Source organism: Pipistrellus kuhlii, unplaced genomic scaffold (assembly GCF_014108245.1).
Source record: "Pipistrellus kuhlii isolate mPipKuh1 unplaced genomic scaffold, mPipKuh1.p scaffold_m20_p_2, whole genome shotgun sequence".
NCBI lineage: Eukaryota > Metazoa > Chordata > Mammalia > Chiroptera > Vespertilionidae > Pipistrellus > Pipistrellus kuhlii.
This window is the reverse complement of record NW_023425515.1, coordinates 36,012,303-36,113,739: the sequence shown is the minus strand read 5'-3', so window position 1 is coordinate 36,113,739 and position 101,437 is coordinate 36,012,303. Positions and strand designations below refer to the sequence as shown.

General features: G+C 42.7%; 2 protein-coding genes and 1 long non-coding RNA gene across 4 annotated transcripts; all 3 read left to right on the top strand.

Moving 5' to 3' along the window:
• Positions 1 to 241: 241 nt before the first annotated feature.
• On the top strand, positions 242 to 17,876 carry LAMP3 (lysosomal associated membrane protein 3). 2 transcript variants are annotated; one of them, XM_036445323.2, is made up of 6 exons: positions 242 to 386; positions 2,909 to 3,660; positions 5,476 to 5,604; positions 9,810 to 9,867; positions 12,104 to 12,274; positions 17,183 to 17,876. In XM_036445323.2, exons 1-6 carry the CDS (start codon positions 338 to 340, stop codon positions 17,314 to 17,316), a joined length of 1,293 nt encoding a protein of 430 aa, XP_036301216.1. In that variant the 5' UTR covers positions 242 to 337; the 3' UTR covers positions 17,317 to 17,876. The 2 variants fall into 2 exon arrangements, with proteins under 2 accessions (XP_036301216.1, XP_045439683.1); XM_045583727.1 differs by lacking the exon at positions 17,183 to 17,876 and adding an exon at positions 13,814 to 14,614.
• Positions 17,877 to 24,456: 6,580 nt separating this feature from the next.
• On the top strand, positions 24,457 to 75,228 carry MCCC1 (methylcrotonyl-CoA carboxylase subunit 1). The gene is made up of 19 exons (XM_036446142.2): positions 24,457 to 24,659; positions 27,495 to 27,541; positions 29,894 to 30,030; positions 31,138 to 31,233; positions 37,384 to 37,505; positions 38,030 to 38,177; positions 38,265 to 38,386; positions 46,171 to 46,282; positions 48,735 to 48,816; positions 50,344 to 50,471; positions 53,417 to 53,600; positions 55,715 to 55,824; positions 58,209 to 58,425; positions 60,286 to 60,372; positions 66,335 to 66,384; positions 70,756 to 70,893; positions 72,027 to 72,134; positions 74,101 to 74,172; positions 74,860 to 75,228. Exons 1-19 carry the CDS (start codon positions 24,571 to 24,573, stop codon positions 74,956 to 74,958), a joined length of 2,148 nt encoding a protein of 715 aa, XP_036302035.1. The 5' UTR covers positions 24,457 to 24,570; the 3' UTR covers positions 74,959 to 75,228.
• LOC123652612 lies at positions 61,068 to 66,093 on the top strand. The gene is made up of 2 exons (XR_006742053.1): positions 61,068 to 63,737; positions 63,919 to 66,093. It is a non-coding gene; the product is annotated as an uncharacterized LOC123652612 (long non-coding RNA).
• Positions 75,229 to 101,437: the final 26,209 nt, after the last annotated feature.

Sequence of the window (101,437 nt, the reverse complement as noted above, 5' to 3'; positions counted from 1 at the left end):
CAGGTCTTAAGGAAAATGAAGACCCACTGAAAGGGAGAATGGGCAGGTGCCCAGGTTCCCACCTCTGGTGGAGATACGATCTCAGGTGCCCACACCCCATCCCCCACCCTCACAAACCCTAGAGCTTGAGATGGAAGTGCCTGCTTTCTCCCCAGGGCCACTTGTGGTTCCCTCCCCACTGGGGAGGGCCTTTCAGCTACTTCTCACTATGTAAACCACTTGAAGGAGGAAGCTGGCCTGGAATCAGCCTCGGGCCACTCAGAAAGCCCAGCTGTGCTGAGCCAGGTGGCAGAGCAGCAGCCCCAGCCCGCGGAGTCCCCGGCCTGGGCTCCCAGCCATGCCCTGGCAGCTCCCTGCAGCGATGGCGCTCCTCCTGTCCCTGGCCGGTGAGTGACATGCATGTTTTTGCACAGGGACCCTGCCATGCCTGGTCCTAACTGCATTTTGGTGCCACTGACCCAGGCAGGACAGGACAGACTGGGAGCAATGGTAGCGTCCGTGACGGTGGGTTTGTGGCTCCCAGCGTCTTGTCTCCTTGCTAGCTTACACAGGCGGGCACGCCTCGTGGTTTCCAAGGGCTTCCATGTGTGCACTTGTTTTCTGTGCCTGGGGCAGAGCAGGTGGCAATCCCGGAATACAGTGACACTGGCCCTGGTTCCCAGATGGGTTTGGAGCACTTTCTCAGGGAGAGTCTGTAGAGATCACTTAATTTAAGAGAGGGAGACCAGCCGAAACCGGTTTGGCTCAGTGGATAGAGCGTTGGTCTGCAGACTGAGGGGTCCCAGGTTCGATTCTGGTCAAGGGCATGTACATTGGTTGTGGGTACATCCCCAGTGGGGGGTGTGCAGGAGGCAGCTGGTCAATGTCTCTCTCTCATCAATGTTTCTAGCCTTCTATCCCTCTCCTTCCTCACTGTAAAAAATCAATAAAATATATTAGAGAGAGAGAGAGAGAGAGAGAGAGAGAGAGAGAGAGAGAGAGAGAGAGAGAGAGAGAGACCAGAGCTGGGACTCAGCAGTGGGGCTCTTGCTACATTGTCTGGGGAAAGCACCCCAAGTCTTGCTTTTCCTCTAAGTCAGTGTTTCTCAACCTTTCTAATGCCACGACCCTTTAATACAGTTCCTCATGTTGTGGCGACCCCTAACCATAAAATTATTTTCATTGCTGCTTCATAACTGCAATGTTGCTACTGTTAATGAATCATAATGTAAATAGCAGTGTTTTCCGATGGTCTCAGGCGACCCTGCTAGCAGTTCTCACCCTGTGGGTCGCGACCCGCAGGTTGAAAACCGCTGCTGGAGAGCCTGAGACCATCGGAGAACAGTGAATTGTGAAGATGAATGAGGTGTGATCCACAGAATGCTCCCATGCACAGACACTGTGGTGAAAAAACACGCACAGTTCCCACCTCGAGATTGCTTTTAATCCAGTGGGAGAGATGTGCAATCAACAAATAAGTCAATAAGTAAACATTTAACCACAGCTGATATTCTGCTGGAACACACACTCTGTCTGGCCAGGCTTATCGTTAAATATTTGTATTCTATCCCCTTATAGAATTACAAGTTGTGATCAATACAGAGAAGCAACAAATATAACTCTGTGGTGGAATCACGGAATGGGAGGCTAGTTTACAGAAAGGGGTCAGGGAGGACTCTGAGGAGCTTACATACAGAGCAGGCAAGATAGATTGATAGTTTTAATTATGCAAAACACAGTTTATTCTTGCATTATTATTTATTTACTAGTGGCCTGGTGCACAAAATTCGTGCACAAGGGGGTGTCTCTCAGCCTGGCTTGCATCCTCTCTAATCTAGAACCCCCTGGGGGTTGTCCAATTGCCGGTTCAGGCCTGATCCCACAGGTATCAGGTCTGAACCAGCAGTTGGACATCCCTCTCACAATCTGGTAATCCGGGACCACTGGCTACTAACCACTCACCTGCGTGCCTGCCTGATCACCCCTAAGCACTCTGCCTGCCAGCCTGCTGGTCCCCAACTGCCCTCCCTTCCTGGTCTGATTACCCCTAACCACCTCTGCATCAGCCCTGCCACCATGGCTTTGTCTGGAAGGACATCTGGAAGGTTCCCCAGAAGGTCTCCTGGTCTAATTAGTATATTACCCTTTTATTAGTATAGATTAGTTATCATATTATTTATTTGTATTATTGTTATTATTTTGTACTTTTACTTATGACTTACCTTTAGGTAATGATTATACGCCAAAACAGGAAGGATAGCCCACCAGGTGTATCAAAGCCATGATGGCTTAATTTTCTTTCTAACTAACTTGAGAAAGGCTAGGCCACTCAGAGGTTAAGTAAGGAAATCACAGGAAATGACCTATATTTAGAAAAACTGGTGGCAAGATAAAAGATGAAAGGGTACTGTGTCTCCCATCATTGGAGGTAATAAGCACAGAGCAGATGAACACATGGCCACTCATCAGTTCAATTTAATTAGGGTTTGAACTAGAAGATCTTTAAAACCCCTTTTGAATCTGGGATTATATGGTTTTATGCAAACTATACAACTCTGTGTCTCTTTATTACCATTCTTCACACTGCCCCAGTGGAATCAGGTCAACATAGCTGCACTCTAACCAGGAACACTCTTCCCAGGTGAAGATGGGAAATGAAGAATGGACACTTAGCTGTGTTGCTGAGTGTGATCACTTGGTGTGCTAGTACCACATCCCATCTAGACAAGGGAGGTTGGATAGAGAAGACACCTGGGTACCACCAAAACATCACAGTTGGGCCTTGTGGTAGAATCTCAGGTGATCTTCCCTGGCCTGTTACATGCTTTTAACTTTCCCCCAAATCTGGAAATATGCATGTTGATTTTTAATGAAGATTGGGGGAAGAGCTGTTAGCTGAGAGTTCTCCCTTTTGTTCCCCAATTTGCAGTGATGTTGCATCATGGCAGTCAAGTGAGAGCAACGGGGTTTCCAGAAATCACAGGCTCTTCTCAGCCTACCAGAGGAGCAGCGGCACAGGCCACGGCAAAACCTCCTTTCCTGCAACTGACCAGCCACGTGCCCCACAGCACTGCAGCAGCAAGCTCAACGGGTGGTCACGTCCCCTCTCAAACCACTGCCACAACCTCTAAATCCGAGACCCCAACCACACACACAACAATAAAAACTCTAACAACAACCTCCCTGATAACTACCAGCAGCACCCCATCCACCAGCCCAGAAATCCACACTCTGGGCACAACCCTGGCCACACCCAACAACTCACACACGGCTGCTCCGGTCACCGAGGCTACCATCGGCCCCAGTACAGCTCCTGGTTCACTGCCCCCCACTGTCACCCCACCAGCCCACACAACTAGACCCAGCCCATTGACTGTCAGCCACACAACTGGGAAGACCACCGAATCCAGTAGCCAGACCACCCTTCCAGCCACTTTGTCCACCTCACCACACATCAACACAACTACTCAGAAGCCCACTCAACCCACCCGTGCCCTGGTCACAACCCCAGCTGCACACAATGCCACCCACACAGCCTCACCTGCCACCATGGCTCCAGGGCCCACCCTGGCACCTCAGCCATCACCAGCCAAGACTGGGGTTTATCAAGTTCTAAATGGGAGCAGGCTCTGTATCAAAGCAGAGATGGGGATACAGCTGATGATCCAAGACATTGAGTCGGTAAGTTGGGGCCTGGGGACTAACACTGTCTTCAAAAAGTTTGAGTGGAGTTTCCTTGCCAAGAATGAGCATTCCACTGCATCCTGCATCTTTTAATGAAGTAAATAGTGTGAGCACCTTTTTCTCCAAGGTGCTCCATTAAAACAATGGTCGCCAACCTTTCGGACCTCATGGACCCACCAGTGGTTGGCGATTACTGCTCCAAAGGTTTAGGCCCTTGGTCTGCAAACTGCAGCTCATGAGCCACATGTGGCTCTTTGGCCACTTGAGTGTGGCTCTTCCACAAAATACCACGGCCTGAGCAAGTCTATTTTGAAGCAGTGGCATTAGAAGAAGTTTAAGTTTAAAAAATTTGGCTCTTAAAAGAAATTCCAATCCTTTTACTGTTGATAATTGACTCTGTTGACTAATGAGTTTGCCGACCACTGGTTTAGGTGAATCTGTTTTATAATACTTGTAAAAATAGAAACCTACAGTGACAGCTAGGAGAGAGGAAGGCACGCACCAAAAATTTAAATATGCACACCTGCAGGCGTTCAGGATCTGAAGGAGGGGCCGACGCACAAGTGAAAACACTAGACAAGAAATGTGAATTTAGAAGGCATGGGGGCCAGGTGGAGACCTCTCTCTCAGAGAGGCACCCTGAAACCTGGCGTAATCCGCTTTTTATTCAGTTTTAGATACACATCTTGCTTTCAGTAAAGCACCGCAAACAGGTAGCAGACAGACCATCTCTAAGGTCAATAAAGATCAGTAAGGTCAGTAAGGTCCAGTAAACCTTTACTTTGGGGCTATTAGGTCAGGAAATTGCTTTAAGCCACCACTATCTCAACACAGCCCTGTTAATGCCCAAGGTCCATCGGCCTTCGGAGTTCCTTGGTGCACTCTTATGACAGTATTGGGAAAACGGTGGCTTCCCGCACACACCCCTCACTTTTAGCCACCATAGGCAGAGCATTGGGGGTGCTCAGTGTTGATCCCAGTCTGGCCCTACCCCGCCCGCACGATGGCCTCCCAGCCTCAGCAACTGTTCCTGTGAAGTGAGAGGTTTGGATTAGGTGTTTTCCGTGGTTCTAGCCAGCAGGGACATGAATACAGAAAATCCAAATTAACAAGAAGATTGGAGAGGATGGAAGTGAAACTGAGATGATTTGATTTACTAAAGGAATCACCACAAAACTGCACTTTCTTTTTTTGTACAGTTTTTTTTTTAATTATTATTGTTGTTGTTCATACTCACCCAAGGATATTTTTCTATTGATTTTTAGAGGGAGGGGAAGTGAGGGGGAGAGACACACAGAGAGAAACATCAATGTGACAAAGACACATCGATTGGTTGCTTTCCACACCTGCAACTGAGGTACGTGCCCTTGACTGGAATTGAACCCAGGACCCTTCAGTCCACAGGTCAATGCTCTATTCACTGAGCCAAACCACCCAGGGCCTTTTTTGCATAGTTTTTATGATTTCAAACAGAACTTCCACATTTGAAACTGAAGTACATTACATAGCAAATTTTTCCTGCAGTACTTTTCAACACGTAATTTAACAAAAATTAACTTCCACACAGTTTACCAGGAATACAGCTGCCATGAGTTATCTACCAAGGAGCTTCTCTCTGAAGGAGAACTCCTTTAAAGAATCCTTTGAACCTAACAGTTTGGAAATGTGGGGTGTCATGCAGGGACTTTGAAATTCTCCAGTGAACCCCCACTAGCCTTGAGTTTCAGGCTCACTTATTAGTCTGTGCTTTTGCTTCCCCAGCTAGACTTGTCTTCTGTATCAACATGAGCTGATCTATTTTATCTGGTTTAGATGTTTTCACCTCAGAGATACTTCAACATCGACCCCAATGCAACTCAAGCCTCTGGGAACTGTGGCTTCCAAAATTCCAACCTTCTCTTGAATTTCCAGGGAGGATTTGTGAACTTGACATTCACCAAGGTGAGGATGAGCTCGTCACACTAACTGGCTTCAACAGCTCTCTCCCTCTCCATCTCCCTCCTCCTGGGGCCCAGTGGTGCAATCCCACACTTCACTTTGAGTCCCAGGGAAATAGGTCTCAGAGCCTTTTGAGATGTTCTCTGATAAGAATGAGGGGCATGGAGATGGAGAGGAGGAAAGTGTTGACATCTTATATTTGCCTTCCCCCCCTCCCGCCTCCTCTGTGCAGCTCAGAGGGCCTTTTGACGCCTCTTGGGGGAGACTTGGCCTCGGGGATCCCAGCAGCAGGTGCCCTTTGCAAACCACCCAAGGAGGAAGTGGTAGAGATGAATTGACCCAGTGGAGTTCCCAGTGAGCACCAGAGAAACCAAATGCCACCATGGGTCTTTCCAGCCACGGCAGGCAAAATTCAGGGACTAACCAGGCCCTGGGTTTTCTAGACCGTATCTGGGTGGGCGTAAACAGCAGAGTAGAATGGAAAAAGCATGGGCGTGAGGCCAGAGTGTCACTGGTTCTCCTTGTGACATTGGGCAGGCAACTCGACTGGTCTGAGCTTTATTTTATCAGTTGAAAAATGGGGGAAGGGAATTCTAGTTCACTTCTGTAAAGAGCATTGTCCAATATAAAGAAAGTAGGTGTTCAATAACCAGGAACTATGATTGAACTATGAGAGAGAGAGAGAGAGAGAGAGAGAGAGAGAGAGAGATTTGCCTTTATTGGTTGCAACTTGTATGTGTTCTGACCGGGGATCGAGCCAGCAACTTTGGCATATCAAGACGACACTCCAACCGAGCTACTTGGCCAGGGCTGGTAATTTATTTATTTTTCTTTCTTTTAAAAAATAAACTGTTTTAAATTAATTCAATTAACCAAGATTTTTTAAGTAGAATAGAACTTAATGTTGACAAGGATGCATATAACCAAGTGCTCTCAACATTTCTGGAAGGAGTTTGCGTTTGTACCCTATAATCTTTTGTCTTCATGTCTTTTTCCACATCTTGTAGTGAAAATATTTTCCACTTTTTATGTGAAGGGAGATTTCCATTAAATCTGCATAAGAAAAAGATTAGAGTAAGTATAAGTTGATAAGTGGCAACTAATAAGGCCCCTGTCGAGAGGAGATAAAAGGAAGGCTAGGAAATGCCCTACCTCCGGGGAGGGGGAGGGGGAAGGGGCGTGGAAAGGGCAGCCATACTACAGCTGAAGCTGGAGGGCTGGCATCTAGCCCAGGGCACTTGTCACCGTCTTTTTTGGTAGGCACTGCCCTACTGTACCAGTTTTTAAATATTATACACATTACCTCTATCAGGTGATAATGAGACCAATGTTGCCCAAGCTTCTGATTGTTCAAAGGAAGGCAAACATTCAGATCCTTTTATAAAAGCACATGATTTTTTAAGTGTTGCCAACACATTTTTTTTTTTTTTAATTTGAACACTCTCCCAGCCAAACAAAACATAGCTGTGGGCCAGATTTGATCTGTGGACGCAGAGTGGTGCCTTCTGCCCTAATGGGTGAAGTGTGTGAAATGAATGAAGGCAGGAAAGCCATCTAGATTCTTCCACAAGAGAAATGGCTCAAGAGCTCAGTCAGCTACTTTTCAGATATTGCTGTGTTCTGCACCAGTGTTTTTCAACAGGCACAGCAGCAACATTTGGACTTAGATGAGTCTCTGTGGTGGGGGCTGTCCTCTACCTTGTGGGGACACCATCCATGGTCTCTACCTACTAGATGCCAATCCCAGCTGTGGCAACCCAAAATGTCTCCAGATAGTGCTTAATGTCCTCCTGGAGGCATAGTCACCCCTGGTTGAGAACCAGTGCTCTAGAGAAGACGAGAGCCTTGGAAAACAGGAGTATATTTTAGTTATAAGATAACCCAAGCTAATAAAAGAGAAACATGCAAATTGAACATACATCTGCTACGCCCACAAGCCAAGCAGGAGCGAGTATGCAAATTAACCCAACAAATAGGGCAACCTCCATGGAGCTGAAGAGAGCAGGAGGCTTGGGTTTCCCCTGGCAATGGAGGAAGCCAAGTTTCCCACTTGCCCTGGCCTGCCGTGGCCTCTGCTCAAGGCTACAAAGTTTCAATTATAGAAGATAAATAAATCCCAGATACCAGGGCCTCTCCTTGGGTCACCAGGAGGCGTGGCCAGCCTTCAAACCACCACAGGCCCCTTGCCCAGGCCACCCCACACCCCAAGGGAACCCCCATGCTGATCCGCCACACCCTTCATGGCTAACTAGCTAGCCCTCTCCCGTGCACCAGGCCTCTATCCTATTTAATAAAAGAGTAATATGCAAATTGATCATCACGCCAACACACAAGATGGCTGACCCTTGTGGACACAAGATGGCCAGCAGGGGAGGGCAATTGGGAGGGACCAGGCCTGCAAGTGAGGGCAGTTAAGGGTGGCCAGGCCAGGAGAGGAGGGAAGTTGGGGGCAACTGGGCCTATAGGGAAGGGCAGTTGGGGGAGACCCAGGCCTGCAGGGGAGAGCAGTTGGGGGTGACCAGGCCTGCAGGGGAGGGCAGTTAGGGGCAATCAGGTTGGCAGGGGAGCAGTTAAGCATCAATCAGGCTGGCAGGCAGAAGTGGTTAGGGGCAATCAGGAAGGCAGCAGGTGAGCAGTTGGTAGCCAGCAGTCCTGGATTGTGAGAGGCAGTCGGACATCTCTCAAGGGGTCCCAGATTGGAAAGAGTAGAAGCTGGGCTGAGGGACACTCATCCCCCCCCTCCCGCACGAATTTCGTGCACTGGGCCTCTAGTCTATAATAATAAAAGCATATTATGCTAATTAAACTGGACATCCTCCCGATGTCCTTCTGGACAACCTTCCAGATGAAGCCGCAGCGGTGGGGCCAAGGCAGCTGCCAAGGTGGTGGGGGCCAAGCCCCTTGCTCGATTTTTGTGCATCGGGCCTCTAGTCAATGTTACAAGTGAGAACCAGATTGTGGAATGATAAATAGAAGCTGATTAGCAAGCCTGATTTTCAACCAATTTTTTAATAAGAATTTACTAAGCGCCTATTTCATCCTCAACACTGAGCTACACATTATAGAGGGGGGGGAAAAGAAATATAAGCAACAGCTGTAGGTTCTAAGTCATGGACAATAATCTGTAATTTTAAAAATTTAAATATAGTGACAGAAACAGAGAAAATATGCCCCCCCATACTGTCATTTGATGCCATTGTGCAAACAAGACTCTAGTCACCCATGTCATTTCCACGTGCCCATGGACAAGCAGCTCACTTTCTCTGAGTCTGTTTCCTCTCCTGTGTAGCTCACCTAGCCCAGGTGCAAGTGCTAAGTGTGGTCTCTGAGAGGTAGGTTTCCTTTCTTATTTTCTTTAGTTTCATTTTTTTTCTTAAAGAACCGAAAACCTTCCCGTGACAATTCTCATTTGATTGAAGTGACTTGCCGAAAGCTGTTCAGACCCTTCAGGTGCAAGATAAATATACCTTCCTTCCCCTGCCAACTTCCTTCCTGCCAGGTCGTTTGCTTTAAAAACACCTTTCAGTAACTTTGGATAGAGTTCACTTTTCTGTGCTCAACACAACCATTCTATCCTATTCAATAAAAGAGTAATATGTAAACTGACCATCATGCCAACTGCTGGTTGGCAGGATAGCACCAGTGGGGAGGGGCACCAGGGCTACACAGGACATTGGCCAGCCCAGGTCTGGAAATCTGCTAACCCGCCTCATGTTTCCAGGGACCTGCAGTGTCCTCTTAGCTTACAGACTCCTGAGAACTCTTACTCGCGCTGAGGGCACTGTTTAGAACTTCCCAAGTATATGGTACCATTTTATGCTCTGTTTTCCTTTTCCCTTTCCCTCTGCCTGGAATGCCCCTTCCACCCCTCACCCCCTTTTGCATTTGTCCTTTAAGATGGCCCAATTACCTTCACCTTAAGAAGTCTCCCCACTCCACCTCCATCCCAGGTAAAACTGGGAGACGCTTCTCTTGGTTGCCTGAGCCTCCATCTGTTGTTCCACGACCTCCATTCTGCCATCATGAAGGCAAGTCTATGACATTCACATTTCTCTCTCTAGTGCCCCAGCCCTGACTTGGTACATAGTACATAGCAAGTGCTTGATGACAAAATAAAAGGAGTGAATCTGAATTTCACAAAGAACTGGGCCACGGGTGCCCTAACATAGATCAGCAGCTCCAATGATTAACTCAGTGATGTTTTACAGGATGAAAACTCATATTATATCAATGAAGTGGGAGCCTATTTGACCATCTCAAACCCAGGTAAGAAGCTAGAGAAGGCTGGTCTGTCAGCAAGGACACTGGTTCTGGTTAGCTCATTTTTCATCCCCTTGAATTCTTGAGTCTTTGATGCCACTTTTGAGAAACAGTCTGAGAGAGTAGGCCTCAGTATTTATAATTTGGGGGAACTTTATACACCTTTGCGTACTTTAGCTTGCTCATCTGCAGTGACTTTGGACAGATTTGTGGTTGATGGTGCAATTGATTCTGTATTTTTGTAATCATGCATTTATCCCATAAAAATGTAGTTAGTACCTGCTAGTGCCAAGCCCTGGAATACAGTGGGAATCCATTATTATCTCTGCTCTCAAGGAACTTTGATTCCAGAAGGGAAGAGAGGACCATAAACATTAAATTATAATACACAGTTATGTAGTGATAAGTTCTATGAGCAAAACACAAGCAGGGTGGGGTGGGAGGACTGGGAAGTTACTGAGGTAGGGCCTTAGGGGAGCCCTCTGGGAAGGAAGGCCTCTCTGAAGGTGAGGTTTGAGCAGAGAGATATGGGGACTTCTGGGCCTGGGGCAGCTCTTTCCATTGCCAGGAACACTGGGTGCATGGGCCCTAAGGAGTGAACATGCTGATGTGTTCTGGGACCAGTAGAGTAAGGTGACCAGATCGTCCAGGTGTTGGCGGGACAGTCCTGATTTCTAACAATTTTTCCCACGTCCTGTGGCGTTTTAAAAAAATCCTGATTTTTGGAAAGAATCTTTCCAATCTTTCCAATCTTTCCAACACCTGGTTGATCTGGTGTTGGAAAGTAGAGACCAGTGAGCAAAGCGGCAGAGGAGGTCTGAATGGCAGCCAGGCCAGAGCATGCAGAGCCCATTTTGCAAAGCAAGGCGAGGACTGTGTAGTTTATTCTAAAGTGTGAAGGGATGCCAGTGGAGGGGTTAGTGTAGACAAATGACATATCAGATTTACATGTCTAAAGGTCCATTTGGTTGTTGTATGGAGAGTTGCCCAGTGGGGCAAGCTGAGAGAACGTCTACAATGTTCGCTCCCAGAAAAGCAATGCTCCCAGTCAAGTGGGGAATTTCTCAGAGGCCTCAGAAGAGTATGTGGAAAGCCAGGTTTACATAAAAGGATCATTAGTAAGTTTTCATGTCTGTTTTCTCCTTTTGAAAATTATGTTATCTTAGTAAGGAAGTTATACTAAAGAAATATGCCAAGAAATGAAAATATGGAGAAATGTCTATTTTATTATTTATTTATTTATTTATTTATTTATTTATTTATTAAACCTCACCCAAGGATATCTTTTCCCTTGATTTTTTTAGAGAGCTTGGAAGGGGTGAGAAGAGAAGAGGAGAGAGAAATCAATGTGAGAGAGACACATTAATTGGTTGTCTCCCACTCACCCCTGGACCAGGGTGGGGATGGAACCTGCAATGAAGTATGTGCCCTTGTCTGGGAATCAAACCCCATGACCTTTTTTGATTAGTAGGCTGGCACTTTAACCACTGAGCCAAACCTGCCATGGCAAGAAATGTCTATTTTAAATATTAGCTATATCATATTGATATTGTTCAGGGGGGTGTTGTCAATAATTATGGGTAAAATGTAAGTAGGATGTCACAGTCAATAACTCACTTTCACATACATTACCTGGCTGAGATGAGTATACTCATATAGGCTAGGAATAAATAGAGTGACTGCTAAGATAAGTTAGCTAATGTGACCACGAGGCATGGACCAAATTTTAGCCAATAATAGGGTAGTAACGTGTCAAGAGGCAGGGGAAAGGAAAGTAATTTAGAGGCTGAGGGAGGAGATAAAACAACTCCAGATCCCAATAAGCAAGGCTCAGCCGTAGCACTGAAGCTGTACCCGTATGATATCACAGTAATGACAATGCTCGTATAGGTGGTGGTGCGGCCATTAGAAAGAGTAATTAGTTGTCATGACCATCGTAATGTTAGCTGGGGGCGGTTAGCAGTAGCCTTCGTTGGGATGTAACACATGATACAGTACTGTACACAGATACTTCAGTACATCATGTAAGATATTTGCATGTACAAATGCAAGGGTCTTCAGTAACTCCAAACAGAGCACCAGAAAAGTCCCCGAAATGCCGGAGAGTGGTGGTTTTTCATGAGGAGAAAGCCATGTCTAATGGAAGGCCATTTAACTGCACATGGGCCACCCAGCAATAAATGGGACCCAACAGATAACATGCTGAGATTCCCATATGCCTTTGTTTCACCTTTGTTCTCAGAGAAAATTTACCAAGGAATGAAGAGCTCTGTGATGATGTTTGAGACAGTGATCGGGCATTCCTTCAAGTGTGTGACTGAGCAGAGCATCCAGCTGTCAGCCCACCTTCAGCTGAAGACAATGAATGTCCAGCTGCAAGCCTTTGATTTCGAAGATGACCACTTTGGAAATGGTAAGTAAAGGGTTCACCATGTCACAAACATAAACCTCAGAGACCCATGGGTAATTTCAAGGTCTGGTTTTTTGTTTGTTTGTTTTGTTTTTGTTTTTGTCTGAAGTTGTCAAAGGGACAAGAATCACGTGAGCTTTCTAGAACAGTATGATTCCACAAAGCTCTTAGGGCCAACCCTCCCACCCACCATCTCTCTATGAGTCAATACCAACCACAGAGCCAGACACCTAACCCACTCATGTCTACTGCTCTTCCATAGCAGAATATATTGTCCTTGTCTGAGTCATTTAAACACACACACACACACAATCAATGAGACGGAAAAACACCATCTTCAACCTCCCTTTATAGGCTGTTGAGCACTAGTAATCTCAGGTGTGTTGGGAGAACACTTCAAAGATCCTGAGTGGTAGTCATGTCTCAAATTCAAGATTTCAGAATAGATCCTTCCCCACTTACAGAGGGAAAAGAGGAAAATGCCACGATCCAAGGTAGAAATGTTCTCCGTTGGACCCCCTCTTCCCAATGACAGTATTTCCTCATCATGTCAGTTTCCACTTCTGCTTCAAGTTTTAACCACTGCAGAGGGAAGCGGGTCCTAGAAGGAAGGCCAGGAGCAGACCAGGGTAACTTTCCCCAAAAGCCCCTTTGTCTCTGAAAGAGCGGGGCTACAAGGATTTCTACGTATGTCCAGGCATTGAACTTCAGTTCCTGAAACATCCCTCTCATAATAACTCAAGTGTAAATGCTCAGCCTGGTCACAGAGCATGGTCATCCCAAACAGTAGGCTCCTAACTCCCACAATCTCACCCACTCCTCCCGCAAATCCTGGAGCCCCGGGCAGCCCCTCTAGGAATCACAGAGTTTGAATGGGAAACGTGGGCCATGTGATTTGGTGCCTGTCCCTGTCTCCAGATTTGGGAACCATGGGGCCAGGGCTTACTGTAATTTGGGAGTCAAGACACAGTTCTGCTCCTGACCCTCTAGACCAGTGGTCGGCAAACTCATTAGCCAACAGAGCCAAATATCAACAGCACAACAATGGACATTTCTTTTGAGAGCCACATTTTTTAAACTTAAACTTCTTCTAACGCCACTTCTTCAAAATAGACTTGCCCAGGCTGTGGTATTTTGTGGGAGAGCCACACTCAAGAGGCCAAAGAGCCACATGTGTGGCTTGCGAGCCACGGCTCTAGACCAAACCAATGCTTCTTCAAGTTGGATCTTGCCTCCCAGCTGCATCAAAATGGCGTGGCCCCACCTCCAACCCACTGAATCCTAATTACTTGGGTGCGGGGCCTAGGTATCTACAATGCCATGCACGTACACTCCTTAAGTGGTCCCAAGCATGCAGTCAGGTTACTGTGCTGACCCATCCCCTCCTGGTTTGCACCCATCAGTATGTCGGAGGCAGCAGGTGGGAGGCCCAGCAGCTCCCTCTCTCCCTTGGTTTCCTTCTCTGCAAAGCCAGGGCAGGCAGGGGCAGGATGGACCCCTAGCATAGTGGCTGGCCTGTAACACCTGTTACTCTGACTTCAGTTACAGCGGATGAATGCTTCAATGACAGAAACAAGAGAGAAATCCCTGTGGCCCTGGGCCTGAGTATCGCAGGACTGCTTGGCGTTTTGCTAACAGCATGCCTGGTGGCCAGAGAGAGGCCCAGTAGAGGATATGAACGCATGTAAAACCCCAGCTCCTTCAGAATGTGCGGGGTGAAGGCCTTGGGAAGTCTGGCTTCATAGTCAGCCGAAAGCGAAGGGATTGACTTTTCCAGGTGCTTCTCCCACCCTCCCAGTCTGATTGGGAACCCCAGCTTTCCACCAAAAGGCCACCCACAGGCTGGCTTAACTGCACCCCCTCCTGCTTTCTCCTGTCAGCGTGGGGAGATGTGGCCTCATGGGCTCAAATTCCACCCTCCACCCCTGGTAACGTGGGCCTGTCGGGGAACAAGCGGTAGGGACACGTGAGGACAAAGCAGATTCCCAAAGGGAGAACGGTGGGAGGGACACTTTCATATTGCATTGCTTTTTCTTATACATTTTTAAGGGTCTCACTATCCAGTATTTTTTTATGCATATTAATTTCAAAAAAAAAAAACAATCCATTTCATGTAAATACATTCTAAACTGATTTTAAACTCCTGGTTTTGCCCAAATTTTGATTTAATTAAATAACAGATAGTCTTACTACACTATCAGTTTTAAAAAGACATTTTTTGCACTTCTGTAATGTACTGTTAGTTAAAAACTAGAAAACTTTCTAACCTTTCATTTTTATTAAAATGTAAAACGTGTACTAAAGATCTTGGCAAACTAAAGCAGCTCAATAAATGTTAGTTCTCCAATTCCTTCACCTTCATTTGTTGTTTGTCTTCTTAACACTTTATTTTTTTTCCTGCTTTGTCTCTATTTTCCTTATTCTAGTCTATCCTCATAAATTGGTTGATTTGGGCCACTGTGGGGTGGGGGTGGCGGGTAGGGCCAAGCTGCCTGAAAACAATCAGAACTGGCCAGGAGAAGAGGTAGATCTACGCAGATTGTATCCCACTTCCCTTTTTTTGAGCAAACAGTTACCATGAAAAAAAGTTATAAACTGGGAAATTCCTGATTGGGAGTGATTGCTACTGAAATAAGGCTCGGAATGTTGTTCCTGGTTTTACGTGGTCTGTTTAAACAGGAGAAGTGGGGTTTTATGTTAGAGAAGGAGAGTCATGGCTGTCTGGGTGTTCGCTGCTTTTACTAACAGGAAATTTCTTGTTTTGCTACACTATTCTTCACAGCAGGTGTATGAAAGTTGGCCACAACTCCGCAGCCACTGTTTGTTTGTTTTTTAAATATATTTTATTAATTTTTTACAGAGAGGAAGGGAGAAAGATAGAGAGTTAGAAACATCAATGAGAGAGAAACATCAATCAGCTGCCTCCTGCAGATCCCCTACTAGGGATGTGCCTGCAACCCAGGTACATGCCCTTGACCGGAATCGAACCTGGGACCCTTGAGTCACAGACTGATGCTCTATTCACTGAGCCAAACCAGTTAGGGTCACAGCCACTGTTTACCTATCAATAGGACATGTACTGGCTTTCCCTTGAGGTATTTCAGCTCTCTCCACTTCCCAGAAGTAAGGCGGTGGGGAGGGCCCACAGCAGCTTCAAGAAGGTTCAAGAGCCAGGGACAACGTCAGGAGTGCCAGGAAGTTCTTTAGAACAGGAAGGAGATGTTGACGAAAAATCTGAGATGTGAGGACTTGGTGTTCTCCAAAGTGACTCAGGTTCAACAGCGAGGGCTTGGCTTTGGAGAGATGCCATCTCTCGCCGTGTGCCCCTTGTTGGGTCCTGTTTCTGGTCCTGCCTCCGGTGGCCTTGAAGGGTCCAGACTGCAGAGCACGAGTGGTTCACTTAGCTTGCCACTAGAGTGACTACCAGAAGCTACATCTCCTAGTGTGTCAAAACTTCTCCACCGCCGATGGAGTTCAAATCAAGAGGAGAGGGATAAGAAAGCTCTTTCACTTAGGTTTAATTTTTCCTTTCTATCCTTTTTAATGAGTTATTTGCAGTGATGGCTGCTCCTTAGACTCCTGTTATCTACCTGACCCCACTCCCGCAAACTAATTACTTATAAAATAATTTTGAGTTAACATTCTAGTAATCAAAAAGAACAAAGGGCTGAAACTGGTTTGGCTCAGTGGATAGAGCGTCAGCCTGCGGACTGAAGGGTCCCGGGTTCGATTCTGGTCAAGGGCATGAACCTTGATTGCAGGCACATCCCCAGTAGGGGATTGATGATTCTCTCTCACCGATGTTTCTTACTCTCTATCCCTCTCTCTTCCTCTCTGTAAAAAATCAATAAAGTATATTAAAAAAAAAAAAAAAAAAAGAAGAAGAACAAAGGTTTCACTTGAATAATAAATATCGGGTAAACCCTTTTCCACTTGGGTGTTGGGGGTGGGGTCCTTACAGTAGCTCAAGAAAAATAATTTTCTGAGACCTGCACCAGAGATGAGTGATTTTTATTTGCATGAAATTACATCCCTGGGTTCCCCAAGTCCCATTTTCCTTAGCCTAGGCCTGGAAGAAATATAACTGGGGCTTCAGCAGAACTAGGAGTAAAGCCAGTGTCCAGATTTTTCGTTCCATGTTGGAATTGGGTCCTGTTTAACATTAGGCTAGTGGCAGTCCACTTATCCATTGTGTGGGGCCCACGTGGCTGTGGGTCATGGGGTGAGTGCAGGGGAGCAAAGAGAGGGTGCCCCCTGCAACCAGAGTCCCAGGGGAACCAAGAGAACCAGGAGCTTAGACAGTGAATGCCTTTGTTTAGTGGATTAAATATTCCAAATCTCCCCGTGTTTGCAGTGGCCACGCCTACTCTGGCCAATGACCTGTTCCCAGGGGTGACTGGCAAACACCTTTCCTGGGTCACCCAGACTTTACTGGGCAAGTGTCTATTCTTTCCTTGTCCAGTTCCTTCCCCAGTGATTTGCCAGGAACAGACCAGTGGCTTCTCGGGGTGTGTTAATGGCATGCCTATACTATTGGGCCTTCTCTTCCCTTCTTTACTGATATTTTTTAATAACTAGGTTCATTACCACAATATCATTTTGACACAATTTCTTTTACGGAATCACATCACACTTTGCAGAGAGCACAGCTGGAAGAAAATGGAATTGCTGAGAAGATAAGGTTATCTTATTTAATCCTCCAACACTCTTATATTATTATTGCTTACTTTCTGAAAAGGGGAAATTCCAAGGTTACATCACTTACCCAAGTTCACACAGTTAGTTAGTGGTGGAATTGTAAAGAGTCAAGCTCAGGTTTGACTCCAGAGCTCAAACTTCCTACTCTAGCCTGCTTTCCGGTCTGCCCTCATCAAACCTTACCCGCTATATTGTATTTGTTTTTTCTCTTAGTGGACGAGTGTTCCTCTGACTACACAATTGTCCTTCCCGTGATTGGGGCCATCGTGCTGGGTCTCTGCGCTGTGGGTTTGATTGTCTATGCCATCCGCCTAAGGCGAGAATCATCTGGATACCAGAGAATCTAATTGGTGCCCCGGGGAGAGAAAATAACGGAGCTTAGAGAATTCTTCATCGTTTCCAGGGTATTGGGGGCTTCCCTTAGAGTGTGGGTCCTTCCAACAATGTCAGTCACCTTTCACAAAACCCGAGTCGTTTCTGATTTAACTTCAAACGGCACATCAATGTCTACGTTTTTGTTTTGTTTTTCATTTTATGAAAGGTCTAGTGAGCTGTTTAGGAGTATTTCCTCGTTTCCTTCCAAATATTTTAACCATTCCAGGTCAACATTTGAGATATATTAAGTTAACATGATTTATGTTAAGTGGTATATGCCTCCAATTTACCAAAACATCAAGCACAATTAATGCTACCTGTGTTCACACTGGGGATTTTATTCTATCCTTGATTTCTTTTCCATTTAAAAAAATGCCTTGTTTTGTCTATAAAAATAGATTCACAATATTTTACTACTTATGTTTTATATGACAAACATATGCTTGGCAATCTACTAACTCCTTTCCACTTTAAGTGGCCTACCAAAAAGAACAACATTTTACAGGTAGCCTAGGTGTTTTTTGTTTGTTCGTTTGTTTGTTTTGTTTTTTAATTTCTTTATTGATTAAGGTATCACATATTTGTCCGCCTCCCCCCAGTTCCATCCCAAACCCCTCTCCACGCATGCCCTCACGCCCCTGTTGTCTGTGACCACTGGTTAGGTAGTCTAGGTTTTTTTATCTGACACCAACAACAAATCAGCTTTACTGTTCATATGGACAACTTCTGTTCCACAATCGCTAAAGACTAAGAAGTAGATAGCTCTGAACAACAGAGTAAAATAATAAGCAAGAAACAGTAATAATGACCCTTAATTACTGAACATGTATGTGTCAGACACTAGGTATACATAATTTAATTTATGTAATTTACATCACTTCATTCTCATGGTTCATCGAACAGTAAACTCAGATTTAACAAAATTAATCACTTAAATGCCACCCAGCTAACAAGTGGCCGAGCCAGGATTAGACTTCCCATTGGTCTAGGCCAGTGATGGGCAAACTCATTAGTCAACAGAGCCAAATATCAACAGTACAACGATTGAAATTTCTTTTGAGAGCCTAATTTTTTAAACTTAAACTTCTTCTAATGCCACTTATTCAAAATAAACTCACCCAGGCTGTGGTATTTTGTGGAAGAGCCACACTCCAGGGTCCCAAAAAAGCCTAATGTGGCTCTCGAGCCGCAGTTTGCCGACCACGGGTCTAGTAGTACCAAGGTCTCAGTATTTTCACTACACCAAGTTGCCTACAGGAATAAATGATACTAAGTGCTGCCCAAAGCCTCACACTGGCAGATGTTCCCTTTTACATAGGAAATAAATTTATCCAGAATCGTGACAGGTGAGGGTAGATTAAAGGAGGACTAGCCAGGTAATAGAGGAGCCTATCTTTAAGTACTACTCCCTTAAAGCAGAGGGAGGGGCTCTGTAACATCAGCTAGCTTCCCATTTTAATGGGATTGTTTAGCTGTGGCTCTAAAGATAAAGAAATGGAGTAAAGTCAAGGTATTTTTTTTTTCTTTGAAAACATCAATTTTCTATCCGCTAACCAACTTTTCTTTCTTGAATGTAGATCCCCCTCTAGTGGTAACTTGCTACCTCTGCACTTTCATAGCCACATTTTCTATTTTAGTCCACTTTATTCTGTAAAGCAGCCTGCCTCCCCCCTCCCGCCCCCCCCCCCACACACACACAAAAATAATTTTTGTGCTTGTTTTTATTGCTAAAGAAAGGAACTAAGTCAGGACATTAATATAAAGACCACATGCCTCTAAGATTCTTTAGTTAAAGAATATCTCGTCACCCAAGACTTGTTCTCTTATAAGTCGAGAGTATTGGCAAGGTCCTGATTTTAGTCTTAATAGAATGTTGAATTGTATTATACGTTTTTGTAATAAAAACATATTTTGGAGATTCACTTATTTCTTATAATTCAGTTTTTCATGTATAAATATTTTTGTTTACAATCTTAGTGGTTGGCCTTGAATATGAAGGTTGTAACTTGAATCAAAAGATTAAGACATCTTGCTTCAAGTAATTTATTTTGTTCTATTCTTCATTGCCACATTATTTGAGATGAACTTAATTTCTGAGAAAATAAACCACGTTAAAGTTACAAATTAAATCTCTCAATTCAGTCCAGACTATCTGATTGGATTACTGATTTACTTAAATGCTCTCATAATTCATTCTTTCATTCATTGATCAGCCAACATTGATTAAGGACTTACTAAATGCCAGACACTCTGGTAGGTGGTTAGATAAATAAGGTGTCCTGTATTAGTTATCTATAGCTGTGTGACAAATTACTCCAAAAGTTAGAGGTTTTAAACAACAAACTTTTTATTATCTCACAGAGTTTCTGAGGGTCAGAAATCTGGAAGCAGCTTAACTGGGAGGTTCTGGCTTACGATCTCTCACTGGGTGGCAGTTGAATTGTTGGCCAGAGCTGCAGTCATCTGAAGGTTCAACTGGTGCCGAAGGATTTGCTTCCAAGTTTACACCATGTGGCATATCCATAGGGAGGCTCACACTATGACAGCTGGCTTTTTCCCAGAGCAAATGATCTAAAAAGGAGACCGACAACCTAATCACAGGAGTGACACACCAACTTCTGTTCTACTCTGTTGGTCACAAGGACCACCCCTGGTACAGTGTGGGAGGGGACTACACAGGGTGTGAATGCCAGGAGAGGCGGAAATTGAGGAGGGTCGTCTTGGATACTGACTATCCCGAGACAATTGTCAAGGTTTGTACAGTGGAATGACTGGCTTACATTTCTGGGAAACTCAGGTAAATAAATTCTAGAATGCATGCTAGGAAAAATTGCTTAATAAGAATCTATACAAAGGGTAATAAGAGCAGGTTGCTCTCTAGCCTGCTTCCAACTCTGCCCCACGTGTAGCACCTGCCTAGGACAGCAACCCCTTAATCCCTGGTCCTGACAGTCCCTTGACCAGCCACTGTTCAGGCTGACGTGGCTTTCCATGAGGCTGGTCATTGTCCCATCGCTCTACAACACACACTGATAGCTTTTCCTCAGGGATTTATTAACGCTCCTGTCTTCTGTCATGATATAATCCAAAGAGATCTGGCTCCATATACACATCCCCTGGGACATCACACCGAACCACGACATGGACCACATCATGCTCATTAGATAAGATAAGCACAAGCGGTCAGTATGCTGGAGGCCTCGGTAAGACACATGTTCCAGGAGGTTAGACACAAATCCTATAAGGATTCAGGCATTGACTACTTCAGTGAAGTTTTCAGTGAGCCAGGGGTTCAGGGGCAGGCCAGAACATCTACTTCAAAATAAAAGACACATGTTATGCACCTTGCATCCTTTCCACAGAGAAGGCAGCACAAAGCCAGGTCAGCCCCTCCAGGTTCTGGAGACAGCATTCCACAGCTGGGAGAGTCCTTCTGGCCCATTTATGAGGTGACATAGAAAGCTATCTGCTCTGAGTGGGGCCAGAGCAGGAAAGCGTGGCAAAGCAACTCCAGGCCTGCCCTCAGAAACTGCAATCAGCCCTGCTGCGTAAGCCATCAGCCAGGCAGACCTTCTGGTGCTAGAGGTGGCAGTGGCAGGGAAAGGTACAGTATGGAATTTTTGACACAAACCAGTGGGAGAACCATAACACAGACCCTGAGCATTCTGGAGCAAGACCTAGCCCATGCCATTTGCGGCAGAGAAACAGCTGTTGGCATGCCACTGGGTCCTGGAACACTTGACCTTGTGACTATATATCTAGAATTTCCCAACTTGGGTTGGATTATGTCAAATCTATTCAGTAATAAAATCGGTCAGGTCTCAGCTGTAGTCAATTAAAAACTGGAAATGGTACGTCCAGGTTCTAGCTCAAGCAGGTCTACAGGGCATGAATAGGCTTTGTGGGGAGGAAGCCCAGGACCCGGGGCCACCCACCAGAGCAGCACCAGCACCCCTCTAGGTGGAGGGGATGCATGTCACCTTCGGAAAAAGGAAGAAAGCCCAAATTGGTTTACAGATCAGTTGGCTTGGTATGTGGGTGCAAAGCAAAACTGGACAGTGGCTGCACTACAGCCACATTCAGAAGTGAACCCCAAAGACAGGAGGGAGAGGAATCTTCCCAGTGGGCTCAGCAGCAAGCAGGGCACTGGTCATCCCAATCTGTGTGGAAGGGAAGGAGGCCCAGGCTGAGAAAAGACCCGGTGTCCTGGGCAGTGCCATGGGCTGGTCATCTGGTTAGGGGCTTGGAAAGAACGGGACCGGACGACCAGAGACAAGGAGCTTGGGGATAGAGGCATGTGGGTGGACACATCAGAGTAGGCGTAAAGTGTGAACAGTTTTGCATCACATGTTAATGTCTACCAGAAAGCACCCACCATGAAAGGGTCACTGAACAAGAAGTGGACAAGATGACTCTGCCAGAGAAGTTAGGTAGCCTTTGTCACAGACCACCCCAGGATTTGCAAAATGGGCATGTGAATGGGGTGGGCATGGTGGCAGGGGCAGAAGCTCTATATGGACTCAACAGCAGGGAACCCCACTTCCCAAGGCCAGTCTAGCCATTGCAAATTAAAACTACAATGGGATAACACTTCACAACCTCCAAAATGGCTAAAATTAAAAAGATTGGCAACACCAGGTGTTGATAAGGAATTACCATTCATTGCTGGTAGAAGAATAAAATGAAGCAACCATTTTAGGAAAACTTTTGGGCAGCTTCTTATAAACGTAAACATGTAACAATCCAGGGGTTGGCAAACTGTCTGTAAGAGCAAGGTAATAAGTCATTGCAGGTTTTGTGGGCCAATTTCTAGGCAGCCACACACCTCTGCCAGTGACGTGAAAGCAACCATAGACAATACATAAACAAATGGGCATGGCTGTACTCCTCTGGCCATCGTTTACAGAAAACAGTGGCAGGACCACTAGACATAGTTTGCCGAGCTATTAATTTGACAGGTAGGTGTATATGCATGAAAAATGAGTACATACGTTCACAGAAGGAGGGGAGGAAAAACACCTAGAGCAGCTTCATTTGTAATCATCCCAAACTGGAAACAATCCAAAGTCCATCCTTAGGTCATTGAACAAACAAATAATGCTGTTTTCATGTAAAAAAAAAAATACATACAACATGAATGAAATGTAAAGACTATGTTGAGTAATGGAGGTTGCGCATTATGTGTATCAGTTCTTATCTTTTGCTGTATAACAAATTGCTCCAAAACGTAATTATTTTTCTAAGACACACACACACACACACACACACACCAGGTTGGGCAAAAGTAGGTTTACAGTTGTGGTGCCATTCTTTTGAGTTAAGGAAACTATTGTAACAATCATAACCTGCTGAAAAGCGGATACGCCCTGATTCTGGGCTTGTTGCCCTTGTTGGCTGCAGCCAAGGACGCCCTCCCTGCCACCGGGTGAGACTCGCAGCTCTTAACTGGACCCGCCTCTCAACCTCAGCAGCCGCTCATGCCCAAGGTCGCCAGCAGGAGCCGTGCCTGCGGGCGGGCGGGCGGGCTGCAGCGCAGAGCCCCGTGACCGCGGAAGGAAGCGGGGACGGTGGGGGCTCAACCATCAGCGCCCGCAAGGAGCCCCCTCACTGTCACGCCCTCGCCTCTTGTTTTTTCTTTATCCTGTTCAGGCCCTCCCTCAACCAGCCAGCTTTACGCCGTTACTGAGTTATAAACATACAATTGTATGTATTTGAAGTGTGGTGTGTATGCATGGTTTGGTATGTGGAATGATGACCGCAATCGGGTTAGCACACCATCACACCGCCTAAGTGCGCGCGGTGAGAACACTTAGGGTCCACTCTCAGCAAATTCAAGTGCAAACACGGTGTTGAAACGGTGGTCACCGTGCTGTACGTTAGGTCTTCCCATGGATAATTGTAAGTCAGATTGAACTATAGGGATGTGTGTGTGTGTGTGTGTGTGAGTATGTGTGAGCACCCTATTTTTGCTAGCTGTTGATGCCAATGTTATGCTTACTTCATAAAAAGAATGAGGAAGACTCTGTTTTTCCTCCGTTTCCCCTGCGCTCTGGAACAGGCTATCAGCAACTGGAGACAACCACTCTTTACCACCTGGGTAGGATTTCCTGGTGAGACCAGGTGGGCCACCTGCTTTAGGAAAGCTGGTTCAATCATCATCATCATCATCATCATCTCTAGTTCTGTGGGGATGTCTTGATTAGTTTTTCTTATCTCTTCTAGGATCTGTTCAGGTAAATTGTATTTTCTTGAAACGTCATCCATTTCATCCAGGTCTTCAAGTTTATTTGCTTAAATTGAGTCTCTTACAAACCTATGTTTGTTTTCTAGATCTGAGGTCCCCTCCCCTTTATGTTTTTAATTGTGGCAAGTGTTCACACACCCCTTCTTTTGATTATATTAACCATCTATTTTATCAGGTGTGGTTTTTTTTTTCTTCCTCAAATCCCTGGGCTTATTACTCCTTTAGTATTAGTTTTCTTAATTCATTATTTTCTTCTTCTATCTTTACTAATGTCTCTATTCTGCTTTCCGTGTGTTTGCTTTTGCATTTTTCCAATCCTTGCATTGGATGTTTCATTTACGTTCACTATGAATAAGCATCTACAGGTAGTGGTTTCAGTATTTTTATTTTTCTAGATATTCTGCAATTCCGGTTTTAACTTCTCTTTCCCAATGGTTCAATTAAAACATGCTTTCAAAAAGCTCGGGAGGTTCTACATTTTTTATTTCAGTTATTTTATTTTAGATTTTTTCTTCATTTTTGGAGAGCAAGAGTTTTGTAACCTGCTCTCCGCCCCATTTGGGTTTTGCCCCAAGACGCCTCCTCCACTACTTCCCAGGCTTTAAGGATAAAGATCGAGAGGAGGGACCTTCTCCGTGAGGCCGAGGGGAGAGCCGAGAGCCCGAAGGCGTGGGAAGAAACACTCCAAACCCCAGGTCCTGGGGAGGCGGCGGCGAGCCAGACTCCGCGGGGGCGGGGCGGCGGGGGAGGCAGGGACCACACGCGGCCCGATTAGCCAATCGCCACCCCGAAGCGCTTGTTCTGTGTCTTGATTGGTCCCGGGGGAGACGCCCACCACACTAGGCTCCGCCCACCGCACAGCTCTGACCTGGACGGTGGCCGGCGGAGGACAAGAGGCTCGAGGCGGAGCGGAGCTTTTGCAGAGTGCGGGACGCAGCCGGTGTGCGCCCACAGTGGGGGCAGAGCCGCGGGGCTGCGGGACATGGCGGCGACCTCCGTGGTGTCGGTGCGGCTGGTGGCGGCGGAGAGGAACCAATGGCAGCGTTTCCCGAGCTTGCTGCCGCCGCTGAGGTAACAGCCCCTTTTTGGGGAGGGGGTTTGCTTTAGGTCCGCGCGTGGAGGGGGAGACATCTCCATGCCCAGTCTTTCCCTTTCCTCTCCTTCCCCCTCATCCGCCCTGCAGCGCTGGGTTTGCCCTATTTTTATTTTTATTTCTTGGTGAGGCGTAGGGGAGGGGTGGAGCTGGGCCTGCCATCGCCTGCTCCCCTCGCCGTAAGGGCTAGAATCACGCGTGGACAGCTCCGAACCACCTACCCCGCGCTTTCACTGCGTTCGGTGACGAGGGGGGAGAGGGAGGGATGGGGAGGGAGCTTTGGAATCCCAGTGCCAGTGACACCAAGGCGTCAACGACTTGTCTAAGGTGACACAAGTGGTGTACGTGGTGTAGCCAGGACGCCCTCAAAGTCCTCTTTGGTTCAGCTTACCCTCAGAAGGTGTCCAGGTCAGACAAAGACTGCGGGAGTTCTTGCTCATTTTTGGAAAGAAAAAAGTTAACAGAAACCAATTCACTCGGGGGTGGGGGTGGGGGCAGAGAAATTGTTTTATCAGAAGCTCCGTTTGCAAATTTAAACAAAGCTGCCAGATGACTCGTAGCTAGCCTCATGCCAGATCATTTTCATATTCTGAGCTTAAGCTTCCGTGACAATAACTTTTGCAGTAAACATACCCTTTTGTTCCAAGTAGCAGGCTTCTTTTTCTTCCTTTGTCCCATCATCATCATTCTCCATCATTCTGGAAAGACGATATAGCTTAGTGCTGCAGGGGACACACTCAGACGTCAGGGGTCTCAGCTTTGCTACTCACTGGGTGTGTGAGCAACCTTGGGCAAGTTACTTAATACCCCTTTGCTTCAATTTTCTGACCTAGGAGGAGGTGATGATACTAGTCCTAGGTCAGAAAATAATACTACTACTTTGGATTGTGCAGGTTAAAAGAATTAATACATGGAAAGAGGCTTAAATGGAATCTGGTACATATTATACTTAAAAGAAACCAGTGCCGTTCCTATAGTTCCTGTTTTATAGATACCTATCTATAACTGCCTAGTTCTGACAGGGTTTACCTCCATGGAGCAATTTATTCCGCTAGGGCTTGACTCAATTGAGCAATTTGGGGGAGTATTTTATTGTACCTGTTTCAGAAGCAACTTATTAATTTTGGCTTTTAAGCCATTGTTTTAAGTTGTAGCTTAAGTCATGCTGAAAAAATGGAATAGATCAATCAAAACATTGTTGGGATAGAGGATTATAGTTGAGTGGTGTATATGTGTGTGTGTGTGTGTGTGTGTGTCTGTGTTCACTAGAAAATGGCATAAGAAAACTTTAGGTTAGCAATAGCCTTGAAACTTAAGTCCTAAACTGGGTTTAGCAAAAAGCAGCCATTTCTCAAATGGTTTTTTAAAATATGATTTTATTGATTTTTAGAGAAAGAAGAAAGGAGAGAGGTAGATAGAAATATCTATGGGAGAAAAACACTTATATCCAGGATAGGCCTTGAATCTTATCAGAAACCTATCTGGAGAGTGTGATGGGAAGATGCTATGAACTAGAAAATACCTTATAAAGATCAGAAAAGTTGATTCCCTCTCCTTGAAGGTAAAAAGAAGTGAGGTCAACCCTAGCTGGTTTGGCTCAGTGGATAGAGCATTGGCCTGCGTACTGAAGGGTCCCACGTTTGATTCCATGTAAGGGCATGCCCTGGGTTGCAGGCTTGATGCCCAATAGGGGGCATGCAGGAGGTAGCTGATCAATGATTCTCTCTCATCATTGATGTTTCTATCTTTCTCTCCCTCTCCCTTCCTCTCTTAAATCAATAAAAAAATTTTTTTAAAGTGAGCCCTGGCCAGTTTAGCTCAGTGGATAGAGCATCAGCCTGCACACTGAAGGTTCCCAGGTTCGATTCCTGTCAAGGCCATGTATAATACCTTTGTTGCAGGCACATCCCCAGGAGGCAGCTGATTGATGTTTCTCTCTCATTGATGTTTCTAACTCTCTATCCCTCTCCCTTCCTCTCTGAAATCAATAAAGATATATTAAAAAAAAAAAAAAAAAAAAAAAAAGTTAGGTCAGTCCTGACCAGCATGGCTCAGTGGTTAAAGCACTGGCCTTTGCACCAAAGGATTTGATTCTTGGCCAAGGGGACATATCTGGCGGCATGTTTGATCCCTGAGCCTTGTCCCCGGGGTGGGAAGGGTGCATGTAGAAGACACCCAATTGATATGTCTCTCTCACATCAATATTTCATTCTCTCCCTCCTCATCCCTCCCTTCCTTCCACTCACTCTGAAAATCAATGGAAAAAATATCCTCGGGTGAGGATTAACACACAAAAAAAGAAAGAAAGTGAGGTCAGCTGAATTGGAAAGATATGGGAAAGCAGTAGCATCTTGAGGGCGTCTTCTTGTGGAAGTCTAATGTTGAAGCTGTGGGTCTTCTATCAGTCCTTCATAGACGGCAACATCGGATTGAGTGTGCGTCATGGGACAATGATGGCCTATAGAAGGCCCTACAGTGAGGAGGAAAAGTTCCCCTCCACCCTTCAAGGTTCTTCTGGCTCAGTAGGTCTCTTGTACACAGCATATAGTTGGGTCAAATGCCAGTCTCAGGAGCAAGTAGATTAAATGACTCATTCAAGGACACAAACTGCCAGGGAGAACAGCCAGAACTATAACTCCTGATTTCTAGATTAGTTTCCTTTCCACAAAGAATGTTTAGTAAATCACTTTGTAGGCTTACTAAGGTCATATCTGTACTTAGTTTCAGGTTTTAAAAAATTTAGATTATTTGAAAGAATATTGACTGATCTTGTATATTACTTAATTATAACTCCATTTGAATTCATTTTATAGGAGATGGGCTTGGAAGCAAAGAACCATGAAGTATGCAACAACCACAGGTATTAACAGTTTTTGTTGTACTGTTTGGCTTTGCTTCAGATGGTGAAGTAAGAAATGGAAATGTTTAATCCTTTAATTGGTGCATAATAGAAGTAGTTCTCATATACTTTTGAAGTTTTGGGTTTTTGTGATAATTTTTTAATAAGTTAATGTCATTGTTTTTATCTCCTTTGTGTCATATATCTTGCTGTTGTATCTAAAATATGTAGGAAAATATATTTTATATTTATGTTATTTCTACTCTCATAGTGTATTGAATTGGAAAAACATAACTGTGATGATCTAAATCAGTGCTTTATAACATGTATTTTAAGTAGTAGGACTTTTTTACTCAAATAAAAGTTTACATTAAATTCCCAATTATAAAACATTTAAATATAACTTGTGGGTGATTGGTGTGTAGCTCTCTCCCCCTCCTCACTAAATACAAATGTGTACTTCATCCCATCACCCCCTGTGACCTGTGACAACTCTTGGGCTCTATAGATCCCTATTTAAAAACATTGTTTTTTAAGTTATATATAACCTATTTTTTTGAGAAAAGAACTATTATGAACTGTCAAAGAACAACTACATACCTATAAATAATCGCTTTAAATGTAAATGAATTAAAAGTTCTCCAATCAAAAGACGTGTGTGTATTGATGGAAGTGGATTTCATGTATTAGTATAATATCATGTCATGATAGCACTGATGACAGTGAATTGATGCAATATTCATTTATATTACAAGAGAATCATACATCCCTGTGCTCAGATATGTGCACCTCTATGTTCATTGCAGCATTATTTACAATAGCCAACATATGGAAGCAACCCAACTGTCCATGAGTAGACAAGTGGGTGAAGAAGAAGTTGGTAGATATATACAATGGAGTATTACTGGGCCATAAAAAAGAATGAAATATTACCATTTACAACAACATGGATGGATCTAGAGTGTATTATGCTACGTGAAATAAGTCCAACAGAGAAAGACAAATGTCACTTATATGAAGAATCTAAAGAAAAAAATAAAATAAAAACAGACTCAATAGATGCATTGAACAAACTTATGGTTGCCAGATGGCAGGGGGTGGGATGGGTTGGAGGGCTTAGTGAAAAAGGTAAAGAGATTGAGAGGTATGAATAAATTGGTAGAAATAGTCATGGGGATGTAAAGTGCAGCATAGGGAATATAGTCAATAATATTGGAATTAACTATGTATGGTGCCAGGTGTATTTGAATTATCAGTGGATCACTTTGTAAATTATATGATTATCTAACCATTACGCTGTACACCTGAAACTAATCTATATAATAAAAGCCTATGCAACCATTTCGGCGGAATGACCAGAATGACCGGTCACTCTGATGCGCACTGACCACCAGGGGGCAGACACTCAATGCAGGAGCTGCCCCTTGTTGGTCAGTGAGCTCCCACAGGAGGAGTACCGCTCAGCCAGAAACTGGGCTCACAGCTGGCAAGCACAGCTGCCATGGTTTCGGGAGTCTCTCCCGACTCCGAGGCAGCAGTACCGAGCAGTGGCAGCAGGTGCAGTGGGCTGTGATGATTGCAAGCAGTGCCTGGCCTAATTTGGGCTCCTCCCTGGTCACTTGCCGCTTGACGCACTGCTACATCCCCGGAGGGGTCCCGGATGGTGAGAAAGATGTCTGATTGCGGGCTTAGGCCAATCCCAGTGCCATTCGCTGTTGAAGGCAATTAGTCTGAACAACTCAGTGACTCAGGAAAGTGCAGGGAGCTCAGGGTGAGCCTGCCTCTGCACTTGACTCACCCATGCGATGGTGCTCGCAGGACAGACTATGGTGGCCCAGGCTGTGTACATGCAGCAGCTGCTGAAGCTCAAGCAGCAGGCCGTGCAGCAGCAGAAGGCCATCCAGCCACAAGCCAGCAGTCGGACATTCCCCGAGGGGCCCTGGACTGTGAGAGGATACAGGCTGGGCTGAGGGACCTGCCCCCTTCCCCCCAGTGCATGAAGTTCACTGCCTCTAGCATAAAACAATGTTGAATGTCAACTGTAATTGAAAAACTAAAATTCAAAAAGATTATTATTAACTCTGATTTTTTTTAAAGCTATTTTGATCTTTGGCACAACAAAGCATCTTTTCATTTTATTTTAAGTTGAAAAAATCTGAGTAATTTAAGAGTTTGTGTTAATAAGGATATCTTGAATTACAAGGACAAGAAATGCACTGCCTAATATTATTTAAAATGGTCATTTTAGGCTCTGCTTTGCTGATTTTACCAAATAAATATTTATCAGCTTGTTACTATCATAAATATTTACTTTGCCTTTTTATTCCTTGCTCCCCAGTAACATGCTTTTGTATGATTTTTATGGTGTTTTAGGATGCAGCATTACCAAGGTCCTCATTGCCAACAGAGGAGAAATCGCCTGCAGGGTGATGCGAACAGCTAAAAAAATGGGTATACAGTCCGTGGCTGTGTATAGTGAGGCTGACAGGAACTCCATGCATGTGGACATGGTATGTTGCTAAAAACTGGAGATCATATTTGTCTAGTGTGTCAGTATTTTAGTTCTTTATGTTGATAGTTTGTATTTGCTAGTATTAACAGTGTTGCAGTCGTTAAGTTCAGCTGCTCACTGATAATTCCTTTTGGGGACATTTTCCAGATAGGACACCAGTGGAACTAAACAGTGTACTCTGTGATGTACAAGTCCTGTCAATAAGGGTTGATTAAAGCAGTTCACAGAATGTGGCTGATGTACAGGCCACACTTTGAAGGGCTCATAGCCACATCCCTGGTGTGCAAGGAAAAGGACCAAGATTCTAGTTTTAGCAACTACTACTTACTGGCCAAGGGTCTCAGACAAGTCACTCCATGTTTCAGAGACTTGGCTTAACTGGAAAATTAGAACTACAAGGTTTGTACGTGTTAGCAATTATATAATAACTAGCTATTATCGCTTAGACAGAACCCAAGCATGGATGAATTCAGCTGTTGTCCTTCATTACGTCCACAGCAAATCCCCAAGCACTGACAGATCCCCAGTGATGGGTTTCACTTGGCCTTTTTCAGCATTGCGTAGTAGGCCCATTTCTGTCTCATATTGTAATTGCCTGTTGCTGCCTATCCTAAGCCACTTTCATTTTACTTTAGTGTGTGACATATATTATACATAAAAATCAAGTTTTGGCATTCTCCTAATGCAAAAGATTTCAAATTAGATTATTATTTTTTTAAAATATGTTTTTATTGATTTCAGAGAAAGGAAGGGAAAGGGAGAGAGAAATAGAAACATCAGCGATGAGAGAGAATCACTGATCGGCTGCCTCTTGCACGCCCCCGACTGGGGATTGAGCTCACAACCCAGGCATGTGACCTGACCAGGAATCGAAACATGACCTCCTGGTTCATAAGTCAATGCTCAACCACTGAACCACACTGTCTGGGCCTCAGTGGTTTATTTTTATAGCATAAATATGAGCTGGTACTTTTGTATTATTCTTGGAGAACCAGCATTTCTATATTTCTATTCCTATTTCTTTCTCTCTTTCTATGTCCCTGAAGCAGTCCTATATAGAGTACTAGGTCTGTGGTTTTCTAAACATATACCATTTGTTAAACAGGCAGATGAAGCACATTTCATTGGTCCTGCTCCCTCTCAGCAGAGCTACCTATCTATGGAGAAAATCATGCAAGTGGCCAAGATCTCTGCTGCCCAGGTAAGGGTGATGAAGAAATATACAATACAAAAGTAAAGGTGTTGCCCAGTTTTCATAAAATTACTTATTAATAAGAAAATACATTTTCTATTTTTAGCAATTCCCAGTTTTTATCTTTCCTGTTTAAAGCATTAATATGGAATGAACAATCCAAACAGGCTTACAATTTTGTGAACCACCAGGGTGAATTGGCAGCTAAATATATGCCTGATGGGTAGGGAAATTGCCCACTGGTGGTATAGTATTTAAGCAGGTGCAGAAGCCAGAATAGCAGGGTTAATTCCAACAGCAGTATAGTATTGCTAGATTTTCTTTTTTAATCCATTCAAATGCCCAAGAATACTGTGGTTTAAATATATTCAATAGTAAGCTATTCTTAAGAGAAATTAAACTTTTTGAGGTCATTCACAGAATGTGTGATTGAATTCGATATTCACAAGATAGCTGCTTTTTTTTTTTTTTTTTTTTTTGAAGGGAAGGTATTTATCTAGCTCATCAGAGTTCTATCAGTTTAATATCTGTTCAAAAGAAGGGAAGCTAGCAACACTTTGAAAATGAAATCAATGAAATCGTTACAGTCATAAATGGTTATCAAAATCAAATAATAACAAAGTTAGCAAAAGTGGTTCAAGACCACTGTATTGAAAACTAAAACATTGCTGAGTGAAATTAAATGAGTCCTAAATAAATAAGTAGATAAATCATTGGAAGACTCAATATTGTTAAGATGCAATTCTTTCTAAATTGACTGATAGGTTTAATTCACTCTGTATCAAAATCCCAATAAATGGTGGCGCGCATCAGTCCTGCCCCCTCCCGCTGTTGCTGGTCGACTATTTTATAGAAATTGACAAGCCTGGTCCTCAAAATAGCTAAATGCCTACTATATAGTTAAAACAAGTTTGAAAAGACTAATAAATGTGTAGGGCATTTAAATGAGGCATGCGGCCTGCCAGCCACGAGTTTGACATGCTTGGTGTAGGATTTAGACCCTCTATTTCAAAACTCATTATAAAGCTACAGTAACCAACAGTGTGTTAACAGAAGGATAAATATACAGGTTAGTGTAACAGAATAGAAAGTTGCACGTTTATGGTTAATTAATTTTTTAATAAAGGTAAAGTAATGTAATAGGGAAAGGGTGGTTTTTTTCAACAAATGGTGCTGGAACAATTAGCTATCTATATGTAAAAAGATGAACCTAAAGTCTAGTTCCTACATTCTTACTTTATATTTTTCATAAAAATCAATAACTTGAAATGTAGCATATATCTAAATGAAAGACTTACAACTATAAAATTTCTGGAAGAAAACATAAAAGAAAATCTTTGAGATGGTTAGGCAATAATTTCTTTGATATAATATCATAAGCAAGATTCATAAAAGAAAAAATTGATAAAATAGACTTCACCAAAATTTAACACTTTGCTCTTCAAAAGAAACCATTAAGAACTTAAAAGATCAGCCATGGACTGGAATAAAATATGTGCATAACATATATTTGATAAAGAGTGGTATACAGAATTTTTTAAGGAACATTTACAACTCAAATAATCCAATTGAAGAAAATGGGCAAAAGATTTAAATAGACACATCACCAAAGAAGATACACAAATGGCCAATAAGCCCAATAAAAGTTAGCCAGTATCATTAGTCTTTAGGGAAATTGACGTTAAAACCACAGTTATTGTTGTGAGGTCAAACTCTGGATTCAGAATAAGACCACCAGAGGCTGATGATTGATTTAAAAAAAGCAGGCAAGGATTTATTGAACTGGCCAGGACGGCCGTAAGAGCACCACACGCAGGTGGAGTCTGCACTCACAATTGCACTGTTCCAGGTATAGGCAGTCCTTTTAAAAGTCCAAATCACAAGAATTTTCCTTTGTTCTAAATTCTAAAGGCTGGGAACAGCCCACAGGGTAGTTCCCAGTCACATCCTGCTAGACATTGGAATGTGGCCCTATCTTATAGCTGATAATACAGAAGCAGAGCTCAGTGATTACTCTCTAAACGTTATCTACAGTTTCTACCCCTGAAGCTACTGAGTCAGTGGGAATCAATCTCCTGTGGTCCTGGTTCTCAGGCACAGGAAAATTGCCTTAGCCTCCAGGTCTCCACCTGGAAGCTGAGGTAACTACCCTGTGTTTAAGCAGGTGCAGAAGCCAGAATAGCAGGGTTAAAATTCAAACAGCAGTTTTTACCCAAGTATGATTGCTACCATACTTCAGTTATATACCATTTCATACTCATTAGGATGTTATAAATATAAAAGACAGATAATAAGTGTTGGAAGGAATTTGGAGAAATTTGGAACCATCAGATATTGCTGGTAGAAATGCAAAATAGGACAGCTTTTTTAGAAAACTTAAAAGGTTAAATATATATTTACCATATTTTGACCCAACAGTTGCCCTCCTGAGCATTTACTCAAGAGAAATGAAAAATAGGCTTATATGAATGTTCATAACAGCATTATTTATAACTAGTGGCCCGGTGCACAAAATTCATGCATGGGGGGTGGGGTGTGAGTCCTCAGCCCAGCCTGCACCCTCTCCAATCTGGGACCCCTTGGGTCCTAAACCGGCAGTCAGACATCCCTCTTGCAATCCAGAACTGCTGGCTCCTAACTTCTCATCTGCCTACCAGCCTTCTCATCTCTACCTTCCCTCCCTTGCTGGCCTACTTGCCCCTAACTGCTCCCCCCGCCGGCCTGCTTTCCCCCCACTGCCCCCCCACCCGCCAGCCTGCTCACCCCCAACTGACCCCCCTGCTGGCCTGCTCAGCTGCAATTGCCCTCCCCCACCACCACCCTGATCACCCCCAACTGCCCTCCCCCCCTGGCCTGCTTGCCTCTAACCACCTCTGCCTCGACCCCCCCTCCCCACCATGGCTTTGTCTAGAAGGATGTCCGGAAGGTCTCCCGGTCTAATTATCATATTACCCTTTTATTAGTATAGATGGTCCCAGACTGGAAAAAAAATCCAAATGAAATCATGAACTAAATGTAGCATATAGTGGAATTAATTCTATAAAAAGAAATAAACTACTGACGCAGACAATAACAAGGGTGAACCTCAAAAAATTATGCTAAGTGCCCTGGCCAGTTTGACTCAGTGGCTAGAGTCAGTCTGTGGACTGAAGGGTCCTGGGTTCGATTCCAGTCAAAGGCACATGCCCAAGTTGCAGGCTTGATCCCCTCCTGGTGTGCAGGAGGCAGCCAATCAATGGTTCTCTCATCGTTGATGTTTCTATCTCTCTCACCCTCTCTTTTCCTCTCTGAAATCAATAAAAAGTATATTTAAAATGTTTCCCCCAAAAAATTATGCTAAGTTAAAAACGTTAGACACATAAGACTATGTGCACTGTATGATTACATTTCTAGGAAATTTCTAAAAAAGTGAAACTACAGAGGCAGCAGGTCAGGAAGTTGCTTGGTTCTAGAAGTAAGAATTAATTAGTTATGCACATGGGCACACAGGAACTTTTTTGAGGGATAGATGTGACCTAAAACTGGATTGCAGTAATAGTTGCACAATTGTATAAATTTACTAAATTCATGAAACTATAAATCGGTAAATGTTATATATGTAAATTATACCTAAAAAAAACCCCCCCCACACAAAAAAAACACAACTGTTAGCAAACCAGGGAGGACTTCGTGTAAATCTTTTTCAGTTTGCCTAGCATAAATAACATTTGACCACTTCATAGAAAATGTCTAAAATTGAGCATTGGTTTGAAAGAAACAAAATTCCAAACTGACATCAAAATGTGACTTTTCGCATTTTCAATATTTAGCATTTTGTTGTTTACCACCAGTAAGATATGGTTTTTTCTATTCACACGAGTTTCCCAGACATTGGAAGCTAACTGCTTTAATTTTAAAATGTCCTTTAAGTGTAACTATTTTGAAATAGGGTTGGCACAGCTTTCTTTTTATATTTAACTGGAGGGTGAGTCCATGAAATTCACGCACTGGTGGAGAGGGGGTCCTCAGCCCGGCCTGCTCTCTTTTGCAGTCTGGGACCTCTCGCTCCTTACTACCCGCCTGCTCGCTGCTCCTTCGCGCTGCCACGGAGGCAGGAGAGGCTTCCATCGCTGCCACTGTGCTCGCCAGCCATGAGCCCGGCTTCTGGCTGAGCAGCCCTCCTCCCCCCTCCCGTGGGAGCGTACTGACCACCAGGGCACAGCTCTCGTATTGAGCGTCTGCCCCCTGGTGGTCAGTGCGCTTCATAGTGACCAGTCGTTCCACCAGTCATTCCACAGTTCGGTTGGTTTGCATATTAAGCTTTTATTATATAGGATTTGTTATAATTATTATTTTAGAAGAGCAGATGTCCTGAGGGCCACTGAAGTGAGAGAATGAGTTGCTTCATCCCTCAGTAAATAATCTGAGCTGCAGCTGTTTGCTTTCCTGTGTCTTCCCTCTTTCCTAGAGGCATGTTTGCCTTAAGAAAACACACTGTTCTTTGGTCAACGAACACACTGCCCTCTTTTGTGAGCGAGAAAGCCAGATACAGAAATTGGTTAAAACTCTGAGGAACTTGCAAATAACTAAGTCTGAGGTGGTCCGCTTTCACTAAAGTATATGCTGAGTGGCCAGATTATTATGATCTCTGAATGCATAATAATCTGGCCACACAGTGTATATCCTATATAATAAAAGGCTAATACGCCGAAACCAGTTTGGCTCAATGGATAGAGTGTCGGCTTGGGGACTGATTCCGATCAAGGGCATGTACCTTGGTTGTGGGCATATCCCCAGTAGGGGGTGTGTACGAGGCAGCTGATCAATGACTCTCTCTCATCGATGTTTCTAGCTCTCTATCTCTCTTCCTTCCTCTCTGTACAAAATCAATAAAATATATTTTAAAAAATAATAAAAATAAAAGGCTAATATGCAAATTGTCCCCTCGACCAGGAGTTTGGCCAGTAGGCAGGCCAGCCAACTGCCCATGTCCCCTTCCCCTGGCCAGGCTGGCCAGACCCCCCACCCATGCACGAATTCATGCACTGGGCCTCTAAAATAAATAAATAAACACACACACACACACACACACACTCTGAGTGGCCATATTATTATGCATTCAGAGATCATAATAATCTGGCTACTCAGTGTATACAGGCTTTAGTGTATGACTTTTTATTTGCTTCTTAGTTTTCTTTTTAGAAAGGTGACATGGGCACATAGTAACCTGAAGATAGATGGGGTGTGATTGTGCTAGTGTGCTCTTCTCAGCCTGTGGGTTCCACAGTTTCAGTTCTAGGCCAGCTCTGTATGAAGGCAGAGTCAAGAAATCCCCATTACCTTTACTCTACGTCTACTCCTTGACATTCTACCCTAAAAGCAGTATTATTATAAATTAAAATACATGGATTCTTCTGATCCATCCATTCCACTTGTAGATTGATACCTATAAGAATTTAAAGCAGGGACTCAGAGAGATGCGGGTACATCAATGTGTAATAGTATAGCAGCATTATTCATAATAGCCAGAAGGTGGAAACTATCCACATCCATCAACAGGTGACTGGTAAACAAAATGTCAAATATATACATACAGGGGAATGTTATTCAGCCTTTAAAAAAAGGAATGAAGTTCTGATACATGCTACTACATAGATGAATCCGGGAAACATTCTGCCCCGTTAAATAAGCCAGACACAAAAGGGTAAGTTTGTATAATTCCACTTATACCAGGTTCCTAGAATAAACAAATTCATAGGGGCAGAAAGTAAAATTTGTTAAGACAGAAAGTTACCAGGGAATGTGGGGTTAGTGTCTAATGGTTCAGAGTTTCTGTGCGGGGTGATGAGAGCGTTCTGGAGGTGGTTGGTGGTAATGGTTGCCCAGCATTGTCAATGTGCTTAATGCCACTGAATTGTGCACTTAAACGTGGTTAAAATAGAAGTTTATCTTATGTACATATTACCACAATAAAAAAAGAAATACCGATGCTTCTGGTGCAGGTAAGGCTTCAGAACTTGAGTGTGAATGTGTCAGCGGTCTGTGTGGAAACGAGCTTTGATAGCGTCATGTAGGTGGCACCGGCTCACAGAGAGGCCTCCCCCCAGGAGGGCGATGCCGCCTGCACCCCGTCTGCCGGTGGAGTGCTAGTAAATTTGTCTTTTCATTTCTCGCTTCTAGGCTATCCATCCTGGGTATGGTTTTCTTTCAGAAAACATGGAATTTGCCGAACTCTGTAAGCAAGAAGGAATTATTTTCATAGGTCCTCCCTCATCTGCAATTAGGGACATGGGTATAAAGAGGTATGAGTTTATGTTTTTTAAATAAGGTCAATTGAAATGATTTCTTTTTACCTATAAAAGACATGCCGATAATACACTTTTGTTGTCGTAGGCATAAGTTGTTTATCTGTCACTCCAGGGAGTTACAGAAAACATTCAGCTAATTAGTATTTCGAATCAACATGCTAATTCTTTTTGGGGGGTTAAAAACAAGGTAGGATGAGCTACCACATGAAAAATTGGATTGAGGGAAATCAACAGATATTTTAATATTTGTATTAATATTTGTTATCTCAGACTGTAGTTCTTTTTTTATCTATGGGATGTTTTCTTTGAAAAGTTCCATTATAATACAGATAATGAATTATAGAATTATATGCCCGAAACCTATAAAATTTTTGAACTAATATCACCCCAATAAATTCAATAAAAAAGAAAAAATTAAACCTAAAATAAACCATTATATTTTGTAGACTGGGCTGTATTTGTTTCTCTTGTATGAAATTTCATAGAATGTGGGTATCTCGGGCTTTTTTATTGTAAAGTACATCCAAATCCATAATGGCTGCTGCTGGAGTGCCTGTGGTGGAAGGTTATCACGGGGAGGACCAGACAGACCAGTGCCTGAGAGAGCATGCTGGGAGGATCGGCTACCCCGTCATGATCAAAGCCGTCCGTGGTGGAGGAGGAAAAGTAAGACTGTGCGTGCTCGTATTTTCCATTTCTGCCTACTCTCCTTTGTTTTATTTACGTTGTAGTCAAATCTACCTTTCATCTTAGGGTATGAGGATCGCTAGATCGGAGAAAGAATTTCAAGAACAGTTGGAATCAGCCCGGAGGGAAGCAAAGAAGTCTTTCAACGATGATGCAATGCTGATTGAGAAGTTTGTAGACACTCCAAGGTGGGGATAGCTTTTTTTTTTTTTTTTTTTTCTGACTCAGAATTTTTAAATTATAAAAAACGCACACACATTATATAAAATACAAAGTTCTAGTAAGACATAAGTACATAAATTCCCCAGTCCTGCCCCTGAGGTGCCCACTATAATGGTATGGTATGCATACTTCCAGGCATTTTCTATGTGAATAGATACATGTATACATATACAAACAGAATACGACATATATACAGAAGAACAGTGAGTCATATCCTATGTAATATTGCATGTTAATATTATATCGGAGATCTTTCTATGTCAGATCTTTCCATAGATCTCATTCTTTTTGTTGACCTTAATATTGGTTCCATGATATTAATATGCCTTTAATTCATTCAATCCATTACTTTTTTATGTAATTTAAGGTCTTTTTAAAATAAAAAAATTATTGTAAGAAATTAAGCTATATTGCCCTGTCTGGTTTTGCTCAGTGGTTAGAGTGTCGGCCCGTAGAACCAAGGGTCCTGGTTTAATTCTTGGTCAAGGGCATGTACCTAGGTTGCAGGCCAGATCCTGGCCTGAGTCAGGGCATGTGCAGGAGGCAACCAATGGATGTCTCTCTCACATCGATGTTTCTCTCTCTTCTCCCTCCCCTTCCACTCTCTCTAAAAATCAATGGGGGGAAATATCCTTGGGTAAAGATTAACCAATGTGTTTCAGGAGCATACTGGCACAATCACACCTCATCTATCTTCAGGTTACTGTGTGCCCATGTCACCTTTCAAAAAACAAAAACAAAAAAGAAACTAAGCTATATTTTACAGAACTCTGTAAGCATCAGTTGAGATGTTCAGAAAACGGAAATAGTTACCCAACGGAATTATAATTGTGATGTGTTACCAACAGCTCACACTTTCATTGCGCTCACCCTATGCTGGGTCCTAAATATTTCACATATACTCACTAATCCTGCTGATCAAATTCTAATCTAGTTCTTGCAAGAACCCCTTTAGAGGGTAGTATTCCCATTTTGCAGGTGAGGATACTAAGCAACAGAATAGTCACATCAGATAACTTGCCTGAGGCCTCCTAGCTAAGAAATAGTGGAGCTTGGATTTCAACCCAGCCAGTTTGACTCTGAAATTCACACTCTAAGCCACTGCACTAAACTGCTTCTCCAGGGACTGCAATAACAAATGGCATGTAAATACCTAATTTTTATTTTTATTTTCTGGAGTTTTCTTTTTATGCCTATTGCTTAAAATGAGGTACTGATTATAAAAGCTTCCTGCTGCATAGGCTTTTGGGTAATTTACATAGATACAGATGTAGATATAAGTTATCCTGTAGGTCCAATGACCTGATAAATAACTCATTTAGGAACCATGACTAGAGAGGGATTTACCTTGAAGGTAATGAGCTGAAGCTTCCCTTGCATGAACCTCTTCCAAGTCCTAGTACCTAATTGTGTCTTCTTTTTAAAATATATTTTTTTCTAAATATATTTTTATTGATTTCAGAGAGGAAGGGAGAGAAAGAGAGAGATAGAAACATCAATGATGAGAGAGAATCATTCGTCGGCTGCCTCCTACATGCCCTCCGCTGGGGATCAAGCCAGCAAGCCAGGCATGTGCCCTTGACCGGAATCGAACCTGGGACCCTCAGTCTGCAGGCCAAAGCTCTAGCCACTGAGCCAAACCAGCTAGGGCAATTGTGTCTTCTTTTTAAAGAGTGGCCCCAAATAGTTTTTGCTTCAGACCATGCAAGCTTAGAACTGTCCCTGAACATGGCACAGCAAATTAAATTTATTTAGAGTTTGTTTTAAAAAAACAAATCAACCTTAAAGTCAGCCAGTTGATTAGGAGCGTGTATCATATGCCGCCTGCTGGTGGGAAGCCAGGACAAGACAGAGACTCTAAGATAAACCAGGGCTCCCTCCCACAGGATCTTTCCAGAAGAATAGGCCGACCCTCCCAGGGGCACACTCTTGAGTTAGATTGTTGTGGCCACATTGGCTAGCTATTTCAGTGACTGTAGCTCCATGCTCCATCAGTCTTTGAAGTTGTAAATTCTTTCCTTGTAAAACATTAGCTGCATATTACCTCCCACTGTAATTTATTCCTCCAATAGCTGAGAAACTCCTGGAAATCAAGGACCTGCTAGGATATTGCTTTTTCATTCCCCCCTATATATTATTACCTGGCATATTACTTTCTTTATGATCGGCATCAGTAATATTTTTTAAATATAGAAGTAATGTGAATACATTACAATTTTTTTGGATATTACAGGAGTTGGAAAACAAAGTCACTCATCATCTCATTCTCTAAGTGTATTAATATTTCTATATATTTCTGTGCCGTATTTTCTAGTAATAATATTTTTACATCATGAGAATTGTACTGAATACACTATGTTATATCCTGCTAAATAGTTACCTGTTTGAATTAATGGAGTGTGAGAAAATTGTCAAAATGGTGCTGATAACTGAGAAACGTACATACCAGATGTTTTCTAGATCGGATCAGTTGTGTTTATCTGAAAGGCTGGGACAGAAAATAATCTTCAAAGTGTACTATTGACTCTTCACTTCAGAGTCAATAAATAATCTATGTGACTTTAAAATGTAACTAGGAAAATGAAAACTTTAGAACTTTTAGAAAATATCAAGGCACTTCTAATGGAATCCAGCTGTATCCACCTACCAGTGTCCCGCACACATCCTGACCAGGATGGAACGACAGCCAGACCCGCAGTGGCTGATGGGAGTGGCTAGGATTGGATCTGAGATAGTGCTCTGGATCCCCTAAGTTAGGTCAAGCGGCAGAAAAGATCAGTCAGCAAAAGGGAGATGGCACAAGTGGCTTGATGATTACAGAATCACAGATCCTCCGTGATCTTCCTTTGTCCGTAGTCAAAGGAAAACTGTCAAAGTTTTGAGACCTCAGAATAAAAGCTGTGTTGTGTTTCTGCTCTTGGTGTGGCCCCAGCATGTTCCTTTCTGAACCTGGAGCCCCTGCTACAGGGCCGTCCTCTCTGGAGCAGCTGAAAGATAAGGGAGAGTCCGTAGAAGGTAGAATTTTATACCGTAATTGTAACTTGAAAATCAGGTTGGTCAGCTCCAGCATGGAAAGAGCCTGGAAGTTGTTACATCTGAAGAGCAAGTAAATAAGCTGGACAGAATGAGTCAGTGACTTAGATCAGTGGTCGGCAAATCGCAGCTCCTGAGCCATATGCAGCCTTTGACCCCTTAATGTTCTAACGCCACTTCTTCTAAATAGACTCGCCCAGGCCGAAAACTGACTTCTGGGCATGGGCCATGAAGTTTCAATTGCACTGTATGTGCGCGCCCACACGTGGTATTTTGTGGAAGAGCCACACTCAAGGGGCCAAAGAGCCACATATGGCTCTTGAGCCGCGGTTTGCCAACCACTGACTTAGAGCCATTAGAGAACTGAGGGCACAGGGAAGCCACCGCCCCGAAGTCTGGGCAGGCAGGTGAGCACAGCGAAGCACAGCAAGGCTCCGCCCACCAGGAGCAGAAGCCACCGGAGCCATAAACTTACAGGAACACTGAAATGGGAGTTTTGACAAATCGCTGGAGATTGATTGTGGACTAGCTTGATAGTGAGAAAATTCTTAAGCCCCCCAGTGTTAGGGGGTCCCCCCCCCCAAGTTTTCATTAGTTTTATTGCCAGAAATCCCACCAAGTTCTCACAGTGAAAATCTAAGCAATATCTTAAAATTTGGGGGTGGAGGGTAGAAAAGTAACCTTCTGAAATAGGCCCAGAGCAGTCTATTCTCAGAAACAAAGGCCAACGCTCCCAGGGAAGCTTTGCCAGGACCTTTTTGTCCTGGGGGAAGGGCAGCTAGCCAAGTCTAACCTCTAACCTGCCTGTTGTACCTAAGGGTGAACGGTATTAGGAAAACACTTCTGAAGCACAGAGGTCAACTAAACCATTGAGATATAATAATAAGATCATAGAGTGTTTTCCCTGCCCTACACTCTACCATGTCACCGGGGCTACTGTACAATAACAGTGGGTTCCAGCTGAAAGAAGCGCAGACACAGACTCTGTCCAGGAAGCAGTTCTTGTTGAAACCCAAAGACAACAGGAGAAGCAAAAGGAAACCAAGGTTTTTGGAGGAAAGTGAAGCCTCTGGCAGCGACAGCTGCTGCAAACATGAAACACAACATACCTCCAAACCTGATTAACATTAAGCATTCAAGGCTTGTTTGCCTCGTTCCTGGTATGGGATACATCACATATGGTTTCCTCCCTCCCTCTCTTCCTCCCTCCCCTCTTCCCTTCCTTCCCTCCTTTCTTTTTTTGTATATTTATTTTAATTGATTTTAAAGAGAGGAGAGGAGAGAGAGAAAAACATCGATGTGAGAGAGAAACATCCTGACCAGGGATTGAACTATACCCTGGATATGTGTCCTGACCGGGAATCAAATACGCCACCTTTTGGTGTGTATTGTACAATGCTTCCACCAACTGAGCCACACCAGCCAGGACCATCACATCTGGATTAAAAAAAAAAAAAAAAAAAAAAAAAAAAATTCCAAGCCTTAAAGGTTAAAAAATATTTTTTAAAGCACAAATTGAAGTGACAAGGCAAGTATCAGAACTAGACTGAGATGTGGGATTATCTATGGCATTTAAAGTAAGTGGTTAATATGTAAATGCTCTAATGGAGCAAGTAAAAAAAAAACAACATGCAAGAACAGAGGGTAATGTAAATAAAGAGATGCAAATTTAATTAAAAATTAAATGAAAATGCTAGGAATAAAAAACATCATAACAAAGGAAGAATGCATTTGATGGACTAATCAGTAAACTAGACACAGCTGGAGAAAGAATCAGTGACCTTGAACATATGTCAATGGAAACTTCCCAAATACAAAGAGAAGTGAGAATGAAAACAAATAAATAAAATATAACTGAACTATCTAAGAACTGCAGGACAATTTTTAAAGGTGTACCAGGTAACGTGCTTATTTGAATACAAGAAGAAAGAAATGGGAGAACTATTTCAAATTAATAATGGCCAAAATGTTCCCAAAATTAATGACAGACACCACACTACAGAACCAGGAAGCTCAGAGGACATCAAAAAGGATAACTGTCAAAGAAATTTTAAAATTATATTTAAACATAAGAAAACAAACACAAATAGAACATCTAGGAAAAGGCCAGAGGGGTGAAAACTTTCTGGAGTACATCAGATATCTCACAGAAACCATGCAAGCAAGAATCAAGAGGAGCAGAATATATATAAAATGTAGAAATCCATATTCAATAAAATTATCTTCAGACATGCAAGAGGAATAAACATGTCCTCAGACAAAAAAAAAATTTTAAAGTATATTTTTATCAATTTCAGAGAGGAAGGGAGAGGGAAGAGAGAGAAACATCAATGATGAGAGCGAATCATTGATTTTCTGCCTTCTGCACGCCCCCTACTGGGGATCAAGCTGGCAACCCCAGGCATGTGCCCTTGGCCGGAATGGAACCTGGATCCCATCAGTCCACAGGCTGACACTCTATCCACTGAACCAAATCAGCTAAGGCTTCAGACAAAATTTGAGGAAATTTGTCACCAGTAGACTTGCCTTGCAAGTAACGATAACAGAAGTTCTTCAAAGAGAAGGAAAAGGATACAGGTTAGAAACTCAGATCTAATAAAGGAAGAATATTAGACAAGGACTTCACAGTTAACAATTTGTTCAAAATGATAATAAGAAGAGTGTATTTGGCGATGTTAGCTTAAGGATAAATAAAAAGAGGAGGAAAGGTCAAAAAAGCAAACCCAAAAGGAAGAAATCAACTTCTATTGTGTTGGACAGGTAGGAAGGTTTTCAAATGGACCATGCAGTGGAACTGATAAATCAAGAAAATTAATTTTTCCAAGTGGTTTAATGAAGTATTTTGTGGAACAGAAAGGAACAGCTCTGAGCCACTGCTGAATAGGACATTATGAGACTTCTTGGGGTTTTTTTGTGTGCTTTTTTAAAGATTTTTTTTTTAGAGAGTGAGAAAGGAAGAGGGAGAGAAACATGGATGTTAGAATGAAGCATCAATTGATCCTTACGGGGATCCAGCCTGTAACCTGGTCATGTGCCCTCACTGGGAATTAACCCAGCCAACTGAGCCACACTGGCCAGAACTGACTTCCTGGTTTGTTTGTTTGTTTGTTTGTTTGTTTTATTATTTATCTTTATTGTTGAGAGTATTGCAGATATCCCTCCCTTTTCCTCCTATTGCCCCTTTTCACCACCCCCCTCCCCCAAGGCCTTCACAGCTCTATGGTTTGTGTACCTGGGCATGCATATCTATAATAATAAAAATGTAATATGCAAATTGACTGAATGTCCAAACAGCAGAATGACCATCCAGACAACGTTGCAGACAACCACGCTATGACACCCACTGGCACCATCCACGGCAGATGCGATGCGATTGGATGGGGCCTGGCCATTGCCCCATGATAGCCCTACAGAGGGGCCAATTGATCAATAGGGGGCTCCATGATTGCCCCAAAGAGGGAGGCCCAGGCCACTGAGCCACCGACTGGCTACAGCAGGTGGGCAGGGCTTCCCTCTGTGGGACAAACCATTGTGGAGTCCCAGCTGGGTGAGGGAGGCCTACCTCTTTGGGGCGATCAATTGCAGGGCTCTCAAACTGTAAGAAGGCATAGGCAGGCTGAGGGGCCCCCCTGCCCCCTCCTACCACTGAGTGCACGAATTTTGTGTCCCAGGCCTCTAGTATGCATATAAGGTTTTTGGTTAATCTCTTCATTTCCTCCTCCCCACTTCCCTTTGACTTCCAGGTTTCTTTACATTTTTTTTCTAGGTTTGATAGTTTTTGTTTTAACTAGTCAATGGGGAAAACATTTGCTGATCTCTCATTTCTGTGTTACGGTGGTGAATATGTGAGGTGAACTACAGTGTGAACATATCACAATAAGCCTACTGAGAAGAATGCTTTCTTATATTCACCAGATGGTCTGTGCTAGCCTTGTTTTCATAAGTGTTGTGTGCATTTACTCTCAACATGATTTCTTGTCATTTTGCTATTTTTATACTCAGCGTTTAAGTGCCTTTTTGTTTTTTTATGATTTAATGTGAGTATAGTCTTAAAAACTAATGAGCTATGTTAATTTATTTCTTAACATTTAAATTTTCAATCTGTTGTAGTTTAAAAAATCAGACTCTAGGAGTTGATTTTAAAAAAATATCCTGATCATAAAAATGTTTGCATTGGCTTTTTGAAGATATATGAAATAAGAGTATAGCTTATAATTATTAAATAGTAAGCTTTACCAGTATTTGCCTTAACAGTTTGTACTTTTTGTACCTGGCCCCACTCTGAGGTCATAAATATAGGGAATCCCCAAAAAATGTGTACACACACCTTGTATAATTATAAAGGCAGTGTTTACTTAAATACATTTCACTTTCAAAATTACGCTATCAGCTCTTAACATGTGTATACATTATTCTGGGACACCCTATATAGTCTCTTGTGTATTCTGTCTTTTCTTATTTCCCAGTTATTCCATATATTTTTTTTTTCTTTAATGTTCATCCAATAAATGGAAAGCTTTCCATTGGGTGTTTGTAAGGTTTACTGTAGTTCTGTTTCTAAATTCATATTCTCTGTTTTTTAGGTCAAAATATCCCATCATGTGTAAAATAAAAATAGAGGAATCCTGGTCACCTTGGACAATGGTCTGGCTCAATGAAATGTGATATTTGTCATCCTTAGGAAAGTATGTTAACATGAGTGTTTGCTTTTAAATAGGCATGTGGAAGTCCAGGTGTTTGGTGATCACCATGGCAATGCTGTGTATTTGTTTGAGAGAGACTGCAGTGTCCAGAGGAGGCATCAGAAGATCATTGAGGAAGCCCCTGGGGTAAGAACCTTGTAAAGAGGTCTGTAACCTTCTCTATAATGGAAACACTAGTCACTATGGTTTCCATATCAGAAATCTGTGAAGCTGCCGAAACCGGTTTGGCTCAGTAGATAGAGCGTCAGCCTGCGGACTGAAGGGTCCCGGGTTTGATTCCGGTCAAGGGCATGTACCTTGGTTGTGGGCACATCCCCAGCAGGGGGTGTGCAAGAGGCAGCTGATCAATGTTTCTCTCTCATCGATGTTTCTAACTCTCTATCCCTCTTCCTTCCTCTCTGTAAAAAATCAATTAAAAAAAGAGAAAGAAAAGAAATCTGTGAAGCTAGTGTCTCCCCTAAAGTCCTGCTGGACAGCTGCTTCCAAGTAGTAGTATACTTGTAAGGATAAGTCCCCACTCCCCCAGCTCCTCTCCCTCCCCCCACCCCCGGCCCTCCGGCTCCCCCCACTCTCGCTCCTCCCACTGCAGAGTAGGGATGAAGGGTTGAAGTTCTGGGGCTACCACATAGGACACAACAGGGCTGTGTTCCATCTGAATAGTTTTTAGGACTTTCTCCTCGGACCTAAGGTTCTGACTTAGAGTAAGCAGCTACATCATGTTTCCACACAGATTTTAAATTGTAATTAACCAAATGTTTAAAGGAACGAAATGGTCTGGTTAATTGAATGTATTTTCCATGCAGAAGACTTGTTTTAACTGCTGTTTGAGGTTACCTGAAATGTATCAGTCATCTTCCTGCTGTATTGTGGAGGAGAGAGATTTGCTCTTATTTGACAAATTTTGACTGGCTTAGGTTGTTCTCTGGGTCCAAGGCCTACTCCTGGTTTGCCCGTTTTTAAAATGTTTTTATTGATTTTTAGAGAGCAAGGAAAAGAGAGGGATAGAGAGATAGGAACATCCATGAGAGAAAAGCATCATCAGTTGATTGCCTCCTGCACGCCCCCTACTGGGGATGGAGGCTGCAACCCAGGAATGTGCCCTCACTAGGAATCAAACGAGTGACCTCTTGGTTCCTGGGTTGATGCTCAACCACTGAGCCACACCATCCAGGCGTAGTTTTACTTATTTTTGGATTTACATTTCTTGGAGGCTGCTACTGCCACTGGCTTCTTGTTCAAGGTTATATACAGTAGTCCCCTCTTATCTAGAGCTTCAGTTACCCATTGTCAATTGTGGTCTGAAAATATTGTCAGAAATTCCAAAAAATATAATAGAATTCCTGAAAATTTATAAGTTTTAAATTGCACACGATTCTGAGTAGTGTGATGAAATCTTATGCCATCCTACCGGGGATGTGCACACCCCTTTGTCCAGTGTATCCACATTGTATAGCTAACCCACCTGGTAGTCACTTGGTATTTGTCTTAGTTTGGGGGACATTTTGCATTGACTATCGCATTACATACTTATGTTCAAGTAACCCTTATTTTACTTAATAATGGCTCCAAAGTGCAAGAATAGTGATGCTGACAATTTGGATATGTCCAAGAGAAACTGTAATTGCTTCTTAACCTTAAGTTAAAAGGTCTGTAGGTATAAGAAAAACATACATAGGGTTTGATACTATTGGTGGTTTCAGGGATCCACTGAAGATATATATAATTTTTTAAGTACTTTATTGATTTTAGAGAGGAAGAGAAACATTGATTGGTTGCCTCCTGCAGGTGCCCCAACTGGGAATCAAACCCACAACCCAGATATGTACTTTGACCAGGAATCAAACCTTCCACCTTTCAGTGTAGAGAATGATGCTCCAACCAACTGAGCCACACCAGCCAGGGCTCCACTGGAGATCTTGGCACATATCCCCATGGATAAGGGGAGTCTAACCATGCATGTTTTTATCAGTATATAGTTTTATCAGGTCAGGGATCTGAGATTTCTGGTAATCAGTTTGTTATTTGCATATTAAAATTTTAATTCAGAGTATATTGTTGTAGAGTATATTATACCTTTTGAAGTAAATGTCAACAACAACAATTTCAGTATTTTGAAACAATGACTGCTTAAATATCTATAGAGCTCAGTTTTTAAAATGTTAAAAGCTATGCCTATTTATTAACATACATTTCTTTTTTTGAACCATTTTTATTAACTTGGACTCTCAAGGTTTACCATATTCTAAGATAATTAGTGCACACCTGATCCAGATTGCTTTATCATCTTAAAATAGGGACTATTCAAAGTTTTTATATTGATACATTTAATTTTAAGTAGACTTATAGTTATAACAGTTATGTAGGAACAAGGGACACAGATATATCACTATACTGAGGAATATCTGTAAGTCATAGAAATTACTAGCAGAACCATTAAACTTTGGCATTGTGACAGCATTTTATCTTTATTATCTCTTGAATGTAATATTTGCTACATGAAGATGTAATATTGGATCTTAGTGGGAATTTCTAGCGGGACAAAGTACTAATGGAAATTTATTTAAATATTTGTTCATAGCCCGGTATTAAACCTGAAGTAAGAAAAAAGCTTGGGGAAGCTGCAGTCCGAGCTGCTAAAGCTGTAAATTATGTCGGAGCAGGTATGCTAAGATTTGTTTCTAAAAGAGGAGAAGTAATAATTTATGTATGCTTTTGAGGCAAAAGAAACATAGCTTTTATATAGGGGCTTTCAAACCTTTTTGACTAGATCCACAAGAAGAAGAAAAAAACCACACCCATATTTTATATTGAGACCATATATGTGTGTGTGTGTGTGTGTGTTTATATTCATATATGTTTGAAAAAAGACTTTTACTAAATAATGCTTATCCTAATATGTATAATGCTATTTGATATTTTGTCTTATTTTAAATTAAAATTACAAAATTGATTTTTTTAATTAATAAAGTTTATTTTTTTACAGCAGTTCTAGTTTCACAGAAAAATTGAGCAGAAAATACAGAGATTTTCCCATATACTTCCTGTCCCCACATGCACACAGCCTCCCCACCCCACCACCCCATCAACATTCTACATCAGAGTGTTACATTTCTTCTGATCAATAAACTTATACTGACACATTATTACCACTCAGAGAACATAGTTCACATTAGGGTTCATTCTTTTTAAGATATCTAAAAATTGTATTTTTATTGATTTCAGAGAGGAAGGGAAAGGGAGAGAGATAGAAACATCACTGATGAGAGAGAATCATTGATCACCTGCCTCCTGCATTCCCCCAACTGGGGATTGAGCCTGTAACCCAGGCATGTGCCTTGACTAGGAATCAAACCATGACCTCTTGGTTCCTGGGTCAGTGCTCAACCACTGAGGCACACCAGCCAGGCAAAATGGATGAATTTTTATATTTTAACTGGAGGCCTGGTGCACAAATTTCATGCATGAATAGGGTCCCTAGGTCTGGCTGGTGATCAGGGCCGATCGGTGCCTTCTGGCTGCCAGCTGGGGCCTTCCTTCCCTGGCTGCTGGCTGCTGGCTGGGCCTTCCTTTGTTCTGTGCCACCCCCTGGTGGTCAGTGTACATCATAGCAAACGACCGAACTCCTGGTCAAACTCCTGAGGGACACTTTGCATATTAGCCTTTTATATAGCTAGCTAGCTAGCTAGCTAGCTAGCTAGATAGATAGATAGATAGATAGAGCTGGGGAAGTTTTGTAGTACCTAATAAAATACCAATATATAATACATTATTAACATAAGATTTAGTTGCTGAGCAATCTTTTAATGCGTTACCAGCAAAAGGACTTTCAAAGGAAATTTTTAAGAGTCCAAAACTAAGGGACTGTATTTTTCTGCAGAGGGTTAAAGTGAGATGGGAAGTCACAGGGTACAGTTCCCAGGATCTGATGCAATAACACATGGCAGTCATGTTCTCACTGCTTCATGTCTTGGGCTTATTATTTGCTCAAAACCACAAATACATTTTTCTGTTGCAAAATTTCATGACTCCCTATCTTGACTGAGAGTCATTTGCTGCTACAACATGTGACTTTTTTTTTTTTAAATACAAAGTACCATTGAATGAACACAGTGGTAAAACTGATACATCGTTTTAATTTGCTACTAATTGCCTACTATTTAAATGTGATCATTGTATTTTATTTTTAGGAACCGTGGAATTTATTATGGACTCGAAGCATGATTTCTACTTCATGGAGATGAATACAAGGCTGCAGGTGGAACATCCTGTTACGGAGATGATCACAGGAACTGACTTGGTGGAGTGGCAGCTGAAGGTGGGAATGGTTTTTCTATGAAATATCAGTCTTGAACCTGTGCTACCTTCTGGCCTTCTAAAGTAAGGTGTCTTTTTGGATAAGTGATCAGTTCTTACTGGTTGTGATGGGAACAGGAAAATGGGAGGTCAAAGGTGGCACTCCATTTCATGCTATGACATTATTGTCACTTTATGGACACAGATTCCCAATCTGTTCATTACCATCATTTCCCTTTAGGCATGGGGCAGCCAACAGGCGAGCTGCTGCTATTGACAATGGCTTGTGACCACATTGTCTCAAAATCAAAACCTAGGGCCACATCATTCTGGGCCAGGCTGTCATTAGATTTTAAAGGCAGGACAGGTGCCAGTCAAGATTAAATGAGCTAACAGAGTTGGGATGGAAGGCCCTGACCGGCAGCCAGAAGGAAGAGCCAAAGGAACTCAGAGCCAAATATCAACAGTACAATGATTGGAATTTCTTTTGGGAGCCAAATTTTTTAAACTTAAACTATATAGGTAGGTACATTGTTATTAACTTAATTAGGGTACTCCTAAGCTGGCCTTTGCTAAAAACCCAAGGGGCCAAAAACTCTGTGGCTCGCGAGCAGAGTTTGCCAACTCCTGGTCTAGAAAGGTCCATGTGCAAGTGTTGACTTAAACACTATTGCTGGCCCACAGTGGGTTAAGTATGAGACAGTCACAGTACATGATTAGAAATTTTTAAAGTGATTTGGTTTCGGCCAGTGTGGCTCAGTGTTTGAGCATCGACCTATGAACCAGGTAGTCCCGATTCAATTCCCAGTCAGAGAACACGCCCTGCTTTCAGGCTCTGTCCCCAATGGGGGGTGTGTAAGAGGCAGCCAATCAATGATTCTCTCTCATCAGTGATGTTTCTATCTCTCTCACCCTTCATCTCTGAAATCAATAAAAATATATGTTTTTTAAAAGTAAAGCAATTTGGCATTGCCATGACATATATATTGGTTTTACAAAAGTTTTCAGTCCACACTGTTCTTTTATTTTAATAGTGTGAGAAGCACTGGCCTAAACCATAGTTCCACAAAGCATATTATTTCAAATATTAATAATAGCTTAGCATGTTTTTCTCTTTATTGAAAAGAGATTGTATCTCAGTCTTCTTTTTTTTTTTTTTTAAGTTTTTTAAGTCATATAAATAGTCAATCTCTGAGGGATTCTTGGTTCTTTATATATATCCTGAATCTAAAAAAAATTTTTTTCCATATTGTGATGCTAAAATCTTGGTTATTTTGATAATTTTGGTTGTTGGGTTTTTTTTGTGTGTGTGGTTTTTTTTTCAGAATGTCTGTGGACAATATGCTTCTTTTTCAATTTCCTTGGGGTTGATTGGTGGTTTTAATTGAGCCGAAAGACTCTTCTGGGCCACTATATCCTTGGGAGCTAATGAAAACTAGGCACATCAGGCTAGTAAGTGTTAGTGGGCGTCAGGAAACCTGTAGTGGATTTAGAAACTTCTGGAAAGAGTGCTTATTTTCCACCATTCAAGGAAAAGGAAGATTTATTTTTTTCTGAAGCAGTAACCCAAAAGAGTTCAGAATCTTGAAATCACAGAGGATAAAAGGTGCCTAAGGAATATGGCTGCAGTCTGTGGTTTGAAACACAGTGCCTTAAAGACATTCAGTTCTGCTTTCCTTTTATTCCTAACTGCTGTGGCTCCTGATCTTTCTTATTTACATATTTAAAGAGATGGAACGTGCTTCTGTTTTATGCTTATCTGTTTAGTTCAGTGTGATGCTAAGTTACTTAGAGGTTTTTCCCTGTAGCTTTTGCTTTCTTTCAGGTTGTCATTTTCTCATCTTAGAGGAAAACCTAAGGGGAAAGTGTGACAGCAAGTCTTCCAATAGCCTTTTTCTGTTATAGTCGTGTGCTATGTATGCAATGTACATAAGCATAATAAAATCGAAAAACTATGATGTTCCCCTTTCTGTTTTGCTTCATCACTCACTTGCTGATTAAAATTACAAAGATGTCTAACATTACACTTTACCTATACTATACCTGTGAACATCAACAAATAATTTACTATTTAAAAAAAAAAAAGATTGATTTTGTAACTGAGTGCTAATGTTTTAGATGAAAACTGAGAGCACAGTGTCAGAAAAAAACCTTAATTTCAATTATACTGAAAATAACACTGATTTTTATATTTATAATTTAGTTAGCAGTTTGCTTGCATTTCCTATTTAAAAACTCTAGAAGCCCATTGTAATTAATACTTTATTTTCAAGCTGCCTCTGGTTTGTTGGTTTTTGTTGTTTTGTTTTAATTTTTATTGATTACAGAGAGGGAGAAGGAGAGAGAGGTAGAAACATCAATGATGAGAGAGAATCGTTGATAGGCTGCTTCCTAAATGCCCCTATTGAGGATTGGGCCCACAACCCAGGCATATGCCCTAACCGGGAATCGAACTTTGACCTCCTGGTTCGTAGGTTGACGCTCAACCACTAAGCTGTGCCAGCTGGGCAAGCTGCATCTGTTTTTAAATATCTTCTTTTTCCCAGTACTCAAGGAGGTGGATAAAATAATATTGTGTGTGTGTTTTTTGTTGTTGTTGTTTTTTGCTTCATTTTGAAGTCCAACTGTACACTTTACATAAAAAAGGCAAGACCATCAACTTGCTAGTCTCATAGCTGCTTTAAGGTGGATTTTTATAGGAAATGCATACTCTTGCCGAGACCGGTTTGGCTCAATGGATAGAGCGTCGGCTTGGGGACTGAAGGGTCCCGGGTTCGATTCCGGTGAAGGGCATGTACCTTGGTTGCGGGCATATCCCCAGTAGGGGGTGTGCAAGAGGCAGCTGATCGATGACTCTCTCATCGATGTTTCTAACTCTCTATCTCTCTCCCTTCCTCTCTGTACAAAATCAATAAAATATATTAAAAAAAAAAAAAAAAAAGGAAATACATACTCTTCTGTTACCAGATTGCAGCAGGAGAGAAGATCCCTTTGAGCCAGGAAGAAATAACGCTGCAGGGCCACGCGTTTGAAGCTAGAATATACGCAGAAGACCCTCTCAACAACTTCATGCCGGGGGCCGGGCCTCTGGTGCACCTCTCCACCCCTCCAGCGGATCTGGCCACGCGGATTGAGACGGGGGTACGGCAAGGTGAGCGGAAGTAGAACAGACAGTCTTCTTAACTCTCAGTGCACTCTTATTTTTGGATGGGGTCTTTTCCTGTGTCCTGTGGAAATGTCTAGTATGTTTTAAAATAAAGGATTCAATTGATTTCTCTGCAATGTTTATTTCTTCCTTCTGGAATAGTTATTTTTAGAGAATGGCTAGTAATTTCATTACTCGCAGGCTCTTTTTTCGAATGCAGCAGTACTTGATCAAACTTAAGCCATAAGTATTGTGTGTGTGTGTGTGTGTTGTTTTATATTTTTTACTTTGCCTGGCTCCAAACATGATTTAAGGTGACTGATAGTCGCTATGCGTAAGGCACACTGCCTTCAAGTCAAGCTGGGGAATTCATATGAAAACTTAGTGCAAGCCAAACAATAATAAAAGAAATTAGAAGTAAAAAATAGCAGCACAGGAGCTATCACAGTTCAGCACTGATCAGTAACAACGGTCCTCGCTAACAGTCGGCTAGCACTTACGACTTAGGGTCCTCAAACTTTTTAAAGTGGGGGCCAGATCACAGTCCCTCAGAGAGCTGGAGGGCCGGACTATATGAACTACTAATTCCTACTGTAACACCTCAGCTGCGCTCACTGCCCAAAAAACCTGGCGGGCCGGATCAGACTCCTTTGCGGGCCGCATGTGGCCCGCGAGCCGTAGTTTGAAGACCCCTGAACGTGCAGGTGCTGTTCTGGGTGACTTTTCTGTATATTCTCCTTTAACCTGGAGCACTGTCCTATGGGTAGGTGTCCTTACCCCCATTCTCCAGATGACCAGACCAGGACACGGAGAGGTTAAGTGACTTGCCCAAGATCACCCTTGCAGCCAAGACTCAGACCCAGGCAGTCTGGCTCCAGAGTCCGTGCCCTGAGCCCCACCATCTCTTGCCACCTTAACTTTAGTTGCAGGACTAAGAGCTAATGTGAGACACTTTTAAAAGAGGAAGTCTAGCATGGATTGGACTAGGCAGATGTAGCACATTAAAGAAAAGTGGACTTGAAGGTCTGTTTGAAGAACTGGAAGAAAACATGTGGCTGGAAAAATGGTTTAGGGAGGTAAGTGATTGGAGATGTGGCTGGAGACAGACACAGGGTGAGAGTAAATCACATGGATCTTGAAAGCCAAAATGAGGCATTGGGGCTTCTTGATGGTACATTGGCACCACTTGGATAGCTCTTGCCTAAGCCACAGTAAGATTTGGTAGTCAGTACATTTTTAACTTCACAGCAGAACATCTTGGAAAGAAAAGAGGGGCCCTGCAATAGGAAAAAAAACAACAACAAAACTCTAAGACAAGCAAAGCTTGCAGTGTAACTTAAAAGGGCTCAAAGGATAAGAGATGCAATTCAGACAAGTGCTCCCAGGGTCTCATCATGGCACTGGGAGGGAGGGATAATCTAGTCCAGGAAGCTTCTCCCAACACTCCCCTTCTATGTTCCCGTGCATCCCTCAGACCTGGCCCTTATTATTTTACCTTATGGTAACCTATTCATTGCCTATTTTCCCGTCAGACTGTAAGGGAGGGACTTCTATGGTATATTTGCAGCACCTTGCTCAAGCTGAGGCCTACAAGGTGTTCAATATGTGTTGGTGGGTGAGTGGGGGTGGGGTGAATGGATGGATAAGTGAGTGTAATCCAACCCCTTGATTTTACATCTGGAGGCCCTGGGTTTTAGAGGGGTCAAGTGACCTGCCAAAATCACAACAATGGTCTAGGACAGTAGCCTTTGTGATATGCCACACCCTTTTGCCTTGACCTCGTTCCTAACCAGTGATGGAGATTCTTGTTCTCTACCATAGTAATGATGGCTGCTATTAGTTTATCAGCTCTGCCAGGTACGACATTTGGCACTTTATTGTCAGTCCTCCCAACAACCACAGGACAGAGGAATGCTTACCCTTATTTGTCTGAAGAGGGAAAAGTTTTAAAATCCTGTGAGCTTCAGTTCCTCGTGAATAAAATGGTGGTGGCAATATCTGTCATGAGGTCTGTGAGGATAGGGTGTGAAATGTATATAAAGCCACAGCAGAACGTTTTGCAATCACACTGTATCCCTTTGGTTTTGACTTTGAGAAGATGCTGTGGTTTTCAATTTCAGGGGATGAAGTGTCCGTGCACTATGACCCCATGATTGCGAAGCTGGTCGTGTGGGCTGCAGATCGCCAGGCAGCCCTGACCAAGCTGCAGTACAGCCTTCGTCAGTACCATGTGAGTGACCGGGCCGTGTGGGTGACCCTGATGCTTTCTGTATCTCCACAGCCAAGCGTGTCCATCCGGAGTGCTCAGCCTTTGTCCTTGTCATCTTATTTCCACCAACCACCCCTATGTCACCATCAAATTCACTTTATGTGAGGACTTCTTGATTCCAGCTGGAAAAGAAAGCTCGAAGGACTGAAACTATTAGGGTCTGTGTTATACTTCAGGGTAATCAATAGGAAATTCCTCTTGATCCTGTAGGTAGAGCCAGCTCCGCACGTGTGTGAGCGAACGTGATAACCACTACCCCACGGAAACATGGTCGCTATTACAAGTGTGGCCTACAGTTGGTATTATTTTCTCCAAAGGAAAATGATTATGTTCACTTTTATCCATTTCATCGTTTGTTGCTGTTGTGTAGCACATTAATTTTCTTGGTGCAGTGAGTCCTGTACCAGCTGATTTAGCTTCATAGAAGGATTGTTTTTTAAACCATGATATTCTAATTGTTTCATGTCATTACAAACCTCTGATCTCTGTGGCTCCAGCCACACGGGCCGCCTTGCCATTCTTTAGACACACACAGCATGGCGACACGTGTTCCTGTTTTCTCTCCAGAGTGTTCTTCCCACACACACGATCACAGGGCTCCCTCCCACCACCTCAGGCACCGCTCACCTCCCCAGAGTCCTTTCAAGGCTGTCACATTTAAAATAAGGTCCTTTGCCCGGCCGGTGTGGCTCAGTGGTTGGGCATTGACACATGAACCAGGAGGTCACAGTTTGATTCCCAGTCAGGGCACATGGCCTGGTTGTGGGCTCGATCCCCAGTAGGGGACCTGTAGGGGGTATGCAGGAGGGAAATGATCAATGATTCTCTCCATCATTGATGTTTCTATCTCTCCCTCTGCCTTCTTCTCTCTAAAGTCAATAAAATATAATAATAAAAGCATAATATGCTAATTAGACTGGACATCCTTCTGAACCTTCCAGACGAAGCCCAGACCCAGGTGCCTGCCAGAGGCCGGAGGGAAGCCCAAATCCCGGGTGCAAGAGGGAAGCCAGTGCTGGCAGCTGGGGGAAGGAAGGCCTACTCTCTCTCTCTTTTTTTAAAATATATTTTATTGATTTTTACACAGAGAGGAATTGAGAGAAACAGAGAGTTAGAAACGTCGATGAGAGAAATACATTGACCAGCTGCATCTTGCACACCCCTCACTGGGGATGTGCCCGCATAGAAACATCAATGATGGAGGGAATCATTGATCATTTCCCTCCTGCCCTTGACCGGAATCGAACCCAGGACTTTTTAGTCCACAGGCCGATGCTCTATCCACTGAGCCAAACCGGTTTCGGCAGGAAGGCCTCCTCTTGCACAGACTTTATGCATTGGGCCTGTAGTAAAAAAATAATAAAATAAAATAGGACCCTTTCTGCTCTCTCTCCCTTTAGACAGCCTTGTTTTCCTTTATACCACCTGACATTATATTAGAATTTTGTTTATAGATATTATTTATTATCCTTCCTTAGATTGCAGGCTCTGTGAGGTAAGGACTTGTGTGTTTTTTTCTTCACCGTGTCCCCAGTATTTTTTTTAAATATATTTTTATTGATTTTTAACAGAGAGGAGGAGAGAGGAATAGAGAGCTAGAAACGTCGATGAGAGAGAAACATCGACCAGCTGCCTCTTACACACCCCCTACCGGGGATGTGCCCGCAACCAATTACATGCCCTTGACCAGAATCGAACCTGGGACCTTTTAGTCCGCAGACCGACGCTCTGCCACTGAGCCAAACCGGTTTTGGCTGTCCCCAGTGTTTTTATGAGGGTCTGGCACCTACAAGGTGCTCAGTATATGGGGAATGAATGAATGAACGAACAAATAAGTAACTTGAGGCTCAGATAGCTGGCTTTACCCTTGATTCCATTTACTGGGTTATGTTTTATACCTTTTTATTTTTATATTGGTATGTAAAATCTGGATTTTTAGTGTTGGACGGAAGCTCTTTTGATGTAATTCCATCCAATCCCCTCCCCAGTGTAGTGATCGTGCCTTCTGCTGAGAGGAGTGTTCTGAGTGGCAGGACTTCAAAGTCTTGCCAATAAATTTCATTTAAGTTTCTTCACATTTATCACTTTCCTAGTCCAAGTCAATTAAATGTCTTCTCCAACTACCTACACTAACACCATTTCCTGTGGCCTCTTTGTCAGAGTAGATGTAGCGTTAAGTGTTAAGTCCAGAAATACAGTGATGCTGAAGTGGGGTTTTTATTGTTTGCCTGAGAATTGTCGATAGTAGAAAATGCTCAGCAAAAGGAGCAGAAGCCATACCAATGTTTTTCTGAATCTGTTGTTTTCCCCACTCCGTGGGGACGTGGGCTTTATTCTCTTTCTAGATTGTCGGACTGCACACCAACATTGACTTCCTCCTCAGGCTGGCTGGCCACCCGGAGTTCAAAGCTGGGAACGTGCACACTGACTTCATCCCTCAGCACCGGGAAGAACTGCTGCCTAGTCGGAAGGCCACAGCCAAAGAGTTCTTATGCCAGGCAGCTCTGGGCCTCATCCTCAGGGAGAAAGCCATGTCAGATGTTTTCCAAATTCAGACACAAGGTATGGAATGCATTTCTGTTCCCCCTGCTTATCAAGATTTTATAAATAACTAGAGGCCCGGTGCACGAAATCCATGCACAGGTAGGGTCCCTAGTGGCGGCTGGCCTTCCTGTGTTTCGCACCGCCCTCTGGTGGTCAGCACACGTCATAGTGAGCGATCGAATTCCTAGTTGGTCGAACTCCCAAGCGAACCATTTCATATTGGGCTTTTATATAGATAGATAGATTTTTGAACTTACATTTTTTTCTTTCTCTTTATGCCACTCTTTCCTCCCTTTCTTCTCTCAGTCATTGACACCATCCTCTGCTAATGTGACTTTTAGGATGAAGAGAGCTCTTCACATATTCTGGATACATTCTATAAACACTTTGAACCCTTTAGGCATTACTTAACTTAGGGGTGTCGAACTCAATCAGAGAAGGGGCCAAAATCTAAAATCCAGCCTAAATCGCGGGCCGAATGGTTTACTGAACAGTCATAAACTGTCATTGTGATGGAAACGCAGCGGAGTGCAGTGATGACAGCGCGGTGCGGGCCACATTGCAAGGCCTGGCGGGACGGATTTGGCCCGCGGGCCTTGTGTTTGACACATGTGACTTAACTAATCACCTAACAACATAGAGATGGATCTCTTTTCAACCAAACACCAGTGCTTGCTGCAGCCCATGCCAATCCCTTCCAACTTCTTTTACCCACCACTCCCTGTGGCCTGCTTTGTTGTAGCCTCTGTACCAGCAGCAACCTCCCGCTCCAGGAGGCGCTCCGATTCCGCTGGGTTACCCATGATTTATGGTTATTTCCTCCGCTCTTTTTTTATTCTGTAATCAAATTTCTGACTAACTAGAGACCTAGTTACTCCATCATGTCATAGAGTCAGAGCTTGGGAAAGTCAGGCAGAGGTTCGTCCTGACTGCCTGCCTCAGCATCTCACTAAGTCAGTGCCCAACTTCCTAATGGCCTGGAAGCTGGGAACTCATGATGAAAATTCACTAGCTTATTACAGTTTCTGTCAGTTCTCCTTTAAACAGTTCTTCCCTCTAAATTGAGCAAAACCTGAGCTCTCCCAAACTTGGCTCAATAAGATTTATTTATGCTGACTTTTGAAGCAAATAGAAAAAAAAAGAAAAAAAAAGGAATCCACTTATCTCTTCACTATTATTAGAATTATTATATTATTATAGGATGCTATTTTTAGGATCATTAATTTCTAGATTCAATCAAGAAAGTTATATTGAAAGCTTAAAACACACAATTACCTCTTTAGGAGATTTGTGCGCTCTCTCCTCCTTTTGTCCTGTTACATTACATGAAATGCATCTAAGTGTGCTCCATACAGCATTCCTAAGCCTGCCTGTTCTTGGCCTTTTTAGAATGGAGAATCTTCTTACTCTTACCTCTCTTTAAAATCTATAACCAGCACAGGTAAATTGCTTCAGTTTAGTCATGCTGTAGCTGCTGGATATTGTCCAGCAGAGGATGTACACTCCAGCCCCTCTAGGCGGACCAGTAACATAGGAGAATGAGAGAGGCCAGGTGAAAGGAGGATGATGAGAGGTATAGATCTGGGCGACCTGGAACGCAGCAGCCCCATCCAAAGGGATGGCCACAGCGCAGCTCATGCTGTCAGAGGATGAGAGTTTAGGCTGCACATAGTCTCACTTTCTGAGAGAAGCTGGGATTTTTCATAGGAAATCTCCTGAGATGTAAATCGAAATACCTCACTTAAATTTAAAGCAATGAGAAGAACAATGAAAACATAAAGGAGCTGCCAGTATGGGACCTGTGCTCCTGTTTTCTTTTGTAAGGTATGAATTTAGTAGGCTTGATGTTCGTAAATTTGCTGTTGAATTTTCTTTTAGATCAATATTCTCCTTTTGCATCCAGCAGCGGAAGAAGACTGAATATTTCTTACACCAGAAACATAACTCTTAGGGATGGTGAAAACAGTGAGTAATGTTTTATTAGAAGGGAAATGTGCTTTATAGAAATAGATCACATTTACCTGGGGGAAAAGTGGGTTCAACTCAGCCACAATCATTCAATTATATATTTTAAAAGATCCCTGGCCTAAACATTGTGAGGTATTATGCCAAAATGATAGAATTGATTTGCTCTGGGTGGTAGAGTTGATTTTTTTTTCTTCATTACACTTTTTCTGTATCTTGTAAATATTCTAAAAATATTTATAAAACATACATAGCAAAATGACTGAAGTGAAATTTGCCAACATTTTAGTGAGGTTACCACTGGGTGGTGGGATTTGAGGCAGTCTCTCTATCTCTCCCCCGCCACCCCCACCCAAGCTTCTGTGTACTTTCTTTGTTTTGTATTTCTTCAGTGAGAATGCAGTACTTTTATTTACTTCTTACTTAATTATTTATTTATTTTGCCCTTCTTTTCCCTCCTGAGAATGTATTACTTTTTTTCTTAAATCCTCACTGGAGGATATTTTTTCCATTGATTTTTAAAGAGAGTAGAAGGGAGAGAGGAAGGAGGGCAGAGAAAGAGGGAGACGAGGGGGGTGGGGGGGAGAGAGAGAGAGAGAGAGAGAGAGAGAGAGAGAGAGAGAGAGAGAGAGAGAGATAACAGCGTGAGAGAGAAAGACATTAATTGGTTGCCTCCCACATATGCCCAACCAGTACTGAGGCTGTGAATTGAACCTGCAGCAGAGGCACATGCCTGAGCTCCCAGCCAGGGTGAGGGTGTATTCCTTTAAGTAAGAAAAACAATATCCAAAACTCCAAGCAAGAAAGATTACCCACTGCTCAGGCAGTATTTCAGGTGGAAGTGGGTTAATAAAGAAATGTAATTTATTATTAAGTGCCTTATCATGTGTAAACTTTATCTTCACAATTTAATAAGGAGGAGTCACTGTTACAGCCACGTATGGCTGATGAAACAATGGCATGGAAGGTACAATAACTTACTCAAGACTAGTAAGTGGCAGAGCCAGTGTTTGACACCTAATCTTTCTGACCCTGATTCCTATGCTATTTCCACCCCCTTTCCCGTGGCAAATTGATTTTTGATTGCACACTAATTTGAGTGGGCTCAGGGTGGGACCTGGCTTATTGTCACTGAAGTTAGGAGAGGCTGACAGAAAATGTGGACTGGAGCAGTGTACCAGAGGGACCAGAATCATGTGGTAGCTGTGGCTATGTGCCTTCTGCTGCAATGCAGTTTGCATGGGAAGCCAGAGGGGGGCAGAGTCAGAGCAGGAAGGATGGGCAACCTTGAAGTTGAGGTACCCTTGACCTGTGACAACTCCATTATAAAACGTGCCTATCAGGTAGGACAGAAACTTCGTGCCAGCTCATCACAGCACCCTCCTCTCTACCCCAGTCCTATGTAGACATCCACTCACTTCTTAACAAATTCCTTGTTCACAGTTGTCTGGGTTACAGCTCTTTAGATATCTTTTCATCCTGAGCCTAGATGGTCATTACCTGAAGTGCACTGAGTACTTGGAAAGGAAGTTTGCAAACATCCCTTGTAGAGTAGCATTCGGCAAATGGTTAAGCTATTCATTTTATGTGAGTGTATTGATTCATTTCATCCTAAAAAAACAGCCTCCAAAATGTGAAAGTATCTTACACTAGGCTGAATATGCTGAATACAAGTATCAGCAGCAATAAAATTTAAGTGGCCTCTTCTATCTAAATTAAACAGGAAAATAGCCTGTGTGATTATAATGCAGATGAACCAACTGTGCTATTTGGCATGGATCTTCACTGAGGCACCGAGCAGTGTTCTGAATTATATTGCATTTCTTTGATTTTTTAAAAAAAATAAATGTAATTGAAGAGCCAACATGATTGCTGTTCACTGCTTCCTTTTGGCAGTATTTTTCAGCAATAATCCAGGCCTGAATGTCACAGTTTTCAGGAATGTTATGCTAATCCACAGTGACTGTGGGTGAATGAGAGTGCACCAAACAAGAAGCCTAAGGGCCCAGAAGCATTTATGAATATAAAGTAGAAACAACTCTTAATGGTCTCAGTGAGGATGGCCAAGTGTTTTAAATAATCAAGGCTTGAAAGATATTCTCACTTTGTTACTAGCGGCCATGTTTCACAGAACCCTGCCCTGCCTCTAATAATAATAATAATAATAATAATAATAATAATAATAATAGCTAAGACTTATTGTTTGGTATATGTGAGATACTGTGTTAAGCACGTTCTGTGAATTCTTTTGCATTTTCAGAACAGGCCAATGAAATTGGCGTTCTTATTAGTGTCAGTTTTATAAAACTTTGTAAAAGATTTAGGGAGAATGATAATTTTCTTAAAATCACACCCAAAGGAATTGGGAGAGCCAGAATTTGAACCCACACTTCAAGGTGCATGTGCTTACCAACACTGCATCATATTAAACTTTCATACCTTATTAAATGCATAAGAGGTGTCTGAGATTCTCTTGTGGGCGGTCAAGAGATAATCTAGGAGAGAGAAGGAAAAGTTGAGTTACCCTACTATACATAAAAGAATTTAGACATTTTTTGGCGATGTCTTTACTGTGATTCTATTAGCATTCATGTTATTATAAGACTTCATATTTTATAAATTGAAAGAAAACTGATCTGGGATGATCAGATGCATTCTCTCTCTCTCTCTCTCTCTCTCTCTCTCTCTCTCTCTCTCTTTCTTTTTCTCTCTCTAACTAGAAAAATAGTTATGATTAAGTATGGAAGGACACATTAAAGATAGAAAATGATAAATGAGAATATTGGGAGGATTTAAGATAAAATGTATATAAGTGTGAACTGGAAAATTTGTATTATGATTAAAAGAACATTTAAGTATATATGCATTCACTTATCCAGTAGCTCTAATTGAGTACTTAGTATTTAATAGGAAAGGGGAGTAAACCAATACAGAGCCATGATCTTCGCCCTCGAGAAGCTCACAGATTAGTTGGAGTGAGATTTTCAAGGGAAAATGTGTAATATACTCTGCAAATACAGGTTTTATGGGATCTTCAAAGAGAGGGTCTGCATCCTGACTAAAGAAATCAGGGAAGGCTTTGCAGAAAAGGTAATGATAGGTTTAATACATTAAATAGAGATTTGCTTGCTAAATAATGAGGAGGAAAATCCTTGGGGAGGAAGTCACAGATCTGGAAAGAGTGTGGAATGTTGGGAAATTAAGAACGGCTTGCTAAATGGAAAGCTAAGTATTCTTAGGGAGAGTGGTGGTTGATGAGCCTGGGTAGACAAGTAGGGATCGAGACTAAGAAACTTTCTGTGACATGCCAGCATTTTGATTTAATTATGGGGAGAAAAATGTAGACAAGATAATAAGAAGATCCAGTATTTGTCCCGGGTTCGATTCCAGTCAAGGGTATGTACCTCGGTTGCGGGCACATCCCCAGTAGGGGGCGTGCAAGAGGCTGCTGATCGATGATTCTCTCTCATCAATGTTTCTAACTCTCAATCCCTCTCTCTTCCTCTCTGTAAAAAATCAATAAAATATATTTTTAAAAAAAACAAGATCCAGTATTCAAGTGAAAATTATCTTTCTGACGGCAGAATGAATAGCAATGTTTTGAAGATGTGATTGATTGATTGATTTTTTTCAGCTGTAACATATTGCCTCAAACTTAGTGGTTTAAAAAAAAAAAAAGGAACTTAACAGTTTTGGAGGTCAGGAGCCCTAAAATCAAAGTGCTGGCAGGACTGAGCTCCATCCGGAGGCTAAAGGAGAGAATTAGTTCCTTTTCCAGTTTCTAGAGGCTGCTTGCTTAGTTTACTCGGACCCCTCTATCTTACTATCTTCAAAGCTGGCAGTGTAACAGCTTCATGGACTCTTCAAATAGCTCCCTCCCCCTCCTTTTTCCTGACCCCTGCATTTTCTCTTAAAAAGAGTTAAAGTTACTAACAAGATACAGGCTAGAAAGTTTCATTCATTTATACATTCAATACAAAGCTTATGAAAAAAATAACTATTCTGAAGAAAAAAGAGAGGTCTTGGTTCCTATGTTTTTCTTTTAAAGACTTTGCTACTTTGTGTTGGGAAGAAGGATGGCATAGTGGTAATGGTGCGGCCCTGGAGTTAGACAGTGTAGGTCTGAGTTCTGGCTCCCTTGTTTTCCATGACCCTTGGGCAAGTCACGTGCTCTGTAAGCTTCCACCATCCTCAGCCATACGTGGGCATGGCAGTGGCAATTACTTCCTTGTGTCATTGTAGATATTGAATGAAACAACATGTGTAAAGCACTTAGCTCATTGAATGGCATGTAGCGAGCAGTCAACTAACATTAGCTGTCATCATCCTCATAATTATTATTTTAAACTATTCCCCTGCTACTGTCAAAAGAACAGAGTAGTTCTGTATGTCATATGTTAACTACAATAAAGTTGGTTGCAGAACAATATGTACAGCAATGTCCTGTTTTTATAAAAGAAAAATACAAACCTGCATGTGTATTTTGAAAGGTCCGAAAGGATTCATACGATCCAGCGTTTAATAATACTTACATCGGGGCAATTGGGAAGACTTTTAGGCCTTGTGAACATTTTTATTTTTGTGATTTTTTAAAACACAATTGATAAAGAGAAAAATCACTCCATCATAACCCTGCTGAGGGGAGAGTCCTAAGGTGTCTAAATGTATAGAGAGAAGGTTCATTCCACCCAGACAGGCTCTCCCCCAGTGAACGCAATGTGAAGGAGGGGTGGGGGTCAGTGGGAGGGGCCTGGGCAAAGGGCACAGAGAGGGGAAGGATGGAGACACCTGGAGGATGTGAATTGACCCATTTTCCCATTTGGTTGGAGCCAGGTTGTGTGGAAGAATGGTGGGAAACAGGACCGAGTTTGGTGCTCTCAATGCAAAGCCACGTGTTCTCACTGTGGTAGGGACATGTGAGGCATCAGCTGGGAGGGTTGGGACAGGGAGCAGGAAGTCCTGGCAGGCTCTCCTCAGGTCAGCCGGGCCTGCAGCCGCTGTCTGAATCAGGGGCGGGCAGGAGAAATGGGTGGTCCAGGCATCCAAAGGGAAGAAGACTTTGGCAGTTTTGTGGTGACGGTTGGAAGTAGAAAGCGAAGGAGAAGGTAAGAATGGCAGGCTTTAAACCTGGTGACAACATTAGGGAATAACATTGCAGGAGGGAAGGTAGGCGGAGGCGGGAGATGCTTTGTTGGACACACTGTTTATTTCAAAGTATGGATGGAACATTTAGCTGGACACGACTTGGAGTTCTGCAGAAAGACTGGGAACAGATATGAGCTGGCAGCCTCAACATGACGGTTGAAGAGTCAGGACTAGATGGAATGACTTTGGTCTTGTGAACATTTTTATTTTTGTGATTTTTTAAAACACAATTGATAAAGTTTCAATTTCCATCTCCCTGGACAGTCTTTAACCAATTCTATAGTCACATAATAATGAATGTAATTATATTATATATTTGTATAGTCTATTACAGTTTATAAAGTACTTTCACACTGATGTCATCATTGTTACATCTCATCCATTTAATGGGTCAAATGGATCAGAAAACCAAGACCCGGAGATTTTAAGTGACTTAGTCAAGATCACAGAGATGATCATGCCACACAGATGGCAGACTTGGATCTTAAACCAGAACTTTTTCCCAATTAATTGCAGTTTTTACCATAACAGTACAGCCTTTCTTATAGAAAAAAAAAAAATACCTAAAATAGTCTATAATCTTAAAAAGCTAAAACTCCATTTCTAAAAAGGAAAAGTTTGAAACTCACCTTTTTTGAAACCTGCCTGATAAGTTGTGTTTTTGTTTTGTTTTGTTTTAATCTTTATTGCCAGGGAGTTAACAGATGTTGCTATCCCTAACAGCTGTTATCTTTATGTTGAAAATCAGATTTTCGGAGTCTCAGTTTACTGAGTAAATGAAGGTCTTCTAATTTTGTTTAATTTTTATCCCTTGAAGATGTAGCCATAGCTGTCACATACAATCAGGATGGGTCATATAGCATGAAGGTAAGTCTTACTGGTTCTGTTCTACATCTGATCTCCCTCGTACTGAGAATGGCCTTTTTATGCTCTCCGGTTTCTCTTAAGCCACTGACTGTTCTGTCTATACTTAGGAGAATGTCATGTGCTTTTATTTCAGACCAGTTTGAGGAAACTGCCCCCTATACATTTTCTGATTTTGTACTCAGTTCGGCTGTGATTCAAATGTTGGCAAAAAATAATAGCTTTGAGTCAGCCACTGAAGTGTGTGGATGGATACATTTATATTAAACCAGCAGCTCTCAAACGTTTTGGTCTCAAGACCCCTGTATATTCTTAAAAATCACTGAAACACCCTAAAGAGCTTTGTTTGTATTCTTGACATCTATTAATTTTTACTGTGTGGAAAATTAAACTGAGGACATGTTTAATTATTTTGATGGATATTTTTAAGTTTAAGTAACAAAATTTACCATTTTAATCATTTTTAAGTGTACAGTTCAGTGGCATTACATTCACGTTGTTGTATAACCATCGCCACCATCTATCCATAGAAACTTTCTCCTCTTGCAAAATTCAAACGCTATACCCATTAAGCATGAGCATCATACTCCTTCCTTCCCCCAGCCCCTGGCAACTTCCATTCTGCTTCCTGTCTCTGTGAATTTGGCTGCCAGGTGACTCATAAGTGAAACCATTCAGCATTTGTCCTTTTGTGAACTGGCTTATTTCACTTAGCATAATGTCTTGAAGATTCTCCCATGTTGTATCTTGTGTCCAAATTTCCTTCCTTGTTAAGGCTGACTAATATTTTGTTGACTGTATATACCACTTTTGTTTTATTCATTCATCCATTGGTGGGTACTTGGGTTGCTTCCACCTTTAGGCTATTATGAATAATGCTACTACAAACATACTAGTAGGTATATAAGTATCTCTTCAAGACCCTGTTTTCAATTTTCTTGGGCATATACCCAGAAGTAGAAATGCTGGATCATAAATATGATAGTTCTATTTTAAAAAAATTTTTAGGAACTACCATACTGTTTTCCATAGTGGCTGCACCATTTAACATTCCCACCAACAGTGCACAAGGGTTCCAGTTTCTCCACATTCTTGTCAACTTTTTTTTTCTTCTTTTTATAAAGCCATCCTAATGGGTGTAAAGTAGCATTTCATTATGGTTTTGATTTGCATTTATCTGATGGATGATGATGTTGAACATCTTCATGTGCTAATTGGCCATTTGTCTATCTTCTTTGGAGAAATGTCTATTCAAGTCCTTTGCCCATTTTAAAAAAAATCAAATTGTATTTTTTTTTTATTGTTGAGCTGTAGGATAAATTTAGACAAGTTTAGAACCTAAGATTACACAAGCACACATTCCATTGCCACAGAGTGATAACATTATCTCATGTCCTGCAGCTCTGAAAATTCTGTGCACTTATGAGAGAATGTGGGCTAAAAAGGGCAAATTACCTTAGTATTATTATGAAATAGTTTGGTTTCATGGACCCCCAGGAAACCACCCCAAGTGATCCACAGGTCATTCTTTGAGAATCCTTAGTCAAAATTTTTATACTAGCCCTCAAGTAAAAGAAGTCCATTGCATTTGCAAAATGGAACATTGAAAGAGTTAAACAACAATGTGAGAACTCAAGCAAATTTCTATAGTAAGATACAAATTCAGAGAATTTAATAAGTCATTATTATTAAGACCTGCAAAATGGGTTTATTAATGACTAGAGGCCTGGTGCACAAAATTTGTGCATGGGGGGGGGCGGTTTGTCCCTCAGCCTGGCCTGCACCCTCTCACAATCTGGGACCCTTTGGGGATATCTGACTGCTGGTTTAGGCTCGATTCTGAACTGGCAGTTGGACACCACGCTCGCAATCCAGGACCGCTGGCTCCTAACTGCTCGCCTGCCTGATTGCCCCTAACTGCTCACCTGCCTGCCTGATCGCACCGAACTGCCTCTGCCTCAGCCCCCGCTACAGCAGTTTCATCCGGAAGGGAGTCCAGAATGATATCTGGAAGGTTGTTCGGCTGTCAGGTCTAATTAGCATATTGTGCTTTTATTATTATAGATAAGCTTTTGATTGCCCAACACTTGGAGAAACACATTGGTTTTCTTTCTATCAGTCAGAAAAATTATGGGAAGTCTACCTCGCTTAATTATAAGAGTTGTAATTCATATTGGTACTTTTTTTTCCTTTAAAATTTTTGAATTACATTTGACATACAGTTTCATATGAGTTTTAGGTGTATAACAAAGTGATCAGATTTTTATGTAACTTACAATATAAAGTAATCACCCTGATAAGTCTAGTACCCCTCTGACACCATATAGAATTTGTGCATTTGGGGGGTCCCTCAGCCCGGCCTGCACCCTCTCAGAATCCAGGAGCCCTCGGGGGATGTCCCACTGCTAGCTGAGGCCCAGTGCCCTGTTTATACCATCAGTCAGACATCCTTAGCACTGACAAGGAGGGAAAGGCCCCCGCCACTGCTGCTGTTCGTGCCAGCCAGGAGCCTGGCTTCTGACTGAGTTGAGTGTCTGCCCCCTGGTGGTTAGTGCACATCATAACAACCGGCCGTTCCACCATTTGGTCAATTCGTGTATTACCCTTTTATTATATAGGATTATTGACTATAATCCCTGTGCTATACTCTACATCCCTGTGACTCTTCATCCTCCTTTTTAAATAACCAGTTTCCTAAAGCTATCTGGGGAGTGTTTGTGCCATTCAATATGTCAAAATTAAGAATTTTCTAAGCCAAAACCGGTTTGGCTCAGTGGTAGAGCATCAGTCTGTGGACTGAAAGTCCCTTCCGGTCAAGGGCATGTACATTGGTTGCGGGCACATCCCCGGTAGGGGTTGTACAAGAGGCAGCTGGTCGATGTTTCTCTCTCATCGACGTTTCTAGCTCTCTATCTCTCTCCCTTCCTCTCTGTAAAAAATCAATAAAATATATTTTTTTTAAAAAAGAATTTTCTAAGTATTTTAAGTGTTATATAATAAATTTTGTATAATACTGATTTGGAGACCCCTTTTTGTCCCTTGACAAATGGCAAATTGGCAGATTTGTTCTAATCTGCTTATGGAACTACATTCACAAATTTACAATGTGCTATTGAAAATCTTTAAACAAAACTGTTCCCAATCTAACCTTTATGTCCTGAGAATTTTACCAAGTTTCAAATGGCTGTTTGAGGGGGTTACAAAGCATATTTAATTTAGGATAGATGAAAGCAGTGTATAAATACTGCAGTATAACCTATTTCACCTTAGCCTACATAATATATTTGAAAAGAGTAGCCATGGGATTTTGACACTAACATCATGGGAATTGAGATGAAAAATAAAGACAGAAGATTTTCTGTATGTAAGGGAAATTTTATTTGAGTATATATGAGAGAAAACATTCTTTAAAACAGAATGGTTTTATGTCCTTTTGCCAGCTACCTTGAAAGATTTAAGTATAAAATTTGTTCTTTGGAACTCTCTCTTAGAGAAAATTGTGGTCAATATCCAGCTAACTTATCTTCTTAAATCATAACTGAAACCCATAAATAGGATCTACATGCTGGTGAGATAAAAGGAATACCATCTAATTATGTGGTTCTGGCTTTTTTCACCACTGACTTGGGCACAGTAAAACTAAACTTGACTTTGGATACTCAGAAATGAATGCAAACATGTAATACATATATATTTACCCAACAAAATTTTAATACCGTATTTTTCGGACCATAAGATGCTCCGGACCATAAGACGCACCAGTTTTTAGAGAAGGGAAATGAAGAAAAAAAGATTCTGAAACAAATAGTGTCCTAAAATATTTTATGTGCATTAAAACCCAACATCACAGTCATAAACACATGTAATCAACCCTGTAAAGTAAACAGCAGCATTTAGAACCATTTTAGAGCCGGGCAAGCACACAGAGACCACACAGAGCCGGGCAAGTAAAAAAACTTTTTTTTTAAAGTACTGTATATGTGTAGGCTATATTTAGACCATAAGACGCAGGGACTTTTCCCCCCCACTTCTGGGGGGAAAAAAGTGTGTCTTATGGTCCGAAAAATACGGTAATTTTGCTTAATTTGATTTATACTTCTATTTCACATGTATTGTTATTCTTGCATGAACCTTTATCTGTAGCATTGTGAGTGCTATGAATATGTTATGTAACTATGTTTTCCTCTCATTATCTCACTACTGCTTTTACCTAGAGTATTTTGTTTATGAATCTTAAGGGGAAAGTTTCTACATGACTTAAAAAAAAAAAAAACATTTTACCTGTTACCTTTTGAAACTACTTCTGATTTTATTAATCATGTAGTGTTGTTCGTTTACTTTAAGGATCTTCTCTCTTTTTTTCTCTTTTTTTAGATTGGAGATAAAATTTTTCAAGTACTTGGTGATCTTCAGAGTGAGGGAGACTGTACTTACTTGAAATGTTCTATAAATGGAGTTTCTAGTAAAACTAAGTTAATTATCCTGGAAAACACAATTTACCTATTTTCTGTGGTAAGGTCTCTTCTTTGTAATAACTCTGTTGGTATTGGGAGAAAATTGCTTGGCCAGAGATAAGGGAATTAGAAAGACCCACTTCCTTCGATCTCTTCTGTGTTTCCCTCTCCGCTCTGTTTCTTTGCCCTATTCCCGCCTTCTCTCGTTCTTTTGTTCACACAGATTCTCACTGGTAGACACATACTCGTTTTCTTCCTTTAATTCTGAAACATGTCCTTAACACGCTTCTTGTCAGAATATCTCCCTGCTCCGTGGGCCTGTTGTCTCAGGGATTTGATACCTCAACACTTTCCCCAACCACCATCCTCCTGATACTTGAAACCCTGGGGATTTGGGAGGAGGTGGCCATCGGGAGAGGAGCTGGACCAGATGTTCCCTGTGGGCAAGGTGTTCAGCAGAAAGGGAGTGGGGGGAGTGGTGTTCTCTTGGCAGATGATGGAGGTAGGTGGAGTGGGTAAGGAGTTTATCAAGAGACCTTCGAGTTCTGCATGGGTTTTCAGCTACACTGTGGTCCCTTCAGAGTCTTCTCACATTTGGAAACCTGTGATCTCACAGATCACAGCCCTTAGTGATGAGGTGCCTTTAGTCATCAAGTAAAGTATGTGGAGTCGAGGATGACCTCACTTTGCCAGGCATTCCTTCCCATAGTCAGTACACTGTGACCATATGATTGAGGTGAGTGGCGAAGAGCTTACGTTCTGGAATATGAAGCTGCTTTCATTCAAATTCAAACCACTGAGCAGCTATGTGACCTTACCTCATAAGGTTATTATTGACAATTATATACATATAATTGTTAAGAACAGTTCCTCCCTCAGACTAAGCACTTGATGGTGGAGATGTTACTAAAAACAACTTCCAGACAGTGGCTGTCTTTTACCAACAGTTATATATATATATTAATCCCTTGCATCCCCTCTGAGGCTTGTATACCATTACTCCTGCATAATGGGAACCAAAACCAAGGAGTGTAGTAATTTCATTAAGGTCACGAAGCTGGATTAGAACACTGGTGTTAAAGATGACTAACACTTAACAGAGAGCTTGAAAGTAATCATTACGTCAGTTATATTAGTAAAATTACAGGAACAAGATATTGATTTCATTTCTGGTTTGTTTCCTGTTTATAGGAAGGAACTGTTCAATTTGACATTCCAGTCCCCAAATACTTGTCCTCGGTGAGCTCAGAAGGAATGCAGGCAGGTGCCATAGCGCCCATGACTGGAACCATTGAAAAGGTAACCATGCGAATGTGTGCTAAATAAGGCCCAATAAGGCCCAATAGACATCTTTGTTGAACTATGCCATATATGTTCTTTTTCTCCTCTCTAAATGTCATTCATTGGAAAACATTCATTTAAAGAAATCAAAGGACTCTATGATAGATTCAGGTTCTATATTACAGTCTTCAGTGAAAATATCAATTTACCTAATTTACAATAGACGCTGTTAACATAAATTTTGAAAATGGGAATTTCCATAAAAGTACAAATAATTTAAATTGTCTTGTTATGATTAAAATAAGAGTATTCACCAAGCATTATTCCAAAGGGCTGTCTTTTTTAAACATGTTTTCATTGACTTTTTTTTTTAAGAGAGAGAGGAAAGGAGAGGGAGAGAAACATCAATTAGAGAAACATCTATCAGCTGCCTCCTGCTCGCCCCCTACTGAGGATCAAGCCCACAACCCAGGCATGTGACCTGCCTGGGAATCGAACTTTGAGGCTCAACCTACTGAACCACCCCAGCCAAGGCAAAAGGGTGTTTTGTACTGCTAAATTTAACAGCAATTTATCATGAATAATGACATTTTCTCTAAAGTACATAACTGCATCAGTGTTAAAATGTGAAGGACTGATATTGGTGGAGAACAATGTGGCTTGGTGTTGAGTGCAGCATGTATCCAGAATTGAGATCCTTAGTGATATACCCTCAAGTGATAATAGGTCAGAAGTCTCCTTTTAAATACTTGAACGTAATAGCGTCCCCTCAAATTCATTTAAGTCTTAAAAATTCAACTTTATCTTCTTGGTACCACTCCGAAAAAGGAAGGAAAAAAAAACTATTTAAAAAGATTGAGTGATTTCACCCAATGTTCCCCTAGAAATGTTTGCTGAGAGGCAGTGCGAGCTGGAGATTGCTCTGCCTTTCACTCATTCACTCTCAGTCCCCACTGGCCTCCCAGGACGCGGGCATTGCTGCACGGGGTGCAGATTAGGGTCTAACATTTAAAGATGCGTGTTTTCCCCAAAACTGGGCCCTAAACCCGGACCATGGATTTCCTCTGACACCAAGGCCTCACCCGGCATTGCGGGCTTGGGGGGCTTTGGCAGCTCTTTCTCATTTTTCATAGTTTTGGTTTTACACAGGGACTGCAGAGCCTGGGATACTGTGTTTCCAAACACTCCTTGATAACTCTGTCAGCAAAAACAAGCCAACAGCGAGACCATATGGCTACATGAGTTCATTTATACATACAAAAAGGAAAACGGAGAGATTTTTCTGGGGTTGCCAACAAGTATAATTCTTTCACCTGAAGATAGTCTATACATTTATCGCCTGGGGCCAGAGGACCTGAAACACTATATCCTAGACAACCTATAAACTAGACAAGCAGAGGCAGGCCTCCTACTCTGACTATGGTAAAGGCATTCAAGTATAGTTCTCCCCAGTTGGTGGTATGTCTTCCTTCCTTCCTTCCTTCCTTTTTTCCTTCCTTCCTTCCTTCCTTCCTTCCTTCCTTCCTTCCTTCCTTCCTTCCTTCCTTCCTTCCTTCCTTCCTTCCTTTTTTCCTTCCTTCCTTTTATTTTTTCCATCACCACTTATCTCTTCTATGCCCTCTTCTACCTCCACCCGCCCTCCCTCCCTCCACAATCACCACTCTGCTGTCCATGTGCATGGGTGGTATGTCTTGTCTGTACACTCATGGAGAAAACAAAAGGGTCTCAGGATACATAAGACATATTAATCTGTTTCCAGGAAAACGAGGTGGCTTGGGGGTGCGAGTGGGGAACCAAGTAGTGCCTCCCGCGGACCACAGTGCCCGCGATGCCAGGCTGCCCTGCAGGTCTCCGCTGGTGCGTTCGTCTTTGGCAGACAGGACACCACAGACTCAGGCGTCCGCAGTGTTCATTATGTATCAGCTCTGTGGGCCACGAGGACCTCTGTGTTTCCGAGGATTAACTTGTCCCTCTGGACCCCTAGGTGTTTGTAAAAGCTGGAGACAAGGTGAAAGCTGGAGACCCTCTGATGGTCATGATCGCCATGAAGATGGAGGTAAGTGTGCCATCGTGAGGTCTGTTGCCAGGTAAACTATGGGCGGTTAGCAGACTTAATTGCTCTTTTCCCTTATTTAGTAAGTTAATACCATTTTACATATTAAGGGCCATGGGCTGATAAAGCTTTAATTGTGGGGGAAAAAACAAACATTTTTCTCATTTTAATTTTGTGAAATTGCACCGGTCGTTTTGATTCTGAAATTAATGAAATCATTAATATCTTAGATTCAGGCAATACCCCAACTGAATATTAGCTATGGGTGTTTTCCAGGGCCAAACATAGGGTACCAATACTCAGTGTCATATTAAATGAGCTCTTTAGGTTTGCAAGTGGTTGGGAATTACAGGCCAGCGGTTCTCAGACCTGGCCACACTTTGTCAGCCGCACCCGGGAGCTTTGGCAAACTACTTCCCTGCACCCTTTGAAACTGGGGTCTCCCAGGAAGGGGCCCCATGCTTTTTATAAGCTTCCCAGGTGCGATTGGGAGCTTCCTCGTTGGTGACCTCGGGTGGGCTGCACCGTGAGCATGTTATTCTCTCTGTTCTGTGACGTGAACAAGGGTGGGAAACATTGGTAGACAACAAACCATCAGAGCAGTTGGCTTCATTTTCCTCTCTGACCTTGGCATGTGCTGGGTCCTCATGAGTGTCGCAGCCGTCACCGTGGTGTCTTGTGTCCCCGCAGCACACCATAAAGGCTCCGAAGGACGGCACGATCAAGAGAGTGCTCTACAGAGAAGGCACGCAGGCCAACCGACACGCTCCTCTGGTGGAGTTCGAGTGAGAGGAATCTGACGACGCAAGGGAAGCAGCAAACACTCCCATCCGAGACGGCCGGGGAAACGTGATCTTGAGTGCAGTATCTCTACGCCAAAAGAGCAAAGTGCCTTCCTGCTTTTCTCGGGGTCTGGAAACAGCAGTTTTATTCACTGATTCTATGATTATGTTAAAGCCCTTTCGTATTTGAGAATCATTCACTTCGATCACAAATAATAAATCATCTTACAGTATTTCGTACTAATAAAATGGAATTATACTTTTTTTATTGGGAGCTCCTGTGGCTTGCTTCTGCCTCAAATGTTACGCCATGTGGTCTCTTTTAGGAGGACGGGTGCAACTTTATCAGAAGAGAGTGAGTGGAGGAGAAAAGGTCGTTTAACTCAGTGGGTTATTTCCCCGTGACAATCATGACAAAAATGACAGTAACACATTTCAGGGACAGATGGCTAGCACTGAACTCAACTGAGGTTTTGTTTTCGCCTTCGTAGGGAGTTTATTGGGGAGTTTACAGACATGGGTGTTAGCTCTTGTCTTTGTGATTGCAAAGTTTCTGTCCAGGCTGCTTCTGCCTTTATTGCACCTTCTAAGGTTGTACAAGTATATATACAATCTTCTTTTTTTAAATTATATTTTATTGATTTTTACAGAGAGGAAGAGAGAGGGACAGAGAGCTAGAAATATCGATGAGAGAGAACCATCGATCAGCTGCCTCCTGCACAACCCTTACTGGGGATGTACCTGAAACCAAGGTACTTGCCCTTGACCGGAATCGAACCTGGACCTTTCGGTCTGCAGGTGGACACTCTATCCACTGAGCCAAACCGGTTCCGGCTATATATACAATCTTACACCACTTAACAACAGATACTATACAGAATACTGTAGGCAACTGTAACACAGTGGTAAACACAAGCACATTATACAGCTGTACGAAAATAGTGCTTTTTTACATCCTTATTCCATAAGCTCTTTCCTATTTAAGTTTATTTTTTTACTTTTTAAACCTTTTGTTAAAAACTAAGACAAAAACACACGTGAGCCTAGACCTACACGGGGTCAGGGTCATCAAGATGTGTTTTCCACATCCGCCTCTGGTCCCCCTGCCGCGTCTTCAGGCTCTGACACCTCGGGAGCTGTCACCTGCCATCGCAGTGCCTTCTTCTGGCTCCTCTGGAAGGACTGGCCAGCTCGTCCTGAGGAGAGGTCTCTCCTCATGGTCATTAACTTCATTTGTTTCTTTGTGTTTTTTTTGTTGTTGTTTTTTTTTTTTTTTTATCAGAGATTTGCTTGCAAGTACATAAGGCATCGTGAACCATCCTATTAATGAAAACCTTTCAGTGTTGAGGTCCGTGTTTTCAAATTTTTCAAAGAGCTTGATGCAATCTGCAAAAGCTTCTGCCAACAGCTTTCACTAAGAATTCCCTTGGTGGTTGGGCCCTCTCTTTTCTTCTGCCGGTTCTTTTCCTCTTGCCTCTTCTTCAGCGACGCACTCCTCATTAGCTAATTCCTCAGGAACACCTCGCGAAGCTCCCCGGTGTCACCCGCATCCACACCCAGCTTAAAGCTGTTTGCCACGGCAACCACTGCCCTGTTGGGCTTTGCAGCCTTTGCGCTATGATGCTACAATGGCTATGTCACCCGGCGATAGGAAAATTTTAGCTCCGTTATAATCTTGTGGGTTACACTGTCCTAGATGTAAGCAGTCCTTGACAAAAACATCATTGTGCAGCACTTGACTACTTTTCTAAGAATATAGTTTACTATGTATTCTTTAAAAAATAGAAGAAATTGCCCTAGCTGGTTTGGCTCAGTGGATAGAGCATTAGCCGTGAAATGAAAGGTCCCATGTTCAATTCCAGTCAAGAGCACATACTTTGGTTACAGGCTCAATTCCCTGGCCCCGGTCGCGGTGCGTGCGGAAGGCAACCAATCAATGTGTCTCTCTCACATCAATGTTTCTCTCTCTGTCTCTCCCCTTCCCTCCCATTGTCTCTAAAAATCAATGGGGAAAAATATTTGTGGGATCCCTTAACATGACCCGCGTGGTTCAGGGCCCACTCAGAGTCCAGTTTCTGGAGAAGGCCGCACCCTAAATGAAGAAACTGGAAAAGAGTTAATTTGGAAAATGGGGGCCAGGCGGAAAGTCCATCTCTAGTGGGAAGACTACCCCCTCTCTGGCCTTTTACCATTCCTTTTATTGAAAATCTGAGACAAAGACATCTCTTAGGCAGGAAATTCCAACAACGGAAAATCAACAAGAATTTACATATGATCAACAAATTCAAGTTGCCTCAACTACCACTATCTCAATTAGACGATGAGTTAATAGCTCCGACCATTCAGAGCCATCAAGGTTGTCCAGCTCTTTTTACATTTTATTACCAGTGGCAACGTTGGGTTTCGGTTCCCGGCAAATATTCTATTAAATAAACAAAAAAAAAGTAGAAAAATAAGTCAAAATTTAAAGAGTATATACACACACACACACACACACACTGAGTGGCCAGATTATTATGATCTCTGAATGCATAATAATCTGCCACTCAGTGTGTGTATATATATATATATATATATATATATATATATTATATATTATATATTAGGAGCCCAATGCATGAATTTGTGCATGGGGAGTGGTCTGGCCAGCCTGGCCAGGGGGAGGGGATATGGGCGATTGGCTGGCCTGCCTGCTGGTTGAACTCCTGGTCGAGAGAACAATTTGCATATTAGCCTTTTATTATATAGGATATACACTGAGTGGCCAGATTATCATGCATTCAGAGGTCATAATAATCTAGCCACTCAGTGTATATGCACATAGTTGATTTTGCTGATTTTGGAAGTCTGTAAAAGTAGCGACATACTGTATCTCCTAGAACATGTTATTTCACTCAGTATTGATTCCAAGATTCACCCCTATTGTTGTTACATAGCATTCCAGTGGGTGCCATACCACAGTTCCTTACCCCTTCTCCTGCTCAGATTTTTCCAGTGTTTGCCATGGTGGGAAATGTAGCAATGCACATTCTTTTTTTTCTTTTTCTTTTTCTTTTTAATATATTTTTATTGATTTTTTTTACAGAGAGGAAGGGAGAGGGATAGAAACTGGGAAAGAGTTAATTTGGATAGAGAGCTAGAAACATCGATGAGAGAGAAACATTGATCAGCTGCCTCCTGCATGCCCCCTACTGGGGATCTAGCCTGTAATCAAGGTACATGCCCTCAACTGGAATTGATCCCAGGACCTTTCAGTCCACAGCCTGACGCTCTATCCACTGAGCCAAACCCATCAGGGCGGCAATGCACATTATTAGTGCACCAGTGCATTTGTGCATTTATAAAAGTGGGATGTTAGCTCCTAGGGTAGCACATGCTCAACCTTGTGAAATGATGTCAGTTTCTTAAAGGGGCTCTAGTAGCCAGATAAACTTCCCTGCTTACAAATAATTCAATGCAACCTGCCCTTCCTTGCCAGTTTCAGTGGGGCCCCAACCTAAATTTCACACCTTTCCCTTAGAGTGCCCCCCCCAAACACCTCCCACTCCAGGTGGACAGATCTGCTCCTGAATGTAGAACACAGCTCACTCATTTTCAACAGAGAATCCCTGCCTCTTCATTGCTAGTCCTTGACTTCCACCCTTCCCCTCCTCCCCCCCCCCGCCCCCCAACTACTGCCCCCTGGGTACTCATTCCTTTGTAAACACTATCTGACCCATAGCTGCTCACAGAACTTTGCACCTGGCTCTTGCAATACCTGTTTCTGCACCAGTCAGATGGCATCCATCTTCTCCCCACTCACATCTCAGAGTACTCACTTTCATGTTGCCTCATTGGAAAAATGAGCATTCTAACCAAGCTGTGTAATCGGATTTATCGGAGAGCTCAGCATTTCCCATTTTAGTATTTGGTACCTTTCTCATCACTTTCTTGACAACGGAACTGCTTCCTTGGCAGCCAGGAGACAGATTAATTTTGAACCTGATGTTTCCCACATAAATTTTGACATAATTATTATGTCTTATTTTCCCAATTAAATCATAGGCATCTTAAAGCAGAGACCATCTCTTATATTTCTTTCTATTCTCCACAACATATAACGTAGTCTCATATGCAGCAATAACTCACTCAACAAACAATGAATCCTTCAGTGGAAATGAGGAAATGCAGAGGGCCGTATATCTATTAGTAATAGCAACAAACAGGATCCAGACAAAAATGAAGAAATAAAATAGAAATCTTTTTCCTAATGAAAGCATGAAAAAAGTATTTAACTTTCTACACTTAGCCACATTTTCCATAGAATTACTTTTTCTAAATGTATCCAAGTTAAATATTAATAATATATTCTAGCACATAGTATATAATGATACCTATATAAACGTGTGTGTGTATACACATGTTTGTATGCATATACAGACAGAGGCAGCAGAGCAGCATTGCAGTCAGCAGAATGCAAACACATGGTGGCCCCGTAAGATTATAGGGGAGCTGTCTCCCAGCTGTCATTGTGTCAACACATTACTCACGTGTTTGTGGTGATGCTGGTGTAAACACACCTGCACTGCCAGTCACATAACAGTGTAGCACATGCAATTACATACAGTACAGAGAGTCGATAATACCAATAAACAACTGTTCCTGTTTTATGTGTTTACTATATTCTTTTTTTTTAAAATATATTTTATTGATTTTACACAGAGAGGAATTGAGAGGGACAGAGAGTTAGAAACGTTGATGAGAGAGAAACATCGACCAGCCGCCTCTTGCACACCCCCCACTGGGGATGTGCCCGCAACCAAGGTACATGCCCTTGACCGGAATCGAACCCGGGACATTTCAGTCCGCAGGCCGACGCTCTATCCACTGAACCAAACCTGTCCCGGCATGTTTACTATATTCTTATTGTTTTAGAATATGCTCTTTCTACTTACAAAAAGTTTGCTGTAAAAGGGTACCATGTCACACCAGCAGCAGCCTCAGACATCTTTTCTTCATGGAGTCTCTTGATTGAATCATTTTCTCTTTTTTTCTCTCTCTCTCTCTCTTTTTTTTTATTAAGGTATTATATGTGTACATACCTTACCAATCCCCACCCCACTCATTTTCTCTTGTCCTTGATTTGATCTCGTGTTGTTTTGTAGAGTAACACGATGCATGGGTTTATAGCCTAGAGCACATGTGTCAAACACAAGGCCCGCGGGCCAAATCCGTCCCGCCAGGCCTTGCAATGTGGCCCGCACCGCGCTGTCATCACTGCACTCCGCTGCGTTTCCATCACAATGACAGTTTATGACTGTTCAGTAAACCATTTGGCCCGCGATTTAGGCTGGATTTTAGATTTTGGCCCCTTCTCTGATTGAGTTCGACACCCCTAGCCTAGAGTCTAGGCCCTAGACCAGTGGTCGGCAAACTGCGGCTACAGAGCCACATGAGGCTCTCGAGCCGCGGTTTACCGCTCTGTTGACTAATGAGTTTGCCCACCACTGACCTAGACTCTCGATGCCAATAATTATAGGCTGATGTAGTTCTTTGTGATTAAGCCCCTATCCCAGTGGATAGCAAACTCATTAGTCAACAGAAAGGCAAACCGTGGCTCGAGAGCTGCAGTTTGCCGACCACTGCCCTAGACCATACAGTCCAGTTGTGAAGTAGGCAATACCATCCCGGTCAGATGCAAGTGCACTCTATGATGTTCGCACAATGACAACATCATCAATGACACATTTCTCAGCATGTACATCCGTGGTTAAGCAATGCATGCTTATAGAATAAAAAGTTCAAAGTTAAAGATGGTGATTAGCTCCCGGTATTAGGCCCAGGGTTCGGTTTGGTGAAGTAGATGCAGGGAGATGTAAACTACCATTAATGTTTTAGTTGTAGGACTGGGTGGTTGGTTGGTTTGATTTGTTATACAATTCTGTTTTATAATTAACATGTTCCATGTAAACTTTTATACTTCAAATACGCAAGTTGGATGGAGGAAGAAAAGACTATCAGCTGGGAAACTAGTTCGGAAGAAGTCCTTACAGATACATAAGCGGGAGATAGGTAAGGACTAGGCCATCCAAACCAGTGCATTTTATTTTTTTTAATATATTTTATTGATTTTTTTACAGAGAGGAAAGGAGAGGGATGGAGATTTAGAAACATTGATGAGAGAGAAACATTCATCAGCTGCCTCCTGCACATCTCCTATTGGGGATGTGCCTGCAACCAAGGTATATGCCCTTGACCAGAATCAAACCTGGGACCTTTCAGTCCACAGGCCGACACTCTATCCACTGAACCAGACCGATTAGGGCTGCATTTTAAACTATAGTCTCAGCAACATAGTCTTTTCTCCTATCCAAACAAAACTGTATTTACAAGAGGGAAAAGTAGAGGTGCTCTGGTAGAAATTTGGGGTTGCTTTTTCACTCTTTCATATCCTTCAGTGGAACAAGGTAGAGTCCTTTAAGGCAGTGCTTGGCAAACTGCAGCTTGAGAGCCACATGTAGCTCGTGAGCCGCGGTTTGCCACCCTGTTGACTAATGTGTTTGCCAATAGTGGGAGCCCCTTTCCTTTAGGCAGGAAATTCCAATAATAGACAATCAGCAAGAATTTACATAAGAGTAACAGGTGGAGGCTGCTTTAGCTACCAATGTCTCAACTAAACAATGAATAATTAGCTCCGACCTTTCAGAGCATTTAAGAATGACCGGCCTTCCAGATTCCCTGTCCACATCTCTCTGTTAGTGACCTTGATCAGTTTCTGGCAGCCGACCACTGTGCTCACAGGTGATAATGTGTAAGAAGGAATATGAAGCCAGTTAGGCCAGTGACCCACCTACCGACTGAATCATTTCATCGCCAGTTGTGTGCTGTGTCAGCAGTTCCCTGGTATGTGACTTCCTCTGTTTCTTCCGAAGATAGAGCATTTGCTGTGTTCTACAGCCTCTGGAAACAAAAATGGTAAGAAGTAGGTTTTGCCTTTAACTTAGGAGTGTCGAACTCAATCAGAGAAGGGGCCAAAATCTAAAATCCAGCCTAAATCGCGGGCCGAATGGTTTACTGAACAGTCATAAACTGTCATTGTGATGGAAACGCAGCAGAGTGCAGTGATGACAGCGTGGTGCGGGCCACATTGCAAGGCCTGGCGGGACGGATTTGGCCCACGGGCCTTGTGTTTGACACATGTGCTTTACCTTAAGGAATGGAAACAGAATCCAGCTGTACAGAAAAAGGCCTATACTGGATTGGTAGTAATACGATACACCTGTGCACTAGGGGCCTTGGTGGACCAGGTGAGTGGAATAAGAAATCCTGCTTTGGGTCAGGAAGCTGAGGGAGCAGCAATGACACTGGGCCGGGGCTTTGCAGGACAACCATTGGCCAGATGGAGAAAGGAGGTAAGCCAATGTCGTTACAGGAAGAGGGTAAGTAACTAAGGCCTGAGAGCACACTGTGTCCGTGCAGAGAGCCAGCAGCAAGGGCTGGACCACTGGGGTGTGGCAGAGAGGGGTTGGGGAGTGGCTGCCCAGCTGAGTAAGGATTTATTTTGGAGGTAATTGGGAGTCCTGGAGATTCTCAGACAAGTTTTTCAAAGTTATTTCCACCCACAGTCTGGAGTACAGATTGGAAAGTAGAGACTGAAGACAGTGAATCCAAAAGCACCAAATATTGAAGCCTGAGCTGTGGTCCGGTGGGGAAGATACACATCTTGACTTTAAAGTAGCCCTTCTTTTGACCTAGCCAGTTTGGCTCAGTGGATAGAGCGTTGGCTGCAGACAGAAGGGTCCTGGGTTCGATTCTGGTGAAGGGCATGCCGGGGTCCTAGTCCTGGTGTGTGCAGGAGGCAACCAATGAATGTGTTTCTCTCACATTGATATTTTTCTCTGTCTTTCCCGCTCTTTTCCACTCTCTAAAAATCAATTGGGGGGCGGGGGGTAGCTCTTCTTTTGGATAAGGCCCATTTGTAGGCATGGATCAAAACCAGAGTCATTTAGTTGGAAGAAAGCAATTTGCTACCTTATCTTGGACAATAGCATTCTCGATGCAATGAGTTCAGGCCTATAATAAACAAGAAAACAACAACATTTAAGAGCCCTGATGGCTGCTTTCTAATCATTGGGGAGGCCACAGAGCATTGTAATCAAGCAACTTTGAAGTTAAAATGTTTGCATTCAGACCCTAACAGTGCTATTTATAGTAGCGTCTTGGGCAAGATACTTTCCATGTAAAATGGGCCGGCAGCACGACCACAGAGGGTTGTTTTGGAGAATAAATGAGAGAATGTAGAGGTTGCCGTTAGCGCTCTGCCTGGAACATCATTTATATTCAACTGGTAGTTATTAATTTCCAACTCCAGTTATTGCTCGAGAGCAATTATGAAACTGCTCTAATTTAGCCCAGCTGGTTTCTCTTGCCAGCAAAGTTCCCAGGTGCGGCAGGGGTGACACACCCTGCCTGGACAGGCATCGCCTTGACCCCTCTCTGCTCCCCTCCACAGCTCTCGCCTGCTCTGGTGTCTCTCAGGTGGTATTGTCCGGGGGAGCCCCATTTTCCCCGCCCTTTGGGACACTGCTTCCGGGCTGGCCTGGGCACTGAAGAAGCAGCTCACCTCTTGCATAAGGCTGGGCCTGGACTCGCTCCATCTGCTCCATTAGCTGTCACACGTGTGCATAGGAACAAAGACCCGGGTGTCTGGCTTCCACCTCAGTGTGTGGGTGGGTGGGCATCACCACTTCTGCTGGGACCAGAGCAGGGAGGTCTCTTCCTTAGTTGAACTCACTGTCTTTTTCCCCCCTCCACAATCAGCTTCTCTTCTCACTCTTGCTATTCTTAACTCGTTCTTTTAGGAATATTAGAAGTTGAAATATGCATATACACTGAGTGGCCATATTATTATGATCATTGAATGCATAATAATCTGGCCACTCAGTGTATATGTGTGTGTGTGTGTGTGTATATATATATATAGTGCATGAATTCATGCATGGGGGTCCAGCTAGCCTGGCCAGGGAGAGGGGACACGGGAAGTTGGCCTGCCTGCCTGCTGGTCGAACTCCTGGTCAAGGGGACAATTTGCATATCAGTCTTTTATTATATAGGATATACACTAAGTGGCCAGATTATTATGCATTCAGAGATCATAGTAATCTGGCCACTCAGTGTATGTTCTGCCTGCCTGTGGCACTTCTGCTCTGGTCATTAAAATATTTACAGTGTTAATAGTAATACTTTGCCTTTCTGTTGCACCTTTCATCTCAAAAAGCACTCACTATTCACACCAAACTTCAAGACACCCAGAAAGAGGGAAATGGAGGGAGAGAAGGAGTTGGATGTGCCCAAAAGCTTGCTCCGTGCCCAGAGCAGGGAATCTTGGGTCACTGGTTTCTTCCTACTGATGACTCACTGCTCTCCGAGGGCATTAGTGGCATTAGTGGCACTTCCCCCACCAGACTGTTTAGGGCATCCCAGGGGGCCCAGCCCACAGCTCTTGGGCACACTGCCCCTCCCTGTGAATAACCCTGGGACACCATTCCTTCTGGAGCAGGGGGTGAAAAACAGTCCTGATACTAGTGATCACACTGTCACCTCAACACTTATCTCTCACCTTCTGGGTCCCAGGAATCAGGATGCATTGGTGCCTCTAACTGGCTCAGTCTCTCACAGTGAGTACAGTGAGTGCTGCTCCTTTAGCCTCCAAGCCACAGCCCTGCTGTACCTCCCTCCTTCCTACTGGCTAACTTCATTCTTCATACATACCACCCTTCTGATTAGATTAGAAATAATTATAATTCTCATTCAGAATTCACTCCCTCTTCACACACACACACACACACACACACACACACACACACACACAAACACAAACACATACCACTAAAAACAACAAAAAGATAACTTGGGGACTTCTCCCAATTATTCTTAATCCTTTGTCATTACCACCTCTATCCTAAGGGTGTGTGGTTTCTTCTATTACTGAAAGCAGGCTTCAGGTTCACTGTGTGTAATTCGGACTGGCATTCCTCCCACGTTTGTTCCCTAGTGCCCTCCCAGCCCCACTTGGAGCACCCATTTTGGACGTGCCAGTGTAAGCAGACTGCCTCCTCCTTGATGGGCAGCATTGCCCCTGGACCTTCCCTTCTGCTCTCATAAGGCCTGGCCCATCCCAAACCTTCACCTGGAGTCACTTCACATTAATACAAGGCATCAAATAATTACTGAAGATCTATTATAGCAAAATAAGCCATAGGTCTTTAGTTCCTTGGTCATGTAAATATTGTTAGTCTCTTCTCAAAAAAGTGTGGATTTTTGAATAGATAGTACATTTCCCATGGTTCCAAATATATATATATATATATATATATATATATATATATATATATATATTAAAAGGTAGGTTACACTCATCTCCTCCCAGGACCAAACTAGAATTACAACTTAAATATAGAGCAGTCAACCTGAATAGCCAACTGAAGAAGAGCTGAAGAGAAGAGAAGTCTTGTAACCAAGGATTTACAGAAAAAGCCACAATGAGACTGGTAAGAAGGACAAAGACGTGAAAAGGGCTGGCCCCCGCTCGCTCCCACCAGACATACCTGATGTCTGGTATGTCCCACTGCTGCAATTCTAGAGGGAGACCCAGCTGCAAAGTTCCCCTGAGAAGGGTGGGGTCTCAACCTCAAGCCAGGCTTCCTCGCCCAGAGCACCAGAGAAAGGAAGAGGCACCCACAGAACATCTGGCTGTGAAAAGCAGTGGGGATTCTGTACTCTGGCACAGACAGCAGTCCTGCTAGGGACACAGACACCCTTTTAAAAGGCCAATCACAAAGTCACACTCTCAGCCACTCCCCCTGGGTTTGGTGGAGGGAGGGTGGGGAGGAGTAGACTTGAGTGAGGAAAGGCTGGCATTTGTAGCTCTGGGGAGGGAGCTGAGGGGACTCCTCTGCTGAGTCCTTGCCCACACCACAGACACCACCTTTCTTGGGTGGAGCACTCCTCCCGACAAAAATCCTCTGGGCAAACGGGTCCTCTGGTTGCTTCTTTTCTAGAATAAGATTATTCACTTGAAACCTTAACAGAAATACCTTACTTCCACACTGACAGGGAGTTTGCTAATCTCTCAGATGAAAATTGCGGGATTGGGTGGTGGATGAACAGGCAATGAGAGCAACGCTCAGAGATTTGGAATTTGCGAAAGGATGTCGGACATACCTGATGTCTGGGGGGAAAAAATGTATAGGAGGTGAAGTCAAGGATGGTGCAGTTCTTTTAAGCAGAAAGGTAAAACATCACCCTCCTCCTGGAGAATAGTGGAGACAGATGAAGGAGGAAAATGTGACTTAACTAAAGCTGATGTTTCACTAATAAAAACAATGAGTTTTTTTAAATACGTTTTTAAATTGATATTAAAGAGAGATGAAGGGAGAGGGAGAGAGAAACATCGACTAGCTGCCTCCTGAGCACACCCCATTGAGAAGGGAACGGGCCCCTCAGTGCTTGGGATGACACCCACCAACTGAGCCACAGCAGACAGGGCAACACTGAGGAATTCATTAATTTAAAGATAGTTTCCTCATCCACTATTTTTTAGATATTTCATTTCTTGTGTATTTTACACATTTCTATTATTTGCTAATGTAATTTTTTTTAAAAAAAAATCTGACTTGCTTAGCCAAAACTGGTTTGGCTCAGTGGATAGAGCGTTGGCCTGTGGACTGAAAGGTCCCAGGTTTGATTCCAGTCAAGGGCATGTACCTTGGTTGTAGGCACATCCTCGATAGGGGGTGTGCAAGAGGCAGCTGATCAGTGCTTCTCTCTCATCGATGTTTCTAACTCTCTATCCCTCTCTCTTCCTCTCTGTAAAAAATTAATAAAATATATTTTAAAAAATCTGACTTGCTTAATTGAATGCATATTTAAAAAGTTAAAAACGACTTAGAGAAATCTATTTGTCCTTTCCTCAAATAAAATAAGATAAACACACGTCTAGAGATTCAATTTTGTTATTAAAACACAGGTGTTTTGATCTCTTGGAGACACTACTAGAACCTACAGAAAAATATGTCAACATCTTGATTTCTTGATTCCCAGTGAGAAATGTACATGTCACTCACATCGGAATCTGTAGATTATTGATTTGACTGGTGTGTTTCTCCTGGTTTTAAAAGCACATGGAAGCCAAATTATAATGACAGGTTTTCTTGAAGAGGAGGAACCCAGATAAAAGGAGCTTGGTGCTTGTTAGAGGATCTGATGATTTGATGCGTCTCTCTCCACAAAAGCAATGCATACCAGCAGCTATAGAGCTCCAGATGGTTGAAGACATGCTACCAATTTTCTTCCCTGGAGTTTCCCAGTTTTTTATGTTTCATTTGCTCATCGCATGTTATTAACATACTAGAGGCCCAGTGCATGAAATTCGTGCACAGGTGAACTCCCTAGGCCTGGCCAGTGATCAGAGCCAACCAGGGCCAGCCCAATCAGGGCTAGGCCAGAGAGGAGGCAAAGGTTACATGGCCAGGTGTAGAAGGAATGGAAGCCAGATGCCGATGCCACCATCATCAGCGCCCTGCCACCACATGGTTCCCACCTCTTCCTACTCCCTCCCTCACCACCATACTGCTACCAGGGCAGGTGGGTGGCGGGCCTACCAGCTGGGGGGAGGGATGGGATATGGGAAGTTGGCCGCTGGGCCCGAGGAGGGAGTTGGCCCTTAGCCCCTATGGGAAACAGGCCATGTTTGCCACCCCCCACCCCCAGTTCCTTGTCTCAGCCTGGGGCCTGGCCAGTGGGAGGACCCATGGGAGGTCAGCAGGCCCCGGGAGGTTGGCCATGGGAGCACACTGACCACCAGATGACTGCTCCTGAATGGAGTGTCTGGCCCCTGGTGGTCAGCGCATGTAATAGCAACCGGTTGTTCCAGATGTTCAGGTCACTTAGGCTCTTATATATATATGATTCTTTAGATTTATTAATACTATCCTTAGCCTACATTTTCCTGATGATAAGAATCACCTGGAATGGTTGGGAAAATAGGTTTCTAAATAAGAATTTCTAAGGGAAAGGCCTGGTATTCTGTATATTTAGCAAATGGCTTAAGGGTTTGTGTTTTGTGTGGTGTTTTAACCAGGAAGGTTTTGTAATGGACAAGTTAGTCCAGTGCATCTCAACACTTAACATTCCTGCAAACCACCTGCAGATCCTGATTCCACTGGTCTAAAGGGGGCCCAAGAGTCTCCATTCCTGGCCAGCTCCCGGTATCTAGCCTGGGGACCACATTTTGAGTGGCATGCATCAGGGATTCTCAAGGAGTGCTCCAGGGCCCGCAGTATGGGCAGCCGCTGGGAACCTCTTCCAAATGCACACTCTCAGCTCCCCTCTACACCTACTGAGCCAGAAAAAACTCTGGGGATGGGCCCAGCAATCTGTTTTTAGGTCTTCAGGTGAGATTTTGATTCACACAAAAATTCAGGAACGACAGTGAGACCTAGTGCTTCTTACTGCTTCTAAGTGGGAAGTTATGTCACTTGAGATGAACCTTTGTACATTTCTAATTTTATTCGTGGGCACACTTAGATCATTTAACTCCTTTTGGGGAGGTTCCTTACACGCAGCTTTGTAAAGAGCGCAGGAATTATAGGCAAGAAAGGCACCTTGTATTTGGGAGAACTTGATCCTTGCTGGCTTTAAATGTAATTTTCCAAAATCACCGAAGAGACCATTTTGTACTAACACAAAATACTAGGTTAGAGCCGGTTCCCAAATGCCTAAAGGGACCAGACACTCAGATAACATTGGGGATGGTGAGTCCAGGGAGGAAGGGAAAGTGAGGGAATGGTGGTTCAGGGAGGAGGCATGGCCTCAGCAAGTAGCTGCTCCTCAGCTCTACTCAGGTAGTGCCCAGTCCTGGGCCCTCAGGGAATGTGGGCTAGAGTGGTCACATCTTCCACATGCTCAGTGGGAGTCAGAAAGCCAATGTTTTGCGTGAAATCTTTGGACTCTTAAATGGTGGCAGACTATTCAAATTTGTTGTAAATATTCTGTGTCTTACAAGCTAGCCTCCTGTTAACAACTCTGCCCTGGAGGCACTAGTCCAGGAGGTGACTGACTGGCCTCGGCCTTGCTCAGCTCTGTGGGTCCCTGTCTGTCTCATAAAGAAGAGAAAGCCGCTGAGGCCGGTTTGGCTCAGTGGATAGAGCGTCAGTCTGCGGACTGAAAGGTCCCAGGTTCGATTCTGGTCAAGGGCATGTACATTGGTTGTGGGCACATCCCCAGTGGGAGGTGTGCAGGAGGCAGCTGGTCGATGTTTCTCTCTCATCGATGTTTCTAACTCTCTATCCCTTTCCCTTCCTCTCTGTGGAAAATCAATAAAATATATTTTTTTTTAAAAGAAGAGAAAGCCAAGCAGAGGCCTGTCCCCAGCTTGAGTGGTCCCTTTCTGTGACACAAACCCCAAACCACATACCGTGCTGCTGTGGAAAGCCAGTCCATTCTCTCTAAGCAGCTCCCCGAGCAGCCAAGGGTCAGAGCTCATAGGAATGCTGGGACATTTTAAAATGGGAAATGGACAGTCCACATTGTGTAATCCACATGGAAGTGAAGAATGACTCGTAGTCACACGGCGGGTCGAGAGGCAGATCTAGAGTTTGGGGCCCTGAAGCTAATACAGTTTGGGGGGAACCCTACTTAAGACAAAGAATGGGGCATGATGACAGTGATGAAAGTACAAAGAGGTCTTCACTGAATGTGGGAGAATGTTCATGTCAGGTCTGATCAAATAATTGAATGGATACCCCCTCCCCTGGAAACTGACTTTTAGGCCACTTCACAACTGACATTCCCTTTCCCTCAGACCACATTCCATCTACTAAGACCATTATCCTTCCCCTCCAAACTTTCCCAGGATCCGGACCCTCAGAGAGTTCCCCACCGAGAAAGCCCACCCAGAGTCCTTTATAGATTTTCCATGGGTGCTGGAGCCATTTGGGGCCTCAGCCCATGTGGTCTCCGATGACCTAACAAAGTTATAAACCTTTACCACTTTTGGCCTCGTGCGTTCCTCCTTCGGCCACCCTAACAGTTTCCTTTTGCAAATTTTACGAAGAAAAGTGAATGTACTGGGAAGGGCCCACAAAAGCGAGGGCCTGGAGCTTCCTGAGCTGCCGGCACGCTGGCCTCTGTCCTGGTGACCGCTGGGCACAGAAAGAGGTTAGGACTGGGCCAGAAGTGTTACAGCTCTGGGGCACCGGCGGTGTCCTACTTCTTGACCTGGGTGGGAGGGTTGGTTACAAGGGGATTCATTTTACAACTTTTTTGCTGCTGTTAATCCTCACCTGAGGATATTTTTCCTGTTAATTTTTAGAGAGTGTGGAGGGGAGAAAGAGAGAGAGAGAGAGAGAGAGAGAGAGAGAGAGAGAGAGAGAGAGAGAGAGAGAGAGAAAGAGAGACCAGAGCTGGGACTGAGCCTGCAATGGAGGTATATGCCCTTGACCAGAATCGAACCTACAGCCCTTCTGATGCTCTAACCACTGAGCAACCAGCTAGGGCCATTTTACACAATTTGATACACTGTACACATGTTTTTTGCACCTTTAAATACACAATTATATTTTATAACTTGGAAAATCATTTGGTCCTTTCCTAAGTCAGCAAAAATGCTCATTTTATGGGGGTGAAGTAGGTCTTCAATAAATGTTTAATAAATATACAAACGAATGAGTGATTTCAAATCTATTCAACCAATATATATCAAAGGCCTAAATGTGCAAGATCCCTGCTAGGTATTGTGTTATTAAGTACATTATATTATTCACTATTTAATATTTAAGTAAAATTTAATGAAAGAAATAAAATACCTATATTTTATTTTATTTTGCCATATTTTAAAAGTTAAAATTGGCCCTGGCCAGATGGCTCAGTTGCTTGGAGCATCATTCTGTACATCAAAAGGTTGCAGGTTCAATTCCTGGTAAGGGTGCATATGAAAGGAAACTGATTGATGTTTCTCTTTCACATCAATGTATCTCTCTCTCTCTTTCTCTCACTCACTCACTCTCTCTCCCTCTCTCCTCCCACCCCCTTTTCTCTCTAAAATCAATAAACAAATCCTTGGGTGAGAATTTTTTTGAAAATTAATTGTATTCTTTCACTATTGTTTTACATATAAATGAATAATATAAATATAAATACACATATACTAGATACAGGCTTTAAAAAGAAGAAAAATTCGCTTTAAAGATGTTTAATTTACAATCATACAATTTTAAAAAATGTTAGGTAGCGGAAACAGAAAAACAGAAGAAATTGGTTGGTATCTACTAAAGACCAGATATACATATTTTAAAAATCATGCACAATTTCCCTACATTAACATAACCACTGTTATTATTTTATTGCATTTTTTCAACCTTTTATTTATAGGCACACTTTTAAAAAATATGTTTTTATTGATTTCAGAGAGGAAGGGAGAGGAAGAGAGCGATAAAAACATCCACGATAAGAGAGAATCATTGATCAGTTGCCTCCTGCTTGCCCCCCCCCCCCCCATTTGGAACCGAACCCACAACCCAAGCCTATGCCCTTGACTGGAATAGAATCTTGGACCCTTCAGTCCGCAGGCTGACACTCTATCCACTGAGCCAAACCAGCTGGGGCTATAGGCACACTTTTCACATAGTTTCTAAAGTTTCAATCCTGAATGTTTCTACCTAATATATCATAAGCATTTTCCACGAGGCTACATGATCTTCATCATTCTACTTTTTAAAACTGCATAATTATCCCTTGCTGAGTCCCAGCAAATTCTAAATATGACCGGAGCCCCAATAACCCACCACCCACCATTCGATACTCTCTCCACCTTCACGTCCCCGCCTGCCTGCCTGCGCTCTTGCCTGGGTCTCTCCCCGCCTCTGCTGCTGGGGTCGCAGCATCTGTCCTGCGTCACTCAGAGGCATCCCCCTGGAAGGGAGAGGATGACACAGAAGCCTGGTTAGTGAGAAACTGTGCTTACTCGACTCCTGTCTGAACTTTAAAATCTGTGTTTATTTGGGAATAAAACAGAAGTGATTCATCTTATGCGTTTCCTCGGGGCCAGTGGAATCCTGAGTTCTCTTGGATGAGTTTATTCATTCTGAGCTCTAATGGAAACCACAGCGCAGAAACCAGTTGGCTCTTCCCTTATATATTCTGTTAGGAGCGGCAACATCTGCCAGCATCTTGATTCCTGCCTTCCTTGGCATTGGACTGAATTAATCAATAGAGCACACAGCTAACAGAACAAAAAAAATGAAAATAAAAAATTTCCAATAAGGCAAATGGAAAATTACAGAACAAAAGCTTGAGTCTCTGCAATTTTTTTCAAGTCAGGTGAAAATGACTCATTTTTTTTTCCAATTTGTTTTGAATTAAAATTGAAATTGATAGAACAAACCTGCAATACTATCAGAAACTATTTCTTTTGTTATAGCTCCTCTTTGTTGAAATTGTTTCCTTTAATTCATTGCGTTATTTGATTTTAGATTTATACTATACACAATACGGGAGTGAATTTTTAATATTTTGAAGACTCAGTTTTTAATATCTATTCTAATATGTATTAATATCTAGTCTAGTGGTTGAACCTTTTTATCCTTTTAGAGTCTCCTCAATTACTGCAACTGAAGGGACACTAGGTGTTAAAACAATTTCCCTAACAAATTACATATATTTATTAAGAAGTTATCAAGTAATTTCTCCTTTCATTAAAGTAATTGAATAACATTTAGGGTTTATAATGAGCTTGGAGTAATATGTATTACCACCCTGAATGAAACAGTCCTTGCTAAAAGAAAAAAATTTAATCTCTTAGCAGTAGAATGCTTTTTTTCTTACCAAACATTACTGTTAGACACTTTTACATATTTTTTAAAAATATATTTTATTGATTTTTTACAGAGAGGAAGAGAGAGGGATAGAGAGCTAGAAACATTGATGAGAGAGAAACATTGATTAGCTGCCTCTTGCACAACTCCCATTGGGGTTGTGCCCGCAACCAAGGCACACGTCCTTGACTGAAATCGAACCTGGAACCTTTCAGTCCACAGGCTGACGCTCTATCCATTGAGCCAAACCGGTTTCAGCCACTTTTACATATTGAAAATGGCCTCTGATCAGTAGTTGGAGTAATAGTTCTACTCATTAAATCATATCATTCAGAGCTCCTTGTAAAAGAGCCTTGGTAGCAAAAAATAAAATAAAAATAAAAATAAAATAAAATCATATTGCAGGTGATTTTTCCCACTTCTCATCGTTAGGCATCATTATACATCAAACTGCATGAACTAGTAAATAATTGGGGGAGGGAGGCGTGCGCTCTCACATTCTTTTCGTTTTGTGTTTCTTTGCTGCAAAGCCCATGTCCCTGGCTGTGGCTGGAGAGAAGAGGAATCTGGAGGCTGACATGTGGACATGCGCTCACCAGACAGGCAGGTGGTAATGTTTTTTAAAAGTAGTTTATTTTGAAGTCCTTATCATCTTGCCAACCCTCCTTTTCCCTTGAGTTCTTAGTCCCATTCAACTTAGTTCATTGCACAGAGACTTAGGCCATACTCTGGGGGACCTAAAAATGTATGACACCCTTGGGGGGACCAGTAGTTAATAGAGGAAAAATGACTTGGGCAGAAATATCTAAGAGATGAGGCAAAATTAGTCCAGTGCTCTCGAGATCTCAAATAGCCTGTGTGAGCTACACAATTTGTTCTTGTGTGTGTATGTGTGAAGGTCACTCTTAGCTATAGGTCCTGGGCAGCTTCTTGGAGAAACTGGGTGTTGAAAGAAGAGGGCACCTGTAGAAGGTAGAGATGGGGACAAATGTATACCTGATAGAGAAGCAGAACCAATAGGAGATCTATCTATCTATCCATCCATCCATCCATCCATCATCCATTCATCCATTCATCCACCCATCCTCCACCATTACAGGGAGCTGGCCTTGCACGGTTGTGAGAGCTGGCTAAGCAGTCTCTGTAAGGCTACTGTCTCCATGTCTAATGTTGACACTTGAAGTCCACTGTGTAGGCAGTCAGGAAAGGATGATGAATGTAACATGGGGAGATCAAGAGAAGGCTGGAACTCACGGGCATGAGCAAGGATGCACTTGAAAGCCGTGTCAGTTCTAATCACCTCTGACCTTGGTGTCAAGGCTGTTTTGCAGAAGCAAAGGCCCTGTGTCACACAGCTGAGCACAAACACCTGGCTGTTGTGTTAAAGGAGCTGAAGGAGAACCCAGGGGAAAGGAGAGAAGGTGTAGGCCTAGTTGCTGCTTCATGCCAATAAGATGAGTCAGCAGATCCGCTGAAGTGTGTTTGAGTCCCAAATGGCTGCTGCTTCCTATCTGCCCTCTGACTCTCCCAGAGTTTTTCCTTTTGGCCCACCCTGAGGGGAAACATGCAAGAAGGGAAAATTTTTTTTAAAAAACTTACCACCCTGGCTGGTGTGGCTCAGATGGTTGGAGCATTGCCCCATGCACCAAAAGGTGGCAGGTTTGTTTCTTGATCCTGGGACACACCCAGTTTGCAGGTTTGATCCCCAGTCAGGGTCTATATGTAAGGCAACTGATCAATGTTTATCTCTTCTCTCTCTCTCTCTCTCTCTCTCTCTCCCTCTCTCCCTCTCTCCCTCTCTAAAATCATTTTTTTTTTAAAAATTGAATTTACCTGCCGAAACCGGTTTGCTCACTGGATAGAGCCTCGGTCTGCAGACTGGAAGGACCCAGGTCTGATTCCAGTCGAGGGCATGTACCTTGGTTGTGGGCACATCCCTGGTAGAGGGTGTGCAGGAGGCAACTGGTCGATGTTTCTCTCTCATCGATTTTCTACCTCTCTATCCCTATCCCTTCCTCTCTTCAAAAAATCAATAAAATATATTTTTTAGAAAATTGAACTTACCATATGACAAAGTAATTCTATTACTAGGTACTTATCCAGGAGAAATGTAAGAGGTATACCAAAATGTAGCATTGTACATAATAGATAAAACGTAGAAATTATTCAAATACTTATAAATTGGTAAATAAAGAAAATGGGATATATTCATACATTAGAATACTATCAGCAGTAAAAAGATGATTCTGTGTGGCCCCTCCTTCTTCCTACTCTTACAAATTGGAGTCTCCCTGGATTGAAAGCAAGCGAGAAGTGATCTACTGGCTTCTATAAGTGTGTGCTAGAAGTGACAAGGGCGAACTGACCTTGAGGACAAATGTTACTGCTGGGTGCCAGGGCACAAGCTTGCTTTTGTGCAGTTGGGGAAGAGGGCAGGTCTACATACAAAGCATTGCCTGCCTTTGACTTTGGTATGCTTGTCCCACCCCTTTTCAGTGTCCTGGGTCAGAGCCCCAAGTCTGTGACCCTAGATGGAGTCCTAAAGAGAACACAGTGGATATTTGTCATGTTTTGTGACACCCAGCAATAGTCATTGGAAATACTCTCTGTGTTTGGGGAATTTTCCACATGAAGGTTCCTACTGGAAGCCAGGAGGTCACTGTCCTCGCTTGCTTTCAATCCAGGGAGACTCCAATTTGTAAGAAGCAGGGGCCACACAGAATCATCTTCTTACCGCTGATAGTATTCTAGTGTGTGAATATATCCCGTTTTCTTTACTTACTAATTTAGAAGTATTTGGATAATTTCCACTTTTCATCTATTATGCACAATGCCACATTTTGGTATACCTCTTATATTTCTCCTGGATAAGTGAAATTACTTTGTCATATGGCAAATTCTATTTATTTATTTGTTTGTTTGTTTGTTTATTTATTTATTTTTGGTAAATTCAATGTTAAAAAATTTATTTTAGAGAGGGAGGGAAAGAGAGAGAGAGAGAGAGAGAGATGAGAGAGATATGAGAGATATGAAAGATAAACATTCATCAGTTGCCTTACTTATGGGCCCTGACTGGGGATCAAACGTGCAGCCTGGGTGTGTCCCAGGAACAAGAAACAAACCTGCCACCTTTTGTTGCATGGGACAATGCTCCAACCATGGGAGCCATACCAGCTAGCAGGAAAGGTGTTTTTTTTTTTTTTTAATTTTTTTGTGAAGATATTTTTTCCCATTGATTTTTAGAGAGAGGGAAGAAAGAGAGAAACATTAATGTCAGAGAGATACATTGATTGATTTGTTTGTTTGTTTGTTTATTTATTTATTTTACCTCCCTACACATGCCCTGTTGGGGCTGAAGATGGATCCTGAAACCCAGGTATGTGCCCTTGATCGGGAATCAAACCTGGGTCCCTTCAGTGCACAGGCCAATGCTCTAACCCCTGAGCATACCAGCCAGGGCAGTAAGTTCAAATTTTAAGAATAGTTTTCACAGTTTAAATTTCTGTTTTACATTCCAATCTGCAATGCCTGAGGGGTCCACTTTCTCCAACTATTCATTCAAACTTCAGGGGGACCGTCTTTTTAAATTATAGCCATTCTGGTGGATATGAAGAATTATCTCACTGAAGTTTAATTGGCATTTCCCTAAGGACTGATGATATTGAATTTCCAAATAAAATTTAGGATCAACTTATCAATTTCCACATCGACTGCTGTCATTTTTATAGGGATTGCATTGAATCTGCACAACAATCTGGGGAGAACTACCATCTTACCAATATTGAGTCTTTCAACCTATAGACATGAATCTTTAAATCTTCTTCAATTTCTCTCGGCAATATTTGATAATTTTCAGTGAATAAATATTTCACTTCTTTGTTAGACTGAAGTAGTATTTTTTTTATGCTCTTGTGAATGAAATTGTTTTCTTAATTTTGGATTATTTATTGCTAGAATATAGAAATATAATTGATTTTTAAAATATTGATTCTGTAAAATGCTGGTTCTGCCTTGCTGTATTCATTTTTTGTTACAGCAATTTTGGGCAGAGGGCAGGGGACTCCTTGGGTTTTTTACATAGAGGACAATGTCACTGAGGATAGAGATGATTTTTACTTCTTTCCAACCTAGGTGACTTAAAAAAAATTTTTTTTGACTGGCTAGAATCTCAGTACAGATTGATTATAAGTGATGAGAGCAAATATCTGCATTTTTTTCCATTTTAGAGACAAACATTCCATCTTTCATTATTAAGTATGATGTTAGCATCAGGTTTTTGTAATCAGGTAAGGAATGTCCCTTTTATCTCTCATTTGTTGAGAATTCACACCAAAAATGGTCGTCAGATTTTGTTCCATGCTTTTTCTGCCTCTGTCTAGATGATTGTGTGGTTTTGTCTTTTATCCTATTATCAGAGTCCCAGTGCATGAAATCTGTGCAAGGGCCTTGGCCCTGCGCCCTCCGCCCCCCATCGCCACCATGGCCTGGGGGCCTCTGCCGCCTCTGCCATGGTCCCCGCCCACTGAGGCTTTGTCCAGAGGAAGGATGTCCAGTCTAATTAGCATGTTATGCTTTTATTATTATAGACTGGAGGCCAGTGCATGAAATTTGTGCAGGGGGGGCGGGGGATCCCCTCAGCCTAGCCTACACCCTCTCCAATCTGGGACCCCTTGGAGGATGTCTGACTAAGGATCAGGTCTAAACCAGCAGTTGGACATCGCTTTCACAATCAGGGACCATAGGCTCCTAACTGCTCACTTGCCTGCCAGCCTGATCGCTCCTAACTGCCCTCCCCTACTGGCCTGGTCACCTCCAACTGCCCCTCCCCCCCCCACCAGCCTGATCACATCCAACTGTCGTCACTCCCCCCAGCCTGGTTACCCTAACTGTACCTCTTATTGCCCCCCACCAGCCTGGTTGCCCCCAACTGCCCCCTGCCAACCTGGTTACACATTACTGCCCCCCCTCCCGCTGGCCTGGTCACCTCTTACTGCCCCCTTCTGCTGGTCTAGTTGCCCCAAACTCCCCCTTCTTCCCCCTCCCTCCCCCTGCAGGCCTGGCCACCCCACACAACCTGCTGTTTGGTTGTTTGGTTGCCCCTCACTAACCCCCCTGCTGGCCTAGTCACCCCAGGCAGCCTATTTGGTCATTCGTTCAGTTGCAATGGTTGCTTAGGCTTTTATTATTATAGGTTGCGGTATTATCATATGTTAATTAATTCTCAACTATTAAATCAACCTTGTATTCCTAGGTACTTGGTCATGGTCCATAATCCTTTTGATACGTTATTTAATTCAATTTTCTAATTTTTGTTGTTAATCCTCACCCAAGAGTATTTATATATATTTTTCCATTTTAATTTCTTTATTGATTGAGGTATTACATATTTGTCCTCATCCCCCATTACCTTCTCAACCCCCCCACCCCCACTCATGCTCTCACCCCCCTGTTGTCTGTGTCCACTGGTTAGGCTTATATGCATGCATACAAGTCCTTTGGTTGATCTCTCCTCTCTCCCTCCACCCTCCCCTACCTTCCCTCTGAGGTTTGACAGTCTGATTGATGCTTCCCTGTCTCTGGATCTGTTTTTGTTCATCAACTTATGTTGTTCATTATTACCCGTAGACGAGTGAGATCATGTGATATTTATCTTTCTCTGACTGACTTATTTCACTTAGCATAATGCTCTCCAATTCCATCCATGTTGTTGCAAATGGTATGGATTCCTTCTTTTTTACCGCAGCATAGTATTCCATTGTGTAGATGTACCACAGTTTTTTAATCCACTCATCTGCTGATGGGCACTTAGGCTGTTTCCAAATGTTAGCTATGGTAAATTGTGCTGCTTTGAACATATGGGTGCATATATCCTTTCTGATTGATGTTTCTAGCTTCTTGGGACATATTCCTAGAAGTGGGATTACTGGGTCAAATGGGAGTTCCATTTTTAGTTCCACACTGTTCTCCGCAGCGCCTGCACTAGTCTGCATTCCCACCAGCAGTGCACGAGGGTTTCTTTCCTCTCCAACGTTTGTCGTTTATTGGTTTGTTGATGATAGCCATTCTGACAGGTGTGAGATGGTACCACATTGTCATTTTGATTTGCATCTCTGGGATAATTAGTGACTCACAGCATGTTTTCATATGTCTCTTGGCCTTCCTTCTGTCTTCCTTCAAAAAGTTTCTATTTAGGTCCATTGCCCATTTCTTGATTGGATTTTTTATCCTCCTTTTGTTAAGTTGTATGAGTTCCCTGTAAATGTTGGAGATTAAACCTTTATCAGTGATAACATTGGCAAATATGTTCTCCCATGTACTTGTTTTGTTGATGGTTTCTTTTGCTGTGCAAAAGCTTTTTATTTTGATGCAGTCCCACTTGTTTATTTTCTCTTTAGTTTCCATTGCCCTAGGAGCAGTATCAGTGAAGAAGTTCTTTTGGCATATGTCTGAGATTTTGCTGCCTGTGGATTCCTCTAGTATTTTTATGGTTTCCCGTCTTATGTTTAAGTCCTTTATCCATTTTGAGTTTATTTTTATATATGGTATAAGTTGGTGATCTAGTTTCATTTTTATTTTTATTTTTTTGCATGTATCTGTCCAATTTTCCCAACACCATTTGTTGAAGAGACTGTCTTGATTCCATTGTATGTTCATGCCTCCTTTGTCAAATATTAATTGTGCATAGTGGTTTGGGTCAATTTCTGGGTTCTTTATTCTATTCCATTGATCTATATGTCTGTTCTTGTACTAGTACCAGGCTGTTTTGAGAACAGTGGCTTTGTAATAAAGCTTGATATCTGGTATTGAGATCCCACCTACTTTGTTCTTCAAGGATATTTTTCCATTGCTTTTTAGAGAAAGTGGAAGGGGAGGGGGGAGACAGAAACATAGATATGAGAAAGATACATCAATTGGTTGCCTCCACACTCGTCAAGACCGGGAATCAGGGATTGAACCTGCAACCCAGGTGCATGCCCCTAACTGGGATTTGAAACCACAACCATTCAGTGGAAGGTCTTACACTCTCTCCACTGAGCCACACTGGCCAGGGCTCAGTTTGCTAATATTTTTAAATGGATTTTGCATCTGTGTTTGAGGGATATTCACCTGTAGTTTCATTTTCTTTGATGTATTTTTGTTTGTTTGTTTTGAATCAGGAAAATACTGGTCTTGTGAGATTGACATCTGCCTTGCTTCTATAGACAGGTGTAAATAAAAATGTGTCTTATTATAATTTTTGCATTTATTCAACTGTTTCTTTTTCCTTTTGTGAAAAAAATTTCATAAGTTATTTTAAAAGTAGAAACCAGCCCTAACCAGTTTGGCTCAGTGGATAGAGCATCAGTCTGTGGACTGAAAGGTCCCAGGTTCGATTCTGGTCAAGGGCATGTACCTGGGTTGTGGGCACATCCCCAGTAGGGGGTTTGTAAGAGGCAGCTGATCTATGTTTCTCTCTCATCGATGTTTCTGACTTTCTGACCCTCTCCCTTCCTCTCTGTGAAAAATCAATAAAATATATATTTTTTAAAAAGTAGAAACCAGATCTTATCTACTGGTTTGGCCACCAAAATAAAATCAATGTTCCATCTGAGAACCTGACCAGAGTCCTCTAGTCACACTATGTGTCTGTCTATTGCAGACATGAGCAGAGACAGATGGTGTGCCAGGACCTACATATTTCTGACTGCTACACTGACCACAGACAGGAGAGGAGGGAGCTGCCACCTTCTGCTTCTCTTCTGCAGCTCGGGGGGATTGCAACATGTTTTCTGAGTATGCATTAGCTATCATTAACTTTGTGTCATGGCCCTGTGAGATTTGGGGAAGAAATGTGATCACAATGTGTGTGTGTGTGTGTGTGTGTGTGTGTGTGTGTGTGTATGTGTGTGTGTGTGTGTGTGTGTTTGTGGCCAATCAAGCTGGCTCTACCGGTCGAAGTGTTTCCAGATGTCACAGCCACATCAAGTGTCAGAAGAATCTGTTTTGATATGGTGTTTGGAGGGCACTGATGATCTACCCTGTGTTTGCCTCATCATGTAATCCTAATACTTATTATGATCATAGCTGCTTTGGGTTATCTTACAGTCTATGAAATGCGAAGAGCAATCACAATGCTCTACTTGAGAGGGATTTTCTTTTTTAATTAAAGAGACATCCAAATGTAGCAGGAAAGGAAAGAACTACTCCTTTCTAAACCTCATTACCTGTTCTGAAAACCAAGTTATCTCAGCTTGAGACTCACTGCTTGTTCACTCCTTAGCAGCCTGTTCATATGAGCAACCACAACTTGTCAAGTGCCTGTCTCATCTACTCTTCACACAATAACCTGAGGTGGGTATTTTACAGATGAAGGGACTGGGGCTCTCATTAAGAGATATGCCAACACCACCCTCATAATAAATGGTAGAATTTGGCTCAAGCACAGATTCAGGTTATTCGAAGCCCACGTTCTTTTCCTGCACTCCCCGCCCCCTCTACCCATAGTCCTGCTGGGCTTCCCAGATGCTGGGCTTTCCCACCTCTTATAGTTTCTGCACTGAGTTCCTGGGGTATGTGGGCAGGGATGCGGGGACTGTTTGGTTCTTTCATTGTATTCCTAGGGCTTCTTACTGTTGTGACATGTATTCACTGACA

Excerpts from the sequence above, each read along its gene's own strand:
- LAMP3 (XM_045583727.1), top strand. The coding sequence starts at position 338 with ATGCCCTGGCAGCTCCCTGCAGCGATGGCGCTCCTCCTGTCCCTGGCC. Across the intron at positions 387-2,908 it reads GCTCCTCCTGTCCCTGGCCG|TGATGTTGCATCATGGCAGT; the intron begins GTGAGTGACATG and ends CCCAATTTGCAG. Across the intron at positions 9,868-12,103 it reads TTTGACCATCTCAAACCCAG|AGAAAATTTACCAAGGAATG; the intron begins GTAAGAAGCTAG and ends CTTTGTTCTCAG.
- MCCC1 (XM_036446142.2), top strand. The coding sequence starts at position 24,571 with ATGGCGGCGACCTCCGTGGTGTCGGTGCGGCTGGTGGCGGCGGAGAGG. Across the intron at positions 37,506-38,029 it reads AGGGACATGGGTATAAAGAG|TACATCCAAATCCATAATGG; the intron begins GTATGAGTTTAT and ends TTTATTGTAAAG. Across the intron at positions 55,825-58,208 it reads ACAGCCTTCGTCAGTACCAT|ATTGTCGGACTGCACACCAA; the intron begins GTGAGTGACCGG and ends TTCTCTTTCTAG.